The 121,896-nt window shown below is 40.7% G+C and overlaps 1 protein-coding gene across 12 annotated transcripts; it reads left to right on the top strand.

Annotated features, from left to right (window-relative positions):
* The first annotated feature begins 3,887 nt into the window (after positions 1–3,887).
* On the top strand, positions 3,888–99,520 carry ZMYM2 (zinc finger MYM-type containing 2). Of its 12 annotated transcripts, none has more exons than XM_072326581.1 (24): positions 4,261–4,373; positions 5,232–5,289; positions 25,081–25,209; positions 26,536–27,032; positions 27,302–27,395; positions 36,024–36,312; positions 39,633–39,798; positions 40,618–40,830; positions 58,577–58,693; positions 59,263–59,413; positions 72,994–73,166; positions 79,230–79,395; positions 80,290–80,324; positions 82,243–82,372; positions 82,534–82,649; positions 83,462–83,633; positions 85,798–85,905; positions 87,557–87,651; positions 88,275–88,443; positions 89,380–89,531; positions 92,930–93,044; positions 94,195–94,446; positions 94,823–94,943; positions 97,755–98,926. In XM_072326581.1, the coding sequence occupies exons 4-24, from the start codon at positions 26,904–26,906 to the stop codon at positions 97,945–97,947; spliced, it is 3,156 nt and encodes a 1,051-aa protein (XP_072182682.1). In that variant the 5' UTR covers positions 4,261–4,373; positions 5,232–5,289; positions 25,081–25,209; positions 26,536–26,903; the 3' UTR covers positions 97,948–98,926. The 12 variants fall into 12 exon arrangements, with proteins under 12 accessions (XP_072182681.1, XP_072182675.1, XP_072182682.1 ...); XM_072326578.1 differs by having other exon boundaries at positions 26,536–27,037; XM_072326579.1 differs by having other exon boundaries at positions 4,287–4,418; positions 26,536–27,037.
* The last annotated feature ends 22,376 nt before the right edge of the window (positions 99,521–121,896 follow it).

Here is a 121,896-nt window from a genome sequence, read left to right as displayed (position 1 = left end):
CACCAGGGACATTTCAAGACACAGTATATCATGCAAGGAATTATAATCTTATAGGATATCGTACACCATAGGATATCGTCTCACAATTTGACTTTTGAAAGATCACTTTTGGTTCTGTTGCAAATTAAGCAGCTGATTGCAACTTATTTACACAGACATATGTTTATAAATATTACAAACAATGTATGTAGCTTAAAAAACATCACGAAAACCACAGGTAACATTTTGTAGAAAACAATGATTGTTTTCATTTTTTTCTAATAATATGAGGTCTGCTACATACCGTATGAATATAGACATATGTATGGTCTTTATCTTAATAGTTTAGTCTATAAAGAATAGCTGAAATTCCAAATGAATGTCAAAAGCAGCAATACAAGAAATATTATAGAAAAAACAAAACAAAACAAAACAGAAAGATGAAGATGCTGCTGATCACAGGTGTTTTAAAAGAATTTGTTTGTCTGTTTTTGTTTTGTTGGGGTTTTTTTCCCCATCTTTTTCTTTCTGCTGCTACTTCTTGAAGTTGCATTGGTGAATCAACTATGAGACCAGACCTCCTATGCCATGAACATGCAAACATGACACGTTCCACCACATATCCATAGGTTGGATATTAGGAAGAACTTCTTTACAGAAAGGGTAGTTAAGTACTGGAATAGGCTCAACAGGGAGGTGGTTGAATCGCCATCCCTGGATGTGGTTAAGAGCCGTTTGGATGTGGTGCTCAGGGATATGATTTAGCAGAGGGTTTTTAGAGTTAGGGTACTGGTTAGGCTGTGGTTGGACTTGATGATCTTCAAGGTCTTTTCCAACCTGGATAATTCTATGATTCTATGATACTACAGTTTTTCCTCATCTTTCTTTCTGATGGTCAAAGAAAATGCCAACAGGACTGAGGCTACAGAGAGCAAAGAAGTGAAGCGAGGGACACAAATAATAAGAAAGTAAATACCATCAGAAATGGCAGAGGGAGAAAGTAGAGAAAATCATGAGATAGTAGATAAATAAAACTGTTTAAGACAGGAAGAATAAAGTTTGTGGGACAGGACAGTGTAGAAGAAAACAATGACATAGAAGAAATATTGGGGCCACACATTTTACAACGGATTAGACTTTGCTTTCCCCTCCGTGTGTGCTGGAAAAGCACATTTTTATAAACCTACATTTTATTTACCTTCAAAACACAAGGTTTTTTCCAAGCCAATCTTCAAATCAGCTGTATCTGTCTGTGTTTTGAAGAGTTCCAAGAACCACTACCGTTGGAATGTTACATGCATGGATCAGTGAAACACGTTCAAGTATTTCCAGTCTTCAGAACTCCATTCTAGACATTGAGACAATTATACTGATGCGAACCAGAGCAGCACTCAGGCTGGATAAGTCCTTTAGGAAATAAAATATGTTTACTCCTACTTCTGGTGTAAAACCCACTATTTTAAATCATAAATAAACATTGCTGATGGCAGGACGTAGCCTTATGTGCATTCTGATCCTATTTACTATGCATCTATTGAAAGTTGGCTTGGTAGCCTTCCTAAAATTCCTGCTCAAACACCAACACTTTAAAATACCATCATAGAATCATACAGAATGACTAAGGTTGGAAGGGACCTCAAAGACCAGTTCAAATACAGTTGTCTGCTTTCTGAGACAGTTTTACCCTGTGTCAGATAGAAGGATGTCATTCCTCTCATAAGTCATAGAGCATCATGTTAGTTCAGCCTTGTTGAATTTATCTACTGCCAGTCAGTATGGAAGATGGTTTTAGTGAGGTTGCTGACATTAGGCCTTTCCATGGAGACAGTGGTGTGGAGCCTATAAATACATCCATTTTGGATCTGTGGCATTCATGAAGAGATTTTATTGCTTAGTATTTGAACTAATGTTAGCTTTCAAAATATAAAATAGAATGACTTGGTCTGGTTTGCTCTTCAAAATAACCGTGGTTTTACAGAGGAGGGAGAACTTTCTATGTGTCTGGACATTTTCCTCCTTTCTCCTAACGTCATTTGAAAAATTAATTGAAAAAATAGATGCTGCATTTCACTATTTGTGACTACTTTTGAACACATAAACTCAAAAGTGGGTTATATGTCTATAGGGGGACTAGGGAAAACATCAATGGAAAGAGTCTGCATAACTATAGAAGTCTTTGATAACTTTCTTAAGTAATGCTTATTGCTAGGGCAGTGGTTAAAGGAAGGTGCTCTTATTGCTAGGGCAGTGGTTAAAGGAAGGTGCTCTTCAATTACTATTTTTGAGTAACTTAGAATGACAGGTAGCACTTAATGAGTTCTGAATGAGAAAAGCACTAATATGTTGCCACATATCTTTGTGCATGGAAGCTCTCAAAAATTGGCACTTAGGTCTTCTTGAATTTCTGAACTTGATCCCGTTTACATAGAGGTGTTATCATAGAACAAAGATGTCTACCTACTACATGCAACTGGAAAGGCAGGAAAATACGTTATGTGAAAGATGTCCAAACACGGCTTTGACATTAACAACCTACAAGGTGTCCAAGGCTAACGAAGGAGACGTGGTCAGGAACCACTGGTTTGGCAGAACACATAAGATTTAGTGTTGAAATTTCAACAGTTAAATAAATGACTACCACGATGATTTGGACAGTGCTGTAACATGGAACAAAGCTCATGAGTTATATGAAGACCCCTCCAACATGGGTAGCAGCACCTCTCTGGCATTTTTTTCTTCTCAGTAGATGCTTTGTTGGATGGTTTTCTCCCAGCAGCTCCCACCTTTCAGGAACGAGCACTATCTGTAACCCCAACATCAAGCAGCCCTCAGAACCCCATCAGAGAGGTTGGGTGGTGTGAAAAAGACATTCATTTCAGTCAACGACCAGGAGTAGTGTTGGGCGTTTGGCTTCAGCCATTGACTTCCGTGTGTCCCCGGGCTGTGTTATTGTGACAGTAGACGGTAGAAATATTCTGCTCTCTCCCACACGAGAATATTGTTAGACGAGCCCACCGTGCCCGGTGGCGCAACCCAGCCCCTTCCGTAACCTGGGAGAGCTCCCTCCTCTGCGGGGCGGTGCGGGAGGCCCCGGTACGGCACGGCACGGCAGTCCGGACCGCTCCCTGGACGCGCCAGAGGCTCTCTCTCCAGGGGACACCGCGCCACGTGGTTGACGAGAAGTGATACCGGCTAGCAAGGACGGGGTGGGGGTTCGCTCTCTCTTTCTCCTTCTTCGGGGCAGAATGGGATGAAGGAACGGGGCTGAGAGGGGCCGGAGCGCCGCGCTACAACCCGCGCCGCTCAGGTCCTCGACGAAACAGGCGTGGGTGCCATGGCCGGAGAGAGGGACGGCGGCGCGCAGAGGAAGTGCGCATCCTCCATTTTGGCAGAGGGCGGGCGGCGCGTTGGCTCCCGGCGCTGGGCTCCCGTCGCCGCCCGGAGCGCTGCTCCCGCCTCGCGGCGCTGCCGGGGGCTCCCGGCTCCTCTTCCCGCCGCGGGCCGGAGCGGGGCGCCTCACATGGCCGGCCCACGTTGGGTCGCGTTGGCCCCAAGCTCCCCGCGGCGGCTTCCGACAAAATGGAGGACACCACCACCACCATCATCACCACCACCACCATCACCACCACTCCTCCAGGAGCCATGGCGGCCGACATGGCGCCCTCCTCCTCAATGGGTGGGGGCGGGAGGGCGCCCACGACGTGGAGGCGCCGGTCGGCGGGGCAGACGTGGTGCCCAGAGGAGGCTCTTCCATGGGCAATGTCCCCGCTGGCAGCGCTGCCATTATGCACGCGCCGTCCCTCCTGAAGGCGGCCCCAAGTTGCTCGCCGCTCAGGGGGAAGGTTGCGAGGCGGGACCGGCGGGGGGGCGCCATAAGAACCAGTAGCCCCACGTCGGGGCGCGGAGGGGAAGGGCGTCCCGAGCTCCGCGCTGTGCTGCCCGCAGGGAGCGCGAGCGCCGCCGGGGTGGGCGCGCAGCTTCCTCACGGCTGGTGGATGGCCGGAGGAGCGCAGCGAGCCCGACTCGTGCTTAAGTAAGTCAGGCGGCCGGGGCCGGGCGCGCTACCGGCGATGCCGAGAGCGGACACCGCGCCCGCGGGCTACGGCTGGGGCTGCTCAGACCTGAGGGCTCGAAGTGGGAAGCGCTCGGGGCACGGCCAGCAGGGAGATTGGCAGTTCATAGGGTCAACCGGCTGCGGGCGGCGCTGACGGGCGGGCGGAGCGCCCAATCAGCTGGCCCGGCGCGAGAGCCCGTCCCCGGGGACGGCCAATGGCGGGGCGGGGGCGGGCCCTCCTCAGCTCGGTTGGCTCGGTTCCTCCTCCCCTTCGTTAGCAGCTGCGCTGAGCCCGGGACTGGACCGAGTTAGAGTTGAGCCGCCGGAGCAGTGAGGCAGAGTGCGTGTGTCCCCCGGGGGGTCCGGTGCTGCGGGGAGCCCTCGGGTGAGGCGGGGGCCGGGGACGGGCACGCGGGCGGCGGTGCGGAGCTGTCCCCGGGGCGGGGATGGAAGAGCCTCAACGGCGCCCCGCCGGGCCGGGCGGCCCTCTGGCGGCGGAGAGGAGCCGGGGGCAGCTCCGCCGATCGCCGCCCGGCGGTGGGCGAAAGGAGGCGGCCTGGGGGCAGTTCTTTGGAGGGGGGGCCGGGGCGTTTGGGGAAAGGCCGGCGTCGGCGTAGCACCCCTTAGCGAACTCCCCCCGCTTTCCCCGCTGGGCCTGCGGTCGTTGTTCTGCCCCCCTCCCCCCAACCTCTCCCCCCTCCCCTCCCGCCGGGTGTCTCCCTCCCTCCCGCCTCCCCCGCTGCCCGGCGCTGCGCCGCGCGCCTCCCGCCGCCGCGCTCCCCCCCGTATTGTTCGACCGGGGTTTGCTAATGGCGGCCGGGAGGCGGCAGTGCCGCGGGCCGACTGCAGGGGGGCAAACCCGAGGCCGGGGGCAGATCGGCGACGCCGTGCGGGGGGCGGTTGGGAGAGCTGCGCGTCCGCCGCTCCGCGCCGCCGGTTCGGGGCCCGCCGAGGCGAGTTAGTGCGGAACGTGCCCTCCCCGCCCCGGTGCCGCGGCCCCTCGGGGGCGGCGTGGCCGTGCTGTGGCCGTGCTGCGGCCCCGGGGGCAACGCTGTTGGTTATTTCCCCCGGGGGTCCGTGTTTGTCGGTCGGGTGGCGGTGGGCGACGCGGGCGGTGCCGACCGGGAGGAAGGGCGAGGGAAAGCCGTGCCCGGGGCGCTGCCCGGTGCCCCGCGATAACCCCGTGTCTTTCCCTCAGGCTCCAGCTCGGTTTGGTGCAGCCTTGGCAGAGAGCGGCAAGGAGAGGGAGCTCCATTGTGAGTGCTATTTCTGTACCTATTTCTGCCCCCGTCAGACCTGCTCGTTGTTCTCCAGGGGTAAAAGGAGGGGCCTCGGGGTGGGGTGGGGACATTCCTGGGCCCGGCAGCTGCTGCCCCGAGGTGGCCACCCCTCCGCGCGGTGGGCGCTGCTGCAGACGGTCCTGCGGTGCCGCTCCGGAGGCAGACGGGCTGATTCGCCCGGCTCGGCGGGAGGGGGGGGGCACCTCGCGGGTGCCCTCTGGAGGCGTGAAGCGGGCACTGAACTCCACGGCCAGGCACCTTCTGCCATCTTTGTTTGTTTGCTGTGGGTTTTTTTTTTCCTTCCCTTTTCCTCAATCCTGTATCCTTCGTGCCTTGAGGCCGGGGGGCGGTAGAGCGACTTGCCGCTTCCTGCCAGCGGCTGTTGTGTTGTACTCCCCAAGCGCTGTTCTGTTGGGTGTTAGGTCAAGGGAAGGCTGATTGTAGATCCCTGGAGGACCGGGCTTTGGGTTACCCCTAGTCCAGTTCCGTTTCATAACCTTCCTTTGCTGCATGCTGTGCAAAAGGGAGCTTCTGAAATTACGAAGTAGTGCAGTGGAGGAGAAAGTAGCAGTGTGTGTGTGTGTGTGTGTGTGTGTGTGTGTGGATGGAGGCGGTGGGAGCTGTTGGGATGCGGCTGCTGCTGTGCCGAGAACAAAACAAACAGCGCCGCGCTGTGCTCGGGGCCATGCGCGGGAGGAGCGTGGGGTACGGCCCTACCCACTGCATGTGGCTTGGCAGCTTTTTGTCCCCTTACCGTTGTACTTGGATTTCTCAGGTCTGCATAAGCTGCCGCTTGGTCACTTTCTGGTAGCTTACATCTAGAAAGCATGGGTATTTCACTACGGAAGCACCACTGCTTAGGAGGAAGGCATCAGATCTGAATTAATTCTGAGTTTTTGAAATGATCAACCTTGTGAAAGACACAGAGAGTTTGTATGGCTTGTTATCATCAGTAGGAGTGTTATTCTTTTTATTATTGTTACCATGCCTTGGATGCAAGGCTGCCAAGTTTTCAGATTCATTATACCTTCCAGTCAGTTGTTCAGCTCTTTCTGGTGTTTCATGTTAAAAAAGTAGCTTCTGACGTGGGTCAGGGCAAGTAGCACTTTGGGTAGAGGGAGTCTGTTGCGTTGAAAGAGAGCAGAAAAGTGCTGAAGGCTGGAGCTGACTTGAAAAATATCCTGCAGCTTTGTGTGGCTGCCTCTGAGAAGGTGAGACTGCTGCCACGAGCAGCTGTAGGGCAGAGATTCAGCAAACCACTGTGTAATTGCCAGCTGGTCTGCAAGTTACACCTTGTATTGCACAAGGGCATCCTTCTGGATGGCACGTGGTCCTCCACCAACTGTGGTCATGGTGGTGTGGTCTTTTCTCAAGCATGTGACTGGAGGAAAGAGTATATCCTGTAGCCATGCTGTCATGTGTGACAGGCATATATTCTGTGCATACTACTGCATGGGTACTCCAAGCTCCTCAGCTGTAATTTGTGAAATGAAGATGGTGATGAGACATTATGATGTAGTTAGACCAAATCACTTTTTAAATGTAAGATTGTTTTAATTTGAATATCTACTAAACGTGCTGTATGTTACTGCTACTGATCCTCTTCGACCCTAGATATGATTGCATTCTACTGTTGCTTCTCTGTAATAATATGCTAAGAAGGATTTGCATCAGCAAGGGTACACTGTGCCAGTGAATAAATGAAAGCAAGTTTCTTTGTCTTCTGCAGGGCTTGTCCAAGTTTGCAGAGGGGTGTGGGACCAAAACTGACAGAAATTCTTGGAGTCTTCTGCTGACTTTCTTAAGTTTTTCTCCAGCAGCTTCACAAACAGTCTTACACTGTTACAGGAGTTTAGGAGTTTTTATTTTGGTTTCAAGGAATAAATAGAGAATTTCTGAAGTTCTGTCTATTTGTGCTGGAATTCACAACCAATCAATATACTCGGCAACAAAAGCAGAATGATGAGTTCTGTGAAGAGTTTATATAAAGGGTCACTACTGATGGAAGAATCCACTGTTTGCAGAGAATGTGCATGACGTGAACATCCCAAAGAATAATGAAATTTGCCTAGCTATAGGAAGGGACTGGGATATGAAGTTCAGGAGCCTGACAGGATGAGTTAGATGTCTCTTCAGGGAAGTTCGAGGTAATATTTGTCTCATGAGGCTGCTACAGCCTTGTATGCTGTAGAAATTCTGTTGTCTACAGAAATTGTTGGGTTTTTCAACAGACAGAAGCTTTTTTTTTTTTTTTTTTTTTTGCAACTGCTTTTAACTTTCAACATAATTTAAGTGATTTAATCTTGTTTGATGGCTGTTCCAGAAAGATACCTGGATTTCTGTGAGGTTATTGTTCAGAGGAAGCTGGTAGATCATGGAATGGTTTGAGTTGGAAGGGTCCCACCCTAATAGTCCAGCATTCCTTATGTCTAACTTCTTTTAGGTTGTCTATGCAGGCCATGGTAAAATGATCTGCTCCATTTAGTTGCTGGTATTAAAATTCTTCATTTTGGAGCAACATGAGTGAACTTGTCAGTGTTTTGTAAGAGAAATTTTGGATAGAAGAGAGCTGTGTGAGGAATCTGAACTGCGGTTGCATTGTCTGTCTTCTTCAGTTGACACTTTGACTGTGTTGACTTCAACTCTGCTTCTTTGTTCTTATGTTGTTTTGGCAGTTTCAGACTTATCTTTCCCGAGCTTCTGGAAATCATCAACTTTAAGACAAAGATGTAATTATTCTAATTCTATTCCATAAGAATTCCATGGGATTCATGAATGCAAAAATTGATGACGAATCTACATGGATGAGAGCATCAACAGATACATAGAAATCCACATCTGTCCTTCATTAGATGGATTAGATAATAACTTTGTATTAAGGAATGCTCACATCTTCACCTGAAGTATTTCATTTATTGGATGTGGCAGCGGTTAAAGTTGTTTTCTGACTGTTGTCTGTAATGAGAGCAAGTTTATTGCAGTCAGTGGTTATAGTGCAAACAGCAAATGCAGGTTCTTAATCAAACATAAACACAATGACCAGAAATTATTCAATTTTCTGTTCAAATGAGAGTTGCAAGAGATATGGCTGCCACCACTGCATGCTTGAAACTTCTCCGTTTGAAGGGTATTAATGCTTTGTAAGTTTGTCCTAATGCTTAAGCTCCCTGTCTGCGCACTTCCCAAGTGTTCTGGAGTTAATTTCATTGTAACTTCTGTGTTGCTTTTACTATTGGCCACTGGAGAATAACCTGCAGGGCAGTGGCAGGTGCAGTGCTCAGGCAGGGGCACAGGAGCGAGCGTGCAGTCTTGGAATGGGATGGCTACAGAAGTGTCTTGAAATGGACGTGGACGTGATTGGTGCGCTCCTCAACCATATCAAGTATCAGTAACACAAGAAGATTATGGGTTTAGATGTTCTGTGATGTAATTACTTAATGTGCGTTGCTGTTGTGAAGAAAGGATAGCTTTGGATCTTTGGAGTACTTAACACTTAATGTTACCACTTCACCTAAAATAAATTAATTAGGTAGCAAACTGTACGTCAAAATCCATCAACTCTTTAACTCTTACAGAAGTTATCAGAGTCCTTCCGTTTTTGTCACCTGGCTTCCAAATGCCTGAATTTGTGTATTATGCTGTACGTAAGTGCATTCTCTCATAGAATGGTTAGGGTTGGATGGGATCTTTAATGTAGTTCCAACCCCCCTGGTATAGGCAGGGACACCTCCATCGGGACCATGTTGCTCAGAGTCCCATCCAGCCTGACCTTGAATGCTTCCAGGGAGGGGAAATTCATAACCTCACTGGGGAACTTGTTAATGTCTTGGCACCCTCACAGTTCCCACTCGTTTTATTTCTTTCTGACAAATGCTAAGCAGGAAGTCATTTTAATTCCATCTTTTCCCCTGTTTAATATACTGTGTTAAAAGGCTGCTAAGATGATCAGAGGGCTGGAGCACCTCTCTTATGAAGAAAAGTTGAGGGAACTGGGCTTGTTTAGCTTGGGGAAGAGAAGGCTCTGGGGAGACCTGATTGTGGCCTTCCAGTGCTTGAAGGGAGTGTATAAACAGGAGGGGAAACAGCTGTTTACATAGGTGAATAGTGATAGAACAAGGGGGAATGATTTTAAACTGAGACGGGGAGGTTTAGGTTAGATATTAGGAGGAAGTTTTTCACCCAGAGGGTGGTGACGCACAGGAACAGGTTGCCCAAGGAGGCTGTGGTTGCCCCATCCCTGGAGGTATTTAAGGTAAGGCTTTGGGCAGCCTGGTTTAATAGTTGGTGACCCTATATATAGCTGGGGGGGGGAGGAGGTTGAAACTAGATGATCTTTGAGGTCCTTCTCAACCCAGTCCATTCTATGATATGATTCTGTGATATTCACTTGGGTTGAAAAGACATCAACTGTTTAAGATATTGGCATCATCATGTGATGAGGTAGTTCACCAATCTGACTCTTATAGTGATGGTAATAAAGGAAGTGTTGGTTACCCACTCAAGTAACTGTGGCACCATGGAACTGTTCATGAGGGCTTCTACATGACGTCCTTAGTTTTTTAGTTGGGAAAAGATGGACAAATACAACATAACCAGTAGAAGATCAATATACACAGGATTTTTTGATTTAGCCTAGTTGTGGCTCAGTCATTCTGGGAAGTGTGGACCTGTTTTTCTGCACCACAGACTTTTCAGTAAGCATAGTACCATCTTATTCTTCAGGCTTTTTTTGTGAGATATGCATAGGTCACCCCAAAAGTAACGCCTCTTCTTTATTTCATTGAAGACTACAAGAGATACAGAGAGCACAACACTGATAGAGCAAATTCTCAGCTACATTGAAAAATAGTGTTTCTGTCACCACCATTAGCTGTGTGTTATTGCCCATGATGAACAAGAGCCTGCATGCTGACCTTGTAAAAATCTGACATGGCCATCCAAAAGACACCATCCACTGTCTTTCATGTTGCTGTTGCTGAAACGTACCACCCACCACCTCGCTGTGCTCACATCCGCCGTTTGGTCTCCAGAAATGTTCAGTAAAAGCATCAAGGAATGTCTGTGGGTGTCATTTTTCTGCACAGAGAAATTCATACCTTTGCTTCATGTTTGCTTCCACATCAGATGCCATCTTGTCCCTCTGCTGCCATCTGTCGCACAGCAACTACATGTAATGGAATATTGGTGGGAAGGTTTGACCTCTGCTGCAGTGCCAATGTCTGCCTTCGATGTTGTGGGTCAGCATAATAAAGTAGAAGGCATTGCTTTCAGAGCAGCCCTTGCAGATATTCTGAGCTCTCAACAGAGGCCCATTTGTGATGCAGCCATCTTTTCTTCCCCAAAAGTTAAAGCTTGGTGAAGGTTTTTCTTCTTCCCGGGGTCCATTCGTTCAGATGCCTGTAAGAGCTCTCCAGTTGGGTTTTCGCCTGCAGTACTACACCAAATTTCTCTAATTTATAATATCAGCTGTCAACTTCACATGGATGATTTTCAAACCTATCTTCCAGACTTGCTCTCTCTACCAGCTGTATCTCACTGTGTGCTTCTGCCATGTTGTTTGTGGGTACCTGACCTTCAGCTCAGGCTCTTATCCCAAAGGCAATCCTTTCTTCCCAGGAGGAAAATTCTCCATGCTGTCTATTGCTTGTAGATGGTGTTGTTTTCAGACCTTTAGTTTAAGCCTGCAGTCTAGCTATTGTCTTAGACACACAGCTCTCTATTCTTCTGACAGGCTGTAAGCTATATCTTAATTGCTAACAAACAATTAAATATTTATTATTTAGCTATTTAAATGGATCATGTAACTACATCTCATACCTTGTCTTTGTTCTCTGTATCTTGTAGTAATGCTTATTCTGTCTTGGCTGCCTGGTCTTTATATTTTATGGATGTTAAAATGAAGGGGTTACCTGCTTTTGATTTAAACTTGGGGCTTAGCTGTGGAAGGTGTTACGATCTTATTTTGTTGTTAATGAGGTTTTAAGTGCTCTTTGCTAAGTGTCATTATGGGCAGTGCAACCCCTCTGTCCCTTCTCCTATGATGATCCTCATGTTTGGGGGGGCTTCCATATATCTGCCTTGTAAAGGCCTTCTTCTTAATGCAGAGGAAGCAAAATTCAGGAAACAAAGCCAACCAGCAGCTAAATGAATACCTTTCTTGTTACTCTTGAGACCTAAGCATACCGTCCTTGGAACAAGAATCCTAACCATTGTTGATGGCAGTGCTTTTTCCATGTATTCTCTTTTTTGTCTCGCTCCATCTGTTGTCCCTTATGTTTAGGTTGTTTGCTCTTTGAGCAGACATTCGTATTCTGTTTTGGTACAGTGGCTAACATAATGTGGTCTGTAACTTCAGCTCCTAGCGGCATACAATGAGTTGTAATACATGGATGGGTGTGGTATCAGCATCTTTCTTCCTTTTATTTTTATTATTATTTTTTTTTCAGATAGGGAAAGAAGGCCTGTGCTAATAAATCAACTTGCCTATGACTAGGAACTGCTGCTAAGCCGACCAGATTTACCAGGCATCTTTTGAATTGCTGATCAGTATATCTGTGTTTGTGATGCTTATTTTAATGTTCATTCATAAGATAAAGTTTTTTTCTGTTAGGTGGTTCCTCATTAAAGAAGCCAAATATTACCTAGAAAAGACAAAGGAAGTTGTCTGTAATACGTATACACATACATGCATGGAAAAATATTATTGGGAAATGACAGGAAATGGAGAACGCAATGAAGGACTTCTTGGAGGTGGTGGGTTGTTGTCATTGTTTTAATTTATTGGATACATTATGGAGTTGTTAACATTTTCACTGTGTTTGGTCATCATTGTGTGCTTCTGCCCAAAGAGTTAACGATTAGAAACACTGAGTTGGTCTATGTAATATGGTGTGTAGGACAGCAATTAATGTCTGAATGAAGTTCTGCATTTTCAATAGAAAAGAACTGGAGAGTTTAGAGAAGACCTGCAAGAATGACTTACGGAGGAGTGGAAAAGATTGTCAGATCTTAGAAATATGGTCATCTTCAGGTAGTTACCTTTACTTTTTGAAGTTAGTTGAACTGTTCTATTCAATAAATAGGAATTTTGATTGTGTAATGTAACTCACAGCCAGTCAAGGAGTGCAGCTGAAGAAACCACTTGGAATGCTGATTGCATCCTTGGATCCCATGTCCTGTCCATCTGACCTTACTGTAGACTTAAACTGTTTTGGTGGTTTTTTGTTTTTTTTGTTGTAAGATTTTATTTCCTTTGTTGGTGACTTTATTGACTCTTTGGCTGTAGTCTGTGCAAATTTCTTTACTGAATCTAGCACGTACTCTCACATACTCTCAAATCCAGTTTTTCTTCTTTTTGGATTAATAGATGGATTGAAGGCTGATTGCTGAAGGTAAATTGTGTTCAAGAAGCTTGTCCATACTTGATCAAAAATAGCAAGTTGTTAGCTGAACTTGGGTGTTCCTCACATGGAAAAAAGAGTCTGGCTAAGACTGCTAGTTATGTTAGTTATTGTTACAGACAAGAGGAGAACGAACTATCTACAAACTTCTTGTTCACTTATGTGTGTCGGGGAATGTTACTTTTTGCCTCTGAGCACATACAAAAATCAGAACAAAAGAACAAAATTTTACTTTAAAAGCATTGTTGAAAAGGGTTTATGATTTCAGTATCTGATAAACCTGGCAAGGTAGCAGGAATGATGTCTATCAGTTGTCCCTGCTGATTTATTTGTGTCATGGGCAGGGTGTACTGAAGTGTATATGACACGTTGAATTAAAATAATTAAGAGTGAAAAAGCAAAGGGAAGTGCCAGTCAGGGATAGTATTAAAAATCCTTTTTGGCAACTAATAACATCATCATCTGTAAGTTGTATGGGAATAGTACTGGCTGGGCACTAATAGGATGGACAGCAGCTTTGCAGGAAGGGTCTTGGGAGTTCTGGGAGTCAATACCTTGAATGTGAGCATTGTGCTCTTGTAAGGGTGAAGACAAACAGCATACTTGTCTGCATTAAGCAAGACTGAAGCCAGCGGTTTGGGTGTAGTGTGATTGTTACACTGATAGCTGAGTCCCCATCTAGAGGGGTCAGTCTATTTTTGGGTCAGCCCAGTATAATGAAGATACTGGCATACTGGAAGAAGTCCATTCTGGTGTCCCTCCATTGCTAAGAGAATTGGGGTGTGTAACAAACAGGCTGAGAGGGATGGGCATATTCAGCTTTGAGAAGGCTAGAGGGTAATGTTATTTGTCTTCAGCTATTTAATGGGAAGGCACAGAGAAGGTAAAGCTTTTCTTAGAGGTACACTTTGATAGGATGGCAGGTAAAACTTTGCAACAGGGAGGATTCCTAATAGCAAAGATAACTGACAGTGGGAGAGGGTATCCTAGAGAGGCTGGAAAATCTGTATCCTTTTAGATACTCAAAACTGTTGGATGTAAGCTGAAAAACCCAGCTTCTGTCATTGGTCTTAGAATCATAGAATCATAGAATCACCCAGGTTGGAAAAGACCTTGAAGATCATCAAGTCCAACTGCAGCCTAACCAGTACCCTATCTCTAAAAACCCTCCACTAAATCATATCCCTGAGTACTGCATCCAAACGGCTCTAACCACATCCAGGGATGGCGATTCAACCACCTCCCTGGGGAGCCTATTCCAGTACCTAACTACCCTTTCTGTTAGGTACTGGAATAGGCTCCCCAGGGAGGTCTTGTTTCTGATTTGACTTTCTTCTGAGCTGGGGTGGATTTACCAAGATGAGGCCTACTGAAGTCACTTTAAAAATAACCTATTCTATTAAATTTGCAGCATTTTAAGCTAAGTCTGATATCATTTATTGACCAAGAAGATGCTCTCTAATGATAAGCAGTGCTTTATTGTCATATTGGACATTCACTTTTCTTGTAGCACAAAAATAAAGCATGCCGTTTAGATAAAATCTGTAATTGATAAAATGTAGGTGTATGATGTGTGGCTTAAACTCCCTAAAATTACCTTGCACATTCTGAATTAACCTTCCCAATGAAATACTTTTTTTTTAATCCTTTCAGAATTAACATAGTTCTTGCTAGTAAACTGTTTGACTATGTATTCCTGCAGGATGCAGTAGATCTAGTAGATCTCATCCTTTCTCACTAAAGATTTCTATTCACATTTTCTGTCTCTGCTTGGCTTTCTAGATTTGAGTGGTTTAGACGTGATTGGATGTACCAAGTTTATCAGTAACGTCACAAACTTGCTCATCCTTTGTGATTTTTGTTAATGGCCTGGGTGCAGGGCTGAAATACATACCAAGTACAATTGCAGATCGTACTAAATTACAAAGAGCTGTTGACTCCCTTGAGGGTAGAGAAGTCTTGCAGAGAGATCTTGACAAATCAAAGGCCCATGCAGTCAGCAGGCAGATGAGATTAAGATGAGCAAGTGCCAGATTCTGCATTCGGGGTGGTGTAGTCTTGGCTATGTGTGCAGATTTAGGGATGAGAAACTGGAGAATGGCACCTTAAAAAGGGATCTGGGGGTTCTGGTGGTTTTACAGCAAGTTGAATGTATGTCAGCAGTGTGTTCTGGGGTGCCCCAGGCCCAGCACTGCCTCTGGGTGAGAGGAGAGGTTGTCCTCTCTGTTCTGTACTGTGCAGCTTCGCCTCCTGTGCTGGGTGTGGGCTTGGGCCTGCAATATAAGAAGGGCATAAAGCTCTTAGGATGTCTGAAGGAGGGCTACAAAGACGGTAAAGGATTGGGAGGGCAAGGTGTGTGAGGAGCAGCTGTGGGCCTGGTGTGTGCAGCGCAGAGCAGGGCAGGCTGAGGAGAGGCCTCATGGCAGCTGCATACTGGGATCAGAGAGGAAGTGCTGAGCTCTGCTCTTTGTGACAGCAATGGGGCCCAAGGGAATGGTATGAAGCTGAGGGAAAGGCTCTGCACCAGCTGGTGGTGGGCAGGGAACAGCCTGCACAGGGCAGTGGGCATGGCCCCGAGTGCCGGAGCTTAGGGAGTATTTGGACAGAGTTCTCAGATGCTGGGATTGGATGTTGGGTGTTTCTGTGTGGAACCAAGAGATGGACTTGGTTTTATCCCTGTGGATCCCTTCCTACTTGGGATATTCTGTGGTACCATTGAAGAAAACATGCTGTATGTAATTACAGATCAGTATAGTGACTATGATTATAGTACAGTTGTATCAAAAGTATCACAGAATCATAGAATTACCCAGGTTGGAAAAGACCTTGAAGATCATCAAGTCCAACCGCAGCCTAACCAGTACCCTAACTCTAAATACCCTCTGCTAAATCATATCCCTGAGCACCACGAGTATAGCCAAAAAAAGTATATATAAAAGTATAGCCAAATCAACTCTTAACTCTTATGAAATGTACAGAAATAGCTTATTTGATTAGTTAGAGCATTCTGACTAATTGTTCTGGTCTTTTTTCATTAGTATCTGTACCACATGTAAATTTGTAGCATTTGCTACAGTTGCGTCTATGCCCTGAGTGCTTCCAACTTGGCTCTTCCTCAAACCTGTAATAACTAAATGACATATTGAAGGGATTATACACTTTGTCTATTATCATCTCGGTTTATTTTCTTGAATACTGGCAAGAACTAGGGACTTCAGAGATTTGAATTCTGAATTTATAATCTTTATTGATCCTTGTGGAGCAAGTGTAGGGAGTATTACTGAAATGTGTCCTGTGACCTACAGGCCCTTTGTTGTCAGTGGCCTGTGTTCCATTACTTAGTCCAGATACCTAAATAATTTGACTATTCTCTAGACTGTTCATAATCTATCGAGTGTACATATATATATATTTCCCATATACGCAGTGCGTATTTCTTAATTGGTTTATGTTGATTGACACTTTGGTCTTTTTGTGTTGTATTAAGACTAATTGTGTTCAGTTTTTCCATTTCTCCCTGTTTTCTCCTTGCCCACTTGTCCTTTTCCTATTTTATATCTTTAGCAGAGTGTATTTCTTCTGTTACTGTAATGCTCCCTTTTGACTAAGGTCATGTTTCAAGTCTCTTGCTCTGGTTTAGTGTTACCTGCTTTCCTGGAAATAGGTATGTATTTGAACATAAGTAATAGATGAACAGACACAACTTCTTGGATTCTTTGTCTATCTTTCTATTCCTTTTGTAATAACATGTCCTGAAGTAGCACAGTGCTGCTTGAATAGTAGAGAGGAATAAATAAATGTCTACCATGTTATACATAATGGCTTTAAAGGCTAGGGGTAGTGCTGGGTTCTTGTTAATCTGCACATTCCTGATTGAGCAGCCATGAAATGTATTGAAAGTGCATATTTAAGATGGGGGGAAAATACATGTCAGTATGACTGTCTTGAAACTTCATGGTTAGTTAAGTCATAGTCAGCATTATGATTTTTATGTGCCATGGTTACACCAAGTACTACTTATCCACGGTGTTTTGGACACTCCTGAATTCATGACCCTGAACAGAATCAGGTTTGAGACTGACCCTGAATTTTCATTCTGTTTATGCATACAAGGGAGTAATTCTCAGCACAGGTTGCTAAGGAAGACCAAAGGAGGAGGCTGTGTTAAAGAAAGATACTCAGATATTCTTGGAAGTGTCAGTTGGAAACCAGATGTCAGCACATCATGGATGGCTGCAGTACCGTTGCTGTACTCAGGAGACAGTGAAGTTTGCATTTCCCTACCTCTCACTTTTCATTCAGTCTTGGTTTGTGTCTAAATAATTTATCTTCTGAATGAAAAACAACTTGCTGATTCAAATGCTTCAGAATGGCTCTTTCACTGCGTAGCTTTTGCTTTCTTACTCTTTTTAGCTGCTTTACTGGTATGCAGGTTTTTCTGTGCATATGCTTTTCAATTCCTTGAAGTCTGTGACAAGCACATTTAGGGTGCTATAATAGATTTTAGTAAGATGTTTTCTTCATACAGATTTGAAATTGTGGGGAAATAACGAATTTTGAAACAGATCCAGACCTACTGGAAGATAAATTCTTCTGCAATAGATATTCGGGCTGAAGTAATAAGAACTTAGGCTCTTCATAATGGTGATATTGGACAGTAGGTTCATAAGTCTAATCTATGAACAGATATCCTGTTCCCAAAATTCTTACTTGTGGTAAGAGGGCTACTCCAAAAGTCACGCCTCCTGTTTAATTATGTTGGCCCACAACATCAGAGGCAGATGTTGGTGGGATGGCAGTAGAGGCTGAGCCTTCCCATCAGTGTTCCATTGTGTTATGTTGCTGCGTGACAGATGGCAGCAGAGGAGCTGTCTGACGCAGTGGTGTCTGACATGGAAGTGAGCATGAAGCAAAGGTTTGAATTCATATGTGCACAAGCATTGGCGCTCTCTGATGTTCAACAGCACTTACTGGACGTTTATGGAGACCAAAGAGTGGCTGTGAGCTCAGTGAGGTGGTGGGTAGTGTGCTTCAGCAGTGTGACAGTGGGTCACCTCCGCTAGTGCACATTTTTACAAGTGCAGCATACCATCTCTTGTTCATTGCTGGCAAAAATGCATAGCTCATGGTGGTGACTGTGCTGAATGTAGCTTAGTCCATCAGTGTTATTATGCTCTTTGTATCTGTTGTAGTTCCCATGGAAATAAAGAGGAGGCATTATTTCAGAGCAACCTGTATATTTATAATGAAATTACTTAATGTTTTAAGAGACTTTTTTTTTCCTTTGGTGCTGTAAATACTTGCAGCTGAGGTTAGCTCAAATTATGCGAGTACTTATGTTGAACTCAGAAGCCCAGTCTGTGTGTTAAGCTGGTTAGCTGATTAAATAGTTATCATTGCAGCCTCAATATAGTATGTGAGGTTTGCTTGAAGTCTTACAGATTTCTTACAGATTTCTTACATATCCACTGATCACAATCAGGTCGGTGTGTATTTTAATAATCACTTTGTTGCTGCTTGCTTAATTGTCAGCTGTCATGTGCTTTTTTGAGCAAGAGTGTTTTACGCAGTAAGTGGTGTGTGTTTGCTGTCACCCATGCAGGTCATTCTGTGGATACTGGCTTGTCATGTCCTCCAAAACGGTTTTGACACTGAAGTTGATAGCTGTGGCACCAACCCTGTTATATTCAGGAGCATTTGTTAATGTTGGACAGATAATCTGTTTTAGGGAACTGATCTTTCTGGAAGGGAGTTAAGTCAGAAACTCTTGGTCAGCTGGAACAACTTCTGTTTGGCTGTGAGCGTGGCTGCAGAAACAGCTGTGCTGCACGGTTGTATAATAAAGCAAACCTGTGGACTGAATAAGTAGGTGGCTCTTTTGTAGCATTCAAATTGTTGGTAAGGTCAAACCTGTAAAAGTTGGCAGTAGATCAGAGCTGCCGAACATGAGGTTGCCAAAAATGCTTAGGGTTGATGAGGGGCATCCCTCAGGAAGGATGTAAGGAGGAAACACAAATATGCTGAATGTTTACAGTAAGGATGACTAATGAGAAGGATTTTATTATGTGGTTGCCTGTGGTAATCAAGTTTTATATATGGTGAACTAGAACTGCTTTTAATCTTTTCCTCCCCCTCCTCTACTTGCACAGGTAGCTGTCCATGCACAGTGTCTATTATTCACTGCGCAGATTGAAATTGGCCTGCAGTATCAGCATTCAGGCTTAACCTTAAAGCAGATATAAATCACAACCTTTGAAAAATGTTGGATTATTTCTCTTTCCAGTCCTCGTGAGTGCATGTAGTTGGGCTATTTGACTGTCAGTTGAAGTGTAAAACAGCCACTTAATTTGATTTTAATTGAATTATTTTACTCAGTTTTGTGGTGGTTTGTCACATGTTTTTGGTCAGCCAGTGGGGGTCGGTTGGCGTTACAAGCCCGAGGAAGCTGTGGTATGTATGTTACATGTCTGTGTAGAGAGTACAACATTCATGAGTTACAGCAAGAAGTAACAGTATGCTGTTAAGCTAGAGAAACAGCTTCTGATAGCTGTATCAGTTTGTCTTTGCAGTAGACTGAGTTTTTTATAATTAGACTTCTGAGAAATCTAATGAAATAAGAGTCATCAAGGAAGGGTATGAACTCCTGAAAGTAGGTGAGTTAAGGAATTAAATTGGTGGTATGTTCAAAGGCGCGTCAGTGTGAGGAATTGATGAGTAGAACCAGTTTCACAGAGCTTTGTGATACTGATTATTTTGCTTAAATTATAATAATAATAATAAAATGAGGCTCAACTGTCAGCTTAACAGCCATAAGCCAAAATTCAGATCTTGGGTAGATGATTAAGACTTCCACAAGACTTGTGATGTTTCTTGTGCATGTAATACTATTGCTTTACTGCATTAGAGTAATTGCTGTATCAGGTTTGTTGTCAGTTCATAATTCCGGCTGCAGCATTAATGTCTGGAAATACAAACTCGGCACATAGAACACAGTTTTCCTGTAGGTGTATTCTTTTGATTTTCAGCATCTGGCTGGATAAGTACTTCTATAGAGCTTCCTTTGAACTGCTGTGGTTAATGGTTATCAGTACATTTTTTCAAAGTTTGTCCAATTGTTTGCATTTCTGGCATTATGCAACAGTGATTCTTACCATCATCACCAGTGGTGGTTGTTGGTGTTTGAGCAGATCTAGTTTGAAAAGGTTGCATTTGTGGTGTTTTAACTTCAGAGGAATCTCTGTGTATGTGGTGAACAGGTAGAAAAGACTTACTGTCTTGTGTTTATCACGGGTGAATTTCACTTACCATGCTGTCTATGCATTTAGCACTGTGATACTCTTGTGTAGTTCTTCACAGTTGATCTCTGTGTTCAGCTACTGTGAATAACTTTGCACAGTTAGGAAACCCACTGTGGTAGAGCGTATCTCTTAGGGTTGCTTTATAAATGTTGACCTGTATCACTTCATTGTTGGTTACCCCATTGATAGCTTCTCCTTATTGAAATAACAGCTAACAATGCACAATACTCATCTCTCCAAGTAATGCAAATCCTTAAGAGGACCCTTGCTCAAAACTAGTTATGGATAATTTCCACTGTAGTGTTTAGTCAGGAACATGGCTGAATGTCTTTTGGAAATCTTGAGTGCTATGTACCAGTTTAATCAGCACTGGTCAATGTGTATGTGAACTCTTCAAATTACCTCCCTAGGAGTACTGTGAGATGTTGCCTTTCCTTTGCATAATTTATGCAATTCTTTCCCCATTTATTGTATCTTTCCTCAGTATATTTATTCAGCTGTAGTTTCTATCACAGATAGAGGATGGTAATTGTAATTATTTGGTTAATTATCACTTTCTGTTTAAGTCATTGATCACAGAAACTGTAATACAAAATTATGGAGTGCCTTTAGAAGTCTCAGTGAAAATCATGTGGTTCTGGTGGTTTGTTCTAAAATTCTTTTTTATTAGCACTTTGGATATTTTTCACTACTAACCCTTAGAAAGCAAGCTTTGATGTGGTCCTCCCTCGTGTTTTCCTTACTGAACATCAGTGCAAACATCTTGCTCTGTTTTCTTTGCTGTGGTTCAGGTTTCTTGGGTACTCTGTCTTTTGTAAAACTGTGCTGTTGTACAATAGGTATGTTAGACAAACCTTTGCTCTGACGTAGCTCAAGGTAGGCTGCAGAACTATGCCTAGCAAAGCATAAAGAATAGGGCAAGTGAATGCAGGTCTTTCCTCATGTGTAATTTCATGATACTTTTTAGTTCAGAGCCTTTTTGGTAGTAGCCTTTATAGTTTTGGGAGAGTTTAGTTGTGTGCTTCATTTGGTGAGTCTTTAAATGGCCTTCATGTTTTCAAAAAGCTTTTGTTCTTCTGGCTGCTCCATTCCATTTCCTTTTAACTTGGTTCCTAGCTCTTCTGTTGTTCTAGTTTCGGAAGTCGGAAGTTAAAGTAATGAACTGTTTTCTTATTCATTCCCTTGGGATTAAATATGCTATTCTGGAGAGCTGTCCGGATAATTACATCTTGAGCCATGTTGTATGGCTCAGAATTACCAGGCGTTGCTTTTTCTTCTGTTGATGATCTTTGTGGTTTTAGGTGGCTGTGGTTTTTTTCTTTTGTTTGCTCGTTTTTGTCTGTCTGTCCTCTTCCCTTGGTCTACACAACAGTACCTGAAGTCTTCAGCCTACTCTATGTCTGGCATTTGCAGTCTCACTTCTTCTGTCATCCGTGCTGTTACTGCATTATGGCATTAATATGCTGTTTCTCCTCTTGTGGATATGAAATTAATTGCAGCATAGTACCTGTTGAGGTAAATAATTTAGTTAAGATACTGCGCTTTCTTAATAGAATGTATTTCTTCTAGGGGACAGATCAATAGTTCTTTTTTGTTTCTGTGTTGTTTGTACCCTTGTGTTACACTGTCTCCAGAACTTTATTAATCCCTTTAGCTTTCAAGATGTCTTAATTATATATTCTCTCAAAAGCATTCGTTTTTTCTAAGGCTCTGTATGGGAGCATTTGCACATGCTGGTCTTAGTTTGAATCATAGAATCATAGAATTACCCAGGTTGGAAAAGACCTTGAAGATCATCAAGTCTAACCGCAGCCTAACCAGTACCCCATCTCTAAAAAAAAAAACAAAAACAAACAAACAAACAAAAAAAAACAAAAAAGAAACCTCTGCTAAATCATATCCCTGAGTACCACATCCAAACGGCTCTTAAACACATCCAGGGATGGCGATTCAACCACCTCCCTGGGGAGCCCATTCCAGTACCTAACCACCCTTTCTGTAAAGAAGTTCTTCCTAATATCCAACCTGAACTTGCCCTGGCGCAACTTGAGGCCATTTCTCCTCGTCCTGTCACAAGTCAGTAGTGAGAAGAGACCTGCCCCACTCTCACTGTAAGAACCTTTCAGGTACTGGAAGATGGCAATAAGGTCTCCCCTCAGCCTCCTCTTCCTCAGACTAAACAGCCCCAGCTTCCTTAGTCTCTCCTCATAGGGCTGATTCTCCAAGCCCTTCACGAGCCTCGTTGCCCTTCTCTGGACCTGCTCCAGTACCTCCATGTCCTTCTTGTGCTGAGGTGCCCAAAACTGGACACAGTACTCGAGGTGAGGCCTCACCAATGCCGAGTACAGGGGCAGGATGACTTCCTTAGTCCTGCTCACCACACCATTCTTGATACAAGCCAGGATGCCGTTGGCCTTCTTGGCCACCATTGAATGTCTGTTTCAAATGTCCTGCTTTGAAGAAACTGTTCTTTTGGTCAGATTTCAGTGACTCCTTTTTATCCTTATGACTTTGCTCCAAGGGTACATAACCATGACTGTGCTTTTCCATATCTGTCACCTTCATCCCAGTTATTGCTAATGGCACATAGTAGAGACTTTGGCTTGGAAAATCCAGCTTTTTGTTGATTATTTTTAATTACCTTCTTTCATTCCCAAATTTCTTCAATTCCTATTAAATTCGAAACTATTCTATTTTCCAACTGTAAGGACTTGGCTTATGAAGCATTACCTAGGTGGCTGTCTTAAAAGCTGTTAAATTTGTCATCCTTCCAGAGTCATGCCTGGATTTTGCCATTTATTTCTTCAGCAATTAAACCCTGAATGTGGATATGAGATGGTGATTTATTTTAGCATGAAGACTTTTATGCATCAATGGTGCAACCTAATTTAAAAGGAGAACATAGCATGGTTCAGGAAGGGCTGGTGTGTACTGCCTGTGTTTCCATCCGGCTATCATTTTGGTGCCTCTGTAGTACCACAGAACCTTGAGTTCATTTAGCAACAGTATTGAACATAAATTGTCTGCAGAATTGATCTTGCCAGTCTGTAGCTTTTTGGGCTTTGGATTCTCTTTTTGTCCTGAGTTTTAGCAATTTATCCAGTGATGAGTCTAATGAATTTCAGAGGATTCTAGCAATCGCGTTTCTATGGTAGCAGTGAAATATGTTTAACAAGCTATGGGGTATGGAGTTTTTCCTAGTTTCCTATTGTAAACCTATACTTGTAAGTTACTCCTTTTTGTTGTTGTTGTTAGTTTTCATTTGGAAATATTGAATGCAAAATTGTCTGTGGTTTTTGGGTTTCTTTTCCGTACCAGCATTTGTAGAAAACTTCTTGTCATTTTGCAAATCACTTTTTTTTTTTTTTTTTTTCTTTTAAAGAAAGAAACAAACTTGGAAAACTTTTATTTTGCTGCTGAGTTTTGCAAAGATAGAAGCTGATACTTGTGTGCAAATATCAGCTGATCTTACTGTGTACCAGCAGTTAAGGAAATGAATGTTTCTGTTTGTCATACCTAACACGGGTCACTAAAGCCTCCTGAGAGCCCATATGGGGAAAAATAAGTATGTTTAGGCAAAAAGATGTCTTCCAGACTGTTATAATCCATGCACATAATTTGTAGCAAAAGCAATAACTCCATCTACATTTCTACTGAGAATCTTTGAAAACAGAAATAGCAAAGGTTTGATTCAGGTCTGAGGTGTAGTCTTGGCACGGACTCATTTCCTCTTTGCTCCCATCTGTTCAGGTATATTTAAAACTTCATTAAAAGCTTTACGTGCTTGTGATGCTTTCATCCTTGTTGAGAAAGAAAATATATGGAATAAAACTGGGAAACTTTTAAGAATCAATGAACTGAATACATTCTTATCAGTAAAAGCTGAGAAGTCTGACTTCGAATTAATCAGCCCTTGAGGGGAAAAATGATAGGTAAAAGAGAATATTGGATTAAATTAATCTTCAGTGTAACTGACTGATTTCCAGGAAGGTACAAGCCAGCTGTTTTGATGATAATGATACTTGTAAAAGAAAACTCTTCGTTCCAATTGAATGTTACCTTCACAGTGTTTCAGATGCTCTTACATAATGGCATTTGGCTGTAAGGCTAACAACATATGAAGGAATTAAAAGGTGGTTGCCTCTCTTCTAGGATTAATCTGGTTCACAGCTTTGCTGTTTGTATTCCCCTTCCCCCCTGCCAGCTCCAGTTAATGGACATGAAGGCTTGAATAATATTCTAAATGCTTAGAAGAATATTTGTGCTGTATTTCTTTGGGCCTCTTTACTGCCTGAGGATTTTAAGGCCTGTCTTCAAACAGTAGATAACTACATATGTTGATATCCTATTGTAAAAATGCTGCCGAGCCTGGTAAACCTAATGACTGTTGTGAAACCTGAGGAATGAATACAGGCTTGAACTTTTGAGTGTTTTCAGTCTCCTGTGTCAAGTGTGTTAATATAAGCTATGGATGCCTGAACCTGTGCTAAGTACTACTGCAGTGCATCTATACAATCTGAAAATGATTAACAATGTAATGTAAGCCTGATTTGAAATGTGTGATCTGTAATTTTTCTTTTGTCATGTTGTGAATTTAACCTTGTATGTTATGCTACGGGCATTGTGGAAGTTGACGCCATAAAAAGCAAGGAAACTTAACTGATAAGATTTCTTTTGTCAATAGTTCACTTTGCTCAAATCATTTATTTTCTTTACATTCTATTATAAACAGACTTCTTTAATTCTAGTATTTGATTTTGTAATTGGAACGGTATCTGTGTCTTAACAAACACTGTACTTTTTACTTCTACCTATAAAGCCCCAAACAAATAATCCTGTAAATGGAACTAACAGTAAAAAATTGAGAGTAAGCAGCACTTTGTCTGCTTTAATAGTGACTACAACATTTTCCCTATTACTGTAGGACAGCTGTGCTGAAAATCAGGTTTTGACTTAAACTATAAATTCCAAATTGTCGTTTTCATGAGCTGAGTTGGTGGAAGACATTCTCGCTGTTTTAAGGTATGCTCCATTTCAGGTATTTAGTGTTTGTTTTAACACTGTTTCAGAACAGAACACGGCTTTTGCAGAAGGCAGCAAGTTGGTTCAAGAAGAGCAGGCCACACACACAGGAAGGAAAATAAAAGATCTTGGAGCAACTTACTAAGGTAAACAGATTGCAGTGGATTTCTGGATGGGTAAGTATTTGAGTGGGATATTTTGACTTCCTTTAATAAAGAATTTATAAGAATGCACAGAAAGCTACTTGTAGCTTTTGATAAATGCTCAGTGATGTCGCACATCAGTGTATACTCGGATATACCTTAATTATAATGTTAGCTGTATTTCCTTTTGTATGTATCAAGGTCAGCTTAATTCACTATTTTGTTAGTACAAGTTTTCTTTACAGAAATTTTAATTCTCTTAACAACAATCATATGCTTTTTTGAAATTGCAGAAGGTAAGAAGAGGTACAGAAGTTACATATTCTGTTTGCTGCTTATCAGTGTTTAATTTGTGATGATAGAGTTATGAACAGGGGATTTGACCAATCTGAACTAAATGCAAACTGAAACCCACAAGCAAAGTAGCTGTTGTGAGGGAGCCTGAAGAAGCATTGCTTGCTGTTAGAGAGGAAAGAGATCAAAGCTGTTGAGAGCTAAAGTGGAACAGGAAGTAGTTAGTCAGGACCACAGATGAGCCACATCTGATAATGGCTAAAAATGTAAAGTTGATGTGCACCTGTAATAATGTGTATATTCTCAGTGCATGTGGCGATTCCGTATCTCTTTTGCTTCTCTGTCTCAGTTACACTGGGACCACATAAGGAGATTTGCCTTTGTGGGAGTGGGGGAACGTCAGTTGAACTTGAAAGTTATTAGCATGCAAAATGATTTAGATTTTCTTGCTAGACGAAAATGATGTGCGTTGATACGGCTTCAGTCTTTTTTATTTCTTTTAACAAATCTGTTGATGTTGAAAGTTGCTAATGTTTCTAATAGCAATGGAATTCAATAGGAATTCAGTTTTTTTATTCTGATGGTCTAAATCTTGATCTTGCTTTGCAGTCTAGCAAAAGAAATCTTATGGGCTCATTGTATCTGTGGGTGGAGGGAGTCCCTCAGGAGAGGGATTGAGAAACGAAAATCTTGTAGTGAATACCAACAAAAATTCAGTTTCTGATGTGTTTTTTGCTGAAAGCTATTTTAGTGGGAAATGTTGGTATTGGCCCTTTCACTTCCTATTGCAGGTTTAGAAATGAAATGAACGTTAAGATATTCAAATAAGAAACCATAGAGAAACTGTGTGGGTTTTCTTTGTGTATTAGCCAAGATAAGAAGAAAACCGAATAAAAACTAAAACTATAAATTGTGTAGTTGGGTGTTAGACCAGTTGATCTTGAGAGGTCCCTTTCAACCAACTCTTTGGGAATCTGTAGTTATTTTTAGGAGCTGTTACTGAAAAGTTATGTCGTACTCTGACATTTGGTTGTTGTTGTTGTTTCTTTGTTTTTCTTCAAACAGCAGGTCTGGAATGGACACAAGCTCTCTGGGAGGCTTAGAACTATCTGAACATACTCCTGACCTTCTAGCAAATACCACCATGGCAGCAGGTCTTGCAAATGTAGGAAATACATTTGCTAGTCCACCAAGCTCTTTAGTTTCTAGACCGGGTAAATTCCAGAACTCTACAGTAGAAGATGATGACGATGTTGTTTTTATTGAACCTGTACAAACGCCACAAAATTCTACATCACTGATAGCAGAACAAAGGAACACTGCGTTTGCGTTGTCAAAAAATGACGAACTTCAAGGAGATGATTGCAAAATGCTTCCTCCTCCGAAAGACTTGAATTCTCAAAAGGGAAGTATAAGCGAAACTATTATTATTGATGATGAAGAAGATATTGAAACAAATCAAGGACAAGAGAAGAATGCTTCCAGTTTTAATGAGCGAAGACTTCCTGAGTGTAAAAACAGAGCCAACGATATGGATTTCTCAGCTTCCAGTTTTTCAAGAAGTAAGGTAAATTCAGGAATTGGTAGTAGTGGTATATCCACAGAACCAGACTCTGACATTCAGATTGCTAATGTAACTACATTAGAAACAGGTACTATGAGCTCTGTGAGTGATGGTCATGTAGAAAATGCTGAAGGGCGTGACATGAACTTAATGATTACGCATGTAACATCATTGCAGAATGCCAACTTGGGAGATGTATCTAACGGACTGCAGTCAAGTAATTTTGGTGTTAATATGCAAACATACACCCCATCTTTAACTTCACAGACCAAGACTGGTGTAGGACCTTTCAATCCTGGTAGAATGAATGTGGCTGGAGATGTATTTCAAAATGGAGAATCTGTGACTCATCATAATCCTGGTAAGTTAGAATTCTGACCATTTCCTTAAAATTGTTTGAATTTTTTTGGGGTCAGTTGAACTGCAGTAGTTTAATTCTTATAGAAGATCTTGATTCTCTTCATCCTTATCACAACTTTATCTACAACTCCAGAAAAGAAAATCTTCAATGACTTGATGTTTTGTGTAGGTAAGGTATCCCAGGTCATTGTGCGGTAATGCTTCAGGTGTTTTCAGGTATAAATATTTCTGTCTAAAGAGCAAAGTTTCATTTATGGCTTGAGAGTACTCCTTTATTCACTCAAAGAATGGTGAATCACAGAATCACCAAAGCCGGAAAAGACCTCTTAATTCATTCAGTCTAACCATCCACCTATCACCAGTATTTCCCACAAACCATGTCAGTGCAACAGCGAAGCATTTTTTGAGCAGTTTCAGAGTCGGTGACTCTACCACCTCCCTGGGCAGCTCGAAGAAGAAGCATTTTCTAATGTCCAACCCGAATTTCCCCTGGCACAACACAAGGCTGTTCCATCTAATCCTATCAACTAGTTACAGGGGAGAAGAGGCCAAACCCCACCTCAACACAACCTCCCTGCAGGCAATTGTACAGAGTGATAAGGGGACCCCTGAGCTTCCTCTTCTCCAGACTAAACATTCCCAGTTCCCTCAGCCTCATATCATAAGATTTGTGCTCCAAACCTCTCACCAGCTTCATTGCCCTTCTCTGAACATGCTTCAGGGCCTCAATGTCTTTCTTGTAGTGAGGGACTCAAAACTGAACACTGTACTCGAGGTGCAAGGCACAGTACAGAGGGATGACCGCTCTCCCACTCCTATTGGCAACACTATTTCTGTCATGTTCAGTCAAGCATTGACCAGTACCCCTAGATCCATTGCCTGTACTCAGTCTTCCATCCTCTCTGCCCCAAGTCTGTGGTTGTGGCCAAAGTGCAGGATCAGCACTTGGTCTTGTTGAACTTCTTCCCACTGGCCTCAGTCAAGTTAACCAGTCTGTCCAGATCCCTCTGTAGGGCCTTCCTATTCCCTGGCAGATCAACACTTCCTGCCAACTTGGTTTCATCTGCAAACTTATTGAGGGTGCACTCAGTGCCCTCATCTAGGTCATCAGTAAAGATACTGAGCAGGACTGGCCCCAGTATCTGCCCCAGAGAACACTACTCGTGACTGTTCACCAGCTGGATTCAACTGCATTCAGCAGCACTCTCTGAGCCTGGCCATCCAGCCAGTTCTTTACCCAGCAAGGAGTGTATCTGTTCAAGCTGTGGGTTGGCAGCTTCTGCAGGAGAATACTGTGGGGGACAGTGTTGAAGGCTTTGCTGAAGTCTACGTATACTATGTCAACAGCATTTCCCTCATCCAGTAGGTGGGTAACTTGAACATAGAAGTAGATCAGGTTGGTCAAGCAGGATGTGCCTGTCATGAACCCGTGCTGGCTGGGCCTGATTCCCCAGTTGTCCCACACATGCCCTGTGATCTCCCTCAGGATGGTCTGCTCTGTAATGTTGCCTTGCATCGAGGCCTGTAGTTCCCCAGATCATCCTTACAACCCTTCTTGTAGATGGAAGTAATGTTGGCAAGTCTCCAATCCTCTGGACCCTCTCATTGACCAGGAGCACTGAAAGATGATGGATAGCTGTTCGGCTGTCAGCTTTGCCCACTCCATTAGCACCCTTTGGTGGATTCCATCCAGTCCCATGGACTTGTGGCAGTCCAGGTGGAGAAGCAGCTCTCTTAACTCTTTCCACATAAATCGTGGGGAAGTTTCTTCAGCTCCCCAAGTGAGACTTTCAGGTCAGAGGGATAAATACTCCAAGGATAAATGGTTTAGCTTCTAAAGGCAGACATAATGAAGGTGTTGAGAACCTCAGCCTTTTCCTTGTCCTCAGTGATGACATTCCCCGCTGTGTACTGTAAAGAACTGAGATTTTCCTTTGCTCCCCTCTTATTAGTAATGTACCTAAATAACTTTTGTACCCTTTTGTGTAGTTTTGTGATTAGTGTAATGCATCAATATTATTTAAAGAAGCATTATCTTACTGATCTGTTGTGCCATCTGAATATAATTTGACATGCAGAAAACTGAATTGGAAGATTTGATTGTTAGTCAGAAGTAGTTAGTATGCAATGTATCATGATAGTTGAGCAATTCTCAGTGTTTACAGTGCTTAACAAAGTGGATTTAACTTGTAGGCTCAACTTCCTGCACTCAGTTACACTCACCATAATTGCTATCTTGTTACCTGTTAATACTGTAAAATACAATTTCATGAGAACTTCTCCTGACAGCCACTTTTCAAATATGATGGAGAGCGGCTCAGCAACCACCTCAGCCATCCCCCCTAGGACCTTGGGATGCATATTATCTGGTCCCATGGGCTTGCACATGTTTAGTCTCATGAGTCAATCTTGAACCTTCTCTGTCATTACAGTGAAGGGGATTTTGCTCCCCTGGTTCCCACCTAGAGGATCATGTTCAGGGATGTGAGAATTCTGGTTGCCAGTGAAGACTGAGGCAGAGAACTCATTGAGTACCTCAGCCTTCTCTGTATCTGTTGTAGCCAGTTCTCCTTTCTCATTTAGCAGGGGAGATAATGCTTTCTTTGTTCCGTCTCTTCTGACCTATGTACCCATAGAACTTCCCCTTGTTTTTAACATCTATTGCCAAGTTCAGTTCCATCTGTTCCTTGGCTTTCCTAATCCCATCTCCAAGTCTGGACAGCACCCCTGTATTCTTCTCAGGTGATGCGTCCTTCTTTTCCCTCAGTTTGACCAGCAGGTGCTTGCCAAGCCATGCTATTTTCTTGCCTCCCGTGCTTTATATTCTGAGGGATAAAGAGCTCTTGCACTCTTAGGCATTCTTAAGGAGTAACTGTCTTTTTTCCACTCTATTGTCTCCAAGGACCTCTTTCCAGTAGATCTCATTCAACAATTCCTTACAACCTGAAGTTCACCCTCTACTCTTTGCTAGGCCCTTGTTCCTTGAGATCACAAAGCCAGAGCATAGTCGCTGCAGCCAAGGCTGCCTCCAGCCTTATCATTAAGGAGCTCCTCCACATTGGTGAGCACCAAGTCTGGCAACACTGCACATCTGTTTGGTTTGTCCACTACTTGAACCAGAAAGTTACTGTCAGTGGACTCCAGGAGTCTCCTGGGTTGCTCATTATGTTGTCTTGCCAGTGGAAGCGTGGGTGGTTGAAATCCCCATCAGGATGAGAGCCTATGAGTGTGAAACTTCTTCTAGGTGATGGAGGAAGACCTCATTGTATGATTTTGTTATCTCTGTGTAAATAGCAGCATACTGTGTCTTATAAGCAAGACTTACTAAAATAAAATGGGACAGTTGTCAGTGGTCTTGAAATGTGAAACCTTAAATTCTGTAGAATAGTGAAAGTAATGCAAAATATTTTGAACTTGTATGTCAATATTCTGCTTTCCAGCTGGGCAAGAAGTGTGGGGGGGAAAAACAAGAATGACCACTTTTGCAAAAGGCTTAGCTTCAGACTAGCTAGGGTAGTTATAAAATATTTTCAGTTAGAATCCAGGTGCGGTAGGCACTATTTATGTTGCTTAACTTGTAATATGCTGATTGAAATACATGGATTTTCAATGTACTTTTCGAGAAATATTTATATAGCGCAGTTCTTTCGTTTGGACATAATGTCACCTAATGTACTTTTGCAAAGTATCAGTATTTTCTGTGTTCTGCTTTGTAAATGGCAGTGTGACGATAAGCCTTTAAGTCAGATGTTACCTTGTGTTCTTTTTTGTTGTATTCATGTTAAATTTCATATCAAGATTTGACATCTGAAGTTGAAGTTTGGGGAATTGGGATTGTCTGGGTGTTTCAGTGGCTAACTTAAATTCAGAAATGAGTCTTGTGAAACTTGCACTGTTGGTTGTTGATTCCTCTGATGTGGGTGTGGAATCACGATTATTGTGTCATCAGAGATGGTGATGTAGTCGTGGATGACAAAGCATTCATTACCTCAAAATGGGGCCTTTGTTTTTCTTAATAAGAAAATCAACATGTGCATTCCCTGAAAAGACTGAACTTGTGTTTTTGGTGTGATTGACAGGGACTGAACAGAAATTTTTCAGGTATGAAGAAGGGGGTAAAAAATAAGTTTGCAAGTGGATATGAGAAATTTATTTTCACATATGCAAATACAGGATTTTCTTATGCCTGTGGTCTTCATATGCAAAAACAAGAGCAGTAAGCTCTGAAGTAAACAGAAAGGACTGCCATAGGTAAAAGGGAAGAAGGGCAATATGGTGAAGGAGAGAAAGGAGCAAAATGATCAAGGACATAAAGGAAAAACTAACTGGAGAAAAGTAGTAGTAGTAGTAGCTTTAATGAAGGAAAAATCCTGGAAAATGGTAGGTTCGGATCATTTGCAGATTTTTATACTTAAAATCACAGAATCATTTGGGCTAGAAGGGATCTGTAAAGCCACGTAGTCCGACTCTGCAATGAACAGGAACACCTACAGCTCGATCAGGTTTCTGAGAGCCCCATCCAGCCTGACCTTGAGTGTTCCCAGGGATGGGGCATCCACCACCTCCCTGGGCAGCTGGTTCCAAATGCTTTAGCACCTTTATTATTAAGAAACTTTTTTCTTACATCCAATCTAAATCTCCTCTTTTTTAGTATGAAACTGTTTCCCATTGTCTTACCACAACAGACTCTACAGACAGACAGAGTCTCCCATTCCTTCTTGCAGCTCCCCTTTACAGAATCACAGAGTTATCAAGGTTGGAAAAGACCTAAAAGATCATCCAGTCCAACCATCACCAGTACTTCTCAGCTAAACCATATCCCCGATTATCCCTTCAGATACTGAAAGGCTGCTTTCAGGTTGCCTCAGAGCTTTCTCTTCTCCAGGCTGAACAGCCTCAGCTCTCTTAGCCTGTCCTTGTGGTGGATGTGTTCCATCCCTTGGGTCATTTTTGCGGCCGCCTTTTTGACACACTCCAACAGGTGGCAGTACTCCAGGTGAGGTTTCACCAGCACAGAGCAGAAGGGCAGGATCACTCACTCACCCTCCTGACCTCACTGCTTTGATGCAGTCCAGGGTATGTTTGGCGTTCTGGGCTGTGTGGGCACACTGCTGGCTCGTGTCCTGCTTGTCATCCCTGAGTACCCCCAGGTCCTTTAAGTCAGAGTTGTGCTCTATCCTTACATTCCCTGACTTGCAGTGATAGTGGGTGGGGGTTATTCAGAGAGATCCTGCACTTAGATTTGTTGAGCCTTATAAGGTTCACCTGGGCTCTGCTTAAGCATGTCTGGGTCTCTCTGGATGGCATCTTGTCCCTCAGTTGTCAGCTGCATCGCATGGCTTGGGTGTCATCAGCAAACTTGTAGAGGGAGGCACTCGGTCCCCCTCTCAATGTCACTGATAAAGTTGTTAAACAGGAAAGATTTTCAAGATACATATTTCTATTTTATTGTTTCCCTCAGAAGTTGCTTCCTTTTCTTCTAGAGACTTGTACGAGCTTCTCAGCAAAAATAATAATGTGTACAAATATCTAAAGGAGCAAGGAGAATGGAGACAGGTTCTTTTCAGTTGTGTCCGGTGCCAGGATAAGAGGCAGTGGGCACAAACTGGCACACAGGAGATTCCCTCTGAACACCAGGAGTGCTGCTGTGCTGTACACATAACTGAGAGCTGGCACAGGCTGCATGAGGGCTGTGGGGTCTCCTCCTTAGGGATCTTTCATTGCCAACTGGATGTGATCCTGGGCACCATGCTCTGGGGATCCCTGCTTGAGGGTTAAGCAGAGGGACCCTGAGGTCCCTGCCAACCTCAACAGCTCTGTGCTTCTGTGATTTGTTTGCTTTCTATATGGAGGATTTGAAGCCTTGAAGATGTAAACATAGGATGTTGTTTTCCTGATACTTTTTTTTTTCCTGTTAAGAAAGGAACTAGGACATGTGACATCTACATATTAGAAAAACAGTAAATCAGAGTTGTTGATACTGTTGTTCTCAAGAAGTCAATTTTATGTGGGCACAAATCCATTGAATATGGTTAGTAAGATTTATAATGAGTTGGTGTTATTCTGTTTCCTTGGGCTAAATGCCTTCACTGTATGGGTGGAGGTAGGTGTGTAATACAGAACCTTACATCCTATGTAATAATTCAGAACTTAATGCTCCTGGTAAGCTCTGAGGCACGTATTTCAGGTGCTTTTGGAATGGAACTCAGGTCCTGCTGTTCTGAATGGAATCTAATTTTTGTGCATCAAAACTGCTCCAAGAACAGAATGAACAATTGATAAATTAAATGTGAACCAGGTTATTAATGCAGACATACTTGAGTATGTTTCAAGGGCTGCATGACTCTGCAAAACTTCATAACTATCTTCTACTTCTGCCCTAAGTTATGCTGGTAGTTTCTACTTTGTAGAATAAATTAAAAAATAATAATAATAAATAATTGAAAGGTATTATTTCATTAAGCTGATTTTTTTCTTTTTTCAAGATAATGCTACAAATGAATGTATTGGTGTAAGTGGGAGCAAGGAATAATTTTATAGCAATTTAGAGTACGAATGAGTTTTTTCTAAAAAAAAAAAAAAAGTAGAAATAGCCATTGTAGGTAAGAAGAAATTGCACATGAAACTGTGGTCTCATAAACTTGACCATTAGAAGGGAGAACTGGAGATAGAAACCTGCAGGATGAAGACATAAGAGCAGTGGAGCGTGGAAACTGATCAGAAAGCAGTTGAGGTTGTGTGATATATTGTCTCAGTTCAAGGACAGGAAAAGCCAATTTTAGAGGTCTTTTGTAGAGTATTTAAGTGGGGGGAGTTAGTGTAGTTAAAAAATGAGACGTGAAGAAAAGTCATGAGATAAGAAATGTTGTCTATGAAGGTGTGATACAGAAAAGGAAAAGATATTTAGATGTTCTTGTGATGTTTGTTGAAGGAGAAATGCAATGTAATGTCACTTAGAGGAGGTAAGTCAATTTTTTACTTGCCTTAAATGTCTGAGAAATAGGCCATCCTTGGCAGGGAATGGCACTGGGAAATGATCTTCCACTTTCTGGGGGATCTTCCATTTGCTTTCAGCTTTGTTGCTATTTTTTTTTTTTTTTTTTTCCAGAATATGCAGCAAAATAACTTTAGTAAAACCCTTTGTGGGTAAGACTAGTTTAGAAAACAGAAGGTACTGTTTCCTCATACAGTTTAATGGATGATTATGGACCAAGGTAGTGCCTAAGTTGTAGGCACTTATTGGAGTTTGTAGGTTAAAGTGCCCTAAAGTTTTAGAATTTAAAGTAATCTTTTTTTACTTGATAGTCCTATTTTAACACTCCGGGAACCTACTGAATAGGTTATTGAAGACTTGAGTATTACTATTTATTTGCAGTAAATTATGTTCACACTTAAAAACAGCAGCAGAGCTACTGCCAAATAGAGTGGTAGCTGTGTGTGTGAAATACCTGTCTAAATGACTGGAATCTCAGGCTTGAAAGGTAAGTCCCAAGTACTATGAGAGTACGTGGGATAGCTGACGCATACTATTGAAAGTGTTTGTAAGTGGTTTGGTATGGTGAAAAGAAGTTCTTACTTATGTTTTATTTTACACTCAAGTGGTGTATCATTCTTGGCATCCTTCAGAAGCCCAAAGTTCCTGAACTGTGGTGATAGTTATTAAAATGAAAGCTTATGTTCTGTTGAAAAGCCTAGAATTCAAATTTTATTGGAGGACAGAACTGTATATTTTTCTTGTCCAAACTGTGTTTCTTGATTCAAACCAAGATACTGATGGTGTAGTTTAACCAGAAGCATGCAGCGTTTTCAGGTGCGTAAAAAAGAACTTGAGTAAAATTTTCTATCCAGTAGATATGCAAATTAATCTGCAAAATGTCATGCTATAAAATATCTGCCAAAAGTGACATAGTTCCATAGCAGTCTACTATCTAAAAATACAGTTGGAAGACTAGTGAGCTCTGTAGTAGAAGGACGTGGAATTGTTTACTGCCAGGACTTAATGGAATGTAATTTTCTACTGAAAAAAACTTGAAACTCTCATGACTGTGCTACATTGCAGATTAAGTGTTATTTGTTGTGTTGAGAAGACTGTCATGTTAAAAGCAAACTGTAATCAGTGGCATAGATGGAAATAATACAGTACAATTCTTGGGCTGCAGACTAGACCAGGGTGCTACTGTGGAGGACCTCAACTCTGTGGTTTGCTACAGAGACAGGACTAAGTAACTTCATCAGTTGTGTATTAAAGCTCACTTGAGAATAAAATAACTAACGAATATCTTAAGGTTTCATACTTTTGTTGATAAATTTGGAAAGCTTGTGTCTTGAACCTTGGTAGTTACAGTTCTGTTGGTTTGGAGATGGAATTGCCTACTTGAAACACGGTGTAAGTGAATTGAGGTCTGCAAAACGTGTTGTAAGGTGTAGAATGGGACCATTCAGAGTCTTATTTGTGTTCTGAAGCTTTTTTCAGCAGTGGAGTGTGGTACTGTGAAAGTGAATTTTAAATCTGAATTTCAAAAATGCCACTAAAATTGTCAGCTCCAGAAAAAAACATATTTTATGACCATACTATTCTCTGTATATATGCTCGTGTTTGCTCACTTAACTTTTTCTTTCTTTACTGAAGATTCTTGGATATCCCAGTCAGCTTCATTTCCTAGGAATCAAAAGCAACCAGGTGTGGATTCTTTGTCACCAGTAGCATCACTACCCAAACAGATCTTCCAGCCTTCTACTCAGCAGCCACCGCCTTCTAAACAGGTTAAAGTTACGTGTGCAAACTGCAAAAAGCCTTTGCAAAAGGGACAGACTGCATATCAACGGAAAGGATCAGCTCATCTTTTTTGTTCTACCACCTGCCTCTCATCATTCTCACACAAACCTGCTCCAAAGAAACTTTGTGTCATGTGCAGAAAGTAAGGGATTTTTATTTTATTTTATGTTGCGTTAGCAGCAAAATCCAGTAATACTTGAGATTGTCATGCATTCATAATTGTACTTTTAATGATGTAAAATTTGACTACACAGGTACTTTATATACTGTCAGTTTAATGTCATTTGGAAATGTTGAATTCATTGTTTACACAAGAACAAAATAAGAAGTCAAACTGAGTTCGGAGTAGGGCAGGTTATTTCTGTGAAGGACAAACACAAACTAGGGATTTTGAGGATGGAGAAAAGGGGGGGCTGGTGGGGGAGGCAAGGAGGTGAGGGTTGTCTGAGTTATATCCTGTGGTAGAATACATTCTTCAGATAAAAAATTCTCATGAACAGAGTAGACCTTTTACACAGAAACCATTCATTTTGAAAGTAGAAGGTACAAAGTCTAAAAACAGTAGAAACTGAAAACAGCTGGGAGAAACATTGGGGACTCTTCACTGTTGACTGTGTGTAGAGGAGAAACTTTGGATTTGTCCCATAGAGTATATGCAACAATGACAACTTTTCAAGTTATAGCTTAAGAGAATAGTAGAAAGGGTGACAAATGTACTTCAAAGTGGCTTATTCTGAATTATTGGGTACGTTTGACTTGTAATTTTTCACTGTTTTCATAGCTCAAAATTGCCAAAGGGAAATCTTCCAAGATAGCAGTATCTGAAGGGGCCTCTGGGAAGGCTGGGGAGGGACTATTTGTAAGGACCTGTAGTGACAGAATGAAGGGTAAGGGTTTTAAACTGGAAGAAGGTAGATTTAGTCTACATATTAGGAAGAAATTCATTACTGTGAGGGTAATGAGACAATGGAACAGGTTGTCCAGAGAGGTTTTGGATGTCCCATCTTTGGAGGTGTTGAAGACCAGGCTGGATGGGGCTTTGAAGAACCCGGTCTAAAGAATTGTAGGGAATTGGAACTAAAAGTTCCTTCCTACCCAAATCACTCTGATTATCTGATTTTATTTTCCCAGTGCTGGGTATACTAGCTGTACTGTTTTGTTCTGTTGGTATCCTAGTTCTGAGGTGCTCATACTTTTCTGTATCTTTTCCAGTAAAATCTCAGCCTAGTACGCCCTGCACTGACACTAATTGAATGATTAATTTTTACCAAGCTAAAGAAGACTTTGAGTAAAGACTGCCTTTGTTAATGTATGTTTTGGAGAAGATGATTGTAGCATAATCGCAGAATCACATATTTAGACTAATGGAAGATTTATATTATGCTGTGAGGTGGATGAATGGCTTGTATTCATTCATATCTATCTATTTTCATTTCTCATGAGACTTAATATCAAAATATAGGAAGTATTTATACCCTTTGTTTTCATATCTTGGTACACAGTAAATATCTCAGACTTAACACTTTAGCTCTTTTAAAATAGATGTAAAAGTTCCAGTTCCCTGAGCAATTACCTCTACGGAGCTAATTAAGAGCACTATACTCTTTCTGATGGTTTGTACAATTCCTTTTTTATGCACCTATTTCTTTTTGTATGGTAAATATTCCACCACATGTATCATAGGTGAAGCTGAAGAGCAATCTTTTTATTTCTGACTGAAATCTTGACAACTCATGGCTAAGTTAGTGTTCTCTTGAGAATTGTTCTTGGGTATACTTAATAGCGCATTGTAAGCAGCAACACGCAAATGAAAAGGCTTTATTTATGAATGATGGGAAAATAACTGATTCTTGGCTTCTTTTCATTGTTTACAATAGTTTGCATAGTTTTTTGGTTTCTAAAGAACATCTGTGAAGTCACATTTAGATGCTTCTTGAGGTGATGTTGTTCTTCACTTTGCCAAGTGAAGAACTTTTCCAAGGTAGCAGACCTGGTATCTTTCAGGCCTGACCTTGAATGTCTCCAGGGACTGTGCAACTACCACATTGCTGGGCAAAGTGTTTCATTTCTTCACTACCCTTATTGTAAACAAACAAACAAAACACAAATAAACCAAAATCAAAGCCTTTTTCTTCATATGCAGTTTAAAACTCCCTTAAATATAAATAATACTTTTTGACCTCAGACTCATCTACTTTGATGAGAGTTCATTGTCCTTATAAGCCCTTATAGAATCCAGCCAGGAACTCTGAGATCCTCAGGGCAGCTTTGGCTTTGTTTTGCTGACCAGAAATGTATCACATCCTAACCTGAATCTCCTCTAGCTTGCTGAAAGGCAAACCAAAAGCTGCTTAGTTTCCTTTAGTGGGAGGCAGACTTGCAAGTGGTTAATGCTGAGGGGATGGTATGACTTCATTTGCATAAATCATAAAATGTTTTGTAGTGACCTTAGAGTTCAAACAGCCTGCCATGGGCTGGACTGCTGCCTATCAGCTGAGGCTGCCCAGCGCCCCATCCAACCTGGCTTTGAGTGCCTCAGGGGATGGGCACCTGTGCCAGTGTCTCACCACTCTCTGATTAAATAATTTCTTCCTGATATCTGATTTAAATATCTCCTCTTTTAGTTTAAAGCTGTTACCCCTCGTCCTGTCATTACAATCCTTGATAGAGTCCATTTCCAGCTTGTAGGCCTACTTTCAGAGGAGCCTGTCTAGGGAGGCATACAGCATTTATCCCACTCATCCTAGTTGGAGCTCCTGTGAATGAGTGAAGCATGTCTTTTACAGCTCATGGTCACTTATAATACAGAGCCAAACTTAGCCAGCCCATGTTTTATTTTCTCTGCTAGTAGCACTTCTGTACATCGATGAAATATTCCTTTGGATTAGCAGGCACAGGAGAAGATATCTGTTTTTTCTCCTTCCTTCTAATTTATAGAATGTGATAGTTTGGAATTAAGAGTGAAACTGTGAGTGGGGACAGCCTTACAAACCTGTGGGATCTGAATTGAAAGGCTGGCTGACGAATGCGGCGCTTGTTACATGTGCAGCACACAGTGGAAGATCAAAGAAGATTGAAGTAATTTTTGTGGGAAGAGAGGAGAAGAAGATTTGTGTTGTGTATTTCATATCGATATTATTGACGGTTATTTGTTTGGTTTAATGCATTAAGTGGGTGCAGCTTCGTGGACAGCTAAACTGTTCAAATTATTTGGAACTCTGTGGTATTAACTGTTTTTGAATTTTCAAGTGAGAAGGCTTCTGGGCAAGCTTGTGGTGGAGATTTAATCATTTCAGTTAACAGAAGATGTTATTTGTTTGGCATGTGACTAACAACTCTGCCACAAAACTGGCTTGAAATGAAAGTATAAAAAGGAAGAATGAGTGCTACAATCTGTAAAGGTTTCTTGTTTGGACATATGTTTATATATGTACACTCTAGAGGATTTTTTTTGTCTTTCAGAGATATAACAACAATGAAAGGTACCATCGTTGCTCAAGTTGATTCAAGTGAGTCTTTCCAGGAGTTCTGCAGTACATCGTGTTTATCCTTCTATGAAGATAAACAGAATCCTTCAAAAGGAGCTTTGAATAAATCAAGATGCACTATCTGTGGTAAACTAACCGAGGTCAGATTGATTTTGTTTGATTCTGTTCTTATCCTCAGTAATGACAATAGTTTTAATAATCTCAGATTACAAATAAGAGAACTGAAAATAAGGAGATGAAAAATATGATTCAGTGTTTTTATAGGCTTAATATTCATGAAGAGAAAATGAAGGGAGAAAATAGTTTAGATTAAAATTACTTTAGTTAACTTCGTAGGACTTCTAAGAAAAATGGTTACTTTCAACAGTCTTATTAGTCACTGAGCCTTGCAAATGTAATCAGGGTCGCAAATAGAAGAATTGTCAGTTAAGAAGTCAAGATACACAGATGAATTTTTTACTGTATATTTTGAAATATTATGTGCATACTTTGGAATAAATACCATAAACCTAGTTTTAAATTCATATCTCTCTCTCTCTATATATATTTATGTATATATATATATATATATATTATTTATTTATTTATTTATTTTTTTACTTGATGCCATTACTGGACCCACTGTAGTGCAGATTACTACTTTACACAACTTTTAATGCGTATCTCTCACCATTCTCTACAGGGATATTTTATAAAATTGCCATTCTTCTCATATGCCCAATTATTACATTCTTCTGTGATCTTTGCTTGTAGGCAAGAGGAACAAAAGTGACTTAAAGTTTTTTTCTAGAACTTCAGGAAGAAAATAAATTTCTATTTCTATATTGTCTGTCTTTAAATAATTCTGTGAGCTAGTAAAATCTGGTTTTCATTATTGTGTTTGAATGTAAGATTTCTGGCTTTTCTAAGGCATCTTTGTGCTTGTGTGGTGATGGAGTACTTTTATTTCTGTTTTTCAGATTCGTCATGAAGTTAGCTTTAAAAATATGACTCACAAGCTGTGCAGTGACCACTGCTTCAATAGATACAGGATGGCAAATGGTTTAATAATGAATTGCTGTGAGCATTGTGGGGAGTATTTACCCAGTAAAGGAGCTGGAAACAATACTCTTACTATTGATGGTCAGCAGAAAAGATTCTGCTGTCAGAACTGCGTTGGTGAATACAAGCAGGTAATTATTTCTTAACCTATGAATTTAAATGAAACAAGCATTAATACTCATTAAATGTAAGCTGTTATTAGTAACACAGTTTTTTAATCTTCCAAGTCTTAAGTAATAAAAATGAAAATAAAAATGAAATGAATGCAAGAATGCAAATGGGGACAAACTAACCCAAGTGGGCCTTTTACTATTGGCATTCTTTTGTTGTTACTGTAATAACAGTACCTATTTGTTATAAACCAAGTAGCTTTGCAATTAACCTTCTCTTAATTTCTTTCTTTCTCATGGGTGTCTCACTTAGGAGTGTATTAATAACAAGGTTGTCATGCAGACTTACTAGTCCCCAAGCAGTGTTTTTTGCTGGATAGAAAAACTGGCTTGCATGCAATTGAAACTTTGAAAAATACGCAGGGCATGTAGGTTGGATGTTGCTGTGAGAATAGTTTGACACGTTGACTGTGTACCTGTGCTATGTCTCATCTCCTTTAACGTACAGAATAAGATTTGAAATCAGTAGTTACTTTCATTGTTCTGTGTCCTAAATTTTCTCTTTTCATTTTTATTTGGTTTGGGTTTCTTTTGTTCTTATGCTTAAAAATAATTCCAAATCAAGAAATCTGATGGTGAGTAGTGATGCACTTTACATTTTACAGAGCCAACTTAGCTCTGAACCAGTGCTAATACTGCTGGAAGGTTTAAATCAGGAAGGTTTAATCAGAATATCTGAAATATTAAATACTTTGGAGGATTATGTGCGTTTTGGAGATTTTGTTATTTTTTTTTCTCAATATATACTGCTTTGAGTTTCTAGGAGTAGTGCTATGAAATCAGAAATTACTGTTTTACTAGGAATTAATTTCTTTACCTGATTTTAAGCCTTTGCTTGACTGTGTGAATGGCTTCAGTGCTGCACTTTGCTTTGGGTTTGTTCTTCATCTTCCGTTTTTAAGATACCAGTGACCCAAGAGAAGCAAGAAGCCAGCACTGGATGTTTATAAGTTCCATGATGTTGCATCATGTATGTTTGTATTCTCTCTTAGGACATTCAGTTTTGCTACTATTGGGGTTGTGTGCTCTTATGTATATGCAATGTGCAAACAGCAGTACTGGAAACATGCGTATGTAAATAGCGTAACTGAAAACATAACATGAGCATTGTTCTTTTGTCACAGCTAATCCAAAAGGGACTTGATAGGTTTCCAAGATACTAAAAACATAGGCATGCCCAGAAGCCATGGGAAGACTTGAAGAAACGGTGAATACTGTCTCTCGAAGAAACAAAAAGGCATGAGATTAACTTTGAACTTGAGACATTCCCACACAACCAGTGTAACATGCACTGCATATGGAATTAAGAAATGAACGTGGAATTTTGAGAGGTTGAATGATAAATCTGTACTTCTATTACAGACTGTACTCTGTTCAGATGTTTCTTTTTACATTGTGTTTAGATGTGTATTTGAGAATGGGAAGGATGTGGGTAGCGTAGCAAGTTGCATATTCCAGTTTGACTTGGGGAGGAGGACCAGTTTGCAGAGCATTGGAATCTTCATAAGTAGTGGTAGATATTGCACGTTTATTGTGCGGATCCTTAAGAAAAGCTTATACAATTCAGAAACATTTTGGTGCATTCAGTTCTGACAGGAGGCTTCGTTCAAACAAGTTCTTAATATTTTTTTTCTTGGTGCTGGGAAACTGTAACAGGCTGTGAGAAGCTTAACTCTAGTGCTTATGTACATCTTGTTTGGACTGGTGATTAAATGTAATTAATCACTGTTAGATATCAAATGCTCACGGAGCATGAGAATTTGAGAGTGTTTTTAAGAAAACTAATTTTAAATTAGGAGCTTTTTTAGTTTGTTGTTGTAGGTGTCAAAGTTGCTCAGGGCGCAGCAGTTAGTATTTCAAAGTAACTGGTTGTCTAGCGAGGTACATTTAAGCTTCCATTTCCATTAAGGTTTTTGAACTGAATGTATTCAAGGAATTCTGTTTTTGAAAAGGAATTCAGATTTTGGAAAATGAAAACTCATTGGGCCACGATGGGTAAATTATAGGCTTCTTTATTCAGTAGTAACAGTATTTTCTTGGAAATTTTTGATTCAGATTCGGCTGTTAAGAGAAGGACAGAATATGGGAGAGTTGCTGTTACATACTGAAATAAACTGGAGTCAATAATGTAGGAAAAGTTGATGTCATTTGATTACAGCCTTGTGCTATACATCTTGTTACTGTGTGTCACATAAGTTTCAGCAAATGTTTTCTTACGTTACTGTAAAATAAATAGGTTTTGCTGGTACGAGCTTTGTGTTAAGCAGTTCATGTTGTAAATGTCATAAGACTATCACTATGCTTTACTTTTGTAGCAGCAATAAATGAAAACTGGATTTTATTACTTGTACCTATATATATACCTCATCCCTACTTCTTTTAATAAATTTTACACTGATTTAAACAATCAATTTTTATCAAGTTATCATGGACAGTTTTTCTTCCTTTTTAAGATGTGCACAATAAACATTACTGTGGCTATTGAAATGGCCACTGGGCGCAAGTGATCCATTGTTTATGAAGAGTTTCTTTCCTCTGCTTTAGACTGCCTTGGTGGGAGGCAGGGAAATAAGCGTATTTCCTGCCATGGGAATTAGGTCTTTCTCTGAAGTGCCTGAATCGTGTTTAAAAGCCGTGGGTGCCTGTAGCTTTCAATGTACTATTTCAAACTCTGCTTTAAAACTGTGAGACAAGTGATCTTGAATTCTGTGTGCTGTTTTCTGCTTTCCTGATAGGAGATGGTTCTTTTCTTGCCTACAGCTGATGAAATTGCAGAGTTTAACTTTCTTTTACTATGGAAAATAAATAGGAGAGCACAAATTGTGTAAGAACTCCAGAGAGGAAAAACCCACATAAGTTTAGGTATTCATAGCCTAACTAGTGATTGCTAACTATATGCAAGAGCAGGATAGTTTCCTGATAGTAAAGTAGCAGGCCAGGGAAACAGCTAAGTGCAAGTCAAGCTGTTTAATTAAAAAAAATGTATTGTAAATAAATACAAGCAAAAGGGAAAATGACATTAAAACAACTTCCTCCCTAAAAACACAGTCACTACGACAGTATAGATAAAATAATACCAAGAGAAAATCCTTATTGGAAGCAGATTAATTTTTTAATTATTATTATTATTTAATTTTTTTGTTAACCTGAAGACTATTACTACTGTACTACTTGATTGTATTGAGCTGAGCTATTGAGTTTCTGGCCCATCACGTCTGGGGAGACAAAGACTTAAAGATGCAAAAAGAAAACCAAAACCAACCGTGGAGATGAATGAGATTAGTATCTGGCGAGGAGATGACTACATTGCCTACAACATTGTGCAAATGCTGACATACTTTGATGCCTTTGAGTAGGTGTCCCGTAATTTAAACAAGAAATTACCTGTTTTAAAACTTAGTATATGTGCAATAAATTGAAGCAGACCTCAAGTATGCTTGCAATGAACACATGTTAACCAAAGCAGTTACATACACCGTTTCAGTGGTTTTGCTCCAGGTACCATTGTAGATACTCTGTACCAAAAAAAAACCAATAACCTTCATTTTCAAGGTAGTTTCAATCTTGTTTGTGCCGTGGTTTGTTGGAGCAGGTGTGGATCTGGCAACCTTGTTCTAAGGAACAAGTGAATTCCATGACTTGGCTTGTGATACCAGCAGCACCTTCTGACTTCCAGCTGCATTCTTTAACTGCTTTGCCTCCTGGCCTTATCAGCCCAGTGCTCTTGATTCTGGCATGAAAGGTGTTTGATGCTTTACTAATGTTCCTTTTTTCTTTCTTTGTTGCTTATTTTTCTTATTTCTTTCCATAACTAAAATTCTTGTTAAAATATCATTGGACTTCTTTGCTTCGGGTGCTTCTAAAAAGTAGTGGTCCTCATGTGCTGTCAGAAAAAATAGCTTTGCAGTATCATTTATCTAGTGAAAATTTTCCTTCAGCACTGAATGGAACTATATTGGATTGTCTTGCTTGTTTAGATGATGGCTTCTTGAATGGGCTTCATGACTAACCAAGCTGTGCCATCCCTTCAAGCTATCTATTCACTTACAGAAAAGCAATAGGAAAAGCCCAACCTAGGCAGCTGTGTTTTCTTACTTTGAATGCTATCCTTTGCCTAACAATTTATTCTGTGAAAGTTTCCTTAAAACTTGTTCCATCTGCTTTATGTGTACAGAGGTTGAGGAACCTTCACTCTATGCTATTATATACATACCTGTTCTACAACTTAGTATTATTATTAAAGTTCATATTCACTCTCATAGAAGGTACTGATATCTACTAGTTTAAATTTTATTAAATGCTTTGCTAAAATGTCTCGTTGCATAGTATTACAGTCAAGTGCTTAGGGTTCTTAACTTGTTTCATGCATTATCTGTGGTTTTTCCATGTCTCTTGGGTATTAGAACTGATTTGTACTGCTGTTTCTGTTTTTTGGGGGTGTTGATTGGGTATTTTTTTAATTTGGTGAATTTTTTAATGTTTTTTTGGGGTAGCACAAGTAGTTATATCATTTGTTTCCTGCATTTGTCACTGCTCTTGACCCTCTTGTTACAAATGGCTGTTTCAGTAAATACAGCTGTTAAAACCAGTAGCTGTGAGGGCTGAGCGGCCCTTAGAAATACTGATCGATCTCTCAGTTTTGTTGTGTTGTTTGTTTTTATAACTTATTTCTGGTCTCTTCAAAGAGGCAGTGTTACGGTTGGCAGCCATTTCAGTCAGACTGATTTAGTGGTGCACCCTCTTTCTCAGGTTGTAAACCACTTTTGTCTGACTGCATAGAATCGTAGAATGGCTTGGGTTGGAAGAAACTTCAACAGTCTTCAACTTCCACCCCTCTGCTGCAGGCAGGGTTGCCAGCTGCTAGGTCAAGTACTAGATTAGAGTGCTTATGGCCCCATCCAACCTGGCCTTAAACACCTCCAGGGACAGGGCATCCACAGCTTCTCTGGGCAGCCTGTGCCAGCACCTCGTCACACTCTTAGTGGAAAAACGTTTCCCAGTGTCTAAACTTCAAGTAATACTTAGTCTGGTATTAAGTAATCTTCTGTCTTACTTATCACTCAGCTTAAATAATGTCAAATCTGATACTGTATATGTCTCTACAAACTGAATTAACTGGATGTTTTCTACCTCATCTGCCATAGTTTAAATGACAGTTTCTTGACAAATAAAGACTAATGTCCTTCCTGCTCAGATTTTGTTTTTCTTGTGGGTTTTTTTGTTGTTATTTTTCAGTTCTTTTGAGGTCTCTTGGTTTTTACACCTCCAGTTTTTTGTGTTACTGATACAAATCAAGTTGCTCTGGAAGATATTCTATTCTAATACCCTTTATTTTACTATTTCAGATGTATTTCTTCAAATGCAAACTCTGTTGCTCTTCAACTAAAAACCAAAACAAAAAAAACCACACCACATAGATGTACTAGTAGTAAGTGCTCAGGATATTTCCAACCCCCTCCCATGCTTTATAAATACAGTGAAGTAGGTACATCAGATATATGTTTCTGAAGAGAAGTACCTACAACAGACTTTTGAGATGTGGTCTGCATGGAAGCACAGGAGATTACTATGGAGAAGAAGCAAGGAGGTGATGTGTGTAGGTATTGATGTTAGAATGGGAATAGCCACGTCAATGTACTGCAGCACCTGGGATCGTTGAAGAAGGTTGAGAAAAAGCAAACCACAGAGCTGAAACAGGAGAAGTTTTAATTTAGTCAATAACTTTTTGAGGTAAGGGAAGAAGGGATTTTCAGCTCTGATTTCCCTTGATGTTTGTCAAGAGATGAAACTGACAAAAAGAGAGGGGAGCACCAGCAGTGAGTGATGCCAGAGAAAAGTTCCTGCACATGCTGTTCATTTGGTTGCTCATCTTGTTCAGCTGAAGCGCAAATTGTTTCATGTACAAGGGCCATAGAAGCAAGTACTTCAGCCTTTGGTCTTCAGGCTTGTGTGAATGCTTTTGAGGTGTTAGTAATCTTAAAGTCTCTAATTAGAGCAGGGAAGAGTTTGCAGTTGTTCTTGATTGAGAGATAGTCTGAGTGTGGTATTACAAAAGGCTGAATAAATAATATAGTTCCTTGTTTCTTTGCCGTTACAGATTCTGCTGACATCTGGTTCTTTTCTTAGATGTGGGTGCTGCTTCCGGATCCATCTGGACCATCCTTTCAAATAAATCTGAAGCAGTTTAGCTGATGCTTCCTTTATTACCTTACTAATGCATCTGTATGATCCTAGAATTCTGTGTAGTGAATACCTGTACTGTTCTACTTAAATAATTTTTCTCTTCTCCATCCCTTACCATTCTGTTTGAACACAAGTTGACTCTTTCTGCACCAGACTATTTTCTAGAAGCTTTCCCTATTTTTAATCTTATTTCTAATACTTAACTGTTACTTCATAAAGCTGTGGTATGTACCGATCTCTCTTATGTGGACCATATGAGTTCAATTGTAGAGCACTTCATCTGTCTCTAAACAAATCTTAGTGCTGCTATATAGCACTCTAGCAATCAAATGGTCTTCTAGTGTTCTCAGTCTCCTGGCCCTTGCATGGGAGTGATAATGGCAAGAGCACTCTATTACACTGCAGCTTTTCTTCATCCTTCTGAAGGAACATAAAGGAGATAATACTGCTGCTCTTAATGGAGAATAATGGCTTGTAGCACAGGTGCCTAGATCTTAGGCACTGATAACCTTTATTGGTATACTCTTGCAGCCAAAAAGGCCAATGAAGGAGAATTCAATTTGTATTAGTTGCAAACAGAAGTGAGGCTTACTTTTAAAGTGCTGGGAAATTATGTTATTCTGATAGTTTCTCTTGGGCTTGATGTTTCCTTAAGTAGGATGTATGCAAGAGGAGCTCTAAACCTGAACCTTTCAGTAAGATATTAAGGAAGACTAGTTCTGAAAGGATTATTGCTAATAATGGCAGGAATATAAATCACACACCTCCCAAATGAATTTTATTTCCAGAAGTTTGCATTTCTGTTGCAGCAGTACCTTTATTTTTGGAGCACATGCAGTTAATTCTCTGTTTTGTCCTGATAGATTTCTATAGCTTTCAATCTGAGTGGAACGCTGTCCTCGCTGATAGAATGAGGATTTTAAATGTATGCTGAACTATTGAATCCTAAGAATTGGAAGCTGTGTGAAACGTTTTTTCATTTTTTTTTTTTTTCCTGAAATTGCCAACCATGAGATACACATCATGAAATAGACCTGACTTCTATGATGTAGAATAAATCTAGAAGTCTAATAGGAAGTCTGATGTATACAAACACGTAATGAAAGAATGAAAATAAGAATGTCTGTTTCAGTATTTAAACTCTGTGCTTTGTGAGAGGCCAAAAACTGATGAGATCCAACAAAAATCTAGGAGGATGAGTGAGGGAGAGGTGTACTTGGGCATCAGTTTTCCTCTCAGGTGATCATTGCCATTTTCTAGGAATTTTGCCTCTCTATTAGCTTATCTTTTTCTACATAGCAATCCAATTGATGCTGTTTTCTGTACTAATTTGGTAACAGTCTTTTTACTTAAATTTTCACGTGCATGTTTAAGGATGGTAATTTCACATTTTTCACAGGTTACTGTAAAAACTCATAGGCACAGCATGGAGATGGAGCTTTTTGAACTTGCAGGAAGTTGTACATGGAAGGAGAACGTTTACTACTCTATCTTGATGGTTGATGCTGAATTCATTCCATCTCTGAAGCTTTGAAACTCAGGCTGATTTGAAATGCATACATTTTACCCATTACCGTTTTTAACCGCCACTGAGGTATCATGGAGAGAGCAAGGGGAAGTCAGTTTTTCATTTAGAATGGGAGACGACTGCTAAGAAAGCAGCTTTTGAGGAAGATTTGGGTATTGTGATGGACAGGCTGAACAGAAGTTAGCAGTGTACTTTTGCAGTAAACTCTTCCAACTGCATCCTGGGCAATACCACAGAATCACAGAATGGCTGAAATTGGAATATGCTTCTGGAGAATTGTGTCCATCCCTCTGTTCAACGCAGGCCACCTGGAGGCAGGTTGAAAGGACCAAATCCATAGTTTTGAGTATCTCACGGGATGGCAACTCCACAGCCTCTGTAGGCAACTTATTGCTGTATTAGCAAGAGGGTGACATGTAGGTCAAGGGAACTTATTTTTCCCCTCTTATCTGTACTTCAGAGACTGATTCTGGAGCAAGGTATGCAGTTTTGGATTCTCTATGATGAAAAGCATTGGCATATTAAAGTAGGTCCAATGGAAAGCTACCAAGATATTTTCAAGGGCCAGGGAGGACAGGTTTTGAGAGATGAGTTCAGGTTTGAGAATACCAAATGGAGGTGTGGGTGGTTAAATAGAGGATGGGATTGGGCTGTTAAAGAAGTGCACAGTGGAAGGATGAGAGATGACAAGCGCTATTTTAAAACAAAGGGACCTTTGATTGGATACAATGGTGGGTTTTTGTTTGTCATTTGTTTTTAATCTGTAAGTTGATGAAATACTTCAAAGAGGTGTTTTGTTTTGTGTTGTTTTTTTTTTTTTTTCAAAGAGATTTTGGAATGCCTATCCTTGGAGATGATTAACTTGACTGAACAAGACCTGAGCAACTAGCTCTGGACCTACATTGAACAGGGCGTTGCACTTGATCTCTGGAGATCTCTGGAAGTCCTGTCCTGTCTATGTGATTCTGTGCTTCCGAAGTGAGGAACAAAGCAGTGATGTTTATAATGAAATCAGGAAGTTTTGTGTTTTCTTTCCCTCCTTACTTAGTCAATAACAAAGGTTTCACTGTTCATTATTCTATTACTATCTCTACTAATACAGGTTTTTTGACTCATGACCACAAAATACTAACAACACTGATGCAGCTTTGTTTTTCTTAGTTTTCTTTCTTTTCTAAACTCCCTTTTCCTTGTGAATGGCAAAAATTAAGTTCAATTGGAAAGAAAAGTATTCCATAGTAAGGGAATGAGGACAGGTGTACTGGTTCAAATCTGGAATTGTGACACCTGCAGGCCGTGGAAGTGGGCATTCAGGGAAGAGTGAGAACCAGACAGCTGTGCTGATGGTATTTTCTCCTGAGCTTTTGACTTTCAAGAAGAAAGGATCTTGCTTGCTCTTCTTAGTGGATCTTTTGAGTGCTTGTAGGACTCCCAGTAAACACAAAGTGTTAGTGTCTGTGGCACTCTTCAGTAAGAAGTGATGACCTTGTTGTGTGAAGAGACATCCCCTTTTGTTTGTCTTCTTCATCTTTCTGTTGAACTTCGAGTGAATTCTTATCTTAAAAAAGGTAACAAACACAACAAACAGTTGATCTGTAATGCCCTTCAAAATACTGCTCTTGGTACTGTTGGTCTGTCATTATCATTTGTCTTGCTTTTGGGTCAGAAATGTGCTGCAGGAATCTTCTTCTATCCTATATGCTTATGTGATTCTTCTTAGCTTTAGTGAATTGTCTGCTTATTGCAGCTTTGAGAATGCTTTTAGAGAAAGGGTTCTCAAATTTTACTCCTACAGGATGAAAGTAATGCTGCAGATTCTCAGAGATGAAAGGCAACCTGTTGTGATGAATGTGAGTTCCAGAGTACAAATGTAATGATACCTGTGTACCGTGAGACGTAAATGGGGAAGCCTTTGTGTAGGACTGTTAAAATATATTTTCAGTGCAGCTGTTTAATTCTGATCGATTAACAGCTTCAGATGCACTTGAATTTGTTTGTTTTTTTGAATAATTTTTATATTCAAACATAAGTTTAAGGAATGCTGTCAATAGTAATAAAAATACATGAAGTTCAGCGTAAACAAGATGATGGCAAGTCTTTGGAAGCAACCGTTTCCAAAGTAAGTTTAGTAAACACTGAGCAGCTTACTATAATTAAGTATAAAAGTATTTTTGTCTTGCCATGTTTTATAGCCTGTTTGATTTTTATTTCAGACTAAGAACTTGTGAAGGTTCCACTTAACTCTGTTGTTTTCTGGTTATATTGCTGAATGCTGTTTGTTAAGCTGTGTCGTCATATTTCCACCAGGACTTCTAGATTTGTATGTTGTGTTGTTCTAGAAATACTAAGACTATACATGCGTGTAGGTTTCTGATGGTCGTGTTTCATTGGACTTTTTCAAAGAAGTGAAGTTTGGTGTGAAGTGTGATCACCTGTATTCTCACTGACATAGCCTAAAGAATTCTTAATTTCCAGCTTTGTCTCTTCAAGCCAGAGGAGATGAGCATGTATTGGCAGAATAGCTTCAGTTTGTAGGTCAGTGGCTGCATTTTGATCTTGGCATCTAGTATGAATTTTTCCAGTATTGCGGCTAATGAAAAGCATTATCAGGTACCGGATTGGGTATATTTTTAAAGGCAAAAAATTAAAGCAAGATGTGAAGGAAGGATATGTGAAGGAACCATGTAAAATACTCTCCTATAGGTAGAAGCTTGATATCTGGGTGCAGACTCCTTTTAGGAGAAAATCCACAGTAAAAATTTCATTTAAGTGGCATGTGCAAATTTCGAAGTTGCTGTAGTATCTTGGAATTGTGTTGTTCTCTGCAAGGTGCTGCACCCACTCCGTGGAAGAAATGTCCGTGGAGTATTTTCTGATACTCAATAAGCTGTCTGTCTGTCTGTCTGATATGACTCATCGTTGTTTAAATTAGGAGTTCTCTGACCAGGCAAGGTGTTTAGACCTTCCTTTATGGTGCATGAGATGTGTACTTCACTGATAATTAAATAGTGCAAGTGGTGGGTCAGAATTACTGAGTTTTGTCTTCTTGCTTTACCGTTGGCATTTCTGCTTGGTAGTATTTTTCTTTGCTTTTTGCAGAGCATTTATTCCTTTCTGTTGAGAACTTCCTATTGGAAGATGCCAGAATTCAGTGCATTGTGGGGTGTGAGGAGTTGCAGTTCCTCGATGGGTTGAATGAGGAGCACAGTGACTCTGCAGTACTTATTTTCTGTGTGGCAGACCAGAACTAAAAGACTCTAGAAGTTAGAAAAGTTCTCCAGTGAATGCTTTTATTAAGCAGCTTCTTCAAGTAACTCCTGCTCAGTAATATTAAGGATGTTTGGGTGAGGAATAGAATGCTTTTTGCGCAGGTTTATCACCATTATTTACATCACGTCAGACTGCTTTTTCTTGCCATGCAATCATTGTCCCACCAGCAAGGAGAGCAAAACTGTTGTTTTAAACTCTGTGACTCATCAGAACTTGTACTCTTTTGTCACAGGTCACAGTTTGTAGGTAGTGGGTGGTTACTTTATTAATAGTTTTATTTTTTCAGACTTTGTGTGTTTGTTTTTTGTTTTTACACAGAAATTTAACCATTTTCCCTCCAGGAGGGAAAGACCCAACCATAGTGCCAACTGCACTTGAGAAGTTGACTGTGAGAGTCAGTTTAATATAGGGAGCTTCTGATGGGGCAGAGAACTGCAGAAGTAAATAAGTTTTCCTCTGTATTTGTTATACTAAAATGTAAAACTAAAAGCCAAACATAGTTTTAACTAATGAATTGTTTTGCTTTGTTTTATGTTTTAGAAATATGGCAAATTAACATCTTGTACTGGCTGCAGAGCTCAGTGCAGGTTTTTTGACATGACTCAGTGCATAGGACCTAATGGATATTTGGAGCCATACTGCTCAACTGCATGCATGAACACACACAAATCAAAACATGCAGAATCACAAAGTAAGTGACAAGGATGATAGATTTTCATCACTGATAAGTGCAGACTGGATTTTTGTTGTTGTTTGAACAGTGGGAGCGGGTTATCTTGTTTTAGAATGATTCTGTGAAGATGCTTAGTGACCTCAGGTTTTAAATGTAGATTTTATAAAAAGATGGTGTTATATTTAACACTAGTAGAGGAACCTGTGGAAGATACTTCTCGCTGACCTTGTTGCATGATTTCCGGATCTCTTCAGCAGTTTTAAGGCTTCTGGGTAGAACAAAGTTGAGACGCAGTTTGTTCTGGTCTGCCACAGAATGACAGTGCAGCTACCATGCTTGTAAATTAATGTATTTTATTGTCTTGGGGCCACTCTATTTTATCTCCTCAAGCTGTTGTCTCTTGGTGAAGGATGAAAGAAGTTATAATGTGTGTAGATATTCTCAAGAAAGATGTTGAACCTGGGTGAAAGAAATGGATAACTAAGTTTAACGTTTGTGTTCTTCAATACACAAAGAAGACCTAATCTCGGTTCATCAGACTCCTAAGTTCACAGTGCTGTACTGAGTTTGCTAGAAGGTGGTACTGCTTCACATTCAGTGCTGAGCTTTACTGGAAGAATTCAGCCATAAAAAAATTCTCCGAGATTTTTTGCGTTACGTGACTTAGAAGCTGACTGGAAAACAGAAAATTAGCTTTTTACAATGAAAAGCTGACCTGTAACCCAGTATTTCTTGCATTACTGTTTTGTATTAATTTTGTTTGTAAACTACGTTTTTCTTTTAGGTATGGAAATTATTTGCCACTTTTGTAAACGAAACTCTTTACCTCAGTATCAAGCCACAATGCCTGATGGAAAACTGTACAACTTTTGCAGTTCCAGTTGTGTAGCTAAATTTCAGGTTAGCTGTTGTGTTAAATATTTTCCTCCCTTAATATTTGTGTACCTGTGTTTGTGTTAAGTATTTGCACATTAAACTAATTTGCTTTTATATACATGTTTATGACTTTTGATTAACATAGATGCTTATGGCTCATAACAATTTCTTTTGAAATTGCTGTTTCATTATAACACTGGCTAATATTTTAATAATGTATTTCTCCTCGATGCTATAAGAGAATGCAACCCAGTACCACTGCCCACCTTATTTTTCCCACTCCAGCCTCTCTGTGGAGGTGAGTTTTGCTATTGTGCGTTGATAGTTAACAAATTTCATCTCATCTCTGCTAACTGCAGTCACAAAATTCTCATGTTGAACAATATTTTGCTAACAAAGGTGTGTGGCATCAGGAATAGTGACTCTCTGAAATGGAAGGTAGGATCTAAGTCATTTGAACTTCTGTGGATGGAACCAGCTGTTTAAACGATGTCTAGAAACCAGAGTATTGCAAGCCTAATGATAAGCAGACTGTAAGAGGCTGTTGTGCTTTTTCAAAGTGTCCTATTTAAATATGATCTAAAGCATATGTAAAAACGCATTGTAATGATTAACCTCTAGGATATTAAGGAATAGTTCAAAGACACTGTATGTAAAAACAATGTATGGTGTGTGATTGATAATTGTTCATCTTGTGAAGAGAGGGTTACACCCATACAGAGGTTTCTCATTTGTCATTATATTTTGGGAGTTTTCTGCAAACCAGTCTCTTAATTGCTCCCTTAACCTCTGTCACAGAGCACTGTTTTTGTATTCTTAGTATGTCAAGACAAATTAGTTATACTTGCAGACTCTTTCAACCTCTTTTTCATTCTTTGGGGTCTTACAGTTGATTGCAGCCCAAAGAGCTCTCAGATTGAAAACTTGGTGTCATTTGAATAAGAAAAATAAAGCTAGCAAATGGCAAATGCAGCCTGGGCCGCCTTAGATTTGTAGAGAAATCAGCATTTGGCTACATTACTAAATGTAACAGATCTCTTGAAGTATTGTGGGTTCTTGATCTTACTGAGACCTTTGTAATGCTTCTGATGTGGTTTCAGCACTACGTATTGTCTCTCTAATGTTGTAGTGGAGTTTAGTTAGAACAGTTGTACAGTCTATAAGTTCTCAGTAAGACCAAGGACAGAAAGATGGTCTATCAGATTCTAACTTTTGATAGTTTCCATGTATGCAATATCTAGAAGAACAAAACGTATTTACCTTTAGATGAGAATTGATCATATGAGAAGAGCTTCTTCTGTTCATTTAGTATTTAGGTGGAAACGGGATTATATAGTGTGATATGACCTTTGGATGTGTTCTCATGGGAAGTCTGATACTTAAGTATCAGACACAGTGGGGGCTGAATCTGGGTTTAGTTAGTTCCATTCAGCCATGCTGTAGTACTTTCTGCAATGATCTTTTGAAAAAAGTAACTGATGCATTATGATTCTCCATACTTCTCATTGTTTACTAATGTGGATAAATTGTGTTTTACATTTATGATATTATATTAATCCATTTTTCTTACTGTGCTATTTTTTCTATAGTCTTCAGTCTTGTAGGAGTTATCCTTTCCAAAGCAAAATAATTGCTGTTCAGGGTCTGTGCCTCCCTTCTGCAAAGACTTTTAGTCCTTTTGGTTTACAGATGGATCGGAATGTTTATATTCCTAATTTTGGCTGCAGTATTTTTGAGTTGGTTATTTTATCTTATGAATAACCTTGTTTCTAGCTAATTGTTCCTTTAATCTATTAAAATACTTGTAGATTTAGCCAAACTGCTTGTTGTGCAACTTATATCCAGATCTGTGTTTCCCTTCATGCAGACAGTTTGCAGTAGCATTAATTTCTGTAATAAAGAGTGTAAAGAAGGGGAAGTAGCCTGACTGATATGATTGTTAAGTAGTTGGCTGTAGAATAGTGTGGCTGTATCTTGCTCTTTGTGCTCCTGTTGGAGGATGGTGTTGAAGAGCAAGGAGCAGAACTGCTCCAAAGCTTTGTTGTTATAACCCAGTTTTGCTGTCAGTAACTTTACTGGGTCAGTTCAAGATCTTGTACTGAACTTTTCTCTTAAGGAAGCATAACATTGCTAATTTATTTCTTGTGAACATGGAGGCTTAGTACAAATGTCTTACAAAAGTAAAAGTCTAAATGCCTTGAAAACAAGCTATCTTATCAAAACTTCGCAAGTTTCCAGAAAATTCTTGCTAAAACTTATTTTTCAGTTTGTGGATACATATGAAGAATTGTAGAACTATAATGTGTAAGAATTAAAAGTACTTTTCTGTGTGGATGTGCGTGTATAGCTGGTTGCTCACTGTGTGTTTTCATAGTTGGGTCCTGCTCTCTGTGCTCCTTGTATCTCTCTCACTTTATCTTCCTCTCTCTCAAAAAAGAACTTGTTGAAGTGGAAGCATGTTGCTGATGCTTGGCATGCATGTTATAGAAATAACGTGCTAAATCGGATTGTGATAAAAATAATTGAGGGTTCCATGCTGAGCTTGGAAGGATCATGTGTGTGAGGGTAAGGAAGATGTTTGGTTCCTTCCCTATTTAACTTATAGTATCTAAATTTGCTTGTGTGTAGTCCTGATGGGTGACCTTATTCTTCTGCATAAAAGATTTCTTGTATGTATTTGCTGCTCTTTCATGTTAATGAACAGTTTGATTCTTTCTAAAGTTCTTTTACTTGAACTAGAGAAAGAAAATGATTGCAGTTAGACTGCCTACTATACCTTCTGTGTAGCATATACACTTACGTACATAAATGTTTCCATAGTTTGATTTTGCATTGCCATGAGCAAGAATAACCCTTCTGTCACTTACCACTGGGGTGAAAGGAGTGGCAGGGGCAGGCCAGAAGCTGTACTGCTGCACTGGTCTTCTCAGAACACTTCTGCGCAGTGTCTGCCGTGTTCAGTTGTGATTTGACATCTTACAACAGTTAATAGTGGTTGTATTGAAGCCTGAAAAGGGCTGTATAGTGATTTTTAGTTTTGCTTGGCTCTTCCCATGCCCTTCATGTTCAGGACAGAAATTTAAGATTGTATTCAGGGACATACATGGATATGATTTCAAGTATGTATTTGATAAAGCATAACATCGATGAGGTCTTCCTTCTCAGGGAGATCTGTGAAAGATTTTAATGAATTTACTACCTCAGTGCTTCAGTGTGTGTAATAATGCTTTCAGATAATCCCTAAAGATCTCTAAGTCTCTGTTCCAGGTACCTTGTAATGCAGGGGGAAGACAGGATGGTGAAAATACTACGATTGCCATCTTGACTCATTAAAACACTATGCGGAAACAGTCCTTAATTGCAAGCAATGCAATAGGAACTTTATGGAGACATACTAAAACACGTTGTGATTTAACTCTTGGTTTAACAATTATTTTTGCTTGTTTAAGAACTGTCAGTCATGTGTATTTAGTCCTTTACTGATCTCTTAAATAAATATATAAATAAAAATTGTGTTTATGATTAAAAAACAAAACATAAAACAAACCAACCCACACGTCGTTTTAGAACCATACTTAATCACTCCGATTTTATCTGCATTTGTAAGATACTGTATTTTGTATTTATTCTTTAGACTGTTTGAGGAATATTTAAAACAGTCTAAAATATTTAAAACAGCCTAAAACCAGGTGATTCTCGTATCTTCAGCTTTAGTTTTTCAACTGCCAGTCCCCTAGACCAGTTGGGGCTTGAATTTTCAGTAAACAGTTGGGAAAATAAATAAAAAGAGATAGAGGTGAAAATAACAAAAATTGATATTTTATTTTTTATGCTTTCGCCCTCTAAGTAGGGCTTTGGGGTGCTATATTTAATGGTAACTGCAGGCATCAAAAATACATTTACTTCTTTTTTTTTTTGGTAAGCACTCACCATATTTGATCTTCATTCCTTCCTTTCTCATCAGTATTCTTATACAGATTGTCACATCTGCGAGTTCTTTAACATTTCCTTCCTTCATGAACTGGATACAGTAGGTATATTTGCTTTGTGATTTCTCTTTGTTTTCAACCAGAACTTACAGGGTTTTCATTGCGATTATGTAATCCACATGGCAGCCTGTGTTGAGAATGACATTTGCTTTGTGTGGAAGCCTGCAAAGGCACAAATACACAGATTGGGCCTTGACCTCAAAATGCTTTTGTGACTTCACTGAAGTCTCTCATATTTTCAGTAGTATGAAGTGGAGAGGTAGTAACAAATGTGTGTAGTGAGGTCTTGTTTTTTAATAGATGTCTTGTTGGGAGTGATATGGGAAAACTTGCAGAGAAGATGCGTATAAGAGATTTGTATTCTGGATTTTTTAGGTGTACGTGATCACTAAAGCCTTGTCTTGAATGCTCAATGAATAACATGCCAGTGGTTGGTTGATGTAGGGAGATACAAAAGATTTTCTGGGAAGTATATGCAAGACCTGCTGGAAGGCTATTTATGCTATAGAGTTCTCTACCTAATGATTGCTGCAGAAATGCACAAAGTGAATTCTCAAGTTACAAAATTAAATTCTTATTCCTACATATGAAATCTACAGTATTTCTCTTGATCTGAAAAACCCATAATTGTTCAGGGCCTGGCTGTTCGAAGGATTGTGTCTTCCAGCCATGGTCACTGAAGCCAAGTAGGAATATTAGCTAGTTCTGACATACCTGAGTAGATACAGCTTTATCACTAATAGCCTGTTACTTAAAAATGATTTCATTTAAGTCATATTATTAGGGAAGGTAGTGATTATCTGCTTTGGTCTGGTTGGGATTTGAAAATATTTTTGTAGGTCTTTGTCTGAAATTATTTGGCCAAAATAGGGCAAGCGTTTTGTGATTAACAGATGTTCACTTTGGGGAGGGTGGGGTTTGTTGTAGTAGTTGTTGTTGTTTTCCCTCAAATAGCAGACAGAGAAACATAAGATAAAAGAAATATGACCTAAAATGCAAGTGTAAAGGTTCAAGTGTGGAAAATCTAAGATGATGAGGAAAAGGAAGAAGACTAACCTGCTGTGCTTTTGCCTAGATGTGCTCCTGTGCTTATCTGTAAACTTCAAGCAGTGTAGGCTTGAACAGAAAGTGCATTTTCAAAGTAACTTTAATTGTAGTGATGTATATGTGTATGTTTTTGTTTTTCAGGCTCTCAGTGATCAGTCTTCAACAAATGGTCAGTTTGTGTCTCCTGGTGATATTCAATTGAAATGCAATTATTGCAAGAGTTCTTTCTGTTCAAAGCCAGAAGTGCTAGAATGGGAGGTAAGGTTTTTTCCCCTATTATTTTTAGTACAGTGAAATGTCTACAAAAGTTTAAACCTTTAAATGCATTATGATTTTTCTATTTTATAAAGCACAGAGACTTTTAAGTTAATAAAATCTGTAGAATGGTTCTGGAGAATATAATCCAACTTTGGTTTGGGTAACATCCATATTATTTGTTCGTGTAACAAATAAAAGCACATCTGTGGAATTTAAAGAAAAGTGTAACTTTTCACCTCTGCTGAAAATTTGTAATCTACTTTTGTCTTTAGTCATTGTAGTGCATAGCTGCATGAATAGACTGTTGTTATGCTGCTCTGTAAACGGAAGTATCAGAAGAGAATGTGCTGAGAGTGACTGCCATATTTTTCTGTTTAGCGTTTTCATATGAATTGATGACTGTTTGTAGCATTTGAGCAAGCTTTGCTCATTGTTAGCATTAGAAGCCATGCCCTAATTGCATGCTTTCATGGTTGTTTACACAGCATGTAAAAATCTGCAATTGTACTTACCAGATCTTAAGATTTCATGTTAACCCTCTTTCCGATGCTTTGTAATTTTGTGTTTAGAATAAAGTGTATCAGTTCTGCAGCAGAGCATGTTCTGATGATTATAAGAAACTGCACTGTATAGTTACGTACTGTGAATACTGTCAAGAGGAGAAAACACTGCATGAGACTGTGAATTTCTCTGGCATCAGAAGACCGTTTTGTAGTGAAGGTATGTATGTATTTAAGCTGGGGGTTTTTTTGGCTTGTATGTTTTCCTGAGGTCATTATAGTCTTATTGCAGTTGACTTACTGTACCAGTATTGAACATTAAAGTGTAAGTTACCAGCTCATTCTGTTGTACCTGAGGCTGAACCAGAAATTTTCATTGTTATTACTGTATATATGCCTATTAATTCATCTGAGCTGCTTTTGTGGTTGCCTGTTTAGTTTTTCAGGACTTAAAGCCTGGTTTGAAATGTATACAGCAGAACCTATACCCATTCTACCAACACTGAGTAATAGCAAGACTTCTGTTTGATTAATATCTTATAAATTTAATAGGACAGTGGAAATTCAGTCTGTATTAACATTGGAATTATTCTTTAAATAACCTTTCTACGTTGCCTGTTGGTGTAGGTTGGGTAGTATCACTGTAATATTCTTGACTGATTATATGGATTTTCAAAAGGAAAGCAAACTATACAAAGACAAAACTACACAAATCACACAGATATATATATATATATATATTTTAAATTGCATCAAAATATTGTCTTAATAGAAACAGAAAATAGTCTTAATCTTTCCACTTTGGGTGAAGCGTTCTTTGATAACCGGTATTTAATCCTGATCTTAGAATTTTAACAGCATCTTGAGAGGATGTGGTATTTTGTTTCAAATAAATGGAATGATAATGCTTTCGCTATTATTTAATAAGCTTCCAATTTACTTGTACAAGAATCCTGTTAGCCTGGGGAGGAGTGGAGTGTGTGGCTGGAGGCATCTTCCTTCCTATATCTGTTATAGCTCTGGACTTTGGAATCTTTTGTTTCCGTTGAATGGAGTGTGGTGGTGGCATGGATGTCTTCACCTTCACTACATTCTTGTGCTCTGGATTGCAGAGTGGTAGCTGGAGAGGAAAAAGGACAAAAGACCCAATTTTAGAGTATATTGCAACACTCAATAACACCTAGCTAGAAATTGTTTCTGTGAATAGCAGTTTCACAGAATATATTCAAATATGAAGGCAACTTTCTTTGAGCCTGTAGATTACAGAATACACCAGCGTAACCAGTGTCACCATGTTGTGACCTTCCAGTACTTAAAGGGAGCTCATAAACAGGAGGGAAAACCTTGTACACAAGTAGGTAGTGATAGGACAAGGGGAAGTTACTTTAAACAAAAAACAGATTTAGATTAGATGATGGGGAGATTTTTCAGTGAGAGACTAGTGAGGCCATGAAACAGGCTGCCCAGAGAAGTTGTGGCCCATGCAAGTTTTGTTATTGCAGTCTGTTCTAGAAACTTCAGCAGCAAAGATGTTTTCAGTGAGCATATGGTTATTCTTCACCAGAAGATGCTGTATTATGATTTTGAGAAGAAATACCAAAGTCAGAAAAGATATTGCATTTTTGGAAGGAATCAAGATCTTAATGGGAAAACTCTAGCCAGTTTCAAATCTGTGTTTGTAGGAGGCCTCTAAGTAAAATCAGAAGAAGCTAAACAAGGTGATGTTGAAATCTTTTTAAGAGTGCTTGTTCATCTTCAAGCAGACTCATGGGAAAACCACAAATACCACTTGACTGCTTATGTCTACCTAGTAGAGTACTGAAAGTGCCATTCTCTGCTCGTATTTTTTAGACCTGAGTTGTTTTGTTTTTTTTTACACATGCATACGTTTCTTTATTTCTATGCACTTACAAAATGGGTGAAGCCTGGCACCTACATTCAACCCTCGGTTTCCCCTGGAAAACTGTTCTTAAGGGCACGGGTATGGAACAGAGCTGGCAGCTCATTAATGACACCTTTCTGACAGTGCAGTGGCTCTCCATTCCCCAGCAGAAGTCAAGCAGGGAAGGCAGGTGACCATCGAGGCTGTGCAAGGACCTGAAACTTAATCTGAGAGAAAAGAGGGAAATGTACAGGAAGTGGAAACAGGGTTGTGTAGCCTGGGAGGAATGCAGGACTGTTGTCCGTGTGTGTAGAGATAGGAATAGGAAAGCCAAGCTGTGGATGGAGCTGAACTTGGCGAGGGATGTGAAAGATAACAAGAAGGGGTTCTACAGTTGCATAGGCAGGAGGAGACAGGCCAAGTTTCCCCTCTGATGAGAGGTAATGGGGAGGTGCCTTCCTCAGACATAGAAAAAGCTGAGATTACTCAGTGAGTGCTTTGCCTCAGGCTTCCCAGGTCTGCCAGGACCCTGTGCCTCTAGGTGAGGTTGTGGGGAGCAGATTCCTTCAATCTGTAACAGTAGAACAAGTCTGAGACCTCTTCAGGAAATTGAATGTGTGTAAGTCCATGGATCCAAATGTTACTCATCCTAGGGCTCTGAGAGAGATGGCTGACATGGTTGTGGAGCATATCCTCCCAGAAGCTATGCTAAGGCACATATGAGACAAAGAGGTGATTTGAGACAGTGAGCATGGCTTCACCAAGGGCAGATCTTGCCTGACCAATCTGTTGGCCTTCTATGATGGAGTGACAGCTTTGGTGGATGGGGGAAGGGTGATTGATGTCATCTACCTGGACTTCTGCAAAGCCTTTTACATGGTCCTTCACCACAACATTCTCTCTAACTTGGAGAGGTGTGGATTTGAAGGATGGACTGTTTGGTGGATTAAGAATTAATTGGCTGGTTGTGATCATAGAATCATAGAATCACAAGGTTGGAAAGGACCTATAAGATCATCTAGTTTAACCGTCCTCCCTTTACCATACCTACAGAAAACTGCTAAACCATATCTCCTAGCTCCCTATCCAGATGCTTCTTTAACACTGCCAGTGATGGCGACTCCACCACCTCCCTGGGTAGTCTATTCCAGTGCCTGACCACTCTCTGAGAAAAAAAGATTCTTCGTATGTCCAGTCTAAACCTCATCTGATACGACTTGTGGCCATTTCCTCAGGTGATCAAAGGCTCTGTGTCAGGGTGGAGGCTGGTCACAAGCAGTGTCCCTCAGGGGTCAGTCTTGGGACCAGTAGTCTTCACCATCTTCATCAGTGACACAAACGATGGCATCAAATGCACCCTCAGCAAGTCTGCAGATGATACCAATCTGAGCAGTGTGATCAATACACTGGAGGGAAGTCATCCAGAGGGACCTGGACAGGCTGGAAAAGTGGGCCCACGTGAAACTAAGGAGGTTCAACAAGGCCAAGTATAAGCTGTTGCACTTGTGCCAGGACAACCCCAGGTGTTTATACAAACTGGGGGAAGATCTCCTTGAGAGCAGCCCTGCAGAGAAGGACTTGGGGATTCTGGTAGATGAGAAGCTAGACATGAGCCAGCAGTGTGTGCTTGCATTCTGGAAGGCCAGCTGTGTTCTGGGCTGCATTAGAAGAGGAGTGGCCAGCAGGGAGAGGGAGATGATTGTCCCCCTCTACTCAGCTCTTGGGAGGCCCCATCTGGAGTGCTGTGTCCAGGCCTGGGGCCCCCAACGCAAGAAAGATGCAGAGCTCTTGGAACGGGTCCAGAGGAGGGCTGCTAAGATGATCAGAGGGCTGGAGCACCTCTCCTATGAAGAAACACTGAGGGAACTGGGCTTGTTTAGCTTGGAGAAGAGAAGGCTCTTCAAGTACTTGAAGGGAGTGTATAAACAGGAGGAGGAACAGCTGTTTACATGCATGGACAGTGATAGGACAAGGGGGAATGGTTTTAAACTGAGACAGGGGAGGTTTAGGTTAGATATTAGGAGGAAGTTTTCCACGCAGAGGGTGGTGACGCACTGGAACAGGTTGCCCAGTGAGGCTGTGGATGCCCCATCCCTGGAGGCATTCAAGTCCAGGCTGGATGTGGCTCTGGGCAGCCTGGTCTGGTGGTTGGCAACTCTGCATATAGCAGGGGGGTTGAAACTAGATGGCCATTGTGGTCAACCCAGTTCATAGGCCCACGTGATAGGCAATTGAAGATAGGATTCTTTCTACAGGTTTTCTACAAGAAGTCAGTCTTTGGCAGTTCAGCGAAGGAAATGTGTTACAATATGCATCTTCATCACTTTCTTCTTCATAGGCTTATTTGGCGTGTAATTCATATTTTCCATAGAACTAAGTGCTATGATTTAAATAACATAGTCATTTCAATAATTTATAGTATTAATTTTAGTAACACTGATTCACGTGCAATAGTCTGCTTCTTGGAAAAGGGTTAGTAAGCTGTGGAGTGACTCCGTTTTTTGATGCTTGGGGATTCTTTTCAAATGGGTGATATAGGTAAAGCTCAATTAGAAAATCTACAACAGTATAATAATGTTAATAGCATCCTACTATATTTCTGGGAATTATGTGCGTCGAAGTATAAGATTCTGCAAGATTTAATAGTTCACCTAAGTAGCATATAACCCTTCACTGCAGAGCTGACAAGTGGAAAAAATGGAGGAAATTGTGAGTTCTAATCTTAGTTTGTCTAGGAAAGATACTTACTTAGTTACAGCATTGTGGATTTCAGCTTGGCATCTTTTCAGACATTTCTGCAGAGTAGTTCATTAAATATGTTATTAAATGCTTAGTTGATTTTTTAGATTTACATGCGAATGCTACAGATACTGAGAAGAGCCTAAACACTGATGTTTTAAACAACCTAGAAATGCCTACACATGGAAGTTTCACACCTAGTTAAGACTTAGTTAGCTGAAATTAGACATTAAGAAATTACATCCAAAATTGTTTACATTGTCAGCTAAGTACAGACATACTGATGTATGAAGTCATGCATAGAAAATCCTGAAGGTGGTAACAAAGAACTTGTTTTTATGGCCATTTTTTGTCAATCACAATTTCTTATTTGCATGCTATTTTGCAAAGGGATCTCATAAAGTCTTATCAAAGGTTGGTAAGTAGTGTACAATGTATTGACAGGATAAAGTGTTATTTTTTAGTATGTGTAGATTTTATATCTCAGTTAACTACTTTGCATAATAAAAATTTTCTTTGACAAGCTTTCAGGTTTGTGCTTCACAGAGCTGTTATCTCCTGCTCTGCAGCTCTTACAGTGGCCTACCATATTAAAGTATGGTATCTTTTCAGCTTTGACAGCTCTGTTAGAGTTTGCTTTTGCTTTTGACTGCATCCTTTGGCAATGCACAACAAATCTCTCTAGGAACTAACCCAAATTATCAGCTTCCTTGTGGCTTTCTTTTGAGAATTTATTCACTGATGTATTGGAATACCATGTCAAAACTGAACAAATGAAGAGCAAAATATCTTAAATGCTGTAGAACTTAGGATTCTCAAAAATCTATTAACACAATTGCAAGTGAAATGTTGCTAATGAGGGAAAACCGATTCTTTTCCACAAAGCAGGTTGGTTAGTACCAAATGGAAGCCATCTTCAGAGGGATTTTGAGGTGCCTGAGTTTTCCTGAGAGTACAATATGCTTTGACAGTTACAAACAAAATGTGTTATGGAATATCCCTGACATCAAATTGAGCTAATGACAGCTTTTGTTAATGAGCTGAGACTGGCACAGTGCAGTTCTTCAGGCCACATTTTCTTATTTAGTTGCCTGGTATTATATTTTTGAGCTGCAGATGACTGTTAGAAATTCTGCTACTGTAAGATACTCTTAAACTGATTAAAGGGGGAAAGGGGAAGTTAAGGTAGAAAAGAACGTATTAAAACTAGGAAAGTCCCTTATGAAATATTTAATAAGCTGTCTCACTGCAGAAACAGCAAGTGAAAGCTGTTGACTATGCTGAAGGAGAGCAGATCCATGTTCTCAGACAAATGCATGCAGAAAAGCTGAAGAGTCAGTTTTTCTGGGATGCTGTGAGTGGAAGAATCTGGCTGTGTGGATGTAGTTTCCAATTAGAGCTTGGGTGTGTTATGTATATTCTGCATTTACTTTACAAATTGTACATATTACTGTGGATTTTGATACTTCTGACAGCATTCCTACAGCTGAAAATTTTGAGTGCTAGAGGTGCACTAAGGTGGAGGTTATTAAGTTTATCTTCTGTCTGTAGAAGAACATTGATACTGTTTGAATTTTGAGTACAGGTTATGCTGAATCTGAAATTTTTGGTGCATGTAGGGCTAATTTCTAACATGGTAAAAATATAAAAGTGGGATGTGAAACCTTATCTGTTGTTTGACAAGTCTTCATTAGATTTGCTTTCTTCAGTATTAATTCCATTGTTGTCTTTGAAGAAGTTTGAGACAGTTCTTTATACAAAGATAACATTGACTATTACAAATATGGGATGATGGCAATTGAAGGTGCTGAAATTATAAGACCAAGAGGAGGAAAGCTGATAAATATGCTTCTTATTAATAAATAAGAGAGAGAATAATAAATTTAGAAAGCTTTAATAACAAGCAGAAACTGAGAAACTGAGTAACTGAATTGGGGGTAGGAAGAAGGAGAAAAAAAGAACTTAAGATCTGAAATATTGACTAGGGTAAGTTTAGAATATGTAGAAATTGAGCTGTATTTGCATGGTAAAATAATAAAAAGTTCTTCAGCAGAAGATGTGGAAGGAAGCAGAATTCACAACCTCACAGAGAGACTGGAATCTATTTTAATGATAATCCCAGCAAGACCCAACGCTGGATGCTTTGCATCTCTTCTCGTAAGGATAGTGATATTGTGAAGTCAGAAACTGGGGGTGATAGAAATAAGGGGGTGGAAGAGATGGCTATTGAACTCAAATCAGTAGAGAGGAAGGCAACATAATGAAGCTGGTATACAGCTTCAGAGTTTATCAAGGCCTGTTATTCATATCTAGATGAAGTGGTTTTGGATTACAGCTAAGTTACAGGATGAGATAATGGCGAGTCTGCTGTGTTGCTTGAAGAAAGAGAGGTAATCTAAGCACAGTCTTTGTGTGGAAAAAAACAAAACCAACAACACTATTTACTTTTAGGATGGAACATTTACATTGTATAAAATATGTTATTCTTTAAGATAATAAGGGGATGGTGGTGACTCTGGAAGTAATTCTATTTCACAACTTCTTAATGTGTGAGTATACTGAACTTGCAGTAATTCAAGTAGCTGCCACTAGCAGAATAGGACCAGGTCCCTGGTAGCTTGCTTGTGTTAGTCTGCAGGCAGTCAAGTGAAGCATGTTTTCTGCCGTGAGTAACTGTGCAGGACCGGACCTGAAAGATCTGAGAAATCTCTATTGATGTTTAGCTTGTCTGAGGTGAAGGCTTGGAAGAACTTTTCTGTAATCCTTACAATCATCTGTGTTGCACATGCTCAGATGCTTAAGTTTTCCTTCCAGTTGGATGTGGGAAGCTGAAATCTAGAGTTTAAGTAAAGGATAGATTTGGGTCTAGATTTTGTTTGGCAGCCATGATTTTAGAAGCCTAGTGGAGGATATGTTATGTTGATTTAGCAGGCACTAGCAACTTCTTTCATGTCTGGCTTGAATTTTGAGTTGGAGAGACATCATAAAATGCTGTTTAAGTGATTTCTCGTAGAGTATTGGTCTCAGGGTAGGTCCTGTGTTAAAACCTTGTTGAAGAATATAATCAATTACCTGTATAGCTGTAACCAAATGACCTGCACTTAATTTTTCTTTAAAATGACTAGAAGTAATCTCATAGAATCACTTACAGCTCCAGGGGGCTTCTACCTCGTCACGTTTGAACTGGCATACCTGGTGTTATAACAGAAATCCTGAAGGGTTTAGAATTTAAATGTACCTTTTCATTAAAAGTGACGGGGCTGGCAGCTGTTGGTATTAAGCAATGCTTATTCATGAACCCGGAGTTCCAGTGGCAGAAATGTTGACCACACCTGTACAATTCTGATGTTGATACTGGACATATCAGAGAACTGTTGCCTGTTGTTTACTCATTATGGAGCGGGCATACAAGTAGTGTTTGCCAGTGTTCCTTTGGTGGCAGGGACAAACACTGAGATGAGCAGAAAAAGCCATCTTATAAATGCATGGCTGAGAGGCTGGTGCAAACACAAAAATTTTGGATTCTTTGATCACGGGGCGGTCTACTCGGCACTTGGCCTGAGGTCGGCTGATGGGAATTGCCTGTCTCCAAAAGGGAAACGGATACTTGCCCAGGAGCTGGCAGGACTTGTAGAGAGAGCTTTAAACTAGATAGGAAGGGGGAAGGGGATAAAGCCAAGCCTGCTTGAGATTGGCCTGGGGAAGTGGTATTGGGATTAGGAGAGAGGCGAGGGGCTCAGCTGAGGTGTGTTTACACTAATGCATGCAGCATGGGCAACAAGCAAGAAGAGTTGGAAGCCATAGTGCAGCAGGCAAACTATGACCTAGTTGCCATAACGGAAACGTGGTGGGATTGCTCCCATGGCTGGAGTGCTGCAATGGATGGCTACAAATTCTTCAGGAGGGATAGACAAGGAAGGAGGGGTGGTGGTGTGGTTCTCTACATTAGGGAATGATTTTATGCTACTGAGATTGTGACTGGGGATGATAACATTGAATCCCTATGGGTAAAGATCAGAGGAAGGGCTGACAAGGCAGACAAGACCGCCAAACCAGGATGAAGAGACAGATGAGGTATTTTACAAGCAGCTGGCACAAGCTGCACGGTTGTCAGCCCTTGTCCTTATAGGGGACTTCAACTTCCCTGACATATGCTGGGAGTACAGCACAACACAGAAGAAACAGTCTAGGAGGTTTTTGGAGTGCATAGAGAATGCCCTCCTGATGCAGCTGGTCAGAGAGCCCACGAGAGGAACTGCCCCACTAGACCTGCTGTTCGCAAACAGGGAAGGTCTGGTGGGAGATGTGGAGGTTGGGGGCTGCCTTGGACAGAGTGACCATGAAATGATAAATGTCTCGATTCATGGTGGAGCTTGGAGGGGGAATAGTAAAACTGCTACCTTGGACTTCTGGAGGGTGGACTTTGATTTGTTCAAGAGACTAGTAGGGGGAATCCCCTGGCATTCAGTCTTAGCGAACAGAGGGGTCCAAGAGAGCTGGTTGCTCTTCAAGAAGGAAGTTTTAAGGGCGCAGGAGCAGGCGGTACCCCTGAGCTGCAAAATGAGCCAGCGGGGAAGAAGACCGGTGTGGATGAATAGGGAGCTGTTCTTGAGGCTCCGGGAGAAAAAGAGAATCTACCGCCTGTGGAAGGAGGGACGGGCAACTGAGAATGAATACAAGTAAGTTGCTAGGGTGTGTAGAGGTAAAATCAGAAAGGCAAAAGCCCAGCATGAATTTAACCTGGCCCCTGGGGTGAAAAGGAATAAGAAACTCTTTTATAAATACATTAACAGTAAGAGGAGGACAAAGGAGAATATCCACTCTTTGCTGGATGAGGCTGGGAACGTGACCACTGAGGATAAGGAAAAGGCAGAGGTTCTGAATGCCTTCTTTATGTCTGTCTTTAAAGGTCAGACCAGTTATACTCAGGGTACTCCTCTCTCTGACCTGGTAGTCTCGGCTGGGGAGCACGCTAGCCCCCCTGTGATTCTGGAAGAAACGGTCAGAGACTTACTACTCCAGCTGGACTGCCACAAGTCCATGGGGCCAGATGAGATCCACCCGAGAGTGCTGAGAGAACTGGCAGAGGTGGTAGCCGAGCCGCTTTCCATCATCTACCAGCTCTCCTTGTTGACTGGTGAGGTCCCAGAAGACTGGAGGCTTGCTGATGTGACTCCCTTTTACAAGAAAGGTTGTAAGGAGGATCCGGGGAACTACAGGCCTGTTAGCCTGACCTCAGTTCCAGAGAAGGTTATGGAACAGATTGTCTTGAGGGAGATCATGCGGCATGTGCGGGATGGCCAGGGGATTAGGCCTAGCCAGCATGGGTTCATGAAGGGCAGGACCTGTTTGAGCAACCTAATCTTCTTTTATGATCTAGTGACCCATCTGCTGGATGAGGGAAAGGCTGTTGATGTGGTCTGCCTAGACTTCAGCAAAGCCTTTGACACTGTCTCCACGGTATTATCCTGCAGTAGCTGGCAGCCCGTGGCTTGGATGGGTACACTCTTGGCTGGGTAAGGAGCTGGCTGGAGGGCCGGGCTCAGAGAGTGGTGGTAAATGGAGTTAAATACAGCTGGCGACCGGTCAGGAGTGGTGTTCCCCAGGGGTCGGTGCTGGGGCCTGTCCTCTTCAATATCTTTATTGATGACCTGGATGAGGGCATTGAGTGTGCACCCTCAGTAAGTTTGCAGATGACACCAAATTGGCTGGGAGTGTGGATCTGCCTGGGGGTAGCGAGGTCCTACAGTGGGATCTGGACAGGCTGCAGAGCTGGGCTGAAGCCAATGGGATGAGATTCAACAAGACCAAATGCTGAGTCCTACACTTTGGCCACAACAACCCCAGGCAGCGCTATAGGCTTGGGGCGGAGTGGCTGGAGGACTGTGTGGAGGAAATGGACCTGGGGGTACTGGTTGATGCACGGCTGAACATGAGCCGACAGTGTGCCCGGGTGGCCAAGAAGGCCAACGGCATCCTGGCTTGCATCAAAAACAGTGTTACTAGCAGGAACAGGGAGGTAGTTGTCCCCCTGTACTTGGCAGTGGTGAGGCCGCACCTCGAGTACTGTGTTCAGTATTGGGCCCCTCACTGCAAGAAAGACATTGAGGCCCTGGAACGCGTTCAGAGGAGGGCTACGAAGCTGGTGAGGGGTCTGGAGCACAGGCCTTATGAGGAGCGGCTGAGGGAACTGGGATTGTTCAGCCTGGAGAAGAGGAGGCTCAGGGGAGACCTTATAGCTCTCTATAACTTCCTGAAGGGAGGTTGTGGTGAGCTGGGGGTTGGCCACTTCTCTTGTGTAGACAGTGATAGAACTAGAGGCAATGGTTTCAAGCTGTGACAGGGGAGGTTCAGGCTGGACATTAGGAAATATTACTTCTCGGAAAGGGTAGTCAGGCACTGGAATGCACTGCCCAGGGAGGTGGTGGAGTCACCGACCATGGGGGTGTTCGAGAAACGTTTGGATGTTGTGTTGAGGGATATGATTTAGCTGGGAAGTATTGGTGATGGTTGGACTGGGTGATCTCTTAGGTCTTTTCCAACCTTGATAATTCCGTGATTCTGTAATTCCGTGATCCACAATGTTCTGTCAGTCAAGGTCTGCTTCTTGGTCACATCTTCAAAGATAGCATGGGCACTACTCCTCTTTTAATTGGGGATTCTGTTGTTCACTGTGAAGATCAAGCTGCCTGAATGAACTCAGTCTGTTTTATCAAAGGAGAACACTTTTTTTCCATAATTCAAGGAAAATGCTAACAACCCAATCAAAACCGTAACCTTAAGATAAAAAATTGCATTCAGGTATGCACAGAATACCAAGGGCCTAATTAAAATATGTCCTATAAGAAGAGCTTTCATATTTCTGTAAAAAGGCGTTTTATTTCACTTCATTGGAATCTGTGAGAGCTTGAAGCAGTCAAAAGTTCCCTTATAAGTGGATTATGTTACGTATTACATATTACAACAACAAAAAAAAGTATTCTTGAAGAATTTTGCTTATGATGATGCAGAAAGACAAGCCTGTGCTTCTGTGGTAGAAATCTTCAGAGATGTATTTGTCTTCTATCAACATCTGAGGTTTCATAAAGATGGATTTTCTGTCCATCTTTATTTCTATCTTTGTAGAGGCATCCTTCATCAAGAAGTCCCGCAGTCAGTGATTTAAAAATAAATAAAAGTTTGTCAGGGCTAAATTTAGGACTTTCGTCTCTCCCTACTTAGTTTTCACTACTCATTATTTTTCATCAGTCAAAGAGATGCTTGACTGTAGAATCAAACATTTCCCAGTTTTCTTTTTTCCTTTAGTGTAACCACAGTGTTGTCTTCACTCTTCGTAATTTAGCACCCAAGAAACATGTACATTTTACCAATTCATTTTGTAGGCTATAGAGTCAGCTAGTGTACCTGATTGATGGTAGAGTGCTTCTGCTAGCTTTGGTCTTAAAAAGCGGATGCTGCAATGAATGGCTCTTCGAAGGCACATCTGAAGAGAAGTTGTGGTGCTGAGCTGTCTCTGTGGGGAAAAAAAAAAAAAAAAAGGTAGAAAGACTTTGATGCCACATACAATAATGAGAAATACGACCATCAGAAATACTAGCAAGAAATATTCTGTGCTTTAACCAGTACATTGAAGTTATTGCTTGCACATGCCGGTAGCCTTCAGGATTATTATCTTCTTCATAGCAGTGTATTTAACTTTCAAATTAGTTACACTGTAAGGATGACTGCTTGCTTTGGCTCTTACCTTCTGCACTGCGTACTGTGTGTTAATATTATTTATTCTGTTGTTATGGGATCTGAGTTAAAACTTAAAAAAATCAACTGAAAACGCAGTTATTATGTACAGTGTATTCTGTGACTTTATTGCTTTGACACTGCTAGTAAATTTAATTTTTAGCAGAATTTGTAGCGTTGCAAGTTAAAATTCCTCAGTAACCTTTTGCTTTGAAAAATGCTGTCTGCTGCATTTTCCACTTGCATTCGTGTTTTTAGTGATCTTTAAATCGGTATCAGATTTCACTGAAATTCAGAACACCAAATTCTTCCCTAGTAGACAACAGCACAAGGCAGATAATTGGAATTACCAAATAGTATTTTAAATGATATTTCAATATTCTGTATGCTAGAGGAAATATGTACTACTTATTGAATTTCCATAGTTAGCAGAAGTACAGAAGTCTGCATGTGCTAGACAGTATACCCCAGCAGAGCAAGTACTTGCAAGACTTGAGTTCTGGTCTTGGTGGTACTGATATATTTGGAAGATCATAAAAACAGCCACAAGAGATTTAAACATCAACTTGAACAGACACTAGATTTGAGGTAGTTTAAATACATTATGTTCTCAAATAGGCTGTGTAATATCTGCGGTATTCATCTTTTAATGCATTTAGTACTTTAGAATGTGGTTTCCAATTTGCTTGAGGGAGGATCAGATTATTGAAGAGTTCAGCTCTCAGAATGATGACCTTGGACTTAGGACTTCATAGCAAATGTAAATAAGAAAAACTAACCCACCTAATGTGAGCACAATAAGATGTGTTGAATACAGATCTTACACAAACTGAATTTGTAAACTTAGAGCATTAACAGTCTCAGAACTTGTAATTGTTTACTTTGTAGTTGCATTTTCATTTATTTATTTATTTTTTTCTTCAGGAAACTCTTCAGTTCTTAGATCATCATGTTGTGTTCTTAAAAATGAATGAGTTGTTAAAGTGGTTTGTTGTGCTAACATGAATGAAAGTATTAATAGAAAAAAGGTACTTGAAGATAGGTATTGTTTTAGAGCATAGTGTTGCCTAGCTTACAATTTCTGCTTGTCATTGTCTGGATATCTAGCATTCTGAGAACATGTAACTGAACAATTTCATTCCGAGACGGTGTTTCTGCAGGGGTCTGTCTGAAAAACAAATCGTGTAATTTTTCTGACTGTTTATTCAGGGGTTTGATAAGCATAGATTCAAGCATAGTGTTTTGTGAGAGATGCAGATATCACATGAAACCACAGAGTTGTGCAGGAAAGATCTTCAGGTAAAAATGTCTTGAAATACAGTGTCTTATGCAACTTGAATTTTTCTTAAGCCCCACTTGTTAGCCATTGTTTTCAGTATTTAACTCTTAACTGTGATATCTCTGTAAAAATTACTTTGTTCCTAATGTTTAAAATCTGTTTCCAGGCTGCAAGCTGCTATATAAACAAGACTTTGCAAGACGGTTAGGACTGAGATGTGTAACTTGTAATTACTGCTCACAGCTGTGCAAAAAGGGAGCAACTAAGGAACTTGATGGTGTAGTGAGAGATTTCTGCAGTGAAGAGTGCTGTAAAAAATTTCAGGACTGGTACTACAAGGCAAGTAACTCAGAATTTTTGAAAAGAGCTCCAGAGTTAAAAAAAATAATTAAAAAATAATAAAAAAAATCAAATATGCACATGTGAGGATATCTCAAGGACTGTGCAGCAAGTATGGCTTACTTCAGCAAAGCATTTGCTACGAAAAAGCAGGTGTATTAATTTCGTCATTTGAGTTTTGTTAGAACTTAGAGCAGAGTTTCTACCAGCTGATTTATTGATTCACTTGGCAAGGAAGTCTTGTACAGAAAAAAACCTACTACGTACTTTACAGTCACAATTTTCCCCCCTCAATTGATATCATATTTTTCTTGTCAAAGTTGCTTAATTGTGTATTCAGAATGTTGAGAACACTGTTAATAGCTGCTGGATGACACCTTGATGATAAACTAGGATGGCAGTTCTTCATCTTCCTGTTTTTGTTTGTTTTGCCTTTTCCCTGATCCCACAGCATGAACTGCAGGGCTTTCAGTTTTTCATTATTTCACAGTGGAAAGGATGGCAAGGGGAAAAACAAGACCAAATGGATTTCTAATAAAAGTTTGAGTCAAATGTGATGGCATCTATTTCTAAATCTCTGGAAGTTTAATTACTGTGTGCAACACAATCAGCACGGAGTTCACATTAAGTAGTTTCTGCTTTCATTTTTTGGAAGGAAAGAAGGGTGAGATTGGACCGGGTTTAACCTGTGATTAGAAGTGTAGATAAAATATTTGATCTCTGGTGTGAACATCCTGGAAAGCTACACTGATAGTATCAAGCCAAGAGCAACACTTGTGGAGGCAATAGCAAAAAGAAACAATACCAAATTTATCACTTTACCAAGACCCGTGGCACAGCCTGAAAGTCAGTAAAACGATTGAAATGTTAGTCCTGTAATTCAAGATGATCTACCTACCATAACAGAATTGGGTCTGAAGATATATTTGATACTTTGGAATGGCAGGTTCCAGAAGTGTTACCACCCAACACTGTGAAGTCTTCATTTTGAGTTATGTAAATAGAGTCCTTTTAGAAATTCCTGAAAGAAAACTACTGAAGACCAGAATCTTCGGTCTCATGTACAAAAACAGGGCGAAAAGCTTGGCTGCGGAGTTCTTGGATGTACTGAAATGTCATTCCATTCAATAATACTTAAACAGTATGCCTTAGAACTTGAGGTGTGGGATAAAATTTATCCCTCTGTAAAAAGTGCCTTCTAATAGTGAATCTAATAAAGCTGTGGTATGCTTTAAAGATCCCTTAGGGATTCAACAGATAATAGTCTGGGGGTTGAGAGTACCCAACTAGTTTCATAATGCGGTAAACTTATACGGAAGTTTGTACTTTGCTTCAGATTTTCAAAAAAATTTTAACTTCAAATTATCCTTCAGATCTGTGGGATAAAGCAGTAACTTAATTGGCTTATTAAAGTCTGCTTAAGAAATGCTTTTGGTACTTTGGTACAGGAACATCAGACATGCCCTAGAAAGGTAATTTAAGCACACTGTTAACTAGTGACTTTTGGTACTCTGGAGGATGCTGAAGTGATACGTGGTTTCATGCTTGCTAGTGGAACTGGTGTTACATGGCATTCAATCGTAGGTTAAATTTTATTTTTTTCTAATACTTCCTAGTCTTTGCCTAATTCAGTTCTGATTATAAGAGTTTGGAATTAACTACTTAAAGAAGACCTGTGATAGGCTTTGGTACATGTATTTTGCTAGAACTGTCCTTTTTCCCCTTACATTCTTGCAGGTAACTTTTACCTCTTTTACAGCAGTCGTTCCAGACATGCTGGATTCTTTGTGCATGGTTAGTGAACATTCTCGCCTAGCCATAAATAGATAATGGTTAAAATACAGGAAGACAGATGAGATATGGATCCCTCCCTCAATTTGAACTTCATCTGCTGTTCTGTCTGTTAGCTTCTTAAAGGGATAGATATCTGTGTATGAGCTTTGTCTCACTTACGCAATGTGTAGTGTTATTTTGAAGTTGCAATAAATGTGTACATGAAGAGAAATAAGTAGTAACCTAGTAGTGTTTCAGTGTGTTTAACGTGTTCATTAAACAAGTGTTTGTCTCCATCTTCTTTGTCTACTTTTTTTTTTTTTTTTTTCTGGACACATTTTTCTCACATAATTATCTGGAAAACATCTTAACTTTTAAAAATGTTTAATTATTTATGCAAGAACTTCCCTGAGCACCAAAGTTCTCATCACAGAAGGCTAGAAAAAGTTATCAGTGGTAGAAGCACATCAGACTTATCTAGAGATATTCCTGTGTGATATGTTGAAGAAGAGTTCAGCCATCACCATCTGGTGAATGACAGATGAAATTATCAGTTGGTGCCAAATTCAGAGGAAGTTTCTGCAGTATGGAGTCCAAAGCACTTCTACAAATAGAATAAAAACTTCTGGTGTCTTGAGGCTAGCTCCTGTTGTTATTAGAGCTTCTCTTGTAAACTCAAATTGCATGCTGTGGTTAGGGTGATAATTCCTGTCATTTTTTAGATGTCAGTATAAATATTTTAGTAGCCTGTTTGATGATGATTTTGATCATTTGCTGTTTCTCGTACAAGAGAACTGAAAGTACCTTTAAAAAGAATATTCTGTATGGAGAGAACTGCGGAAGTCTGTTTCTTAATATTTATGTTGTGAAGTATTGCTGAAAGTAACATAGCTGAAGTGCAAATAGAGGTCATTCAGGTCAGCAGTGGAATAGTGAACATGTTTGGTAATAATGGCATATTTAGTAGAGGTGAGATGTCTATAGCTGAGACTAAATGTGAAACTGGGGAGCCACAGTCTGAAGCACAAGCAAAATTACTGTAGCTAGTGAGCTGCAGATACCATAATTGGCAACCATTGTAAGATTTGAAATAGTGCAGCCGGTATTAATCTGAATGGTAAAGGCAACAAGACAACCTTGTAGAATTTCTCCTGTCCAAATATATAGCCACTGTACAGTTAGGTATCTCAGTTTCAATGAGGTATGCTTTTAGATCGGTTGATCTCCTTTCTCTTAGAATCAGTGACTCTCTGGAAACACCTCTTGCTTCTTGCTTAATGTAGATTGAACCAAAGTAGCTCAAAATAGACAGCTAAGATAATGTCAAATTAGCGTCAGTCCTTATCACAGAGAACATTGGGAACGGGCCAGTGAAAGATTCAAGAGCTCATTTAAATTAAACATATAAAGAGTTAGATTTTGAACCAACTCTGAGGCAAACGCTGTTGGTTTATACACTTTTAGATTGGTGCTGGTAATTAGAACTTGTTGAAGTCAGACCTGGGGAAAGAATTGGACCAAAAACCAGTCACGAGTGGAGAAGGAGTTAGGTGTGGACGGATCACAGAAAGGACTTGGAAGTAGGCATTTTGGGGGTTGTTTCAGTTCATGTATTAGTTGTCAGTGTTCTAAATGAAAAGAAATTGAAAGGTTAAGGAAGGAAGAAAGCAGAACATTCTGAAGTCAGTTTTCCTTTCAGTAATTTCGTGGTCGAGGAAGCTGACAGAGTAAGCAAGTAGTGTGGGAAACTAAAGTGCACAGAGAAATTCATGGTATTGACTACAGAAATCACAATGTAAATATTTGAATTAGCAATCTAAATTCAGAGATGAAAACTGAAGTTTCCGCACAGAGGAATATTGGGCTTGCCAAGGAATGGTGATTTTACTGTATTGAATCTAAAAACCTTAGTTGCAGCCCGGGAAAGACAATAATTGGCTTATTCAAATCTTGAATGAAAGAGCAAAAAAAAGGAGAGGGAGAAAACAATTAGTAGCTACAAGCACCTGCCATACAGTGTTAGTCCCTGCATTTTACATTACTTAGCACTTTTTTTCTTTATAGGACAGAGAAGACACAGAAGTGATGCTTTGATAGTGAAGCTGTGTACAGCAGTTCAGGATAAGTGAACTTTTCCATATGTGGGTCAGCAGTTATTCTTAATGATCACTGTTAGCTGGGCTTGAGATGTTAATAAATGAAATGAAAACAAACAAAAAAAACCTGAGCAAATTATGCAAGTTTATTTTTTTCCCACCAGTATTTCAGCTTCTTGGTGGTTTTGGAAAGATGCATTTGCACTTAAGGTGCAAATTCACCATTTCCTTAATTGATAAACCTAGGCTATTTTCTGACAACACTTTGCACTCTCACTTCCATGAGTGCGGCTTACTTACTCTTTTGTCCTTCTGAGAACATCTTATGCTGCAGAATGAACTGTGGCTCAGCATCAGCAGAAAGTCAAAGTGACAAATGTAACAAAGTGAGGGAGGAAGAGGGTGTCACAGGTCTCTGACCTTGTACTATGCAGGTGCATGAGCACAACTGCTGGTGCCAGCACCACAGAAAGGGAGAAGTGCCACCTCCCCTTCCAGTGGCACCTTTAATTGCTGCCAGACAGGTTAAAACATACATATTTCCTTCAAACAAACGTGTTAATAAATATATTAAATATATACATGTATATCTATAATATACTTGAAGCTTCTTATGGAATGAGAGAATTGTTTTTAACAGTATCATTTTAAATATTTGGGAATGGCAATTGAGACCTGAATTTCCTGCATTGCCAGAGAATGGAGCTGAACTGGTCAAGTACCGAAAAGGAACTCAAATTTAGTTACTTTTTAAATGTGAAGCTATTGACCTGTTGATACTTGGAGTCGTGAGAATTACAGTTGAACCACTTTTTCAGCCATCCAAGCCTTGTGCCTAACTCCAGTGTTGTCTGTTGTTTTACATACTAATGTTTTGTGTTGCATTCTATCAAAATTTCCCTCTTCCTCTCCTGGCTATACTGTTAGATGAAATTATTTTGGATTCCCAAGCATCCATAAAGCATTTATTTTTTTCCACTTAGTTTTAAAGACCACTTTGGGATGAAGATTGAAAGCAAATATGTAGGGGAGGAATAATGTAGACAACCCCTTCTTGCTGAAGATCTAAAGATGGGGCTAGTGCTGTTCAGATAGACAGTATCATGGCTGATTAAACTCAATGGAACCAATTAAGTAGAAAAATGTCTTTGTTAGCGATCCCTCATGAAGTTATCTTCTAGCCTGGTGCAGCATATGTTTCTTCAGTGTTTAGTTAGGAATGTGGAAGAACACAGTTTTGAGTTTCAAGTTTTTTGCTACTATGAATCCTCCTTAGATTGGAGCTCATTTTGTTGTAAATAAATAATGAGAGAAACTTGGAAGAACTAATTAGCCAAAATCTGAACTTGTCAAAGTACGAAAATAATGAGAACAGAGAAGTTCTTGCCACCAATGGGCCCTGACCTAATCCCTAGAGAACTGATTTTGGTTTCATAGAATCACTAGAGTTGGAAAAGACCTATAAGATCAAACAGTCCAGCCGTCCACCCACCACCAATAGCTCTCACTAGACCGTGTCCCACAACACAACATCTAAACATTCCTTAACACCTTGAGTGTCAGTGATTCCACCACCTCCCTGGGCAGCCCATTTCAGTGCCCATTCCACTCTTTGGAAAGGAATCATTTCTTAACGTCCAGCCTTAGTCTCCCCTCGTGCAACTTGTAGCCATTCCCTCTAGTCCTTCCCACTACTCTGTTCCTATCCTGTTTAAATCATAAATGAACAAAAAAAAACAAACAGCTATGAAACCTTGGTGAGGTAGCAGGAAGACAGCAGCATGTGTCATGGGTTCAAGCAAGTTATGAAGGAATCTGTTTCTTTCTGCGCCTGTTTTGCAGAATGTTTCAGTGGAATTAATGAAAGCAATTGCACACAGTTTTCATTTTTCTTCTGAATGTGTAGGAATGAGCAGTTTTTAAGGACTTAATGTTTAAGTGGAACCAGCATACTCGCTGTAGGCACTAAGCAAACAGTTGAAGGTGAAATGACGAGTGTGTTGGTCTGCACGAGTTCGAGGGTTGTGTAAATGTCGTATGGCCTACACAAGTGAGAATTAACTGTGTAGCAGTAGGAGTGCTTTAGTAATCCTAGGTATGTAACCTTTTACAGAGTAAATGTAATTTCTTCTCAAGACTTTTTACAAATGTCCAAATCTTTTTGTTTGTTTGTTTGTTTGTTTTTTGCATTAAGGCTGCACGGTGTGACTGTTGTAAGTCACAAGGAACTCTCAGAGAGAAAGTGCAGTGGCGTGGAGAAATGAAACACTTTTGCGATCAGCACTGTTTGCTCCGCTTCTACTGTCAACAAAATGAACCGAATCTGGCAACCCAAAAAGGACCAGAGAACTTACAATATGGTACGTGCTGCCTCGTGGCTGCTAAATGGCAAGCGTAATACTTGTTTTAAACCAAAGATTCAAAACTGCTTCAGCTATTCATTTGATTTAACAAACTTGCTTACATTAGAGACTGCTCTTTTTTATGTGATCACCAGAGGCAGAACTTTCTGATCTGCTCTGTATCTCTTATACTAACCTTTACTTTGTTGCTCTTTCAAGAGCTGAGATGCTATCAGTAATTGAACTCTGTTATAATCACTTTTTATAAAAAACAAACCTCTTTAGGTTAAGCATCATTCTAGTCATGGGAATGCTAAGTGTTTTCTACTCTCATTGTACTTCAGTTTGTGATTAGTTGCTCTGAGAAGTGTTTTTCTTCAAAGCATATTTTGGTCACAGATAGCAGATATACAAACCTGGAATTAAAAAAAAAGAAGTAAAAGGAATTAAAAGGAAATAAATACATCATATACAAAACAAAATGAAAGTATCCAGGCATGAGCTGTGTGTTGCTTTTTTGTTCTGTTGGCAATAGGTGCCTTTAGTTTTCTGGTGGGAGCAGAATCTGTGTTTAGATGGGATCTAAACTGCATGTCAGCGTGAAAATAAATCAACATCTCCTTTAATTGTATTAAAACAGCTTATTTGTGTGGCTGCTTTCATATTTGAATATTTTAGTATTTACCTTCTGAATCAAGTTTTGCTTACAGCTGACTGTAGCACTGATTTGACTTTTGGCTTTGTGTAAGCATGGAGTAGTGGAGTAGTGAGAAGCGTCAAGCTCAGTCCTCACCTGCCATACAGTGCTGAGCAGCACTGTTCAATTAATGGTACTCAATGATATATGTTGATATTTGCTTTGATACTGAAAGAGGGAGAAGAACTCTAAAAAATGTTTTCTTGCATTTTTAGATCAGGGCTGTCAAACTCCCCGAACAAAAGTAACAGTAAGTACATCTGTATTATATATATATATAACCTAATTAGATGCATTTGAAATGGAGCTGCTGGTGGCTTCAAGTGATGCTATTAAAATGAATGTATTAAAATGACACTGGCATAACTGGGGGTTTTGTTAGTCTTTGTTAAGTCGGTAGCTGAAATTAACATCTTAAACATTCATGTGTTCTTTTCAACATCTTTTGGAAAAAGGAATCAGCATCCACAAATTTTATATTGTGCTGCATGAACACGCTGCTCAAAAGTTAGTTCACAAAGTGTGTGTATCTCTTTTCTTTAGACAGATGAAATGTGCTTATTGAGCGTAGAAAGGGAAGAGAATTTCCTTGGCCAGTTGGAATATGAAGATTGTACCGCAGCTTTGAAAGGATGAAAACAAAGTTTCAGTTCTTAAACTGTAGTTCCAGAGTGCAGAACAGTTAGGTACAGGTGCACGGGGTCGGATTGGTGGCAATGTGGGGAAGCATGAGCTCCTTGCAGGAGTGCTGTCTGTGACGGTGAGTGGAGCAGCAGCCTTCGTTTGGAGTCCATCAGTTTTTGACAGCTTGTCATAAATACAGAATCCTAGAATGGTTTGGGTTGGAAGGGACATTTAGGATCATTTAATTCCCCTCCCCCCTGCTATATACAGGAACACCTTCCCTCTAGACCAGGTTGCTCACAGCCCATCATCCAGCCTGGCCTTGAATGCCTGCAGGGAGGGGGCATCCACAACCTCACTGGGCAATCTGTTCCAGTGTCTCACCACCCTCACAGTAAAGAATTTCTTCCTAATCTCATTATTAGTAATAATTTTGAACATTGAGCTTAGTGTATTTTGTTTAAAACTTGGCTTTGTTTTCTCACACAGAAGATCTCAATAGCTGCTACTTCTCAGTGGAAAAATTTGTCTCACCTGAAAACAGGCTTCTGTAAGCTAAATCTTAGACTTAAGTCGAAGTATTTTGGTAGCATTTTATAACATGTTAATGGAAAACACAAAGTAAGATTGCTTGGGTAACTGAAGACATATTTAGTAGCATGTTCAACCATCATGTTAAAAACACAGTATTTTAGATTTAATACCTTCCAATGATGTTAATATCTTTAAAAGAAAAAATGATGGACCACCAGATAAAAACTACTTGTGATTCAGTAATTTGTTCACATTTTACAAGGTGTGCTGCCTGCCATTCTTGTGACTTCACTTTCTTTCCATGTGAGGGCATGTGAGGCTAATCTTAGCGTGTATGATAAAATGAAAGTGGCAGTCTTGGTACTAGTGGTCAAACACATTTTTGGAGCAAAATATTTTTACCTGTTGACTGTAAGAACACTGAGCTTTGTGTGGTATTTCCCAATATGTTGATGCTGTTGTAGAGGCAGCAGGGGGAGCTCACTGTTCATCCTCTGGATAGTAAAAAGTGTAGCAATAAAGTTTTATTTAGAAATACTCTTTTTTTTTGGTAGGTGATTTTGGATTGTGGCCTACCTAAGTAGGATTGTGGCCTACCTAAGAAGATCAGACCCTGAGCCAAAAGTTTGTTTTGCTGTTCATAGTGGATTACTTTTACAGCTGAAGTTATTGCTGAATAATAAAGTAGTTTAAGTTGTACTTTCACATAGACAAGGAATTAAAATATAAAAAAAGTGTCAGAAGTTGTGAATTGGAATGGTAGGAATTGAAATGCTGGCCTAGGCCAAGCAAAAAACAGCTGTGTGACACTCCTGGTAGTGGCAGCTTGTGCAGCTTGTGCAGAATAGCTTGCAATTAAATAAAGAAACATAATGCTGCTGAGTGCTGTGAGCTTCCACATTAGTATCTTATGCTTGGAGAGTATTGACTGATAGATTAAATTAAAAAGACTTTGTGTTCAAATCAATGTAGTGCAACAGCAACGTGTTCTCTGATTTGCTTGTCTGCAGGGGTCAGCACCACCGCCTTCTCCAACCCCTAACAGAGAGATGAAGAACAAGGCCGTTCTGTGCAAGCCTTTGACAATGACAAAAGCCACATATTGTAAACCTCACATGCAGACAAAGTCTTGTCAAACAGGTAACTCCTGTTAACCACTAATTTCATCATTGCAGGCTTCTTTTTAACTGTTATTTTATTGGAAGATATTGCAAATAAGTGACTTGTTTCCCCCGAACCTGCAGGTGTAAAATATATCCAAGTTTCTGCAGTGTTTACCTTTTTCTTTTTTCTTTTAATAGAAGATGATTGGAAAAAAGAGTACGTCCCAGTGCCTATTCCTGTACCCATCTATGTCCCGGTGCCTATGAACATGTATAGCCAAACTGTTCCTGTTCCTACGTCAATTCCTGTTCCTGTAAGTGAGACTTCAGCCTTACATTTATGCTGGTGTCCATTCACATGCGTGCAAGGGACAGCTTTGTATTGCTGACTGTTCTTCTCCTGCTCCACCTAAAAGACTGCAAGGGCACCACTGTATTGTTTATTGAGTTAGAATCCAAAATCTGACAGTGGCGTATAATTTCCTGAGTGCTCTTTAGGACCTGTCTGCCTTCTTCAAGTGTAAAAATCTCATGCTGCTGAACTTGTTAGGGAAGATTCTGGGTGATGTTTTTCTTTTCTGAATAAGCATTAAACAAGAAGGTTTGTTCTTGTTTGTAGTGGGAAAGCTGTGTTAGAGGGGGATGACAGAGAGGATAAAGGAAGAAAAACAAGAAAGGAATCTTGGGCTGAGAAAATGACTCTTAAGTTGATTTTTTTATCATTTACATACCAAATCTTATCCAAACAGGAGAAAGAAACTCTAAATTCCTAGAGTTCCGTATTTCATAAACAAGTCACTAGAACAGGATGTTGATTTGTCCAGTTTGTTAGTCTGATGTTGCAGTCACATAGAGGTGGAGATACCCAAAATCCTTTCTGCTTTTACCATGCACGCTTTATTTTGTTGTATTTCTTATATATGTCTTTTGCTGCTCTCCCTTCTGGTCGGGATCATTTAATCTGTCAGCAGTTCTTTGAGCTCACACTGAAGCGATATGTTTTTAGTTTGTTTCAACCCTCTTCTAGAACAGGAGCGTAGAGTTGTTATTCCTCTGTTGTTTGCAGTTGACTCTTTGTAGCAGCTGTTATTTCTTTTCTAGTTATCTGTCCTCTGTGTCTACATAGGTGCCGGTTCCTATTTTCTTGCCCACTACTCTGGACAGCACTGAGAAAATCTTTGCAGCAATAGAAGACCTGAGAGGGAAAGTACCCTCAAATCCTCTGGAGACGGAGCTGCTGACCTTGTCAGGGATGGTGCCTGAACATGAGGGAAAAGCAGAAGTTTCTGATGTGGCCTGTGAGTTAATTACCATGTCTTTGGTTCTTTGGAGTGCTGGGATGTGTGTGAACAGGGAGAAACAGTCTCTGATGTTAGGGAAGATTCTTTCTGTACAGCAATGCTATTATTGAGCTCTTATATTGGGTTGAAATCCTAATTGTTTAAGTAGTTTTAGAACATTTTTACACAGTTAAAATACAGAAAACTTTATGGAGTCTGCTGTGTGACTTTGATGTGCTCTACCCATAGTTTTCTTTTAAAAACAGCAATGTACTCCTTGCTTGTCACACATTTTCTCCTCAGTGTAACTCAATGTAAGCCATAACCAGACCACTCTTCCTTCCAGAAACTCAGCCAAAACTTTAGGGGGGATGTTTTCCATACTGAGTCTCAATGCTGTAAGCATAGCTTTCTCTGAGCACAAAAGGGACCTAGCCTCTTTGTGGTAATACAAAGGCACGTTTTACTTTGCACGTGGGCTGCTAAAACATAGAGGAATATGTATTCCACAAGTGGAACTGTGGTCAACAAAACCGGATTACTTAATGCTGCTCTGGCTCTTGATTAATCCTCATATACATTTGTCATCCCCTTTAAGATAGTAATACATCAGCTGATACATCACTGAGGTTGTGATGTTGGAATAGTTCTCTAATTCTAGCAGCTCGCCTAAAAAGAGAGAACTCTCTCTCTAGGATAGTTTAACAGCCAAAGATAAAAAAAATCTTGCATATCCTGTAATACTGTTTTTGCAATGCATACATCTCTTTGTCCCTCTTTCCTAACTCTGCTTGTCAGCATTGTCAAAGTTCTTCTGCATCTTCTCAGGAGAATTTGCCTTCTCTTCAATAAATCAGACTTAAAGATTTTTCTGTGATTGTAGTGAAGTTTATTTTCAAGCTCTTTAAACAGATGTTTCAGTGGACATTGATAAACAACGCAAACTTCAGACTTGGGCCCACTATATAGGAGGTCAGCAGGGCTGCAAAAATTGCCAGTGCCTTCACAAAACCTTGATGTTTCTGGTAGCACTGCAAGGTTTTGACATACTGTATCCAGTCCTGGGCCACCAGTACAAGACTGACATGGACATGCTGGAAAGAGTCCATCAGAAGGCCACCAAGATGCTGCAGAAGCTGGAACATCTCTCCCATAAGGAGGTGCTGAGCGAGCTGGAACTGCTCAGCCTGGAGGAGGCTCAGGGGGATCCCATCAGTGTCCAGAAATAGCTGGAGTGACAAGAGAGTGGAACCAGGCTCTTCAGGTGGTGCCCAGTGCCAGGACAGGAGGCAGTGGACACACACTGGAGCACGGGAAGTTCCCTCTGAACACCAGGAGCACTGCTGTGCTGCACAAGTGATGGAGTATTGGCACAGGCTGCACAGAGGCTGTGGGGTCTTCTTGGGGATCGTCCAAAGCCCAACTGGACGTGGTCCTGGGCACGGGAAGTCACTGCCAACCTCAGCCATTCTGTGACATTGTGATCCTGTGAAAGACTGAAATGCAGAGCAAACTCTGCCTTACAGCATCTTTGGCAACCCTTTGGCAACAAAGCCAGACAACTGTAGGCAGAGCTTTGCTTTCAGAGGTCCCTTCCAACCTCAACCAATCTGTGTGTGATTCTGTGTTCTCACTTGTAATTCCTTGCTCTCTTTTGCTACATACAGATAGCTGATTGAGTAGATGTATGGGATCAGAGCCTGCTTTTTTTTCAGAAAACTGAGGAAATCTATCCTTGCCAGAAGTTGTAAAGAGGTCAAGCTTTTGTTTTCTGTCAGCCTGCCTTCCTTGTTTGCTTTTGTAGGATCTGTTTCACAGGTTTAAAAGTCCATTCTGTTGCTGGCAAAATCACATAGAAAAATATCTACATTTTTCAAGCTAATTTGTATTCTGTGATGAGTTGATGTGATTCAGATTATCTGGTATTTGATTTTCTGTACACTGAAATTCATCATAGTGAAGGAGAGATGAGCTAGTAACTTTTTTCTTTTAGGGAAATCAGATTGAAGAGGTAAATCTGATATCCTAAGAATGACAAAACCAAGGATGGGGATGAGCAGAAAAAGCAGTTTTAGTACCACTAAGATTATAGCGCTCTATATATCTGCCTGTTTTTTGCTAATCCATATTAGTTAAAGTACATGAATTTTTCCTTTTTAATTTAATTTAATTTTATTTACAGGTGTGATAGCTGAGTCCAATCTACTAAATTCAGAAACAGAGGCACAGACAAGCTTGCCAGATGTTCCATATGAACCAGAGCTCGATATTGAAATAGACTTTCCAAGAGGTATTTTTTTTGTCATTTTAATAAACATTGTGAAATATTATGGAATAGACATTATATGACGTATTTGAAAGAGGTAATATTTGAAATATCATGAAAATCCCTGCTTTGAGACCCTTGTTGACTGCATTTTTCTGCTACTATCTACATAATGCAGGCAAATAGACTTTGTTGCCTTTCACCATATCCTAATCAATCTGAGATCCAAAAAAACCCTCGGGTGGTTAGAACCTCCCTTGACATAGCTTCTCTTGGGTGGATAACTCATACCTTCCCTGGCTAGCTTCTGTATTTGCTGTTGAAAGTCTCCTTGTGCTGTAGATAACCACGCTTCTTGCTCAGACTGAGTTGCTCAGTTTGCTGCGTGTCTAATTTGAATGTTGTCTCTTGGGATTATGAAAAAGGATTGACATTGCTCTGGGGAATTTTACTAGCAAGATACGGTACATGTATTCTTTAATTCTCCTTATAAGCAAGGCTTGGTATATGAGAAGGGGGGAAAAAAAGGAAGAAATTGAAGTGGAATAGTAAACGATATTAGTTTATAATAGGTTGTGGCCTTCCAGTACATAAAGGGAGCTTATGAGCAGGGAGAAAATGAACTTGTTTTTAGATAGATATAGGACAAGAGGGAATGATTTTTAACTAAAGGAGGAAGTTTTTTGCTGAGAGAGTGGTGAGATGCTGAGAAGTTTTGGATGCCTCATCCCTGGAAATATTTAAGGCCAGACTGGATGGGGCCCTGGCCTGATGGTAGTGATTGGCAACCCTTCCTGTGGTGGGGATTTGGAACTAAATGTTTTAGGTCTCTTCCAACCCAAGCTGTTCTGTGATTCTATGAGAGTTGTGTTAAGTGCTTCTCATGTTAGATAGCGAAAGGAAGGCTAGTATTTAGTCTGGGGTAAAGTTCTTAAATCATTGCATTTATGTTCTGTTTTATCTGGACCAGTTTTCCTCCTTATGATTAAACTTGGTAATAGTTTGAATGATGTCTTGAGTAGCAAGGTGGTGAAATTGGGATGATCTTCAGAAGAGTGTTGTTTTTAGTGAAGTCATTGATAGTTACATGAGAGATAAAGCATCTTCAGTAAAGTAAATAAATTTAGAACTTGTAGAATTAAATCTCCTCATTCTGCTTGGTTGTCTGACGTAATAGTCCTTTGTCCTAAGCCTGAAATATTCAGTGGCATGATATCAAAATAATATTTATCTGTTTATCTATGTAAATATAACATCTGTCACAGGCTGGTAAGTGCCTTTGTAAATACGGACTAAAAACAGCTTATCTGAAAGAGTTGATGCTCCAAGATGTTTAGACAGGAACAGTTGCTGTGTATTCCCAGGCAGGAATAGTTGTGTAAGGATCTGGGGCAAGAAATGCTGACTTAGTGATGTGAGATGGTTTTTGGAAATGTTCAACACTGCGTTCTTTGCAACATACATAGAAAAAGCACTCTGATGGTTTTGCCTTACCTTCGAGATACAAATACATTTATTCCCTCTTGCCAGAATCCAGTTGTCATTGATGTTTCATGTATGTGCTTTTGTGTAGAATCTTTACATTAATACTCACTGATATAATTCATTGTTTTTTCAAACCGGTATTATTCAAAAGGAGTGTAAAAATAAGTTTTTTATTTTAATGTATTTTCAGCAACTGAAGAGCTTGATACAGAAAATGAGTTTTTATTGCCTCCTGTTTTTGGGGAAGAATATGAGGAGCAGCCAAGGCCTCGTCCCAAAAAGAAGGTAACATCGTGTTATAAAAGCATCACAAATTTTAAGTGGGCAAAAAATGTCTGTTTTTTTTTGTAGCTCTCTTATTGCTCTGCAATGTTCAGTTGCTTACCAATACCTGGTTTCCAATCTTCCTTGTTGTAAATTGATATACTTAAAATAATTAAGTCCTGTGTCTGCTGCAGTTAACTGCTGGCTTTAATAGGAGCGCAGTTTCTAAATTCTGATCCCATTTTTGCTATAGAGGACTGGCAGTGGTAGAACTGTTGCCATGTGTTTTACCCTCTGTATTTTATATACTTCCTGCGCTCTCAGTTATTCTTTTCTACACTCTACATGGAACAAAACTCTCGATTTCTTTTCCTAGTGAAATAGCAGAATGTTGGTATCACTGTAGCTTATAATGGAGCTATAGCACCTGCTGTATAAAATGACCTTAAAAGTTCCTTTTAATTTGATTGTAATTTCTCTAAAATTTTAGTCAAAAATCTTAGTTTAGACATTGCAAACAAATTAGCCAAATTCTTTCATTTAAAAGAAAAACTAACAGGAAATATAGAGTTTCCGGTGCAGGACACAAAGCTGATACTAAACCTTAGTGAGTGTGCCTTAATGTTGCTTTGTTTCAATGACAGGGAGTGAAGAGGAGAGCAGTGTCGGAGTACCAATCACACGATGATAGCTCTGAAAACTCAGAGTGTAGTTTTCCATTCAAATACACATATGGTGTGAATGCATGGAAACACTGGGTGAAGTCTCAGCATTTAGACAAAGAGCTTCCAGAATTAGAGGAACTGAAATCAAGTATGTATTTCCAAAAATCCGGCATCCATTTTTTTATTTGGTAGTGAGAATTGTTGATCTTGCCTGATTTTAAGCTGGAATTTCTAGTAGTTTTCGTTCTTCCCTGGTGTTCCTACAATAACAAGGATTATTTTACCACAGAGGTGCCACACTTTATTTTTTTCATAAAAGAATGTTCTCTACTCAGTGCACTGAGACTTTTATGTCTAGCACAAGCCAGGACAAACATTTTCTAGCTCTTCTGACTTCTCATGAGTGTTTTGATTTTTTTTGTTTGTTTGAACCCTGATTTTCCTTGTATTCTGACTCTTCTCAGAGTTTGCACTTTTTCTGGGCTTCTTCTAAATTGTGAGGGAGAGGCATCCTACTCTTTGTAGGATGAAGAGATCTTCATCATAGTTTGGCATTACGTGGCTTTGGAGATCTGGCAATAGTGTGGCATCCACTCCTGTGGGATGTTGCTATTCTTTCTGCAGAGCTCCTCTGTATGTAGAGTTATTTACATTAAGGGGAAAAAGAAGGACTGCTGCTGCTCTTGCTCTTCTTCAGCTCCCACATGTGTCTTAGCACCATTGTGTTATGCTGTTGGATCTCTGGATGCTGCTGTTTCTCCTGAAGGTCTTCCTCTGCCACTCCATTCCCTTCAGTTTCTTGGGCTACTGCCTGTCTCTGCGTCATCCTCAGCTGTGCATGACCCTGAGTTCTTCAGTGCGTGATACTGCGTTTGGTTAATTAGAGTTTACTCTGGTAGTCTTGTTTATTTTAATGCAGACCTAACATTTGATCTTCTTATTAGATACATTTCAATTCATTCATTGGTTAGTGTAGAGGATGTCAAACTAGTTTCTCCCACTCCAGTCCAAAAAATACCCCATCCCACCCCCATCATGTAATAATACTGTTTTATAATGTAGCATTTTTGTCTTTATTTTACAGCAAAGTCTGTGAAATTAAAGGAAGATCTATTATCACATACTTCAGCTGAGTTAAACTATGGGTTGGCCCATTTTGTCAATGAAATTCGAAGGCCTAATGGAGAGAACTATGCACCTGACAGCATCTATTATCTGTGTCTTGGGATTCAGGAGGTTAGTAGAGGCTGTAGAGATGGGAAGTGGAGCTGCTGATTTGGCTCTAATCTTTTTCAGTGGGAGAATGGAGATAACGTGAATTTGTTTGATGAGAGGAGGCTAGGAGATATTGTAAATATAATTGCTATGGTCTGAAACTCAGAGAGGCTGCTATAGAAATCACATTGTAGAAGTGTGTCTGTATAGTAAACGAGTCTACAGGCCTGTTTTGAAAACTCAAATGTAGGCTGGTATGCTGTTACAGTTTTAAGCTTCTCATTGGGTTAAAGCAAGGAAACTGTAGTCTGTAATGATGCTTTCCATGCTGTGTTTCACTCTGATTGCTGAAGATGGCTCAATGTAAGAGAAGAATGAAATGAGGAATGAGATGTGAAGGTTTTACTAACTCTGTTACTTAGCAGGTAGTGGAAACAAGCTATTTAAAGCATTGTTTTGAGAGTCTTATTTTACTGAGAACGGGGACAGTTTTCCAGAACATAGGAAACTGTGCTGTAATTGTTGCCTTCCATTCGCCAGCTCCCTCAAATTGCAATTCTATCATATTTCAAAGCCAAAAGGAGTCAGTTTAGATGCATGTGAAAGCAGTAACGTTAGATATTTAAAAAAAAACACTTTAGTTTATCTTTTAAGCAGAGGATGTTTTAATTTTTGGTTCATAAGGCAAATCGTAGATAAAATAAACCATATTCAGAGCTGAGAAATGGAAAATTTTGTTTAATTTGAAGGACAAAAAGATGCATGGGATGTGGAAAGCCAAATGTTCACAAACTGCTGTTCTGCTTTTAATGAAAGTCTTTTTGAAAAAAGAAATAGTACCTCCAATAACTTTTCTGTATGAAGAATATACAAAATTAAGGAGTTAGCTGATATTGTGTCCCACTGATATGTGGGACATGGTTGAAATTTGAGAAGCGAGCAGCCATTGGTATTTTAGTCAGTATTGCTACAAAGCATGTTTCAATTCAGCTAGCTTCTGCCACTGCATTCGCATGATCTACTGTCTCTGTACCTTTCTGTTGAACTGAAAACAGTCTTATTGAGCTGATAAACAGAGAGAGAGCACTGTGTCTAGAAAGTAGAACTTAACCAATAGCAGTGTTTTTTCTTTTCACTTTTTTCTTCATGCCTTTGATGTTGTGTATTTTGTCTATTGTGAAAACTAATGGTGCATAAAATTTGACTTTTCACTTCATCAGAACCAGTGTGTGTGCTACTACGCAAATATCAGGACCCTTAACACACACATACAGCACTGAAACACTAAGGGAAGAACTTGTGTTATTTTAAATATTGCTTATATTTAGTGTCCAGTATTTAATTCAGGTGGTGTTATTGGCCTCATCTCATTGCCTGTTGATGTCCCACTTGTGCCCCTGGCATTCAGGCTGGTAGGAAGATTTTCCCTGTTCTGATGAGTTTGTATTTCACGGGGGCAAGAGGAGCAAAACACGTAAGCATGTGATCTGTCAAGGGTTGCAGCCAACTCCTGTGTGCTAAAGGCTTTGGAAAGAGATTGAAACAAGCTGTGGGTACACTGAATGTGATGTAATTCTTGCAACATGCAACAAAACTCCATTGCCTTCCAATATTTTCCTACCCCTTCTTTCCATCTGAAAGACCCCACGTAGGTACTCCCAAAAATGGGATAAATCACCTGTTGCTCTATGAAGGGTGTTGGCGCTGTTTAACTCAGAAGGGGCTCAGAGAAGATCAGATATTGCCAGGACCAGTGATATCTGACTTAAGAGTAATACACCAAAGGAATAGAATGTGGCAGATGCAGATTTGAAAAAGAGCTCTCTCCTCCATCAGTGACTGCACTCACTCTCAGTGCTGAAGCCCTGGCTCAAGCTGGGGTGTTTCCTCCTGCTTGTGCCATGGTTTAGAGCCCAGTGAAAGTGCTCAGGAGTTGTTTGAGCCCTAAGCTGCCTTTCTGACTTTGCACAAGAATTGCTTTTCTTAAATGAAACACGTGGAAAACTTTTTTAAAGCAGAATAGTCCCTGAATGAAACCAGTAGCCATGTTCAGTTCAGGTTCATCTGAAGCTGAAATTGTTCTGCTTGCAGACAGAATTGGTTCAGTAATGTTTTTTGTAAACCCAGAGTACTATTCTTGAAAAATATCATGCCTAAAATAAAGGTTGTTGCATGATGAGGTGAGCATTGAGTGGAAAGGGTTCCTCTAGAGCAAGGCATTAGCCTGCCTAAGCAGCCCTGCTGCATAGTGGCCTTCCTTCTTTGTCCCAGCATAGGCTGGTTTTTGCTCATGGCATTGAGGGGGATAGTCTGTAGTGTCTGCAGCAGTGGAAGAAAATTGGTCTGGGTGCACTGGGAGAGGGGGAATTGAAGCCTCTTCAGCTGCTCACCTTTTCCTTCATCCCTCATTCTCTGCCTCATATGCTCAGCAAAATGCTAATGAAACAAGAGTGCATAATTTAATAATGAGTCTAATAATGAGGGTGATTTGGGAAAATTCAGGCCAGTAGGGTTTATCGGGCATTTGAATGTGCTGTTAGCTGTACTGCCTGCTCTCCATTCGATTGAAGATGTGCTGGAAACTTCTTGGAAATGTGTTAATTAATTTTCCTCCTTTTAAAACTAAACACAAAGATAGGAAAATCAAGATGTGCTGAACCACTCAAGTAAAAATGAGCGCTATGTGATGTTATTTCAAGTACGTGGACAGAAATAGATGCCATTTCCAGAACTGAGCACATTTCCTTGTGTCTGTCACTTTTATTGTGCTCACTAGCAGGCTTGTCCACTCAGAGATAACACTGAAGTGGAAATGTTAAGAAGCCAATCCTCCATTTCTTAGAAATGTCTCCATAGAGGATAACATCAAATAGTAGCGTTGCCCTCAGCCGTTAATTCCTGGTGCAGAAAAGTTTGTTTGTAAGGTCAAGAGGGTGAGGATTAATAAACTGCACAGTAGGCAGGTGCCTCACATCAACCTATTGTTTTTCTTGCACTGCTGGATATCATTACCACAAATATATGGGGCTGGGTTTTTTCTTCAGGCTTGTTGAAGATGCATTTGTTATATACCAGACTTCACATATAAATGGTGTTTTCTTGCTGCATGTTTCTTTTCTTTGATGACCCAGCTGTAGGAAAAGATAAATTAATATACATGTATATAATTAAATGACTCCTTCTTCACTGATACAGTGTCAGATACAAGAACATTATAGAGAGAATTGTTAAGTTGTAATTAATCTATGATTCACATCTAGTTAGAAATGTACAGCATTGTAGTTAAAAGCTTTTCCAGTGTGTAGCAGGATTTTGTTGTATTTTCAAATACTGTTTTTAGTAGTATTGTGCTGAAAAGCAATGCACAGAATTCGTTCTAATCTGATGTTTAAATGTTGTCTGTCACTTTTTTTCTGTAGTATTTATATGGAAGTAATCGAAAAGACAACATATTTATTGATCCAACCTACCAGACGTTTGAACAAGAATTAAATAAAATCCTTAGAAGTTGGCAACCAAGCATACTTCCAGATGGTAATTTGCTTTTTGGTCATGTATGTTTTTCATCTCCTAATAGCTATATTTTCTTAAGCATGCAGCTATGTAGAAAGATTTTGTACTGATATGTATATCAATACATATTGATATATGTATTGATATTAATTGATTAAACATCATGAAGATTTCATACAGGAGTTCAATTAAGACTGTACTTATAAACATTATCTTGTTTCATGGTAATCCACATAACAAGAGTTGTTTTTGCCACAATCTGTTTATTTGAAATGGACTACTGGTCTTCAAGAGGAGAGAAAACCAGCAAAATTGGCTGGTTTTTGACTTGTTTTTACCTGAGCTGAGTTTATTTTTGCTCAAGTGAATCTCAAATTGGGAATGAGCCAGGCAAATGCTGGACCAATGAGTTACATATTAAGTCTTACTTGGACTGGGAGAACTGTCTGCTTGGAACGTTTTGCTCAGGAGTGTTGTCAGTTCATAGAGAAAACAGAAGTGTGTTATACTAGAAAATTTTTCCCAGCAGATCCATTTTGGCTCTAAACTACAGAATCCATTCTTCCATCTCTGTCATAAACTTCTTGTGAGTGAGGGCTCCTACTTACCAGCCCTTCTTCTCTTTACTTGACATTGTCTTTTTATCTGCATAGCCTAGGAGAGCTCTGTTTATGGGCATCCACATGGCCTGGAAGTTCTTTCCAAGTGAGATATCTGTGAGCAGTAAGAAAGAAGGTGTATCTATGCAGAGACCTTGCCTGAGCAGAATAAAGAAAACTCAAAAATATGCTTTTTGTGAAGGGACTAAGGGATTGGCCCTTGAACATTTGCTTTTATGTTATAATACGAGGGGATTGCATGTAAGAAATACGTTCTGTGTGAAATTGCATATTGTTTGTTCTTTCCTGAAAATGTGGGTTCCTGTGTCTTCACAGGGTGGTTTTAGGGTTATAGGCATTTAATTAAATATGCTTGTGAGAGGCTTCTGTCATGAACATTTTACTAAATTGTACAGCAAACAGAAACTTCATTATTATTATTATTATTATTATTATTATTATTATTATTATTATTATTATTATTATTATTATTATTATTATTATTATTATTATTACACCCGGACAATTTATGGGCTAATCCATTATACTTTTTCTGATACCTTTTTCTGCAGGATCAATATTCTCCCGAGTTGAAGAGGATTATCTATGGAGGATTAAACAGCTGGGATCACATTCGCCAGTTGCTCTTCTGAATACTCTGTTCTACTTTAACACCAAGTATTTTGGTCTGAAAACAGTGGAGCAGCACTTAAGACTTTCTTTTGGCACTGTTTTCAGACAGTGGAAAAAAAATCCTCTAACAATGGAAAGCAAAGCTTGTCTTCGATATCAGGTGTCTTCCCTGTGCAGAGCTGATAGTGAAGGTACTATGACAGTTCCAAAATAAGTATTGCAGGAACATCCACGTTTCACTCATCTGAGGGACATCTGGGCAGCTTGCCAGGAGCCAGAGGTCTGCTGTTGCGTAAAGTTCAGTTCTTGGCTCTTGGGTCTTTAATGGGATTGTGTTGTTGGGAATACAGTGTCACTGCATTAAATGATCCCTTTCAGCCCACTGGTCTCCATGCTACGTGCTGAGACGCTGATGTGGGTTACGTTTTCAGTGCATAGATAAATGTAGGCGTGACAACTGTGTTGCAGTACTTAGGTTGGATTTTAGTCAGTCTGCTCTGGGGTGTTTACTGAAAAATGTGAAATAACTTTGTTGTGGCTTAGATGTTGTTGGTTCTCTTCTTAAAGATAAAATTACTACTGGAAAAAGGAAACATGAAGATGATGAACCAGTATTTGAACAAATTGAAAACACGTCTGATCCAACTAGATGCCCTGTGAAACTGTTTGAGTGCTATCTGTCTAAAAGGTATGTATGATATGGGGTGAAAAGGAGGAGTCCTAGGGAAGACCTGGTACAAAAGGGAAATGTTTTGACAACGCATTAAATATGCGCAAGCAAAGGGAATATATTGAATTCTTCTTAGAAATATATTTAAATGAAAGCACTGAAATCTCCAGTCTTGTAACTGGACAACACCTGCACAAAGTGTGGAAGCAGGCAGAGTAGTGTCAAGGGCTTCATCTGGGAATGATTTCTTACACAAAATTCCCAAGCATTCTGCAGAGAATTACCAATTAAGAATTAGCAACAAGGAACCTGGTAGATTTTGCTACTGGAATGTTGTTTGTGACATCTATGTCTCTTCAGTAAGAGTTTTGTTGAGAAAATTTGGTCTCTGGAACATGTCCAGAGAATGGCAATGAAGCTGTGAAGGGTCTGGAGCACAGGTCTTATGGAGAGTGGCTGAGGGAGTGGGGACAGTTCAGTCTGGAGAAGAGGAGGCTCAGGGGAGACCTTATCACTCACTACAGCTGCCTGAAAGGAGGTTGTGGCAAGGTGGGGGTTGGTCTCTTCCCCTTGGAAACAGTGATAGAACAGGAGATGTAAGTTGCACCAGGGCAGGTTCGAGTTGGGTATTAGAAGCATTTTCTTTCTCAGAAACGGTGGTGAGGCATTGGGACAGGCTGCCCAGGCAGGTGGTGGCATCACTGTCCATGGAGGTCTTTAAGGAAAGGGTAGATGTAGTACTTAGGGGTCATGGTCTAGAGGGCAGTATTAGTGGCTGGTGGATGGTTGGATTTGGGTGATCTTAGAAGCCTTTTCCAACCTTAATGATTCTCTGATTCTATGGAAAAGATTTGCTTCATGTTAAGTTGTCACAAATTGGAAAGGTAGATACTTTTGAGGTACCTGATTTGACAACATTTCTACAAGTATTGTGCAGAAGGAAAAACATAATCATCGTTAACTCTGCATTTTAGAAATAGCTTGTTTCCTTCCTATCGGTTCAGAGATTAACTACATTAATCTCTGAATTAATTAATAATACATTAACAATCTATTGATACATTAAAAAGAAAATTTAGGAAGATCTTGCAAAAAATTAATTTAGCAGCTAAGTGTTTTGGAAGCGTTTGAGAACAGGATTTCATGGGAAATGTTCTTCTTAAATTGGAGCAGCCACTGCGTAGAATACAGGCAAGTGATGCAAGAGAAGAAAAATTATGTTGTGTATGCAGCACAGTAGATCAGATGAAGTATGAGATCCAACCTGTGTTGGGAAGTAATATCTTACTCTCAAAAGTGAAGAATGGTGTAGACCATGAGTGTCCAACCTTTTGGTTTCCCTGAGTCACTTTGAGTGAAGAGGAATTGTCTTGGGCTGCACATAATATATGTAATCGATGTATATAAGTAGCAAAACTTTTATAACATAAAAAAGGGCGACAAAAATGTAAAAATAGTGGGGAGATTTGACCTTGTTTTTGTGAAACTAATGATTTTTGATAATTTTATTCAGAAATCTTGAAACCTGTTCTTAAGTTCCTGTATCAAAATGGAAAGCACAGCTGCATATTTTTGCTGATCACAGGGCTGTGTTTAGCCAGTATATCAAAATGTGTACCACTATTTGCCATAACTTAAGCTTACCTTAAATTAATTTCTATTTTGAACGCTGTTAGTGTTTGAAACATAGTGCAGTTAAGTTGATTTTTACCTTGAAGTTATTAAAATTCAGGTTTGTCAGCTAGTCCTGCTTTCCTACAGATGCTGGTCACTAGTGCTGCGTAGAGCAGCAGGCTGTTTCTCCTGGTTCCACTTCTACTATTTGTACTTTGCATCTTTGAAATAATCTTGTTAAAGCATTTAATACTTTAAAATGTATTGTATGTGAACTATTGTAAAGCTTGAGGTAATGCCAGCTGTTTGAAATACACGAGCCAACCAGTGGACAATTGCAGCTGAAATGTGTGAGTCCTCTCATTCGCAGCCATATGCAATACACCATTGCTTGTTCCTATAAAAATACTGGGTTGTCCAACATGTAGGAAGAAACTGAATATAGTTTAATTATTAGAATATAATAAAAACGTCACATTGTGGCTTCTAATCTGACAATCTGACTTATGTAAGAGCAGAAGAAACCAAAATTTACCCAAATGGGTGAAAAGCAACACCTGTAATTTTATCAGCCAGTCTGGGAAGATGACCTTGATAGTTTTACCAAAGCAACGTGATGTGCAGTTGATTTCCAAAGTCCACAGTATTCATGGAAGAGGCAGCACGACTGAGTACCTGTGTGTGCAGGACTGAAAAATATTTCCTTGCCTGAATGGGCAAAATAAAAGAATTTGCTGGTGGGGTTAGAAGATATGCTTCAGTTGGATCGAGCAAGCGTATGAACTGCGAGATATAACAGGTCAAGAGTTAAGGTATTTTAAGACTTAGTGACCAGCTCTTCAAATAAATAGGAGGAGGGAGGAGTTTAGTTTCTTGGTGCACTTCCATGCACCTCAGAGCTACCATCCTTGGTTTTCAAGGAAAGCCCAGTCTCTTCTGTTTTAGCAAGTCCTAGAGTTGCAAAGTTTTGCAAAACTGGAAGAGCCTGCAGTCTCATATACCCTTGCTCAGTCCTAGGCATCTGCTTTGGGCTGTCCTGAACATGCTGGCTGCACAGCTCTATGAACAAAATAGCCTTTCTCCACAGTAATCTTCATTTTGTAGCAGGCCAAGGTAAAAGTAGAGTTTTATTAACAGAGAATGTCAGAAATATTAATGTATTCATTCATCGTGTAAAACTGTTATCCTAATGCCCCTTATTTTTCTCCATTGTAGCCCACAGAATCTGAATCAGAGGACGGACGTGTTCTATTTGCAGCCAGAATGCTCTGTCTCCTCAGATAGTTCTGTCTGGTACACTTCCACCTCACTGGACCGCAACACTTTGGAAAACATGCTCGTACGGGTTCTTTTAGTAAAAGATATTTATGAAAAAGACAATTATGAACTGGATGAAGACATAGATTAAAACAAACTTCCAAAAAACAGTCAAGAAAACAAACAGCATTAGATAGAGTCATGCTGCTAGACTTTTATTATGGAGAACATTTCAAGTTTACCCTTTGTTTTATGAGTTTTGTAGCATTGTGTACCCTCACCTGGGTATTAACATGTAAATAGTCTGTGAGTGAAAGTTTCCATTATTCTGCGTAGTGATGCTAGGATACATAACAAACACATTTCAGATTCTTTTTTTTTTTATTATTTATTTGACTAGGTATGTTTGTAACTTTTTACATTGCAAAATACGAATGAGAATGTGCCATGTGTAATTTTTTTTCTCGTAGTAAGAGACATCCATATTGCACAACTCTGCTGTTGCAAGCTCCCTTGAAAGGACACTCTCTTTTAATGGGTCCTTAAACCGAATGGTTGTGTATGGGTAGCACTACTAAAGTTTAGAACTTGCTGTGTCTTTGAGAATTTTTAAATAAATTGTAAACTAATAGGTTTTTTACTTTTTAGTTACTGAAGCCTTATAAGGTTATGTAGAGAGATTCCATCTTCTGTACCAAAAATAGACGAAAGAGAATGCTGTCAATATTGGTGTACTGTAATGTGAATTTATTCTGGTGAAAACATTCTTTTTTTTGTTGCCCTTATTAAAACCTTAGTGTCCTTTCCTTATTTGTGACTCTCTCTCAATTGCCCCCTACAAATAATATATATATACATATATAAATAAATGAACATAAGCTTAAAGCATGTGATCATCATGACATGTATTTTGTTTATAAAAGGGAGACAAAAGAAAAAAAAAATCAAAGGAAAAAGTGGGGAAAAAAAGAGGAAAATGTCTGATGACGATGCTGTATAATTCTTTTCTGTCTTTACTTTTCTGACCATAAATGCTGGTACCTCATATCACTGTAAATCTGTCCTTTGTAGCCTTAGCGAAATGAATTTTGATGCTGTATTACATAAAGTAATATGGTATACTGAATTTGAACTTGTTTGTTCTTGCATTGCTGTCCTTAAATACAGTCAGTACTTGACAGTGGGCGGGGAAATTCTTTTAACTAATGCCTCCATACAAAAGCCATATGACACGCCATGTTGCAGAACGCTGGTAAACTTTTGAAGAAAATGCCTTTCGTGTGTTCTGTATCCTTTCATTGTGCTTATTCTGCATAAGGAGCCTGATTTCCAGGTCTGCTCAAGTTTTGTTCCTTGCTTTTGTTTAACTGATGCGAGCAATGTGGTGGCTCATGCAATGATTTTGCTATTGTTCTGGAAAAAAAAAATGTGGTAAAATATTCTCCTATAAAGTAGTCATTAGTTTTGGTTTCTTAACTGACTTCAAGTATGTTGAGAAGAATCATTTATTAAAGGGGGAAATTTTCTGTGTATGTATGTGTATATATATATGCATATGTGTATGTGTGTACGTGTGTGTGTATATATATATATACGCACATACCGCCTTAGGGCTCATTTCTTGCAAAGGCTGCATGACTTTCGTTTTCATTAGCTTAAGAAGAATGCACTTGGAGACTCATCTTTCTATACAGAGAAATAAAGCTTCGGTTGCTTTGTTTTGTAAAGCAAGTTCATTTAAATTTTTATTATTCTTGTCTGTCCATGGATATGTATTGACTTTAGATACACCAGTATTTCTAAAGTAGATGGAGGTGTACATCTTTTATTTTTTGTTTCTTTCTGGTGGCTCCATCCTTCCCATGGAATCAAGAAATAGCAGAGGAAACACTCGGTAGGTCAGTTCTAACTTCAGTACTCTTCCCTTTGTGAGTGCTTAAGAACTTAAGGGTGTTTTTTGGTGTGGTTTGTTTTTTTTTGAAGCAACAGCCATAGAATGTGTCCACGTAACACGGAAGAAGTTAAATAAGGAATCATTATCACCATTTTGTTCTGCCCACTCCAGCTGACCACCTGACTTGACCATAAGTTAAGTTTTAAGTACAGCAACCATTTACCTGCTTAAAATGCATTGTGCTTAATGTGAAATATTTCTTTTAATCTTTCATTGAAATGCTATGAAAAAAGAGGATCACTTGTATTCTCCATAGTTCAGATTCAAAGTACTTCAGCATGAGATTCAATCACAGAATCACTAAGGTTGGAAAAGATCATCCAGTCCAACTATCCACCTATTACCACTATCCCCCACTAAACCACGTCCTTTAGTACAACATCGGAATGTCTCTTGAACACCTTCAGGGTCAGTGACTCCACCTGGGCATCCTGTGCCAGCACCTCACCACTCTTTCTGAGAAGTACTTCCTGACATCCCACCTGAATCTCCCCTGGCACAACTTGAGGCCGTTCCCTCTGGTCCTATCACTAGTTACATGGGAGAAGAGATCAACTCTCACTGCAACCTCCCTTTAGATAACTGTAGAGAGCAGTAGGTTTTCCCTGAGCCGCCTCTACGGAACACAGTACTCAAGGTGCAGCCCCACCAGAACTGAGTACAGAGGGACGGATCCCCCTCCCTGCTCCTGCTGGCTGCACTATTGCCGATACAAGCCAGGATGCTGTTGGCCATCTTGGCCAGCTGGGCACACTGCTGGCTCACATTCAGCTGAGCGCTGGCCAATACCTCTAGATCCTCTGCACAGTCTTCCAGTGACTCTGGCCTACGCCTGTAGGATTGCCTACTGTTGTTGTGGCCAAAGTGCAGGACCCGACACTTGATATTGTTGAACTTCATTCCATTGGCCTCAGCCCAGCTGTCCAGCCTGTCCAGATCCCTCTGTAGGGCCTTCCTACCCCCAGGGAGATCCACACTTCCTGCCAACTTGGTGTCATCTACAAACTTACTGACAGTGCACTCAGTGCCCTCACTGAGGTCATCAGTAAAGACATTGAACAGGACAGGCCCCAGCACCAACTCCCGGGGAGCATCTCTCCCTATGCACTTCTGTAAAATGACATATTTTTAATGTGAAACTTAAAGTACCCTGGATCAGAACTAAAGTTAAATGTGTGTGTTGACTGGTTAAACAGAACCTAAATTGTTTAGTGTGGTATACTGAACAATGGATGTACATTTTCAGTATTGTTAGAGAATAATGAATAATTCCCAAATTTTATCAGAAATCATACTATTACTGTGAAATCCTCACATTTTCTACCCAGGACTCACTTTCCATCATGGAATATTTAAGTTATAACTTAAAGTAATTTTGAAATATGGATCCAAATTGGAAACGTGAAGATAGCTGACAAGAAAAGTTTTATTCCAGAAGATGGAGCTATTCCATCACCAGCAATAATGTTTTTCACGGGCATTGTATGATTCAACCAAATGTAAACTACTGAAGTACTGTAGTCAAAAATGAGTCAAGGCTGTATGTATACCTGTAATACCTAAATTGGAACAATAATGCAGAATACAATAAAAAGCCTTCTTTCTGGAAGAAGAAAAGCAAAACGGCATTAAATGTTATAATAACTAGAACAAATATATATTTATTATGAGAACTGTCAGCAGCTGGACTAGAGTCAGGTCAGAGTAAAGTGTTACCTGACAAAATGCTGTACAGAAAAATGTGCCATGTCCTGCCCTGCACAGAGCTACCAAGCTAGTGGTGTGTATCTGAATCTCACCTTCGCTTTCCACATTGAGAGGGAAGCATGAAGGGGCAACGTGGCTGAGAAATGCACCTGGAAAGTGCTCTGCATCTCCTCAGTTGGAGCTCTGATGTTGAATAACTCACAGGTAAAGTCATAGCGTCAAGATACTGGGGAAATGAGAAGACAGCAGTGAGAAAAATACACAGAATTTTCACAGCCTGGTGTGAAAAATGTGCATTCTTACAAAAAGTCATTTGTGGGTTTTCTTCATTTAAATAAATGTACAGTTATTTTTGGCAAATGAGAAAGATGCAGCTTATGTGTCATAATTACTGAACTAAGCATAAATTACTGAAAAGAAATTTGTGGTTGTAGAGTAATTACAATGTTAATTGCCTTTCAAATGCTCACTGTGTGAGTCTGTGATTCTATAATGCAGAGAAAAGAAATAATTGTTTTCTTAATATCTACGGCTTTGTCCTGTTGAGAAACAAAGGCTGTAAATAGGTGGGAAAACAGGAGATGTGTCCCATAGAGCTGACAATCACAAAAAGAACATCAGAGGTGTCTTTGGGATGGAAGATCAAAGACATGAGTGGTAGTGAACATACACTGCTCTTCCTTTTTAGCAGACTTTGTTTTAGTATATGAAGTTCCTCCTTGTTGTAATGCTCACTGTCCTGTTTCAGTCTGTTGCTGATGGAAAAGGCAGTTAAATCCATGTTCTTTCTATTGAAAGCAGGATGGAGTACGATGAGCAGGTCCTCCTGGGAGAGATGTTAAAGTACATGTGAGATAAAGAAGTGATCTGAGAATGCCACCACGGCCTCACCAAGGGCAGATTGTTCCTGACCAACCTGGTGGCCTTCTGTGATGGAGTGACAGCAGCAGTGGACGAAGGATGTCATCTACCTGGACTTCTGCAAGGCGTTTGATGTGGTTCTGCACCACATTCTTATCTCTAAATTGGAGAGAGGTGGGTTCAAAAGCTGGACTGTTCAGTGGATAAAGTATTAGTTGGATGTTTGCAGCCAGGGAGTTGTGGTCAATGACTTTATGTCCAGGTGGGGGCCAGTGATGAGTGTTGTGCCCCAGGGGATCATCTTGGGACCAGTGCTCTTCCAACATCTTTATCAACGACATTGACAGTGGGATTGAGTGCACCATCTGAAAGTTTGCTGATGACACCAAGATGAGTGGTGCAGTTGACACCACAGAAGGAAGGGATGCTGTCCAGGGGGACCTGGACAGGCTTGAGAAGTGGCCCATGAGAGCTTAATGAGGATCAGCAAAGTCAAGTATTTGGGATAATCCCAAATATGTGTTACAGACTGGGAGAAGAACTCTTGGAGAGCAGCCCTGTGGTGAAGGACCTGGGAGTTCTGGCATATGAGTCAGGAGTGTGCTTTGCAGCCTAGAAGGCCAACAGTATCCTGGGCTACATCAAAGGAGGGATGGGAACAGGGAGAGGGAGGTGACTGTTCCACTCTGCTCTGCCCCCATGAGGTCCCATTTGGAGTACTGCATCCAGACCTGGGGCCCCCATCACACGAAGGATGTGGAGCTATTGGAGCAGGTCCAGAGGAGGCCACAAAGATCATCAAAGGGCTGGAACAACTTTCCTGTGAAGGAAGATTGAGGGAGTTGAGCTTGTTCATCTTAAAGAAGGGAGAGCTATGTGGAGACCTAACTGTGACCTTCTGGGAAGGCAGGAGGATGGACTTCTTACATGGTCTAGTAGTGACAGGACAAGGGGAATGGCTTTAAACTAAAAGAGGAGAAATTTAGGTTAGATGTTTGGAGGAAAATCTTTACCCAGTGGTGAGGCACTGGAGCAGGTTGAGCAGAGAATTCGTGGATGTTCCATCCCCAGAGGCATTCAAGGACAGGTTGGACAGGGGCCTGGGCAGCCTGGTCTGGTGGATGGCAGCCCTGCCAATGGCAGGGGTTTGAGACTAGGTGATCTTTAAGGTTCCAACCTAAGTCATTCTGTGATCCTATGAATGAAGCATGGACAGAGAAGGAGCTCTAATGATAATTCTACCTCTTCCTTATCCTTCAATAAGACATAATTTAATGTTATGTTTGCAAAAGGCTCCATTCTCCCCAAGCCTGTGATTCTATAATGCAGAGAAAAGAAATAATTGTTTTCTTAATATCTACGGCTTTGTCCTGTTGAGAAACAAAGGCTGTAAATAGGTGGATTTGGAAACACCACAACAGGCATCCTGAAAATACAACTAGTCATACAAAATGCTTAAAAACAACTTCTGAATTAACAGGGCAGTGCTGCACATTACTGTCTCTTCTGAGAAAGGAATTGTCAGGAGAAAAAGAGATTTCCTGGTGCTGGCAGCATGCTCAGGGCTGACATGGGCTGCATTTGTTCTGCTGGAGGAGGCCTGGGGCTGCTGCTGGCCATGGAGAACCATCCTGGCTCTTGGAAAAGCCCCTCCAACCCACTCATAGGTTCACTCTTGTGTTTGGCTGCTCCCATCTGTTTGTTCCTTCTCATTAATGGACGACTTGCTGAAAAAGGTCTGCATTCACAAGGACAATGCAGTGGTAGCCCCACCAGCCCCACACACTGAGATTGTGTCAGTGCAGACTACAACAAGTCTTGGTTTGGACTTTGTGAAAGGTCTGTTTTCTCTGTCTGTCATTAAGATGACAAAAACTGGCTAGGGTAGAAAGAAAGAGCCCATCTCAGGATACCCAAATAACTGGGTCAAATTAAAGAGAACTCAATGCTATCATCAGCATTGTGCTTAATATCTAAGAATAAAAAAACTTTCTTTGGTACAGAAAGGGAGATCAAGCACATGAAATTGATCTTTTCAGTCATTTTCAGTCCATGAGCAGCTGCATTTGGTCAAAAGAGAAACCCTAAGTTCCTACGAATGCACCAGGTGATGAAGGGATTCTGACTTTAGCAGGACCTGCTGTGATAGGACAGAGGGAAATGGGCTCAAACTAAGAGGAGAGATTTAGACTGGGCGTAAAGAAAAATATTTTATAATAAGGGCGGTGAGGCACTGGCACAGGTTGCCAGAGCGGTGTTGGGTTCACCATCTCTGGAGGCACTCAAGGTCAGGCTGGATGGGGTTTTGAGCACCTGATGGAGCTGTAGGTGTCCCTGCTCATGATACGGGGTGGCCTTCAAGAGCCCCTTGCAACCCAAATGATTATATGATTCTGTGATAAATATCACCGTGAGATATCACCCAAGGGCAGACATGTATGCATGCTCATTTGCTGGGAAAGTCTCACTGAGACTGCTTTGCTCAGAAGGAGGCCTGTGTGGTCATAGCAAGGAGCATCAGACAGGAGACCATATTAGAAATAGTTACAGTTCTTGGCATTATTTCTGGCCAAACGTGGCAAGACTTCCAGATGGAGAACCTGAGCTGCTTTGTCTGCCTCAAGGGCCAAAGTTTGTTGAGCTCACTTGCAACTACAGCTATGGCTCCTGCACATCTGTGGAGATGTTGTGCACCCCTCCAGTCCACGCAGACTCCCCACATCTCCTCTTCAGGAGAAACACCTGCGATGCGGCTGCCTTAAATTATGCAAGAACCAAATAACCTTTGTGATTTCTGGAGTTTGACATGTGCCACAAGCATGGCCAACACTGAGCAGCTCCTTCTGGGGCCAAGTTCTGCATCATGCACCTGCCTCCCAATCTCGTAACCCTAAGCATGGAAGGGCTAATCCTTACCTCTGCTGGTGGCAATAGTGCAAGAGAGCCTTTCTAGTAAGAAGTGTGAACACAGGGAGTAGGAAACAGACCCCTTCTGTAGGTTACCAGATGTTTGATTGAGAGTACTGGAAACCTGGCAAAAGAAAGTTTCCCACAGGGGAAAAGGAGGGAGCTCTTATTTGAACTGCAGTGCAAATTCCTCAAATTGCCTTTGCTTATTTGGCCAGATAGGAAATACCAGCCTGTTCCTGCCATGATTCTACTCATATGCTAGTTACGAATGGTGCTTATGGTGACTACATACATGAATCCAGCAAAAGGCACAATAGGAAATTGCCATACGATCAGCATTTCCCATCGGCTCACATTCATTAGTGAGCACACATAACATGCTTGGAGACAAGTAACTTTTCCTTTTAATGGGTAATATTCTTTTAACACTAAGTATTTTGCCTCATAATGATACTTGCCCCCAACATAAGCCAATATTTCTTTAATACAAAAATGCTACTCGTATTCTACTCTTTGCAGACATCTCATGGCAGCGGTGTCACCCACTGCTGGTAGGTGCTGGAAAGCCCAAAGGTGGCTGCAGAAAATCAAAGCGGTGATGTTGGTCTCAGGGAGCTTTGGGGCACAGCTCAATGGTGATTATGTTTCTCAGTTACCATAAGACTTAGAGAATCAGAATCATTACAGTTGAAAAAAAAGAAAAGATGCTAATATCATTTATGGCAACCGTCAACCCATCCCCACCGTGCCCACTGACCTCGTCCCTCAGTGCCTCATCTCCACGTTTCTGGAGCACCTCCATGGACAGTGACTGCACCGCCTCCCTGGGCAGCCTGTGCCGCAGCCTCGCTCTTTGTACTGAGAAGAAATGTTTCCTAATATCCAACCTGAACCTCTCCTGGTGCAACTTAAGGCCATTATTTCTAATCCCATCACTGTTACCTGGGAGCAGAGGACAACCCCCACCTCTCCACAGTTTTCATTCAGGCAGTTGTAGAGAGCAATAAAGTCTCCCTTGAGCCTCTTCTTCTCCAGACTGAACAATCCCAGTTCCCCCGGTGCTCCCCATAAATCTTGTGCTCCACACCCTTCATGGATTTATTGCCCTTCTCGGGACACACTCCAGGCCCTCAGTATCTTTCTTGTAGTGAGGGGCCCAAAACTGAACACAGCACTCAAGATGTGAGTTCACCAGTGCCAGCTATAGAGGGACAATCCCCTCCCTGCTCCTGCTGGCTGCACTATTGCTGATACAAGCCAGGATGCAAATCAGTTACATTTTTTTTTCTGCAATTGGGAACATTAACACCATTGACTATACATTGCTGTAGTACCTGCCAGGTTTGATTTCTATATGTCTTAGGTTAGAAGAAGTTCAGCAATTGTACTCAGAAAATAAAGAATCTGTGTCAGCAGGCACATACCTTATATATTAAACTAATTTGCTACCTGTACTCATTTTCCACATAATTTTCAACTGTTCAGTATTCCAAGTGTTGTAAAAGTTTCCAGCTAAACAGAAATCTCTCTAGCAGTGCTCGTGACAGATGCAATAGTGACAGCAGATCTCTGTCTGTGGAAGCTGATGATGGATTTCTTTTGAAGTAGGAAATGGGGTGATCAAAATCACTTCTTTTAACAGTATCTGATGCTGTCAGCTTCTAAGTTGAAATTGCATTATTGCATAAAATGTGGAACTACATAATCTTAAAGATCCAACCCAAACGCTTCTATGATGCTGTGATTCTATACAATGATAAATAATGCATCAGAACTATTTTTACTGAAATACATCCTCTTGCAACTGAAGGTAATCATTTTAAATCTTCTCCTTTCTTTTTTACTCCATTTTTGGTGTTGCTGACCAGAAAAGAGAGCCTTTTTATGCCATTGTGTGAGGTTTGTGAGACAGTCACGTGAGTGAGCGCACAGTCAGTGCATAACAAAGGCTGCCGTGCATAACTGAGACCTCATACAATGAAAGGTTGATGTAACCACATTTCTGTTAACTCGGTACAAAATCAGGCATGTTAACAATGCAGGTTTCACAGAGTTTCATGTTAGCTTGAAAAGAAGTGCACTAAATACATATTAGTATTAACAAGCAAATGATTTCATAATTCATTTTTTCTAATAACGAAGGGGAAAACAGTAATTCAGTTTCAACTCTCTTTTGTCCAAACATTTCCAACTGGAGCATGGACTTTCTCCTTTTGTACAGTGAATAGTGTACTGTTACTGCTGGGTTTGGGGAATACAGATGTGCTACAGTGAAGCAGACATGAAAAAGCCAATGCTAACCAGACAAGTTCACACAAAAATAAACAGCTGAAAACCAGTCGGGGAATTTCACACTGCACATTTCTCTTTTTCCTATTTGACAGAACAGAGATGAATGAAGTGGGGCTTCGGAGTGCAGGAGGAGACCCTCTCTGCCTTATGTCCTTCAGTGCAGATGTTTCCACCCTTCCAGCCCAAATGTACCTGCAAAGCTGACCTCAGTAACCCCAGACACAACATGGGCCTTCTGCCCAACAAGAATGATACCTACCAGAGAGGAGAGAGCTACTCCTGCTATGCCAGGAGCCCTTCAGGCTGGTCTTCCCTTCTGGTTGCTGAGATGTGGCACCAGGCAATCTCTTGGGCTGGTGGCCCTCGGGCGTGGGAACTCCTCAAGGGAAAGCCAAGTTTGGATGCTGGTCTGCCATGGTTTGCATTGTTGTTCCCCAAAGTCTCCCCATGGATATGTATTTTGTAGAATCTCAGAATCATAAAGATTAGAAACCACTGAGATCATCTTGTCCAACTATCAACCCAGCACCACCATACCCACTAACCATGTCCCTCGGTGCCATATCCACATATTTCTCAAATACCTCCAGGGATGGTGACTCCACCACCTCCCTGGGCAGCCTGTTCCAATGCCTCACCACTCTTACTGAGAAGAGTTTTCTCCTAATATACAATCTGATATTTAGGAGAGTTGTGTGAAGATTTGAGTTGACAGACACAGGAACGCCACATCTTTTCTGGGACTCACTGCCCCACATCTTGTGTAAGTGCACCTGTGGACATCAACATCTAAAATCAATCCTGTCTTAACATCTGGGGAAAAAAAAAACAAATCAACTCTTTTCAGCCAAGCAGACCAGCATCTCTTGCAATCACCATCTGCAAATGGTACTTGAAGACTCCAAATATAGCCACGGGTAAGTGCAGTCTCACTGTTTTCCTGGCTGCAACTCATCCCTGGGGAGCTGCCTGTTGTGAAGTACCACTGTTGTGGCTCTGACACCTTGGGACCCTACAGATCTTCTTCACTTGGAAGATGACTCAAGAAATAGATGACAAATCAGTCACTGCCTTCCTGATACCTTTGAGATGTGCTGGGATAAACGTGCTCCAGCAGTAGCCATCAGGCACGTGGGTTTCTGGATGCTCAGAGCAGAGCAAAGCACACTGTAAGAGTGATGGCTCCTCCCCAGGGTACCATCCAAGAACAACAGGTGGGATTTCCTCTCCCAGGACAACAGAGGAGTCCTGTGGCCCCTCAGTTGACAGAGAGGAGACATAATCCTGGTGTGTGGGTACAAGGCCTGAAGAAGGGCTGATTGAAACAGCCGACTCCCCCTAGCATGGAAGGAGAGGTGCTGGGAGACAACACTGTGTCCTGGTAGTCTGGGAGGAGAGGTGGCTGGGCCTGAGAGAAGGAAGGAAAACTATAGCAAGTAACATTTGCAGGCCAACAGATGCCTGTCCATATTTCCTTCTAAGACATATGGAGAACATGACTTGTTGGAAAGTGTTTTTCATCAAGAAAGAGGAGTTTTATCACAAAAAAACAATAGCATGCATACAGCTGGGATCCCTCTGGGAGCTGTGTGGTGTTTGGTGCCCTGAGCTCCGCATCCAGTGAGTCTAAGGAATGGGTTCTTTCCAGCAAAAACATTCAGTCGCTAATTCCAAACTCTGTAGTTTCTTGTCTCATCTGCTCCAGGTCTGAAGAGCCAGATAGTTGGATTACAGACATTTTTCTTGACCTAAAGATACACAGAAATATCATTACAGCTTTACCCACGGTACTGAGTCCAGCTCCTGAATCCACACAGGACCACCCCAAAATAAAACTCTGTCTGAGAGCAGTAGCCTCCTTGGGAGGAACTGTAGGAAGCCATGAGGCTTCCCATCAGCCTCCTCTGCTCTGGGATGAATGAACCCAGGGATCTCAGCTGTTCCTTATGTGCTTTGCTTTTCCTTCTAGACCCTTCACCCTCTTTGTAGCCCTTCCAATTTGGGATATTCCAATTCTGTGATTCTACCATCAGATCTCTCCTTGACTATTTTCTCATTCAGTATGAGAATAAGCAGCTTTAGGGCACAGCTCTTCATGCAAATCTCAGTATGGGACAAAGGAAAACAGATGAATCATGCACACGCAGAAGTGACTGCCTCCTGCCATTGACTTTAAGACAGCATAGTTATATTCTTATCTAAACTTAGATGAGCTGAATCCCCATTCCCAGCATGTTTAACTGACTCAAATAACTCTCAAAGTCTTTCTTTTACCTCATCTACTTTGTCTTCTAGCTATAAAAGTGTCATCCAGAAGGACCTAGACAGGCTTGAGAAGTGTGATCAAGTGAACTGAATAAGGTTCAACAGGACCAAGTGCAAAGTGTTGCACTTGGGTTGGGGCAGACTCAGATATATACACAGACTGGGAGAAGAACTCCTTGAGAGCAGCCCTGCCAGGAAGAGCTTGGGGGTCCTGGGAGATGAAAAGCTTAACATGAGGGACACCAGAGAGAAATCAACTTTTTATTTGGATAGACAGTGTTTGGAAAAAGGGCGATGGTTTTAAACTAAAGGAGGGGAGAATTAGACTAGATGTCAGAGGAAAAAACGTCACTGATAGGATGGGAAGGCACTGCCAGAGGCTGCCAAGAACCTGTGGATGTTCTATTTCTGGAGGTGTCCAAGGCCAGGTTGGATGGGTCTCTAGGCAGCCTGATCTGGTGGGTGGCAGCCCTGACAACGGCAAGGGTTTAGAGCTAGACAATCTTTGAGATCCTTCTGAATTCAAGACATTCTATGACTCTGTGATTCTTTGATTCTACAATCCCATGATTCTACAATGATATGATTTGGTGGGGAAGAGACAAGAAAGGGCTCCCATTCTGTGGGGAGAAAGACTGACAGCTGCAGAAATGCTCACATCAACTCCCTCACCAGACACTGCTCAGGGCTCAGAAGCATGACTGAAAGAAAAAAGAAATGGTGGCTGATGGACATCCATGGGGCCAGATCCAGAGAGGAGGAGAGCCAAGAAGCAGCAGGACCATGAAAGCTATGGAAAGCCAGGGTATCATCAGCCACAATGAAGGAAGAGATCCACTGCACAACAGCCCTGAAACCTGCACTTTAGAAGATAAAATGAAGATTTATGTCTAAAAAGGCTAAATCGCCTCAGAAGAATGAGGGGAAAATTTTGTTTAATTTTGAAAACCTGAGCAATTTTTTTCCAGTGGAAATGTGAAATACTTTGGACTGTAGGATGTTCCGTGGTTTTTCTGTGCACACTTGAGTTTCAGTAAAACTGGAGAAGTTTTAATTAAGGAGATGAATTAAATTAGCTCAGCCATGGGTGTATAGCTTGGATGTGTGCAGGTAGATCATGCAGAGCCCAGAAGTGGGATTACAAGGACAGAGCGGCCCCAAGCACACAGTGCACCATCCCAAGAGCTTTCATTCAGACTTGCTGCTCTCCAGGGCTCTCCTTAAGTTATGAAGTAAAAAAAATAAAGAATGGTCCACATCAAATCCTCAGCCCTGGAGCAAAACAGGAGAAGCTCACCCTGGCACCACACCACCGTGCACCCAACTCCACGGGCTGGGAGGGATGTATGTCCCCACTCCTGCCAGCATCTCAGCTTGAGCACAGCTTGCTGTCATTTGACTCATCTTCAGGCAGTGCCTTGCTACCTATTGCTTTCACACTGTTCTGATATGTTTTGTCTTGCTTGTTTTGTCACTCATTAGAAATATGAAAGCTATTTTCATGATGTTAACAGCAAAATATGTGAAACAAATTTGAACCATGATGGTAAACTTTTGATCTTGATTTGTTTCCTAAGCAATGTGCCAATGCTACTTTACCAATAATAAACCTCCCTAATCAGTATTCTTCAACCTTTTGATATTTATCCTCAGCATATATCACCCACATTCCTAGAAAGAAAATAAACGCCACGAAATAGTGCAGGACGTATAAGGCTGACATCATATTAAATCTGGTTGTCTTGAGTGGAGTCCTGTATTTCTGTGAAAGAAGGTTCTTGCTTCCTGTTTTAGTTATTCCTGTTAATTTAAATGCATCAGGACTTTTTTTTTCTTTTTGAAGATGGAGATTTCTGTTAAGCAGCATTGGCCAGACTCCAGATTTCTTCTATTCATTTAGAGCTATAATAGTACTGAACACATAGCTGTGAGTGTGAAAGCAATGTTCACCCCTGCATTTTTGTTTCAGTTCAGTCCTCTTGTCCTTTTAGACAGCATAATAGAAGTGCTGCAGTAAGCAGGGTCAAGTAGGATATGCCAGTGAGAAATGTTAAACTGAGACTATAGGCTGCGATTATGGGCTCTAATGTGTGATGAATCCTTTTTAATCACATGATATGACCAAATGTCACCATTTATTATAAAATAAACAAAGTGTTCAGCTGCAGGAGGAATAGAATGGATGACAACTGCATTTTCAAATGCTTTGTTCAAGCAAGTCCTGTGTGATCTCTTTAGACAACTAGGAAAAACTGAAGTTTAATTTTCTAAGTGCAAGTCTTCCCAGCCAGTTTCAGCCAATTTCAGTTATCCCTCATCCTTGGGGATGAGGACGCAGTACTCATTATGACTCACATGAGGAGTCAGTTTCCACATCCATCTCTCAACTCAAGTTGGAAACTGACATTGATTAATAAGATAAAATATTTACTATGTATTTAATGAATTCAAGATATATATTGTTAAAAGTGTATTAAAAATGTGCCGTCCAATTCTGTTCCTAATTATTTTTACTTCTTGCTTTCTTGTCCTTTTCTTGCCAAAATGTAGAAAAAAACCTCTGAAAATACTGTCATCAATTTTGACGTCTCCAACTTTCCATCAAATCTTCTAGTTAAAAATATCACAAAGTATTTCTAGCATATGAGATGATCAAGAGGTACCTGACGAGACAGCAGAGACTGTCGAAGAATACTCAAAGAAGTGATAGGATGAGGAGATTCAATATAAGGAAGACTTTTTTTTACTATGAAGCTGATGAGGCACTGAAACAGCTTGCCCAGAGAAGCTGTGGATGCCCCATCCCTGGAAGTGCTCGAGGTCATTTTGGATGGGGCTTTGAGCTGTCTTATCTAGTGGAAGATGTTCCAGTCCATGGCAGGGGATTGGAACTAGGTGATCTTAGGTCTGTTCCAACCCAAACATTCCATGATTTTATGATGATGCACTGCTTATCTGGTAACCTCAAACCTTGACTGTCAAGCTTAGATATTACTAAAAAGAAACCTATCACTGGCAGGGTTCTGGAGACCAGCTGTAAACCAATTCTCATGACCCTATATTATCATTAGAACCTTGGAAACAGAACGTTCTTGGTTTTACAGACTTTAAACACATTTATTTAAACAAGTTGCAAAAATGTCTTCCTGACTTGGGGTATAAAATGTTTTGGAAAGATTATGAAATGTGAATTGTAAATTTGGATTAGGTAGGTCACAACAAAATGTTTTGTCAATGCAGTGACAAAATATAGCAGTATCTTCCTTTTCTAGAATAAAGGAGAACATCACCATTCCTACTCAGGACATTTCTGTTCCGTTTTTGGTTTTTGAAATAAAGCTCTGCTTACAATTGTCTGGCTTTGTTCCAAAGGATCTATGTGCTATAAGCATCACTGAAGTTTGCATTGCATGTCAGACTTTCACAGAATCACAGCATCACAGGACGGCTGAGGCTGGCAGAGACCTCTGGATCCCTCTGGCCCAAGCAGGGACACCCAGAGCAGAGTGCTCAGGGGCACATCCAGACAGCTTGGATCCCCAAGGAAGAGACCCCACAGCTTCTGGTCAGCTTGTGCCAATGCTTCCTCACCCACACAGCACAGCAGAAAGAGAGAAAGAAAAAGGAAGGGAAAAAGGAAGGAAGAAAGGGAGGGAGAGGGAAAGGGAGAGGAGAGGAGAGGAGAGGAGAGGAGAGGAGAGGAGAGGAGAGGAGAGGAGAGGAGAGGAGAGGAGAGGAGAGGAGAGGAGAGGAGAGGAGAGGAGAGGAGAGGAGAGGAGAGGAGAGGAGAGGAGAGGAGAGGAGAGGAGAGGAGAGGAGAGGAGAGGAGAGGAGAGGAGAGGAGAGGAGAGGAGAGGAGAGGAGAGGAGAGGAGAGGAGAGGAGAGGAGAGGAGAGGAGAGTTGCTCATTTGCAAATCATGGGGGCAGCAAAAGAGATTGAATGACTCAGCGAAGGTTGGATGGAAATGTGTGGCAAAGCTGAAATCTAAAACCGTGTCTCAGTTTTTCTCTGGTTTTGCAACCACAAAATCTGAATTCCTTGATGAAGAATGTCGCTGATGGTGATTACAACCAAATTATCTTTTAAATATGTATCTACAAAGTTTGTGTCTAATTAGCATCACACACACCAAAATTCACAGAGAAAATTATTACATCAGCTCTTCTGTTAACATATGAAATGTCTGAGCCCAAATAAATACTGTCTACCCTGGTCACAGAGAAGTGCTGATGTCTGTGTTGAACCAGGAATTCCTGGAGAAGACAGACATAGGCTTGACTGTATGTCAGAAAACTTTGTAGCCCTGACACTAGTTGGGTGACTGCAGCGGTGAAATGAGATTCATACGTCTGCTGGTATCACTTGCTTTTCCACACAGGCTTTTTTGTGATTTGAACTCCTTTCTACTATTATTTTAGACTCTGAATATCTGGCAACAGTCCAGAATGTCTGACACTTAAGGAACAAGACAAAGCACATAGGAGAAACTATAAAGGCAGCTGCAGACTGCTGTGTGGCCACAGCACTTCATCTTCTTGCCCAGTTTCTGCATTTCTTTCATAGAATCATAGAATTATAGAATGACAAGGTTGGAAAGGACCTACAATATCATCCAGTTCAACCATCCTCCCATCACCATTGCCACCACAAGCCACTAAACGGTATCTCACAGCTCCTCATCCAGATGCTTCTTGAGCACTGCCAGGGACAGCAACTCCACCACCTCCCTGGGCAGCCATTCCAGTGCCTGACCACTCTCTGAGAGAAAAAGTTTTTCCTTATGTCCAATCTAAACCTCCTCTGGTACAACTTGCCACCATTTCCTCAAGTCCTGTTTGTTGCCTGGCAGAAGAGGCCAAGCTCCTCCTCATCACAGTCTCCCTTCAGTAAGTTGTAGAGTGCAATGAGGTCTCCCCTGAGCTTCCTCCAGGCTAAACAATCCCAGCTCCCTGATTCGCTTCCCATAAAACTTGTGCTTCAGACCCCTCACCAGTTTCATTGCCCTTCTCTGGACACGTTCCAGGGCCTCAATGTCTTTCCTGTAGTGAGGAGCCCAAAACTGAACACAATACTCAAGATGCGGCCTCACCCGTGCTGAGTTATGGATGACAGAAACAGGAGTTAAAGACGTGGCAGTTAGATCAGAAACCTTTTCACACAGCTCTACTGGAAGGAAAGGGACATCAAGGTCAAAAAGAAAGAAATGCTACTGCGTGTTATCAGAAATCATGTCCATGGTTTCCCATATCCTGGAGCTGCCTGATTTACTGCTGAACTAGCACAATGTTAGACCATTGTAATATAGTGCTTCATCTAAATTATCAACATGGTGATTTTGTATGTTTTAAAAGAAAAATGTTAAAAGGAAATAAGCTAAAGGGAAGGTCAGTCAAGGAAAAGCATGCTGGAAAGGATTTAGTCTGGGACTGCAGCACAGTCTTAGAAGCACCAATTGCCAGCAACAGAAAACATCCCTAAGCAATTCAAAGTTCTTTCAGATCACAGCAACAGTTTGTACTTCAGTGGGTAATGATCACAGGATGTTGCCTTCCATCAAAGCTCCCAGGACAATTAAGGTTCAAGGCAGGGTGTTGCCCTCAGAAGCTGGAGGAAGAGAAATGTCAGAGGACAGCAGGCATTTAAGCTTGCTGCCTCCTCAAGAGAAGGGCTTTTTACATGTGATCGCAAACCCAGACACTCCCTGGGAAACCTGTAAAGACTGACCTGATTATTGAACATTGGCTCACCAGCCCCAGGACCTTCCTGCCCACCTCATCCCTGGTGTTTTTACAAAAGAATTTACCATGAGAAAACATGGGAGAAATAAAGAGTTTGCCACGCACTGGAGAACTGGAGGGCTTTCTCAATAGAATGATGCTTAGCCTCTCACTTGGGGAAACCCACTGAGCCCCTGGTGTGAGCCCTTCCCCTGGAAGATGTGGATGTCTCATCAATGGAAGTGTGGAAGTTTGAGTTGGGATCTGAGCAATAATATCTATTATTTGTTTCACCTAAGACAGAATTGCTCTATTTTATGATATCTTCGTGGAAGTAAATACTCTGTAAGCCTTATTCACACAAGTGCACTGATGCTGATGTGTAACTAAGTACAAGATGCCACAGGTAGCCTGAGATAATTTTTCTAATGACATTGCCTGCTTTGCCTCTAACAGATTTGGACATGTATTTCACAACCTGCATGAGGGTAATAGTAGTTAAATCAGAAATGTTCAGTAAGACTGAAGTAAAATGATTAAATACAACAACATCCTATTTTTATCTGCTGGGATTGTTTTTCTGCCTTCTGCTCAAAATAAAGCTGACATCAGAAACTTCTTTTCTGGAAAGTAACCACAGTGTAACTTCCCAGCCTTGTGTGCTGACAGCCAATTTGTCACTGTTTCTGCACCTCTCTTTGTCATAGTTCTCAGTACCTTTACAGCTCTCAGTCTTTGCATCATCAGCTCTTACATCTCAAAGTATCTCTTAGTATTCTAATATCTTTCATACTGACCTGTAGTTGCAGCACACATATGTCATACGTGTGCAGCATCTAGAGCAAGTCCATTCTAGGAGAAAACATCTCCAATTCCGTCTGTGTGGCACAGCATCAAGGAAACATGACCTTTTAGCACAAGAATCCAATATCTAATTTCCTAAAAAGACAAAGAAAGCATTGCTCTCTTTTTATAAACTGTTTTCCCTTCAGCTTGCCGTAGAACCCGAATGTTACAGTTTTTAGAAAACAGCAGTTTGGTAATGCTAAAATTCTCTCCTTCAACAGATCAGAGGCACCCTCTTGCCTCCTCGCTAGTCCCCAATACTTTCAGATGGAGTCTCAGATGTGGGTGTACTGAAGGAGAAAGTGTGAAACACTGAGTGCATTCTCAGGCCTTGACCTCACTGCTAGCACCGTCAGCAAGTTGCCTCTTGTGACAGTGGCTTTTGGTGTGTAAACATCTGCACAGGATGGGAAGATTGAGAGCTGAGCACTGCTTCTGTCACTGCAGGCTGGATGGAGTCATGTCCACAGCATGGCAGCTTCTTCCTGATGCCAGAGCCAGCACAGGCCTCCAAGGCCTCGCACACAGCCAAGCCTACTTGCTCTCTGCTTCCTGAGATCTGCCAAAGCAGACTGTTATCTATGACTGCCTTCCAAATGGCACTACAAAAATAATTGTCTTGACATTGACATTGTGCAGAAGAAATCCCATAATATGCTTCCAATGTCACATCTCAAGACAAGACCATAAGCTCTTCTTACCTTTGTTAGCTGTCCCAGTTTCATGAAGACTTTGCACTTGGGTTTAGCCAAAGACACAATGCTTTCTCAAGAATAAAATCTCACTGCTTGGAAGAGCCCACAAAGTGCAATGTCTCAAAACCTAGGAAGTCTCTTGTCCAGCACACAGAAAACCAGTGAACACAGGTAATTAGTAATATACTAATTTGCCTTCTCATGGTGGACAAAACAAGCCTGCAGGTGTAGGGTTTGCCTCTCTCGGGTCATTTCCTGACACATTTCTCTTTACATCCCCATCTGTAATGTTTCAGTGCAGCCGTATGACGTGTTGAGCATAGAAGCACTAAAATACTGGGGAAACGTTTTGGAAAAAAGTTAGTACAAAAGTAAGTTACTGCCTGTAGTTCACAATGAGTGAGTACCAGCGTTTGCCTGCTGTGTTGATCAGTCTTGGCAGGAGGTCAGTTGTAGGAAAGGTTACTCCAGCCATCTGGCGTTCATCAGGATGTTGGGCTGACATACACAGTTTGCAATTTGTCACATTTCTGAAATGAATTTAGAAGTACAGAAAAAACTTTGATCAAGCTAACAAATCAGACAGATTTTTAAAACTCCATGTATGTTTTTTGGCTTGGTGTCCTGCATTTTGCTGTTGTTCTTCCAAACAAACCAGCCAAGCTTGCAGGACTACAAGGCATGAAGCTGATTATGTTTCTCAGGCCCACTTCACTGTGCCATTCACGCCTATCTCCGAGCAGTGCAGTGATAACACAGTGTTGTATACAAAAGTGAAAATAGTTGCTTGGCAACTAGGCTACATTTTAGACTTAACCCTTTAGTTCTACTCTTCAGGGTTACCCATGCCTAATATGTACTTAAGGACCATCCACGAATTACAGTTTTCACATCTATAGACTGAGTTTTATCTTATTTTCTTACCTGCAAAATTCAGACATCAGCCTGAAAAGCAAAGCTCCAAAAATTCAGCTGTCTACTGTTGGCAGAAGAGCAGGCAGCTAGCCACAGTGCCTGGTGGCAATACAGAAGATAGGTCTCTGCAGTACTGAGGAGAAAAAATCCAGATGAGGAGCCCAGCTGGGACTCTCTGTGGCAAAAAGTTATTCTTCTTGGTAGCTGTAAACATAACTGAGTTCCCTTTGCAAATCACAGATTTTAATCTGTTGTTTTTCTAGTACAAATAGTTTGTAACTAACGCGTGGATACATTCTGCAAGCAGATTCTTTTTGCTCCAGGGAGGTGTTAAGATCCCAGCTTTCATGCTCCAAAACCAGCTGCTCCAGAGGGCAGATGTAAAAAGATCCATCACACAGATAGCAGAAAATCCAACCAGAGACTGTTGTACAGGATCTCTGTGTGACTGGGCTCCTTCTGAAGGCAGATAAACATCCTGAAGTGAGCAGATTCCAGTGTGTGGGCAAATGTCAACACTGTTGACTGAAGCAGAGTATGGAGATGCCTGAAAGCATTAAATGGAATAACCTGGGGACCAGAACCAGGGTAAGAGTCCAACCAAAGACTTGGGTCTTGATAGAACATTTAATTCAAGGAGTATTTCTGAGCTATGAAGAAGGTAAAATATAATTTCAACTTGCCATGTTTGGGTGGTTCTAGGCAACCTAATAGAGAAAAATTATTTTATTTTACAGGCAGAGTTTGTCCTTGGAAGTTGTCCCAGAATCACTAATCAGTTTTCTATGCCGATATCTCCTCTTTGTGTGAGTTTATCTGTCAGATAATGAATTTGCATGGGCCTGTTTAATTTTTCATGATCAACTTTACATTGTAACCTTTCAACTTTTAATCTTTTAAGCTATCTTTGAGTCTGTCTCAGGAAATCACCTTCAAAACTGCTTACAATTAAGCTAAGGAAATGTTCGCAGTAGAGTTAAGCAAAATAGGCACATTTGCATGAGAGTTGGTTTCAGAAAAATGCTGAATGGTACCTGATCCTAAATGAAAAGGATTTCTCACTTTTATAAGTAAGTTGTATTTAGGTGTTGGTGAGTAGATTTAAAATAAGAGATTTTTAGAGCACGTAGATGATTTGTAAGGACAAATTAACACTGACTTTCACTACAGCCAGCAATCCTTCTTCATCCTGTAAATTGCTTGCTGAACTTTTCCGCATCTCAGGTCTGTGGGAGAAGTTGTTTAACCTTTGTTACAGGGATGATGCTGCCAACCCACCCTGGCGAGAGAGCCCCAGGAACTGGCACAGTGCACCTGTCTGTTAGGTAGCTATGATATTCATGATGTATAGGCACCAGTAGTGGTATAAAGAGTCCTTTCTGAAGCTTAAATACATCCCTCTGCTGGCCCCAAGAAACTTGAGAAAACTATCTCTGGTGGGAAACTCTCAGGATTTGGTTTTCTTTCTATTCCGTGCACCCTGATTGCATCTGGGTGGTGCACAAAACTGTAGGGATTGTGGGCTGCCTGTTGTCAGGGGATGTCATGGCTCAACAATGCCTAGAGAGGTTGTGGAATCTCCTTCTCTGGAGATATTCAAAACCCACCTTGGTGTCTTCCCTTCCCTGTAGACACTCAAGTTCAAGCTAGACCAAGCTCTGAGCTTTATGATCTAGCTTTAAATGTCACTGTTCATTGTTGGGAAAATGGAATAAATAATGATTAAAAGTCCCTTCCAACTCAAATGACTATATACTTGTATGATTCTATGGAATAATTTCAGCTGGAGGAAGACAAGAACAAGACACTCCACACATTCTATGTGTTAGAAATACTGACCTAATACCATTCTTAGCAGTCACAGACCCATGGTTTGGGCAAAGTCCAGCTGTAAATTTGCATAGACATAATTCAATGGAAAATGGCATCCAGATGGTACCGGTGAGTGACAAACATGATGGAAGCATTTAGTAGGCAAAAGTTTTGGATAGCAAAGGGTATGAACTATCTATCCAGAACTGAGAAACATCTTCAAAATGAAGTCAGACAAAGGGCAGTTCTATCTTAGAAATTCCTCTGGAAATGTGTGATAGCCTCAAGGAGATGACAGCTACATTCTCAAGAAGTTCCCCCACACCCATTGTCTGTAAGAGAACAGAGAGACAGTAAGAAAAAGGACCAACAAAACAAAACAAAAGTTGCAAGAGAATTTTGATGACTCATTGAAACTACACATGGAAGACTATTAGCAAGGTAAGCAGGGGATAAGGAGAAGACAAAGAACTTCAGAAAGACAAGAGGGCAAATTTTCAAGAAGGCTGGTTGTATCATTCTCAGAGGTTGAGTATAAATGTGAAGCACTGGCTCTGAGGCAGCAGAAGTCATAAAAAACACTTTGGCACCAGTTTTGGTGAATTAGTGGTAAGGAAGGAAAACAGAGTAGAGCAAAGGAAGAGTGGGATGGAAACAAGGATTACTGGCATGAAATCTGAAGGTGGAGAAACAGTGGCAGACACCTAATAGAGACCAAGGGGTTTTCCATTGTTTTTTTTATAAGCTAGAGCAGAAGCTCACTGTGTAAGGAAAGAACCTGGGGACAGGCAAGAGGAGTAAAAAGAAAAGTGAGCTGAAATGACATACCAGTGGCTGAGGAAGAATAAGAAGTTGGACATGAGAAGATAGGGAGCCACTGCAACAAATGGCAATATTAGAAGGAGAGAGCAGAAGACTAAATTCTACACCATTAACTTCACTGTAAAGCAGAGGTAGAAAATTGCAAGGCAAAACTGCTGGACATCTCAAAGATGAAACTGCCCTTTGGTCAACATAGCCTCAGAATGGTGGAACAGACCCAAAAGTTAATAAATTGAAAGAAGGGGGATGGGGGTGGCAGGGGTTTGGTGGGATCAAGAAGAAAAGCACTGTAAGAAAAGGTCATCTAAGACCTCCTCATCTTCCTCTGTACACTGCCTGCCCCATCAGTACAATAGCAAAGTTGTCAGGGATGGACCTGACTGAATCATAATCAGCTCTTCAACCAGACCTGTATCTCTGTCTCTGACAACTGTGAAAACAGGACATTTGATCACCACACACTGGTAATAAACCCAATTGGAAACAGGGCAGCGTGAGAAAACAGGCCATGAGCAGTAGAGAAGATATTACTCTGACAGTTCTTGCTAGGAACAGATCAAATAACTTCAAATCCAGTCCTAGCAACCAGTGAGGCAGCCCGTGGAATAGTGCAACACAGTTTCATGGTTCTCAGATCAAGAGGGATGTGGGGAAATTTGAGAGGATCCAATCATGACAGTCAGGGGCCTGGAGCCCGAAGGGAGGATGTAGGAGATGGACTCTTTCAGTCTGGCAGAGATGGCTAAGAGTGGGTAAAACAGGAGCCTAGAAGTACTTGGAAGGAATTTAAACACATGAAGAGTCAAACATTTCTTGCTCATGGCAGATGGTGTAACAAGAGGTAAGAATTAGAAGCTGTGTTTTGGGATGTTCAGAGTGGACTGATGATACAAAGCTGGGAATAGTGGCTGATGCACCAGATGGCTGTGTAAGAGCCAAGACCTGTACATACCAGTGAGCTGGGCAGGGAGAAGCCTAAAGATCTCCAACAAGAGCAATGTAGGGTCCTGTACCTGGGGAGGAATAACTGCTTGCACCAATACAGGTTAGGGACTGACCTGCTGGAGAGTTCTGAGTAAAATGACATAGATGTCCTGGCAGACAACAGGCTGACCATGAGCCAGCAGTGTGCCCTTGTGGCCAAGAAGGCCAGTGGTTTCCCGGGGTGTATTATGAAGAACATGGCCAGCAGGTGGAGGGACATGATCCTCCCCCTCTTCTCTGTCCTGGTGAGGCCACAGCAGGAGCTCTGTATGCCATTCTGAGCTTCTCAGTTTAAGAAAGACAGGGAACTTCTAGAAG

The sequence above is a fragment of the Excalfactoria chinensis genome, chromosome 1 (assembly GCF_039878825.1).
Source record: "Excalfactoria chinensis isolate bCotChi1 chromosome 1, bCotChi1.hap2, whole genome shotgun sequence".
NCBI lineage: Eukaryota > Metazoa > Chordata > Aves > Galliformes > Phasianidae > Excalfactoria > Excalfactoria chinensis.
This window is presented reverse-complemented; position numbering and strand designations above follow the sequence as displayed.

Bases quoted from the DNA above. Each gene is read 5' to 3' on its own strand.
- ZMYM2 (XM_072326584.1), top strand. From the start codon at position 26,546: ATGGACACAAGCTCTCTGGGAGGCTTAGAACTATCTGAACATACTCCT. The intron at 58,694-59,262 runs GTAAGGTTTTTT...TTTTGTGTTTAG, and splicing joins CAGAAGTGCTAGAATGGGAG to AATAAAGTGTATCAGTTCTG. The intron at 80,325-82,242 runs GTAAGTACATCT...GCTTGTCTGCAG, and splicing joins CTCCCCGAACAAAAGTAACA to GGGTCAGCACCACCGCCTTC.